Source organism: Chlorocebus sabaeus, chromosome 20 (genome assembly GCF_047675955.1).
Source record: "Chlorocebus sabaeus isolate Y175 chromosome 20, mChlSab1.0.hap1, whole genome shotgun sequence".
Classification (NCBI taxonomy): domain Eukaryota; kingdom Metazoa; phylum Chordata; class Mammalia; order Primates; family Cercopithecidae; genus Chlorocebus; species Chlorocebus sabaeus.
The window spans coordinates 113643941-113788119 of record NC_132923.1 but is presented as its reverse complement, the minus strand read 5'-3'; the positions used below and the strand labels follow the sequence as shown (position 1 = coordinate 113788119).

The 144179-nt window shown below is 43.8% G+C and overlaps 3 protein-coding genes, 1 long non-coding RNA gene and 1 other non-coding gene across 12 annotated transcripts in view; all 5 read right to left on the bottom strand.

Annotated features, from left to right (window-relative positions):
* Positions 1-5354, bottom strand: part of LOC103225400 (uncharacterized) — a 5728-nt gene extending 374 nt beyond the window's left edge. Inside the window, exons 1-2 of the long non-coding RNA XR_494457.3 lie at positions 2298-5354; positions 1-1421 (exon numbers count right to left, since the gene is read on the bottom strand). The exon at positions 1-1421 is cut by the window's left edge and continues 374 nt beyond it. This is a non-coding gene — a long non-coding RNA (uncharacterized lncRNA). The remainder of the gene's footprint in view (positions 1422-2297) is intronic.
* Positions 5355-28674: 23320 nt separating this feature from the next.
* Positions 28675-62558, bottom strand: HNRNPR (heterogeneous nuclear ribonucleoprotein R). Of its 3 annotated transcripts, none has more exons than XM_038003492.2 (11): positions 62434-62543; positions 59075-59243; positions 56694-56812; positions 55956-56063; positions 53030-53143; positions 42428-42604; positions 40488-40623; positions 37433-37638; positions 32443-32592; positions 30095-30216; positions 28675-29957 (listed from the first exon to the last, which is right to left on the bottom strand). In XM_038003492.2, the coding sequence occupies exons 2-11, from the start codon at positions 59229-59231 to the stop codon at positions 29345-29347; spliced, it is 1902 nt and encodes a 633-aa protein (XP_037859420.1). In that variant the 5' UTR covers positions 59232-59243; positions 62434-62543; the 3' UTR covers positions 28675-29344. The 3 variants fall into 3 exon arrangements, with proteins under 3 accessions (XP_037859420.1, XP_037859449.1, XP_037859559.2); XM_038003521.2 differs by having other exon boundaries at positions 59075-59240; positions 62434-62532; XM_038003631.2 differs by lacking the exon at positions 59075-59243 and having other exon boundaries at positions 62434-62558.
* LOC119626554 (U6 spliceosomal RNA) lies at positions 46258-46362 on the bottom strand. Its single transcript, XR_005242705.1, has one exon. It is a non-coding gene; the product is annotated as a U6 spliceosomal RNA (small nuclear RNA).
* Positions 62559-78067: 15509 nt separating the features above from the next.
* On the bottom strand, positions 78068-89730 carry ZNF436 (zinc finger protein 436). The gene is made up of 5 exons (XM_007980091.3): positions 89713-89730; positions 87579-88031; positions 86190-86282; positions 85269-85395; positions 78068-81810 (listed from the first exon to the last, which is right to left on the bottom strand). Exons 3-5 carry the CDS (start codon positions 86220-86222, stop codon positions 80561-80563), a joined length of 1410 nt encoding a protein of 469 aa, XP_007978282.1. The 5' UTR covers positions 86223-86282; positions 87579-88031; positions 89713-89730; the 3' UTR covers positions 78068-80560.
* Positions 89731-96303: 6573 nt separating this feature from the next.
* Positions 96304-143639, bottom strand: TCEA3 (transcription elongation factor A3). Of its 6 annotated transcripts, none has more exons than XM_073007711.1 (12): positions 143416-143638; positions 137944-138006; positions 136767-136872; positions 136111-136252; positions 128519-128581; positions 116409-116572; positions 116163-116218; positions 112491-112646; positions 105263-105409; positions 102290-102361; positions 99654-99747; positions 96304-99441 (listed from the first exon to the last, which is right to left on the bottom strand). In XM_073007711.1, exons 1-11 carry the CDS (start codon positions 143482-143484, stop codon positions 99691-99693), a joined length of 1095 nt encoding a protein of 364 aa, XP_072863812.1. In that variant the 5' UTR covers positions 143485-143638; the 3' UTR covers positions 96304-99441; positions 99654-99690. The 6 variants fall into 6 exon arrangements, with proteins under 6 accessions (XP_072863812.1, XP_072863814.1, XP_072863811.1 ...); XM_073007713.1 differs by having other exon boundaries at positions 99654-99690; positions 143416-143637; XM_073007710.1 differs by having other exon boundaries at positions 96304-99747.
* Between the last annotated feature and the right edge of the window lie 540 nt (positions 143640-144179).

Genomic DNA, 144179 nt, shown 5'->3' with positions numbered 1-144179 from the left:
TGACTGTCTTGGAAGCAGGAGCTGAAGAAAGGGAATTTTGGGCTCTCAAAGCCTTGTTGCCTCCTTGGTGCAGTAAGCAGCATGTCTCGTTAAAAGCCTAACTACTACCAGACTTATAACCATACTATGCAATTGGTACTTTTTACCTAAGCAAATTTTATAAAGAATTTGAAATGTTTTGTGGGTACTTATAGCCAGGTACTGCACATAAATATCACACTCAAATTAAGAGTGCAGGCTCTGCAATCAGCCTATATGGGTTCAAATATTGATCCCAGATCATAATTATGCAAACTTAGGCCAAGTTACTTAATTTCTGCCTTCCTTAAACAATAAGCTTTAGTATTAGTACCTATTTCAGAGAACAGTTCTGAGGATTAAAAAAAATATATGTAGAGTTTAAAACAGTACTTGGCACACACAAAGTATTTAGTGCAGATGCACACACAGAGTTTTCATATAGAATGTGTCCTATTCAGATTTACACATTAGTTATTAGTATTAAAGGAAAAATGGAATTAGTCTCATTTTATTAGATTTTGACTCCCTAAACTGCAATTCTGTCTGTATCATGTCAATAAAAACGAACTCCTTGAGCACATGAACTACATGCTAGTCTACCTTTGTATGCTCCAGGATGGCAGAATGTGTCTTTTTATCACATGAGATGATGCCAATAGTATATTCCAGGGCCTGGCACTACACCTATTACGTGTATAATAAATGTAGAATAATTCATTTCTGGTAATTTATGGATTATCTACAAAACCAATATAGGTGGATGTTATTAGAGACCTTTAAAAACCTATAATTTTACTCATATTTGCTGCAAATAAGAGTAAAGCAAATGTAATGCTGACTAGAACTTTGAGGCATTAAAGATTTTTTTTCCTATATAGTGAGGAATAAAACTAAGACTCAACTGAAATAATTTTTTTTAAAAAAGGATTTGAGTACAACAGAACAAAAATTGGCATTTTGTACACTTCAGTGCAATTTCTGTCTTAGCTGCTGAGAAGCAGAGGAAAAGCACCACCCTGCTCAGAAACTACCTTCTCCACAACACTGAGAAACACACCGAACAGGGGAAAGGCTTTGTGAAGCTAGGAATAAAGAAGCTGCCCATCTTTATACTAATAGGAAACAACTGGTTTTAAGGTACCTAGTAAGAGCCTTTCTTTAAAACAGACATCTCACTTACCTTTTCAGTATATTTCCTAAAAACATTAAAGACAGATGTAAGGCTTAGCTGGCAATTTCCATGAACTCAGTCTTTTCCTCTGACTGTGGTGGAGCAGACACGATAAAGCAGGTTTGGAAATGCTAGAAATGAATTCCTACTTCCCCTTGCATTCTTCAGATCTCACTTTCCCCCAAATTTCTGCAGTGGTTGGCTTCCATTTCAGCATCAGTCACGAAATCTTGAAGGTCAGACACAGTAAACAGGGAAGGACATAAAATTAAGTGATTTGGGCATAGTTCTGAGTCTCACAACTTTAACAGGGATGAGTCATACATTAAAGTATGTTGAAATACATTACAAGTTCTGTTCCTTAATGAAAATCAACTCTTAGTCAAGCTAAAGGTATTAGTTTGCTATAGTCTGAAATTCTGTATGTTCCTTTAATAAATGTTGAGGGGAAAAAAGTTCTAATTCCCATGAAGGCCAAACACAAGTTGTTCAATTCAGTGTGAGTCTTTGTCCTTGATTTATTTTGCACTATAAATGTGTAAAGGAAAAAACAAAGGGCATAAAAAATACTAGCAGATTGTTCTAAGTGATTTTCCAATTTGCCAATCAAATTTGAAATATTTTATTTACCTACCAATTAAGTCAGAAAAAAGGAAGTGAATGTTATATGATTATTAGTAGTATAAGCTTTAAGTTAAAAAGATAAGGGTTATTTAACTCAACTGTTTTCTTGGTTATAGGAAATTATCATTAAAATTAACTTCATTAAGATAGGAGAGAAAATATTGAGTAATTCATCTAGAGTTAGCCAGGAAATGTCTTCATACTTTGCAAAATTATAAATTAAACCAAAATTTGATATACTTCTAGGTTAGCAAACAAAATTCTTTTTCTTTGCTTCCTATAAATCATTAAACAGGTTTGCTGTACTCACTCAGTGACACTTCAACTCCCTTTGAAACCCAAGTGACAGAACTAGGTCACTACTTTGGGAATGGAATTGTGAGTAGCTAGATCACAGAAACACTGAGACTGACAAAACTTGCTTTTTTGGAAAATGGAAAAAAAAGTCATCAGTATGCCGTAAGAGTTAGAGCATTCTGACCATAAAATCAGGCAGTTATCCTTGCTGACTGGTCCTGGATTCCAAATGACACATTCCTTCTCAATGTATTCAATCCATCAGCAGCTCAGAAGCAATCCACACTGGAGACCATTTAAAAACGTGCATTGTGCAATAACCATTATCTATCTTAGCAGCTAGAAAGGCAAAACAAAAGTTAGCGTATCAAACTATCTTTAGGGGCTAGAGCAGAATATGAATTCATTAATGATAAATATAATGACTAGAAACAATGAAAACTGATTCAGAAGAATTTTAAGGAAAAACAAAAAGCCCTCAAAATGTCTATTATGCCAAGTATGGTCAAAGTATTCAAGTATCCTCCTCCCTCTCCATAACTTCTATTTTTTTCTCTCTTCTCTTTTTTTCTTAAGGGTTGGGAGTCTTGCTATGTTGCCCAGGCTGGAGTGTAGTGGCTATTCACAAGTACAGTCACTGTGCACCACAGCCATGAAGGCCTGGGCTCAAACCTCAGCCTCCCAACTAGCTGAGACTAGAGGCGCATACTACTGTCCCTGACTTACAACTTCTCTTTTCAGGCTAGCATTCTAGAAGTGTAAGAAATATAAAATATCATGGATGATATTCAGTAATCACTAAACTGGAAGGAGAGCCACTGAATTTACTTATACTGCCCAATTAAATAATCAACATTGAACTCAACACATCTTCAATCCCAGAAAAATCCATGGATGAAAACTGGACACAGCAACAACTGCTACTGATGCCAGACTGAAATAGCAAAGGGCAAGAGGAATTCATGCTACCTACTCTTCACTTTATAAAGAAAAACAAAGAAAAATTAAATTTAAAAAAGAAAAGAAACTGCATTTTTTCTGAGAAAACAAACTGAGAAATTAAAGAGTTTGCAAATATATGAATGCTGAGCTCAGTGTTTCTTAGTTTGCAACTAAAAAGAAACATTCAAAAGGAAAACAAATGTATATGTAAGTTACTTAAAGCAAAAAGATACTGCTTGGCTGGGCACAGTGCCTCACGCCTGTAATCCCAGCTACTTGGGAGGCTGAGGCAGGAGACTCACTTGACCCGGGAGGCAGAGATTGCAGTGAGCTAAGGTCGCACCACTGCACTCCAGCCTGGGCGACAGAGTGAGACTCAGTCTCAAAACAAACCAAACAAATCAAAAAACCAAAGCAAAAAGACACTGCTCAAAGCTAATCTGTGGGCAGTACCTGCATTAAAACTGTTATCTGCAAAGAAGGCAAAAACAAATACTGTTTGTTGCAGAGTGGAAATGCATCCTAGATTGGATTAAGCTAAGAGGCTTGAGAGTTGGCAACCACAGACTTCTGCTCTTAGACATCCTGGTTTGTAGGATTTTGTTGTTGTGACAGCCAACTTAAGTTGCAAAGTGTATATTTTGAAAATGATCATTCTTCCTTGCATTATAAATTTTCATAGTAAATCTTACCTTCAGGGTCAGTGGTAACACCTGTAATACTTGTTTGTATTTAAAATCCTCCAATATCCAATACATTTAATCACAGCCTCACTGACATCTCAATTGCCCTTGAGACTCTAAACAGAGGGGGAACTTCTGAGAAATGTAATTATTATACCTCTGTGTTTAGGATGAAGACAACCTCATGATCTGGAGAATTATTTTTTGTTTCTGTTCATGCCTGGTTTATAAGAAACTGAACACTGGACATGAGAAAAAGTTCTAAAGTTAAACTACTCTGCGCTATTCATATTTGCATTCTTCTCTAATGGTGTAAATAATCAAGAACCAGACAAGTTATGCCTTCATCGTAACAGCCATATTTCTCTGGCCTATACAGCAAATCCAGTTACATTTTAAAGTGTGTCTGTGGTTCTTTAAAATATTAATTTCAAACACATGAATAACATTATTGTTTTATTTAATCCAATCTTCAGTGACCCCTGACTGGGTCGGTCTCAGTAACATGTCTTTCAAAAACAAAAAAATACTAGACTCATATATATTTTTTGAGTAAAGCTGCTGGCTTTGTCTCCATACTTCCACTCAGTTCTCAATTCAGGGCCAAAGTCAAGAGCAAAACTGAACCTGCAGGCTAGTCCTTGGTAAAAGGCAGGCAAAATGGCAACTGACTTGGCAATCTCTCCCAATTTGGGGATGCCCTGGACATAGTAAGCAGTCAAATGTAAACTACGTCTTAAGAAAATGCCAATTTCTGTAGTCTCATGTCATGAAAATGCATTTTTAAAAACTAATCAAGTGTCTGTTAAGATTATTTTAGTTGTGAGATGTTAGCAATGTCAGGATAAAGAGTTAGAAAAAAAATCTTGGACATGATTTACAGTTTTTTCCTATATATACTTTCTCAACTATCTAAAGCCACCAAAATTCTCTTCATGAAGCCTTATCCTATCCATTGCCTAATGATGATGAGGTGATCAGATTCAGGATTTACAGATGTCCCCCTCTGGAGATGCTTCTGCTCTGGGACTGATGGATACCAGTGCTGTTAATCATTTCTGCTATCTGGATACAGAGCATCTGGTGCAAATCTGTGCCTCCAGCCTGGCTCCCCATTTTTCCCCAACTGCATGTTTGAGGAATGAAATGCTCATTTCATGTTAATTGTAAGCAATCTACATAGAAAGTATATCAGGCTACAAATTATTTAATATGTATTTTTATCATCTCCTATCTCCCTAATGCTGAACCCCACTGCATTCCCTGCAAACTTTTGTTTAAAATTTTAATTTGAGAAAATATTTTCCCTGCATAATTGTCTTCTGCTAACATCTGTGGACATTCTTCCCACTTTCTTTGAAAAAGATATTATATCATGCTTCTGGAAATTAAGGGAAAAAAATCAGTGTTAAAACTAGAGGTTGAAACTAGAGGTAGATCTATAGTAGAAGTATGTATTACTTTTCATAAAAATTCTCACCCAAAAGGTCATATCAAAGGGATTGCAAAGTTTATCTGGTTACCACCCTCCTCCCTTTCTTCTGGCCTTTGGTCCCATGAGTGAGCCTTAGAAATCATGGTCACCAGCAGACTGTCAGGGACAAAGAGAATGGAAGTTACTTTTGAGAAGGTGGCTTCAGGCCAGGCATGGCGGCTCACCTGAGGTCAAGGGTTCAAGACCAGCCTGACCAACACGGTGAAACCCCATCTCTACTAAAAAGACAAAAATCAGCCAGGCGTGGTGGCAGAAGAACTGCTTGAACCTGAGATGTGGAAGTTGCAGTGAGCCAAGATTGTGCCACTGCACTCCAGTCTGGGCGACAGAGTGAGACACCGTCTCAAAAAAAAAAAAAAAGGGCGGCAGATTCCACCTTCCCTTTAGGTAGAGATGTGGCATGGAAGCAGTGACTGAAGCTACTATAGCTTCATGGGCCAAAGGTTATAAATTTCTAGCCCAAACTTTCAAAGGAAAATGTCGCCACTATCTTTTAATCATTGGCAAATCAGTTATTGCTCTCTTCCTCTTTCATGAAAATACTAACATATGTACTCTAATACCATCATAGACAGCGCTATTAATCAGGCCCTTATTTTTCAATCTAAACTGAACTTTCAGGTAACTTTTTAAAAAATGCTAAAGCAAGGAGGAAAAGTGAAAAAATCTGTATTTGATTATACAGTTATATAATCTGTGGGGGGAGTCACTTCAAAAATAAATGGACATTTTCAAATGTCAATAGCCACACTTGTATTATTTACACCATTTCTCCTTGCTCTATGAAACAAAATTTATATATATCAGATGAAATTTCCTATTGACAACAAATTAATTTCAAAGATGCCTTACCATCTTTGTATTTTTTCTTAAATTGACAAAACTTGTATATATTTACCATGTATAATATGATGCTTACCATCTTTATTTCTGATTACTTTTAAGCAGCAGCATCGCCTTTCCTCCACTAACTTTTTTTAAAAAGTAAATTCTTCAGTGGACTAATGGTTCCATCTGATTGATACCTTGGGTGAAATTCCTAATTTTATCTTGCTAACTTAGTTTACTATAATATAAACAGAATGTACAAAGTGGAATATCTACTAAAAAATACAAAAAACTAGCTGGGCGTGGTTGCAGGCGCCTGTAGTCCCAGCTACTCGGGAGGCTGAGGCAGGAAAATGGCGTAAACCCGGGAGGCGAAGCTTGCAGTGAGCTGAGATCCGGCCACTGCACTCCAGCCTGGGCGACAAAGCGAGACTCCGTCTCAAAAATATATATATATATATTTTTAATATATTCTTAATCTCAACCTTTCCTAGAATTCCATCAAAGGCTTGTTCTGAAAGATATGATAAAGACAAATCAAAGCAGGAAGAGATCTAGGTTTGTAAAAATAAAGTTTTTTTTTTAAAAAAAGGAGAGAGAATTTATATTATGCATTTGCAGAAGCTCATGTTCTCACAGATTCGCAGAACTAGTCCTTTTCAATCATTTAACTAGGAAGTTCTACTCCATGTGAATAAAGTTTAAGCAAACTTCAAGTAACTCCAAGTAAAAGACACTGAAGATACCTAGTTTCCAAAGAACACTTGTTTGACAAAATTAATGACTAAATTAACCTTAAAATTTAAAAATGCGTGACATAACCTTGTTAATATATTAAAATAAAGGCTGTTTTAAAGGAACTTTATGAAGCAAAAGAGTAAGTCACTTCCAAGGTTCCTTGGTCTTCTACAACCTCTAGGCACGGAAAAGAACTAACAAAGACATGCAGGGTTCACTGTGGTATGTCTGTCTCAGGTATGTGAGATATGATATGGGGCTTAAATCCAATAAGGGCTCTGGGGAAATAAGAAAGCATTTAGGGACAAAGCAGACCTGATTCTGAAAAACTGAAACCATGTTTTAGATTCACGTTTGCTAGTCACTTTACAATTAAGTAATTCAAGTCTTCTGGATAAAATTTCACACGGAAGGGAAATACTTTGAAGTCCTAAGTATGTCCTAATGTAACATGAGATAACCTTTCTTGACCTTTGTGATTAAAGAAATTAATGTTTTATTTATAAAAATAAAAGAGAACTGAAATATAAATAACTGTTTTGGCTTAAACATTATCTTTTAAATTGTTTTATAAATAATTTTTTTCAGATTGAATATGCCAAGTATGCAACTAAACAATAAAAGAATTTTCACAACCCTAATGTTAGAAAATGTTCCATATTATACTTTTTACCTATGTCCTTCTTCAAGCCTGAGTGCTCCAATACATGCTAGTGGAAAAAAAAATCAAAATTAGCATTAACATAAAGATTTTCAATTAATACTGCAAACAGAATCCCCACAGGGAAAAAAGGCCAGAATAAAATAAACTCAAATATGTGACTGAATGAGTAACCCTTGAGACATACAAAATCAAACTGTATTACTTACCAAACCTCTACACCATCTCCTGACAGATATCCAGAAAAAAAGTGGGAAATCTAAAATGTATCATAAATTGGTAGAGAACACTTTAATAGCCCTCCCCATAAACAACATAATTCAAAATGGAAATTTCTAAAACAATGAAGTATTATTATTCTGAAGTGTCTTATATAATTTCTAAACTTATGAATACATTTCCAGAGTTTTCTGCTCCCACAAACACTAAAACCATTCAAAAAGAAATAAAGGGGGAAAAAAAAAGGAAGAAAAGCAAAAGTTAAAGCTTATATATAATGAGAAAAATCCAAAACAGATCATAGGGTAGAGAGAAGATGAGGGGAGAAAGAAAGGGAAAGAGACAACACCAAAGTTAAAAAGCAAAGCAAAACAAAAACTTTTTATCTGTAGCACTCTGGGGCTCTATTTTGTAAAGACTAGTTATTACGATTTGAATGATGGCTCAATGACTAAATACCTGCTGTAAACTTGAGGAAAAAAAAAAAAAAAAAAAGGTGAATTAAACTTCCCTGCACATCAGTGTCTTCATCTGTAAAGTAGAATCATTTAAAAGAACACCTAAAAAGTACTTAAAAAAAAAAATTTCAAGATGGCAATCCTCTTGCCTTGGCCTCCCAAAGTGCTGGGATTATATAGGTGTGAGCCTAAAAAGCAATTTGAACAGCACTTGGCACTTACTCAGCACTTCACAAATACTAGCTATTAGAATTAGACATAGAGTATATATTTAAATAGTATTTTATAGGCTACTATTTTTATTTTTGCAAGGGAAAAGCAGTGATCTCCCTGAGGGGCTCCCTGAATGGCTGGAATTTCAACTTCAGGGTTTGACAATGTATTTAATGATACTTAACTTTCAGAACAGCTTCAGGTGCATTCTGCAAAATACTCTCTTGACAAAGTAGCTGACCCAAATATGGCAGCACTCCTCTTGCCTGGCATCAATTAATACTATTGATATTAGAAAAGAGACGGAAGGCAGAACGCACATATATGTAGTATCAGCACCCTTAATCATGGGTAAACCTGAATGCTCAAGTTTGCTGTGGGAATAACCAAATCCAGCAAGCCATACTTAATTCAACCAACTTAATTTCTTTTATTCGTTTCCTCTAAAAACCTCAAGCTCAAGCTTTTGTACATACAAAGAATCACACATATATCAATCACAAAATATGGATAAGAAAGTATCCTGCAACACTAAGGTCAGGGGTAACAGAAGCACATAACAGCAGATTAAAATTTAAAAAATTTAAACCTTTAGAATAAACCTTTTTTTTTTTTTTTTTAGTTTTTAAATTCAAAACTTCCCACAATAAGTCTAACCTAAAAAATATACTGTTACTAGCTCTAAAGAGCTAAATATGTATTTCTAGAGAAAGAATGAAAAAAAAACAGAAAGGTAAATTTTTAGTTGCAGTATCTGTAGTTGTCACAAACTAGCCATACAATTATAATTTAACCTTTCTGGGCCTCAGTTTTCTCACTAGTAAAACAGGGATACTACTACCTAAATTAAGGTTATTGTGGATCTAAAAATAAAACAAAGTACCTAGCTTTTTGTGTCTGGCATATAGTAGTACTCAATAAATGAGTAATATTCCTATAAATGGGGGAGGGAGGGTGTTGGATTAGATATCAAGTCTAAGGTCTAAATATCAAGAAGCCTTTCTTTCGTACATTAATTTCCCCTAGAAGAGACAGTTAAGGCACAAACACCATAAGGAGGCACGTCTAACAGAGTCCATCTAAGGGAGTTTATCACCGCAATTAAATAATTCTTTTCAACAGTTTTATCTATAGCATGGATAACTACAGCGATATGCACACAGACCACAAGAACATGACAGTACCCTTGCTTTCAGAAAATACAACAGAATACGATATGTACCCAACTATGCAATTTTTAGGAATAGAAACAACTGGGAAAACAACTGGGTTGTTTTCTGCCACTTGGTCTGTGAGCGTTCATGAAGTGGGATTTTGACAACTGTGAAGCAAGAGACTGCTCTATGTAATAGTCAAGAGCAAGAAATCTTCAGAAGTTCCCTTTGAGTCACTAGGTTTGCCCTCCAAACCTCTGAATGTAAACTCTCATATGGACTAATTCTAACCATTTTATATTTTCTATTTACAGATTTTGTTACACACAGCATCTAGATATTAAGATTCAGTCCAAATTTGTTGTCAAACTGTCACTTAAATGATTCCAAATACTCCCTGAAGAGGGCCACTGGTTGGAGTCTATAAGTTATTTTGTATATGGCTCAACCATATATTTCTATTATTTCACCAGTGACAATACATTCTAATCTTTGTCTTAGGAAAATGAAGTAACTGCCAAAATAATTGCTAGAAAGCAATGGGTTAAAGCAAGGTGGACCAAAGTACTGGGCAAACAATCAGCATAACCCTCCTAAGGATGACAGAAAAGTCTTAGGCAGAACTGCAGACAGACTGGGAAATTGATAAAAGGTTTAAAGGAAACATAAGATGCCAAGTATATGAAAGGTCTCAAACTTCAAGAATTTAAACTTGACACCATGACATAGTAGGCATGTGGGTGTCTGTGTGATGATTATGACAACTGTGTAGGACAAATAGGATAGCAGGAGGGACTGGGCAGGATGACGAGGAAGAGGGCTATAATAATCCAGGAAGTTACTTTTAAGGCCCACAGCAGTGCTTCCCACCCTGTAAGTCTTGGATTTTGGAATATATCAAACAGACTAAATGTAAATTAATTTTGTCTCCTTTAACAGAACATTAGCTCCATAGGAGACAGCCTGTTTTATTCACTGATGTATTTTCAGTACCTAGAATATCTAGCATAAAAATGACCTTCTAACATTCAATATAGTCTGAATCTGATATAAAAGCTGTTGTAATTAATAAAATAAAATTCACTTACAAAATACTGCTGAATTCCTAGAAGGTTTTTAATATAAGTTTCCTAATCAACTGATTAGAACTCCAAGTACTAAACTATAGCTGTTATTGCTTATGGCTGGTCTGGTATTTTTTTCTACATTTGTTCCAAGTCATTAAAAACCATCACCTTAGGATATTAGATTAATGACTAGAGATATTAAGAAAAAGACATCACAGAGAAGAATCACCACGACTTAACAGAAAATTCAACAAAAGAACTATTAAGATTTCAATTGGTGGGATCAAAAGGTGCTTTCCAAACTCACAATTTTCATGGCTAAGCCTATAAGGTTTTGTTTCCTTTCACAGCTGTTCCCCCTGTATACCCGTGACTGCACAGTGTCAGTGCCTGGAATACTGATATTCACTACATGTTTCTAAGTGAACACATGCTTGTAACTGTTTTTCAACATTATCAAGTTTCATGTGATCTGGAGGCACATACGAGATTGTAAAGTGAAAGACTGTGGTTAGAGATATGACTTGGGAGTATATTAAAATCCAGTAGAGCCCCAACCAGTGGATGAAGCCCCTAATGCGGGACAAAAAGATATGGGAAGAAGTGTTATAGGGCCAACAAAAAACACGGAATTATGGATCAAATAGAACCAGCAAAAGCTAGAACAGTTTGGAAGTTTATCCAACTGTGTCAAAAATAAAGGATCGAGAATAACAACTGGGAGGAAAAAAGGCAGCCGAAATGACCTGAAGATTACTGCTGCTATTACCCACCGGCTTTGACTGAACAGCAACTAAATTCTGTAACTAATCCCAGGCAGAACACAGCTAGATGGAACCCCAAAACAACTGAGGGCACCTTGTAAGACAGATAGATATCCGTTTGAAATTCTGAAGTTGGTCTTGGTGCTAAATATAACTACAGCCAGTCTGGCTTTCATTAATACTTTCCAGGTCATTAAGTCCCAGTTCTGATATTGCTGGCTATTTATTCAATCAACAAGATATACATATGACCTTTTACTATCAGAGAACAATTTTCTTGGCTGAGGTGGCGCATGCCTGTAATCCCAGCACTTTGGGAGGCCAACGTGGGCAGACCACTTGACGTCAGGAGTTTGAGACCAGCCTGGTCAAAATGGTGAAACTCCATCTCTATTAAAAATGCAAAAATTTGCCAGGTGTGGTAGTACACACCTGTAGTCCCAGCTTCTCGGGAGGCTGAGGCAGGAGAACTGCTTGAACCCAGGAGGCGGAGGCTGCAGTGAGCCAAGATCATGCCACTGCACTCCAGCCTTGATGACAGTGAGACTCTGTCTCAAAAAGACAATAGATTTTCTCAAAGTTAACAGGAAATCAGGATGCCATTTAACTTTGCTTATGAATTCCACTACAGCCTTTCTCCAGGAATCAAAGTTAGTGAAAATCTACCAGGAAATAAATTCTGGTTCTGTCTTTTTCTTTTGAGACAGAGTCTTGATCTATCACCCAGGTTGGAGTGCAGTGGCATGATCTTAGCTCACTGCAACCTCTGCCTCCCAGGTTCAAGTGATTCTCTTGCCTCAGCTTCCCGAGTAGTTGGGATTACAGGCATGCACCACCACGCCTGGCTAATTTTTCATATTTTTAGTAGAGATGGAGTTTCACTATGTTGTCCAGGCTGGTCTTGAATGCCTGACCTTGTAATCCACCCACCTCGGCCTCCCAAAATGCTGGGATTATAGGCGTGAGCCACCACATCCAGCCCTGTTTTATCTTTCTTCTATGATGCATGCCTAGGCAAATCATGAAATGAAATGGGAATAATGCACAACTTCTTGGAGTCTCGCTCTGTAGCCCAGGTCAGAGCGCAATGGTAAGATCTCAGCTCACTGCAACCTACACCTCCCGGGCTCAAGTGATTCTCCTGCCTCAGCCTCCCGAGTAGCTGGGATTACAGGCGTCCGCCACCAAGCCCGGCTACTTCTTTTTTGTATTTTTAGTAGAGACGGGGTTTCACCATGTTGGCCAGGCTGGTCTTGAACTCCTGACCTCAGGTAATCCACCCACTTCGGCCTCCAAAAGTTCTGGGATTACAGGCATGAGCCACCACGCCCGGCCTAACGCCTCACTTCTAAAACACACACACACAAACAGAAAGATAACAACTGGGGATAATTTGGAAGGACTGTTTTTTTTTTAAAGGATGATTAACATGACACAAAACCATGGTTAATATATATGCATCCAGCATACTTCATTACCTTCCAGTAGCCACTTCAAAGACGTGATAGAAAGCCACGGAAGGTACAAAACAGTGCAAAGGAAGTATTCACAGAAATAAAGTGGCTTTTGACTTCAAAGAATAAGAACTCCAATCTGGAGAGAAGAAGTTAAGGATAAAATTGAATTACACGTAAAATTGTAGTAAGTTGCAGATAAAATACCACAGCCTGGCTCAATTTTATTAAAAACAATTTGAAACAAATTCTGAAACACTCTAACTAGGAGATCATTGGAAACTGGCAAAAGGGTTGAATCACAAAATGTTTAGTAAATGTGTGACAAAAGTCACAAGCACAAAAAAAGCAGTTTGAGAAACTGGGAAAGTCTCAAAATGGGCATTGTTCAATTAGTGAAGGCTATACTTACTGACAGCACACAATTTACAAAACAGAAGTTTCTGAGCTATTGAGAGGCTATCATTAATCTTAATATTACAACAGAAAATCATTTTTGTTCTTATTTCTGGAATACCAGTTGTTGGCCCCACCTATAGTCCTGGGCTGGAGAAACCATTAGCATAACCAGCTAGTGAGTAGTAAACCAATTTTTCAAAGAAGCCTAATGACATTTACCTAATATGATTGCACAGAACAAGTAAAATCCAGAAGGCAGTACAGAGTGGTGTTTAAAATATGAGTTCTGGGCCACGCGTGGTGGCTCAAATCTGTAATTCCAGCACTTTGGGAGGCTGAGGCAGGAGGATAGCTTTGAGCCTAGGAATTCGTGCCACTGCGCTCCAGCCTGGGCAACAAAGACAGACCCCATCTCGTAAAACAAAAAATGAGTTCTGGTATCAGATCTATCTAGGTTCAACACTAGATGGGCGACTTCTAGTTGACAGGCCTTGGACTAAAATACGTGTGTCTAGTATCCACATTTATACTTACTTTACAGGGTTAGTATGAAGTTTAGTAAGTTAACATAAGGTATTTAAGACAATGGCAGCACACCGGAAATACTCAGTATTAGTTTGCTTTTGAATGAAATTATAACCATTTCAATGTGTTAACCTCGGTTCTCTCATGCTAAAAGTGCCAGATGGCAGTTTATGGGTCTTAGAACTCTTTTTGTTAAAGACGGAGTCTCGTTCTGTCATCCATGCTGGAGTACAGTGGCAAGTGGCACCATTATGGCACACTGGAGCCTCAACCTCCTCGGCTCAAGTGATCCTCCCACCTCAGCTGGGACTATAGGCATGATCTACCACATCCAGTCAATTTTTGTATTTTTTGTAGAGATGGGGTTTCGCCATGTCGCCTAGGCTAGTCTTGAACTCCTGGGTCCAAGCAATCTGCCTGTATTGGCCTCACAAAGTGTTGGGATTACAGGTATGAGCCATTGTGCCTGGCTGGTCTTAAAAAAGAAAATGTTTATGGGTGAAAAATAATAAATAGAGAATGAAGAGCTGAAAAGGCTAGAATACCAGGCTAAACCATGCATTCTTAGGAGACATGTAGTCCTGAGTTTTTTGTTTTGTTTAAATAGGAGCTATCATCATCTATGTTTTCTTTCTAAAGAAGTCACTTCAGCAGTCACTCCTGTCAAACGTATTAACGTTCTATAATACAAAAAATGTATATTGGACACTAGATTAACCAGTTTCATAAGCCACAGTGAGGAATGGAACAACCTGATTTCATAGGGAACCTTATGAGTTATGGGAAACGGATTAAAATGTTATTTTTGGTAAATCTATTCAATTTCAACCAAGCAACATCTGTATGTCTGTTTTTCTTCAGGGAGGAAAGAAATGGTTCAGAAAAGTGATCATTAATTCAGTTTTGACCAAGGATTTCTCACATGAAGCCTTAAGTTTTCAGCAACGGAAAAATAAAAATATTAGGAAACCTACCTTCACCTTCGTTCCTTCAGATTAACACACTCAATCACTCCACCTTTACATTTTAATATTTTCTTTAAATAAAATTTGAACTAGATAGGTGAAAATTCTTAAAAATCAAGTTACTTGATCATATCCAGTGAACATTAAGCTTAATTTTTTTAGTTGGCTAAAAAAAATCAGAATATATACATTTTACAAACTCTTCTGCTGTCCTAATCTAATTATTCATTATTCATGTATTGCAATTATAATCTGAATATTTTCTTAGGAGCACAGGACACCTTTCAAACTTCCAATGGTGTTTCTGGAACATTTGGCTTGATGATTATCACTACTATTTAAATATTTTATTGCTTCCTACAATCTTCTCTAAATTATTTGAAGGCAATGACCATGACTTACTAATTTTGTATTCTTAACGACTTACTAATTTTGTATTCTTAACTTCTGAAACACACACACAATGGCCATGAAATTTAGAATGAATATCATATCAATTATCAATGTTAGGTATAAACTAGACTTAACATTTTCAATACATGGCTGACTTTGAACTAGTTATCTATATTTGATTATGTTTAAGATCAATCCATTTAATGATATCCCTTCCAAAGCATTAACAGGTTGATCGAGATGTTACTGTACTTTCTGAAAAGAAAAGAAAGTTAATTACTTTTATAATACTTCTTAAGGACAAAACTCAAGAGGGGAATTTCTGGAAATTCCTATTATCGTATCACACTATGAAGAAATAAACTAGCAACTGTCATATAGGTCTTGCAATCCTCATTTTTAAGACAAAAAAAAACCCATGTTACATCAATAAAAACAAGATTCGAATTAAGAATTTCCAACAACATTGCAAGCCATGATGAAGGTTTCTCAACAGAACTCAATTTGGTTCTATTATCTTATTAGAATTAAACATTTCTCTCAAATGTTTATTGGTAGGTAAGATCACATAAGTTATATACTGAGAATAATTCATGTTAACTGTTCAGCTGGTGGAGTACTCACACTTCTTTCTTTAAGGCCACATATATCTATATACATTTAAGTAATCTGCCACAGTCAGAATTTTTTTTTTTTTTTTTTTTTTTTGAGACAGGGTCTCATTCTGTCATCCAGGCTGGAGGGCAATGGCACAGTCTTAGCTCACTGCAGCCTCTGCCTCCAGGTTCAAGTGATTCTCCCACCTCAGCCTCCTGAGTAGCTGGGACTACAGGTGCACTCCACCACACCTGGCTAACTTTTGTGTTTTTTGGTAGAGATGGGGTTTCACCATGTTGGCCAGGCTGGTCTTAAACTCCTGACCTCAAGTGATCTGCCTGCCTCAGTCTCCCAAAGTGTTGGGATTACAGGCATGAGCCACCATACCTGGCCCAACTACAATCTTTTGAATAAATTTTATGAAACATTTATCCTTGTTTTGACTTACTTTCCAGATTAAAAGATAAGCGGGCACAGTGGCTCATGCCTATATAATCTCAGCACTTTGGGAGGCTAAGGCGGGCAGATCACTTGAGACCAGGAGTTTGTGACCAGCCTGGCCAACATGGTGAAAACCTGTCTCTACTGAAAATACAAAACATTAGCCGGGCGTGGTGGTGTGCACCTGTAGTCACAGCTACTTGGGAGGCCAGGCAGGAGTATCGCTTGAACCTGGGAGGCAGAGGTTGCAGTGAGCTGAGATCGTGCCACTGCACTCCAGCCTGGTGACAGAGCAAGACTCCGTTTCAAAAAAAAAAAGTTTTGAAAACCATCTTTCTTTCTGTACCAGGGAAGATAACATTTCCTATAAGAATACATATGGAAAGCAGGTTCTCTACACCCACCAATTTTAGGGCCCAGCATAGTGGCTTCGTTATGTGTAATTCTGTATCTTGCATACAAAAGCAAACACACACTCAGGTCTGATAAGTAAGCCCTTTAACAAACTCTTCTCTAATGGCCTTGAAAAATACAGGACTAAGTCCCAGTGCGCTGGCTCAGGCCTGAAATCCCAGCACTTTGGGAGGTTGAGACAGGCGGATCACCTGAGGTAAGGAGTTCAAGATCAGCCTGGCCAACATGGGGAAACCCATCTCTACTAAAAATACAAAAATTAGCTGGGGGTGGTGGTGCACGCCTGGAATTCCAGCTACTCGGGAGGCTGAGGCAGGAGAATCGATTGAACCTGGGAGGCGGAGGTTGCAGTGAGCCAACATCATGCCACTGCACTCCAGTCAGGGCAACAGAGACCCCGTTTCAAAAAAAAAAAAAATGTATAGGACTGAAACTAAAAATTAGGCAATGGGATAGCTTAGAATATTTGCTTTTTTCTTTTTTTTTTGAGATGATGTCTCACTATATTGCTGACGCTGGTCTCCAACTCCTGGGCTTAAGGGATCCTCCTGCAACCTTTTCCAAACAAGTATAAGTTTACCTAGGTTAAAAACTTTCTTTTTTTTCTGAGACAGGGTCTCACTCTGTTGCCCAGGCTGGAGTACAGGGGCCTGATCACAGCTCACTACAACCTCAACTTCCCGGCCTCAGGTGATCCTCCTACCTCAGCCTCCCAGGTAGCTGGGTCTACAGAGGTGTGTCACCATGCCCAGCTAGTTTTTTAAATTTTTTGTAGAGATGGGGTTTCGCCATGTTGCCCGGGACAGTCTTCAACTTCTGGGCTCAAGCAATCCTCCCACCTTGGCCTCCCAAAGTGCTGGGAATACAGGTGTGAGCTACTGCGCCCAGCCCAAAAGTGGCTTCCTAAAGACCAAAATCCAATACATTTTGGCTTAAGTTTTTATAAATGAATGATGAAAAAAGAGCAAAACAAATGACAACTATCATAAAACAAACAAAAAAGCCTAAGTAATCCTTAATTTCAGACAAAACTAAATTACTTTAAACTCTAGATTAGCTTTATTTTAGACATAATTTAAAGAGCTTTTAAGTACACATAAACTTTCCCACTTAGTTCTAACCTCACATTAGGTCTTTCCACTCTAGCAGTAAAGAATGTACACACTTTAAGTCAGGTAGCATAGGGTTTGAATCCTGGCCTTGCCACTTCATAGACAGGTGGCCAATAGCCACAAATATGAAGTTACTTAACCTCAATCTTTGAGTTCCTTATAGGTAAAGTAGGTAGGAACACTACTACCTACCTTGCAGGGTTGTAAACTACATGATATACACAAAATATAAAATGCCTCCTTAGTACAGAGCATGGTGCGTAGTACTTACACTATAGTTAGTAGGCGTTATTAATCTATCATTTTTTTAAAAGCATGCCATGAAAAAAGAAACAGCAGAATGTTTTCCACCCATACTTCATCTACACTATTTTTATTTTTCAAAATAAAATTCTAGAGCTGAAAATCAGACTTAAAAAAAAATCAGTTTTCAGGGATCACCTTCTAGCTCCTCTTTATATAAAGAAGGACACATTTGTCGTCTCTGTTCTTCGTGAGAATTTCCCAGCTGTTGATCTAAATTGTCTTTATTTTTTGAGACAAGGTCTCACTCTGTAGCCCAAGTTGTAGTACAGTGGCATGATCTCAGCTCACTGCAACTTCCGCCTCCAAGGCTCAAGCGATTCTCATGCCTCAGCCTCCTGAGTAGCTGCGACTACAGGCATGTGCCACCATGCCTGGCTAAATTTTTGTATTTTAGTAAAGATGGAGATTCACCATGTTGCCTAGGGTGGTCTCGAACTCCTGAGCTCAGAAGATCCACCAGCCTCAGCTTCCCAAAGTGCTGGGATTACAGGTATGAGCGACAGTGTCCGACTGAAAGTTGTTTAAGTCACCTTTAGGGCTGGGCACTGTGGCTCACGCCTGTAATCTCAGCACTTTGGAAGGCCGCGGTGGGTGGATTACTTGAGGTCAGGAGTTCCAGACCAGCCTGGCCAACATGGTGAAACCCTCTCTCTACTAAAAATACAAAAACTGTTGGGGCGTGGTGGTAGCTGCCTGTAATCCCAGCTACTTGGGAGGCTGAGGCAGGGAGAATCACTTGAACCCAGAAGGCGGAGGTTGCAGTTTGCTGTGATCGCGCCACCGCACTCCAGCCTGGGCGACAGAGCTAGACTCTGTCTCAAAAAAAAAAAATGTCAGGCCTGGCACAGTGGCTCACGCCTGTAATCCCAGCACTCTGGAAAGTGAAGCAGGGAAGATCACGAGGTCAGGAGCTCAAGACCAGTTTGACCAACACGGTGAAACCTCAACTCTTACTAAAAATGCAAAAATTAGCCAGGCGTGGTAGCATGTGCCTATAATCCCAGCTACTCAGGAGGCTGAGGCAGGAGAATCACTTGAACCCCGGAAGCAGATGTTGTAGTGAGCCAAGATCGCACCATTGCACTCCAGCCTGGGTGACAGAGCAAGACTCCATCTCAAAAAAAAAAAAAAAAAAAAAAAAAAAAAAAGGCACCTTTTTATCATTAGTCTGCTTTTACTACCCAAGATTTACTTTGATATTTTTTTTTGGGGGGGCGGGGAGTTGGTTGGTTGTTTTTTTGAGACGGAGACTCACTCTCTCGCCCAGGCTGGAGTGCAGTGGTGCAATCTCGCCTCAATGCAACCTCTGCCTCCTGGTTTCAAGTGATTCTCTGGTCTCAGCCTCTCAAGTAGCTGTGTACAGGTGCATGCCTGCCTGACCTCAAGTGATCCACCTGCCCTGGCCTCCAAAAGTGCTGGTATTACAGGCATGAGCCGCCACACCTGGCCCAAGATTTACTTTGAACTAGTTAAGGAAAACCTTTCTGGGGAGACAAAGTTATAGATTCCAAAAATAAAACCACATAGGCATTTTTAGTAACCTATTAACCTTTCCTTTCTGAGCTTTATTTTTATTTTTTCTGTAACTCATGTAACTGTTTTCAGATCTAATTCCTAAATAAACATGCCATGACATTTTCTCAGCATCCTGATCTTTTCTACATATTCCTTCCCATTATTTTCTAGCAATTCCTTGAAACTATTAAAACCTGCTTTTCTAAATTCATTTCATTTTCTTGCAAACAATGTTCCTAACCTTTCCTTGGGATCCCAAACACTATTAAACATTTGTGGCAATCTTTATTGTAGTTTTAAATCTCAGACCAACTACATCCAGGCAAATCACTGCAAACATCTGTTGTTATCCTTTCTACTAAGATCATTCTCCAAAATCCCCCAAAATGTGAGATAATCTGTAACTCTGCTACTGAAAGTGTAGTCAGGAACACTGGCATCAACTATGAGCTTGTTAGAAATGCAGACTCTTGCCCATCTCAGATTTAATGAGTCAGAAACTGCATTTTAATCAAAATCCCCAAAATTCCTACTCACTTCAAGTTTGAGCAGCATTTTTGAATGATGAATTGTGACCTAGACAGCTTAACTAGAAAATTTAAATAATCACCAGAAATTCCTTCAAAATCATTTGATATGTGCAAGAAATGGTCTCATTCATCTTTGCTTTCACATTTAGGATAGTAAAACAGAAATGACATTACAACTAATGAAGATATCCACATTACTGCTCATTAATTAAAAGGAAGTTTCAATAAAAATATTTATTGTTGGTTGTATTTAGATCAAATCGTTTCCCATACCAACACTATACAGATTATATTTCAATATGAGTAATTTGGTAAGGTTCTATTTCTTAACAGGAATCATGGAAAAGTTTCAAAATGACAAAACAATGCTAAACACGTACCATTTAACCAAAAAATATTTAGTTATACGACAGCTAGCTAGAACACCCAAGTCCTTCTAATCAAGCCAATTCAGGTACTTGAACAATTGCCAAACACATAAGCACCATTATAATCAATAGGTTCAAATGAAAACAGAATGTTTTGATGATATTTTGAGTATAAGACAAAATTTTCAAAAGTGATTTAGCTGATAAAAATAGTGGCCTTGGCCGGGCGCGGTGGCTCAAGCCTGTAATCCCAGCACTGTGGGAGGCCGAGACGGGTGGATCACGAGGTCAGGAGATCGAGACCATCCTGGCTAACACGGTGAAACCCCGTCTCTACTAAAAATACAAAAAAAAAAAAACTAGCCGGGCGAGGTGGCGGGCGCCTGTAGTCCCAGCTACTCCGGAGGCTGAGGCAGGAGAATGGCGTAAACCCGGGAGGCGGAGCTTGCAGTGAGCTGAGATCTGGCCACTGCACTCCAGCCTGGGCGACAGAGCGAGACTCCGTCTCAAAAAAAAAAAAAAAATAGTGGCCTTTTAAAACATATTAATGGCCGGGTGTGCTGGCTCACACCTGTAATCCCAGCACTTTGGGAGGCTGAGGAGGGTGGATCACGAGATCAGGAGATCAAGACCATCCTGGCTAACACGGTGAAACCCTATCTCTATTAAAAATACGAAAACAGAATTAGCCGGGCATGGTGGCGGGCGCCTGTAGTCCCAGCTGCTCGGGAGGCTGAGGCAGGAGAATGGTGCGAACTCGGGAGGCGGAGTTTGCAGTGAGCTGAGATCATGGAGGCGGCGCTTGCAGTGAGCTAAGATCGCGCCACTGCACTCCAGGCTGGGGAGAGAGCGAGACTGTCTCAAAAAATATATATATATATTAACTTCTGCTTAATCTACTTAAAAACCTAGGCTGAAACTGAAGTTTACAGACTTAAAGGATTCCTGACTGAAGTACAGAATAATCTCCCAAGAACAACCATACAGGAATGTTTTAAAATTCTATTAAATAGTATTGAGATCTGCAATAATGTAATATTTTCGTATCTAAGGAAATATTACCCCTTAACATACTTAAGAACTTGAGACTGAGCTCCTTTTCTTGCCAATGTTACCATACTTGACAATACTGATCCTCACCTTTACCCCAATCTTAATGTGATCAAACTCCTTGTTATTTTAAAAGGCACGACTAAACTGTGTCTAATTTAATCTCTTGCCTTTTTTTTTCTTTTTGGAGACAGGGTCTCGCTCTGTCACCCAGGCTGGAGTGCAGTGGCAGGATCACAGCTCACTACAGCATCTACCTCCCAGGCCCAAGTGATACTCCCACCTCAGCCTCCCTGGTAGCTGGGACCACAGCTGTGTGCCACCATGCTCGGCTAATTTGATTCTTTTGTAGAGATGGGGTCTCCCTATGTTGCCCAGGCTGGTCTTGAAATCCAGAGCTCAAGCAATCCTCCCACCTAGGCCTCCCCAAGTGCTGGGATTACCGGCACGAACCCCACTGCACAGAGCCCCTCCTGCCTCTTAATAAATGGACATCTAGGCCTAAAAGTCACCATTTGGAATTTTAAGCAAACAGCTGAATAAAACACTACTCTTGCTTATGGAGGAAATGTCTGCACGTGGTTTGGTCACAACTTTCGATACTAAGGAAATAGAAATGTAATTTCTTTTCATAGCTATAGACAGAAGATACCTCCCTAGGTGAATATAATATACTCCACAGGAAAATACCTAACGAAATCTTGTTATTTCTAAAACTAATAAATTCAGGGCTTTTGGCAGAGCTAAAGCTTAAGTAATCCTTTATTTTTGGAAGAAATACATCGCAAATCAGTGAGCTGCCCCACCTTTCATCCCATTCTGCAAACACCTAAAGATGCCCAAGTTTAGATATTTTTGCTGTTAGAACATTCCTTCCTGTTTCAGTGAGTGATCTTTTGATCTTGAAACAAAAAGAATACAAAACAAGAACAGTAAATTCTGGAAAACACTAACCAAAAGGAAGTATACTATCTACTCTTCATTACCTTGAAACAATAGGGTATTCACTTTTTCTTCCCCGTAACTCAGTTTAATGGTCTTCATTTGAAAGAAACAAGGCAGAATACATTACTAGTCCTTCTTAATACTTTCTTACTCAATTTGTTTATAGACTATTAGGTCCCAATCATCTTCCTTTTAAATATTTTTTGCTATTAACGACACTAATTACAGAGGAATCACACATTACTTCAAGTGAATTTCCATTCTGAGTTGCAGAACTTCTACGTTTTTGACTGGTGAGAAACAAAGGACACCCTCAAAGAAAAATAAGTCATAAGAAAAACCGGCTGGGCGCAGTGGCTCATGCCTGTAATCCCAGCACTTTGGGAGGCCAAGGTGGGCGGATCACGAGGTCAGGAGATTGAGACAATCCTGGCTAACACAGTGAAACCCTGTCTCTACTAAAAATACAAAAAATTAGCCAGACGTGGTGGTGGGCACCTGTAGTCCCAGCTACTCGGCAGGCTGAGGCAGGAGAATGGCGTGAACCTGGGAGGCAGAGCTTGCAGTGAGCCGAGATTGTGCCACTGCACTCCAGCCTGGGCAACAGAGCGAGACTCCGTCTCAAAAAAAGAGAAAAACCACCGTATTAGGGCTACCTGCAAAAGAATAGGAAACCTCATAAAGTTAACTTTAAGACATAAAGAGAGAACTCTTTATACAGTACTTCCTGTAAATTGGCAGTATTTCCCGATGATGCATCCAAACTGTCCAACACAGTTTTCCTCAAATAACCCCCTCACCACTTCTCCTTCACTTGTGGCATGTGACATCAAGGGCACAAGGGCACTGGGGCAATAAAAAGCCTACTGAAAGCACTGTACAAGTGTTTGTTTGCCCACCTCTGTAGATTCTCTAGGATCATTTCCAAAATGCCACGATTTCCTGAGAAAAACGCTACTGGCAGCCTTTTATGCCACAGCCAATATTCCCATCTGCCACCTGTAGATCTAGTTCTAACCTCAGCCAAGCTTCCTGACAATTTAATAAATCTCTGTTGAGTTCAGCCTTTTCATTTTTACTATCCCACTCCTTCACTACCTTCCTTAGAACAGGTATCCAGTATCTAGTACTAAATTTGAAGACAGAAACTCCACTTGACTACAAAAGCCTTAATCACATAACTACTAAATCTGTTTTGCACAATCAAACCCATCACACCCCACCCAAAATCACCAACACAACATTTTGAACATGTTAAATTTTATTAAAAATATTTAACATTGTACAAATATTCCAATACAGTTATGGTACATGAACACTGTACCAAAAGGATGATTTTTATTAAACTGATGATTAAATGGAAAAGGTCTTGCAAATGTCCCTATTTTGATATTTCTTATGTTACTATATCCATATCAGCGATTTATGTTTGCAGGAGCCTTCAGCCCAATATAGAAATAGTCTTAGAACATAGTACCTAATATTACAATAGGATTCACTAAGTACAAGTCTACCTATGTTATTGAACAGGCTAGAGAAGTCCCTTTTGCCCAACCCTCATATGTGAGGAATCAAGAAAAGCAATGTTCATGGGATCCTGACAAATCTACTAAATAAAGTGAGAGCCCTTATTTAAATTTGAGCAATTTAAGTTTTTCCCCAGAATGTCTGCTTTGTTGGTTCCATGAAATGTATTTTGTTCTAAGTGTTTAAAGTCAACAAACTGGCATTGCATTTTCCTTAACTTACATAAACTCATCAGAATTACATGAATATTCCTACTGTTTACCTTAAAACTTCCTAAGGAGCAGGCTATTTAGTGCAAGTTTTATACCCTGATCCTTTCTGTCACTGATACATGCATAAAATGTTACCTTAACACAACAACCCTGCAATCACTGCCAATTCTTAAAAGTATTATATAATTTCATTCCAGTGTTGTACAACTAGTCTATAGCAAACTTACAGGTAAGGGTTTATATTCATGACACTGACTAGCACGTTTAACATCTAGGAAATTCTTTCTAGACTGATATTCTCAACCAATAAAGAAGATACAGTGCTATAAGAATACTGAGAAGGTTCTTCAGGCATGAAAATTCATAATTACTTCTAATCAGTGCTTATACCATATTACAATTATTTTTTTTATATGATATGGTCAGAAATGCCTAGTTACTAAATTTAATTTCAATCTCTACCTTACCATCATGGAATCCCCTACAGACTATAAGATGAGGGATTTTAATCTTTAGCAATAATTTAAATATTGACTCAATTCTACCAATATCTACTAATCCTATCAGCTATCCTAGCTTTCACACAAAACACAAGTTGTTCATAGGTTTGTTTCTGCTATGTTCAAAGTCTTAATATTTCAGCTATGTAATTTCCTCTTGACCCAAAGTCATTGTCTCAATATATCTCTAAATTGAGGCCATTATTGTCAACCTGCTGAAACTTTTTAAAGTTCCATTTTACAATGTTAAGATTAGTTTGGAAGATTTTTAAAAATAGTATCTTTGGTGTTTAAACCCTCCATTCTATCAATGTCTTCCTTTCACTACAATTAATGTGCAATAAATATCTCTTTAAGATACATTTTATGTTAATCTATCCAACAAAATATAGAAAATATAATACTAGACTGAAATGACAGTTAAAGCAAATTTATTCTCTCCCCAATACTTTTTAAGATTATAAGGTGTCTATTTTGCTCACTTAAAATATACCCTGAGTATTTCTTACTTCATATTTGCAGGCCCTTCTTGCTGATCTGCTACCAATTTAAGAGTAAGTAAAGTGTTATTATATGTTCCTACTAAGAACAGAAATAATTTAATATTAAAGTCCTAGTTTTCTACAAGGCTGACATAATTGCCCACTTATAGGATATGGGCATTCTCCCACACTTAATGCCCCACTACTGATAAAAAAAAAAAATAGGAAAAAAAAAGTTCTTACCAACAATTCCACTGGTTATCGTCCCCAGCGAACCCCACCTAGCAAGTCGACATCATGACATGTCAGGTCAGGGCAGCCTCAACCTCGCTTCCCTGATAGTCAGGTGATAAAAGGAAGGAGTTAAAACAGGAAAAGTACACTTGCAGATTTCTGGATAACATCTGAAAATGATTAAAAAACAAAAAAACAAAACAAAACAAAACCAGAGCTTCTGGTAACCTCTAAATAAAAAAGTATATACACGTATTTTTATTTAAAGAAAAAAAACTTTTCTGGAAGGATTAACAATCATTAACTTCAAATTAAATATTATTAAATTGCTGACCAATACATTATATATGCAGTATTTTTAAAGCTTGGTGTTTGCATTTGAAAATTAAGACCTAATCAACAAACTTCTAATATAAAAGTAAACATGTCTGGCTAACGGATTTGTTATTCTGGATTCTCCAGTCAGTCATCAAATCTACTGGTTTCCTCAGAACAACTCCACCCCTAAGTTAACAGAAGCTCCCATTCTTAGAGAAACATAAACACACTTATAAATCCAGTGCAGTCTTTCTATAAGGCTTTTTCTTAGCTGTTCACTTAAGAGATTCCACGTAATAATTGTTCACAAAATAATGGACAATGCTAAAATTAACTTTGGTTAGTTTTCTTTAAGAATACTGGTAGCTCAGTATAATAAAATTCTCTTTGAAAAATCAAAATGACAAGTTTTAACATATTTAGAAGCCTTGATAACTAATAAGCAATAGCCTTATAGCAAGTATTTACTGGAAGGGTTTGGTTTTACAAATACACAATTAATAAAACGCAGGTATGATTATATTCAAATGGGCAGGAGGCAAATGATGTAATGAGTTTCAAGAATAATATTATATGGCTTTATGCTAGAAGTGAAATTTTATGTCCCTTCTCTTTTAAAATTTAAAATATATAATTTATTTTGTTGCATGCTGACCTGTTTAAAAAGAATTCATCTCCTAAGTCAGATTTCAAAGTCAAAAGAGAGAAAAATTATCTCCTACTATCAGAAAGCATTGGGCTTTCTTATGCAGAATAACCCCAGTAACTAAAAAAACCTGAAAAACAATTATGCTGAATTCATTTTAAAAAAAACTATAGAATCATAACTCATTTTCCTTATCTTTTCACCAAATAAACCTGGATTTATTAGAAATCTGGAAACTTATTAGAACTTTTTTGCTCTTAAAAATTAAAATACCTTCATATAAATACATACATTTAAGCAACTGCTATAAATGAGTGATCAAATAAAAATTAGTATTCCATTATGGGGAGGAGCATATCTGTATCAGTCTCACAAGGGTACCTACAAAGAATAGTTCTACACCTCAATATATTTCCCAACACACACTTTACTGTAACAGGCTCATAAATAAAGCCAAATCAATTAGCTTGGGGAACAAAAAAGATGGAAAGACAGGAGAGCAGGAAACCAAGTTCCTTAGAACTCACAATTTGTACCTATTTTTTTAAAAATGCCAATCTAGAATAAAGACCTCCCTCAATTGACATTTTTCAGGTTTATATATTACACTGTTAGATTTATTTATGTGAAAAGTTGAGCTCTGAATCTATTTTCTCTGAATGCTGCTACAGTGTTAATTTATAAGACATGGAAGAAAAGCTCTTGAGTTTTAATGTTTATAGGATTATGTTTTACAATTTTAAATAGCCACAAAACCTCTAAACCAAAAATTAAAGGGTACCTCTGCAAATATATTTTTAATTAGTGAAAAGGACAGAGGAGGAGGTGGCCACTTTAAAATTCAAAATATAATTTGCAATTAAAGGAATGGATTTTGACATGGAACCCAAGTTTTAATCTTATAGTTTTTGCGAGGGTTTATGCTTTCTCAGAATCATTTCTATCCCCATTCTTAATATTCTTTATGACAACTTTGTAGCTTGTAACACCTAATTAAGAAATACAAATAACTCAAATTTTATTTGTAGATTTTGTTCTTTCCAAGAAAAAAAATCAGGATTTTACTTAAGTCTAATTAGATGTATAGTTACAACTTCAAATTGTATTTTCAAAGTTTAAAAGCAGCATTTAAAGAATGTTTGGTGTCTTTACTCACATACATGGGCATAAGAAAAACAACTGGATCTGTCTTACCAAAGAAATACCCATGTTAACTCAAAACTATCATACAACAACAGACCATAATTCCTTTATCAGTTTCCAAAAAACTAAAATATCAATAAGGTCTGTTAAATGACTATACTGTGTAATAAGTGTACTTTGAAAAAGAAATGAAATATATTGACTTTCATCAGTAAATATTAATCTTATTTGAAACGAAAAGAAGCCATGAAACCCAGTATGATCTAACCAAGATTACACGGAATTAAGTGGCTTATGATTTTGAAATCTAATATTCCTATCACAAAGACACCAAACAGGAACAAAACACAGAATAATGGTGTATCCATTTTAATTATTCCCCAATGGCTTCTGATATTTTTATCATTATAAAAACATTTGAGAACCACGTAAGAATAAGATGGAGGGGAAAACTTAATAGTAATTTGAAAGTGATTCAGACTTTTCTGTACCATAAAGCTTATTTTGTTCCTCTCATTCTCAAGCAAAAAAGTCATTAGAATAAATCAGAATTTCAAAACGAAATAGGAAAATAGATGTTATGTCTTGGCCAACAAAAAATATAGGCATCAGGGATAGCAGATAAATAAAAATAAACGAGGTGTTAACAGAAAGTCAGAGGTATTACTACTGGATATTTTTAAGCCTCTCTTACAAGGCATGAATGTTTCTCAAAGCAAATTTACATAGTAATAGGAAATTATATTCCTAAACCAGTAACTGAAATGGTAGTCACAATCATGTTTACTAAAACTAAAGTCCGCAGTGCAATTGACGCCACAGTACTAACAGCTTTCCCTGTATGTACATTCACTTATCCAGCAAATAAGGTCTTCAGTCACAAATTATCCCTTATAAAGAATGTGGGTCAAAATAGATTGCAGTCTGCTTTCCCAGCCACATTTTATTTGTTTTAACGCAAATTATCCAATGCCTGCAAGAATGCTCAAAAAGTCTATGAACCTGTTTTTTTTAAATAAAAGATAAAATTTCAAAATTAGAAGAGACTATGAGAGAACACCAATCAATGAAGTGCTAATTGGAATAAATACTTGAATTTAGACTAATCCTCAGTCTAATATCCACAATACATGTTGGAATAGACAAGAAATTTTGCATGAATTTGATCACTCACATAGGCAGTTATACTTTGAAAACAATATTCCTTGCAAGGATTACGAATAAAATAATGTTTTAGGACACAATTGAATTTGAAATAGGTAATGTTTTGAATAGATTTTTTAGTTTTATTGAAATCTTACATGAACAAGAAATTGGAAATACAATCACATCAAAGAACAAATTGTCACGGCTTTTGACGTTTAAGCCAAACAAATTTTGTAGGGCAGATTTCAAAAAGGTGTGAAGTTATAACAATTTAAAAACACAGTTAACCTACTTCTAGGAATGCAAAACATACAATCATATGTTATTTTCAATACAAGAAAACTTAAATTTGTTTGCTTTAATTTCTTAAAACTACTAAGACAAAGCACTAGCTTGTATTTTTATTTACAGCATACTCCATACTCCTATGTAATCTATCCCAAATCCAAAAAAATGAAACTGTCCAAAACCAAAGGTTCTGCAAAATCATGATTTAACAGTGTGCCCAGCTTGTTTTGAAGCTAAAATGAAGCCTGAAACGATAAAAGCATTGTAATCCCCAGAATAAGGGAACTCTGCAAGCCCAATAATGTCCAAGAGCATTTATGAAAAGAGGAAAAATAAAAAGACTTGAGTATATACACAATAGTGATTTCTTCAGCCCAATACAAATGGCAGCAAAATGCTACTTAAAGATGAAACAGTTAAGCCAATTTTTTTTTTTTTGAAGAATGTAGATCTAGAGCCAATCGTATCTTGCCAGTATCATTTTCAAGCCCTTACTTGTCTACTTCCACTGTTGCCCATAAGTATCCTGATAAAATTCCTGGTTGTCATTATTGTAACCATAGTTACCAGAATAGTCACCACCTTGCTGAAGCGGCTGCTGAGCGATGGGTTGGGAACCCCAGTTCTGTTGGTTGTTGGTCTGACGACGCTTGGAATCAGGTTGGTTGTACCCATCTGCCTTTCTCTTGCCTCCTACATTGCCCCCACGATTGCCCCGAGATCCACGGGAACCACGGCCTCTCTGCTGTTGAGCAGGACCCCCTCGGCCACCCCTAGAGCCTCTTGGTGGTCCCAAAGGTGCCCCCCTCTGTGAATAGCCAGCTCTACCTCTTGGAGGTGGTGCTCCCCTCCCCCTTGGTGGTGGTGGAGCACCTCGCCCTCCCCTTCCTCCTCCTCTTCCTCTTACTGCATAGCCATCATCATAGCCGTAGTAGGGATCTTCATAGCCTCCACGATAGTCGTGATAATCATAACCATAGTAATCATCATAGTAATCTTCATAGCCATAGTAATCTGGAGGGTAGCCATATCCACCTCTCCCCCCACCACGACCCCGACCTCTAATTGGAGGTGGCATGCGAGGAGGAGGGTGGTAGTAATAATCTTCATACCTAGCAAAGGAGGGAAGGGAGAAAAGAAAAAACAAATCAGTTTGCTTCAAGACTCTGATTTTGTTTTATTAATCTGATCTCCATTATCAAATGGAGATTCCTTGTCCAAAGACATATCTACTAAAAGGCAGACTCACGCAGTGCTTCTGGAGGCCTGTCTAGCAGCTTGGCGCTCTTTCCTTTTCTTGTCTGGTGGCTTGGCTAAGACTATTTCAATTTCTTCCCCTTCTATTTCTTTGCCATTCATTTCATCCATAGCCTATAAAAAATTGAAAAATTAATTTATTTTACAACGATATAAAACTATATTATATGTTTTATATAGTGTGCATGCTATCATACTTGACTCATTTAATATACTTAATAATTTACTGCACAATTATTTTAAATGGCCAAAAGGTGAATCTAGCCAGAAAGTTAAACACAAACACAAAGAAAATACGTTTCCCTTGACCTTATCTTTTTATATGTAAATTACATTTAGAACAAAACCTACCTCCTGATACTGTATTTTAAAAGGTAAAAGGGCTGCCACCTATTGCTGCTCCTTAATTCCAAATAACTAACTCCTTAAAAGATAAGCCATACCAAAGAAGCAAATCCACACCAAAGAAGCAAATCCATACCAGGGAAAAATGCCAATATTAATACGAACCAAAGATTAACTTTTCAGGATTAGAATTTTTAAATAAACATGTAGCATACAACATACAGGTCTTACACTGTTCTCATACAAAAATTTCAAGGATCTGAAGCACAAATGAGGTTACAGAGTGAGATTATCTGTAAAATTCAAGATACCAACACAAAAAACCTAGGTTTCCCTCACAATGCTTAACTCGAAATGTACTTTGCTTGAACAGTTTAAAGTACAGAGCCAGAAAAGGCCTGGACTAATGAAGACTCAAGCAATTACGTAGAAAGCAGTAATCAAACATTCCATGTTCTAGCCCTTTGTTCATGTTGTTCCACCCAACAACCTCTGCCATACATCAAAAGGTTCAGGTACTCAGTAACAAAATGTCACCTCCTCATATTTTATTTTATGTTTCCCTATACCTTTCCCCACTCTGGGCACACATAAAAAAATGTTCTATTTATAACGAGCTATTAGTGATTTATAAGTATCTAGACAAAAATGAAACTAGTCCTCAAGATGCAATTTTCCCTGTACTGCTTCAGTTAAAGCAACTAAACAAGTTTACAAAAGCTTCCTGGTATAAATTAAAAAATGAAACATCTACTCTCTGCCCCGACCATCCTGGTGACTCCCAGTTCCTGGACTAGATATTTTATAATTTAATAGGCTTCCTTGGCAAACCATCCTATAAATATTTTCCATCAGGACAACCAGTTATTTAAAACCAGTTGAGTCAGGAGGAATATTTGGAAAGCATAAAATTATTAGTTATCTGCATTCTATACCAGTAAAAATTTCAGATGCCACACATTAACAGATAACAGTGTAACAGTATAACAGATAGGATTCCATACTTCAAAGCCAGATTATTACTGAGTTTGTGATCTTGGACAAGTTATGAATTTTATGAACAATACTGCCTCATTAATTAGCTATCATCAGTGAGCAAGCCGATTAACTATAAACGAGTCAGAGATTCTAGAAAGCCTGTTTTAAAAGCAGTACCCTGGGAAAAAAACAAAACCAAAAAATGCTCAAATCAGAGGTGGTAGTATCCCACCAACCAAACATGCCAAAAAAGAACCATGCCTGTGTCACTAAGCATTCTGGATCTATCTTCCCAGTAACATAAAAAAGATTTTAGTAGTGTTTTGTCTTGCTTCCCATCTCCTCAAGGAAGGAGAGATGAACAAGAAAAAGAAACTGAAAATTTCACCCATTAAAGATAGTCCGAACCCACTGTCAATAGAAAGCAGGTTTTGTGTTCCAAATACCATATGAAAATACTTTCTTCATACTTATCATTATCATCAAAGACTAAATCAACTATTATACACAACCGATATCTCTAACAATTACTGAAATCAGTAAAACATAGTGAATGCTATTTTAACTCTAAAATGATTAAATAAAGGTAAAACTAATCATACCCTCATCACAATACATCCACTCAAATACTGTATGAGTCATGTACACCACTCAGTTTCCTTCATACGTACACAAACTGAGGTAAACTAAGTAGTTATAATATATTCATTACCTATTTAGTGTTTACAGCAGCTAATTTTTATACCTTGTAATACTTCCAAGGCATCATGCTATCAAATCTTACAAAACAATAGAGATTAAAAATAACTTGCCTAAGATCACAAATTCAGTAATAATCTGGCTTTGAAATATGGAGTCTTATCTGTTATACTATTACCACTTTACAGAGATTAAATAGGAAGAGTTCAGCAAAAGCTAACAGTCAATTTTACTTCAGTTTTTAACATTACTTTATGTGTCTGGCAGGTTTCAGAAACAAAATTCAAATATCAAGAACCAAAATTTCAAAATTTCTACCTTAACAGCTGCTCCTCTGTCTTCAAAATGAACAAATGCATAATCTTTCAACTTCTTTACTCTTTCGAGTTTTCCAAATTCAGAAAATGACTTTTCCAATATTTCTTCTGTCACTGTAGTAGCCAAGTTTCTCACAAACAAAACTTTTACCTAGTAAGCAACAAATAAACAAAACTGTCATTGGCTACTTAATTTTACCTGAAAAGTGTTTCTTCCTGTCTTCATAGCATAGGCTTTTCTCCTCTAAAACATTAAGCGCTGAAAGTGTTGTTACAGGTAGTACGAGAAATTGCTAGGAAAATGACACTGATATCAGTCACCAATTTATAACAATTATTGGTTCTTGCCTTCTCCTATGTTGTCATTAAAGCACCTAACACTGAATAGAACCTTCAAAGAACCAACACATAATTATTATCACCAAGCTAATCAACAAATTTAACATGGTCTCCAAGTCCCTTTCAAAACAAGTTTTTCTGTTTCTTTCCTCTAAAACTGAATAACTTTCAAAAGTTCATATGAAAAAATAAACAAACAAGAATAACCAGGAAAAAAAAGAGTGAAATTTAGAGACTGGCCCTACCGAATATAAACAAACTATAATGCTTAAATCATTAAATCAGGTAGTGTTAATTAGAAAAAAAGGAGAAAAGCTGGTCCATGCCTCACACTATACACCAGGATAAACTCCAACTAGATCGAAAATTTAAATAATAAAAGGGTGGAGGGAGGACTGTGAAAGTATCAGAACAAGAATGATTCCTTCATGTAACACTGGAGTGGGGATGACCTTACGACTTAAAATCTAGGAGCCATAAGAATGATATATAAAAATAAATGACTTCTATATGGCAACAAATACTGTAAGCAAAGACAATAAATATGGATGAGGTATTTGCAACATGTATCACAAACAGCTAATCTCTCTTTTATATCAGAGAACCAGAAAATAAGAAAAAGCTCAACAACTGATTAGAAAAATAGGCAAAATTCATGAATATGTGGTTCATACAATGAAACACACATGGCTCTTAAAATATATTTAAATTTCAAACCATTCATAGTAAGAGACGCAAATCATTAATCATTAATGGCACTGAGACCATTTGTTATCAGGTTGGCAAAGTTCAAAAGTATGATCATACACTATTTTGTCAAGAATGAGGAAAATAATTATCTTGTATTTTGCTAGTAGGAATGTAAAATAGTGTATCTCCTACAGACAGGAATATGGCAGTATCTTAACAATTACAGATGTATTTACCCTTTGGCCCACAATTCTACCCCTAAGAATCTATCCTGCAGATATATCTCCACTTGTATCAACTAACATAAGCTTATTCATTCCAGCATTGTAAGAGCAAAAGATCAGAAACAATTCAATATCCAGCTGGTTAAATACACTATAGTACCTCCACAGAATAGACTACCATGTAGTCATAAAAAATGAAGAAGAGGGCTGGGCACAGTGGCTCACGCCTGTAATCCCAGCACTTTGGGAGGCCAAGGTGGGCGGATTGCCTGAGGTTGGGAGTTCGAGACCAGCCTGGCCAGCATGGTGAAACGCCGTCTCTACTAAAAATACAAAAATAAGCCAGGTGTGGTAGAAGGCACCTATAACCCCAGCTACTTGGGAAGCTGAGGCAGGAGAATCGCTTGAACCCGGGAGGCAGAGGTTACAGTGAGCCAAGACTGCACCACTGCACTCCAGCCTGGGTGACACAGCAAGGCTCCGTCTCAAAAAAAAAAAACCCAAAAAATGAAGAAGAGCTCTATGAGCTAACAGAGATTGACAGGATACACTGTTTTTCCTGTTTTTACATCTCTGAAATAAAGAAACAACTTACAGTCAATGTGATAAGCAAGTACTGTGCCATAGTTTAGTTGGCAGTGTTTTATAACTACTTAGTGGTTCATATAATAATAGTGTATTTCCTCAGAGCTGATGAAACAGGATGGTGAATAAACAAAAAGTAGATCAGTGAATATAGTAGGCTGCCAACATTACTACCACTCATGTAAGAATTAAGGAAGTATATTCATATTTGCCTAAGGAAATACTAAAAAGATAAACCAGAAACTACTAAAACTGGATGCCTTATAGGGGACAAAGGGGACTTGGTAGACATAGGCATAGGGGTAGAAAGGAAATTTCTTTGTCTATACTTTTCTATATAACTTTTAAACTAAGAAAATATAGTACCTATCCAAATAAAAAACTAACATATTGAACAACTTGTTGCTTCAGATAAAGGGCTATCTAATAAGAAGTTACTAATTTAAGGAGGAAAAAAACCTAACATTTTTCACAAATGTTCCATCCCCTTTATTATTCTCAATTTATCATACTAAGGTCCAGCCTCTATGTTACACAGAATCCCACTGGTTCAGTTGCTTTTAAAAAAAATTCAACATGGAATTTTCTATGATGAAACCGTTAACATACTATATGAAAATCACTTACTGAAACTGTGTTTAAAATGTTCAACAGGAAAAAGGGTCCCTTTAAGAGACATATATTTAGGCTTTTAGGTTTTGGTACATTGTAAAACTGACCCAACTTGGCAAAAAAATCTTCAGTGAATTGTAAATTGATAGTGTGAATTGATAGTGTGAATAACAGAAGCTTTACTCAAATGGATAAACTTTTCTTTTCAATTAGGAAACAGTAAAGGAGCTGGGTGCAGTTGTAAGCACCAGTAGTCCCAAGCTACCTGGGAGGCTGAAGCGGGAGGAACACTTAAGCCCAGGAGTTCAAGGCTGCAGTGGGCTATGATTACACACGTAAGCAGCTACTGCACTCCAGCCTAGGCAACATAATGAGGCCCAATCTCTTAAAAAAAAAAAAAAAAAGGAAAAACAATAAAGGGCTCTACAATATTTAATCCTAGGTTTATGGAGGCCTCATTTTCATTCCAAAACCTGTTTTAGATTTACGAAAAAAGAGTTACCAGAATAAAATCTTGAAGTTTTCTAACCCTAAAAAAAGATTAGGATGAACTTCCGTCTGAGCAGCTACTAAAGGTTATGTGAGAAGTGGCTGGTAAGCAAATTACAAGCTATACTTTTGGTTTTCATAGGATTTTATTCCTCTTTTATAATATGTAATACATCTATAATGCTATTTTAAAATATTTTCACAGAAAAAGCAACACAGGCTATTTAGTTACTACAGGTGGATTCAAAGTTGTGTTGGATCTTTAGAGACTGATCCAGGCTCAATAAAATAGATGACATCCGTGTTTAGTAGTTTACCCAAAGTCATAGTAGAATTAGGAGAAGAAACAATGGGAATCAAAATCAAGCTAGTAAAAAATTAAAATAAAAACTAAGAGCTATTTGAATTCTCTATCCCTTACCCATCTACTCAAGGAATATGAGATAAAAGATACTGAGTAGCACTTCTGAGAGCCTCTCTGGTTCATTCTCAATAGATCTTATCTGCTTAACCCAAAGATGTCATTGCCTACACAGACTTTACCATACAAGTATAAACCAGGGTTCTCCTCCAAACTATTTAGAGCAAGGGTTTGCCTCCTCAAATTCTGGAATAAAAACCTTGATTTCTGACTTATCAAGAAGAATCCAACCATTAACTCATGGCCATTCAGAGTTGCTGCCTCCCTGTGAAGGGAAGATACAATTAAAATGCTCAAGAGCTCATTTTAAGCAGCAGAAATGCAAGTCTGAGGTCAGTCGCGGTGACTCACACCTGTAATCCCAGCACTCTGGGAGGCCAAGAAGGGCAGATCACGAGGTCAGGAAATTAAGACCACCCTGGTTAACATGGTGAAACGCTGTCTCTACTAAAAATACAAAAAATTAGCCAGGTGTGGTGGCAGGCGCCTGTAGTCTCAGCTACTGGGGAGGCTGACACAGGAGAATGGTGTGAACCTGGGAGGCGGAGCTTGCAGTGAGCCGAGATCGCGCCACTGCACTCCAGCCTGGAAGACACAGCGAGACTCCATCTCAAAAAACAAAAGAAATGCAACTGTGATGTGTCCCAGGAGTCGCCCAAAGTAAAGATTAAGAACCAGTACTCATGGCACCACTATTAAGATCCTGGCAATGCAAGCACAGGAATTAGGAGGGAATTGAGTGCCCTTTTCAGGACTTGTCATGCATATTTTGCCACTAACGAATAAGAGCAAACACGACAATCTTTTGCCTTTCTTCATGGGGACAATACACTAACGGAACTTGATCATTTAAAACAGGCGGGGTGCGGTGGCTCATGTCTGTAAGCCCAGCACTTTAGGAGGCCAAGGCAGGCAGATCACGAGGTCAGGAGTTTGAGACCAGCCTGGCCAATATGGCGAAATGCTGTCTCTACTAAAAATACAAAATTTAGCCAGGCGTGGCGGCAGGCGCCTATAGTCCCAGCTACTCAGGAGGCTGAGGCAGGAGAATCGCTTGAATCCAGGAGGTGGAGGCTGCAGTGAGCCGAGATCGCACCACTGCACTCCAGCCTGGGCGACACAGCAAGACTTCGTCTCAAAAAGTAATAATAATAAATAAAATAAAAAATAAAAACAAAAAAACGCTTAAAAAAAGAAAAACCAGCTATAAATCTAAATAAAACATAATTCACGGCCAAGTAATAAGGCATAATATAGTCAATGAAGATTATAATTTATAATCTCCAAAACATTACTTCTCACTTTACTCAAGACCTTTAAAAAAAAAAAAAACCTCTATCCCTCACAGTGCCAAGCACTAAACAAATACCCGTGTGTATGAAAATACTTAATTGAAGGAATTTCATTTCAGTTCCTTTTGCACATTTAATCTGCAGGAAAAGGGATGGTTAATGGAAATTCCTGGATACCAAGACAGGCTGTTAACTTTAGTGTTAAAGCTGCTCCTTGCCAAACAGTTAAAGTCTAAAGCTACAATTTCTATTTATCATAAAACTCAAAATATTTGAGCTTCATTCTGAGTACAAAATTTAAATGATGACCCTATGCCCACTCCAAGCAACTGTATTTACCTTAGCCATGACTTCTGGATCTGGTTCTTCCACAGGGTCAGCCCATTCAACTGTAACTACATTTCCCCACACTTTTACTTTTCCACTCATCAGCCGGCGTCTGGCTTGTGCTGCTGACTTGTGATCCTCATATTCAAGGAAGCAGAACCCCCGATTCTTCTTTTTGTCATCGGGTTGATGATAGAGAATAACGTCCACCAAACCCTCTGTTAAACCAACAGCCAGATATATAAGCCAAAAGCATCCACCACACATCTAGCGATTAGGCAGACCTAAATCCGCTTGACGATGAGCAAAAAATAAGTGACGCAGCCTCAAAATGAGTCACTAACTTTGTAGACAATTAGTAGACAATTAAATCAACATAATCAGATATGGGGTTTAGGACAGTATTTGATGTTCCTTTTTAATTTTAGGGGTTCTTAAGGTATAGCCATATACAACAAATCTAACTACTGTATTCTGACATTTAACATGCTACAATATTTTAGAACGTTTGATATAACATGACTATAAAAGCACTAACAAGGATCTTAAAAACAAAACTATTAACATAAACCCAAGAGAACTAACTTTTGACAACTAATCATGGCCAAGCTAACTTAAAAGTTACTATTTTTAACCAAGAATGGAAGTGATCACTAAATATTAGTGTTCCTCTGGTCTTAGTCCTTGGCCCTTATCTTTCCATATGTGTTCTTTCTGAATAATGTCAGCTAGCCCTACTTTTAAATGTTATCTATACCCTTACAAACGCTTAGATTTTTTTCCTAGCCCAGACTTCTCTAAGCTCTAGATGTGCCTATGTTCTTACCTGATGTATCCTCTTTGATGTCTTAGAATCGCAAATTTAACATGTCCAAAACTGAACCACCATGGCCAAAATCTGCCTTCCCTAAACTTCCTATCTAATAAACAGTGCCATCCACCTGGTTCTGAAGCCAGAAATTGGTTAGACATTCTTGATTTCTTCCTTTACTTCATCTCTCCTAACCAATTCCAAACTCATTTACTTCTTTCTCTCTCCACTACTATTACGCTAGTCTAATCCTCTATCTGTACTAGTATGACAGCTTCAACTAATTTATCAGCTTCCACTCATGCCCCTTCTCTCCAAGTCCCTATCCATACAGCAGTAGGAATAATATCCCATAAACATGAAACAGGTGTTATTTCCTGCTTAAAACTTTTAAATGCCTTCTCATTATATACACAATAAAAACCCAACTCCTTACATGGCCTACAGAAGCCCTGCCTACTTCATTTCATACAATTATATTCCTAATTCTACCTTTTAATAACACTAGTCTCCTCAGTTACTGTAATATACTGACTTCTTTCTTGCCTTGGAACCTTGGCATGTGTTGCTGCCTTGGAATGCACTTCCTTTTGCTCTTTGTATGCTGCATCTTCTTCATCCTTCAGGTGCTGGCTGACATGTCATCTTATCAGAAAAGTCTACCAGAACCATCCAAACAGGGATAGTAGCTATTCTTTAGCTAAATATCCTATATTTTCTGCTTCAGTGTCTTATCACAATGTCTAAATATTCCTTTAATTTTTATTATTTATATTCTTGGTCTTATCTCCTTTCTCAGGATATAGGATCTAGGAAAGCAGAGAATATGTCTCTTAGCCACCAATGTATCCCAGGCACATAGCACAATGCCAGCACTTAACAGAAACTTTAATAAACACCTGCTGAAAGAATGAATAAATGATCATGAAGCCAGAAGGAGATACAGATAATAAAGTGATGAGGTCAAAGAATTGTGCCAACAGGGGTATCTGACAACACAATATAGTGGATGGTGGCAGTGGTTACAAAGTGGGACGCTAGAAATTAAGAGTTTAAAGTGCACAGAATTTCTGGTGCCTAGATCCAGAATGTAATCTGGACATGGTGGAGCTGAAGTAAAGGACTAAAGATGAGGTATAATCATAGAAATAGGTAGGAGTCTAAAGCCCTGGATGGTTCACCAATGTAGATGTTAAAGGTACTAGAAATAAGTTAATTTAGGGCAGAAGAGGAAGATAGTGAGCCAGAAGCAATCTTTAGATTAATGAAAGGCAGAAACCAGAAGAGCAATGATTGACAGCTTCAACAAAAGGGAAAGCATTTGTCTGAATGATAAAAATGTAAAGGAATAGTAGTTTTTACAAGGGGAGGCAGTGGTCTAACACAGTGTTTTTAAATCATAGGTAGTATTAGATCACAACTGGTATTTTAAAAAATGAAATAGAATAAGAAGTATCAAAATAAATCATGTATAATAAATAAAAGTACAGTTTTGTTAAATTGTTTCAGTTATATATAAACGTGTACAGAACTACGATATAAAATCTACTTCTCAATCAATTCCATGGATTTAGAATTGGATATTTTAAAAAATCTGATCAGCCAGGCACAGTGGCTCACGACTGTTATCCTGGCACTTTGGGAGGCCGAGGCAGGCGGATCACCAAAGGTTGGGAGTTCGAGACCAGCCTGACCAACATGGAGAAATCCCATCTCTACTAAAAATACAAAATTAGCCGGGCGTGGTGGTGCATGCCTGTAGTCCCAGCTACCTGGAAGCCCGGGGCAGGAGAATTGCTTGAACCAAGGAGGCCTGCAGTGAGCCAAGATAGCGCCATTGCACTCCAGCCTAGGCAACAAGAGCAAAACTCCGTCTCAAAAAACAAACAAATAAACAAACAAAATATCTGATCTAGACAAGGCAACAGGGAGGGAGTAAAAACTTTCATTCTCTTGGTCCTAAAACACACTAACTGTCAAGGGGGAAAAAAGCATTCACTTGAAGGCTATAGAGCAAAAGCTCCAGCAAAAGCCAAGGTTCAATTAAGACAAAGAAGTGAAGGGGACATTCCAAGAAATGAAGGATGTAAGGGAATTTGTTTAAATCCAAACCACGATAAAGCAGAAAGGAAGCAATTTAGACACTAAAGACCTGAATTCTTAATTTAATACATACAACCCCTCAGTTTTTTTGAGCACTTACAAGTAGTATAACACATTTCGCAAAAGTAATTTCTAAATACATTTTTGTTTTACCTGTGACTTTACTGAATTCTTCCAAAATGTTTTCTTTAGTCTTATTCTTCGGAATGGATCCAACAAAAAGTCTGTTGTTTGCCACAGAAATGCACACTCCAAGGTGTTTACCAGGGCGAATTTCATAGCTGTCACACTGCAATGAAGAAAAGAACCAGAGACCCCAAAACCACCCCAAACTCAGGACAAGTGATCTTAATCTAAAAAATTCAACAATTTAAGGCCAAATGCTCCCTGCTTCATCAACTCACCACGCTCCCTCATGCTTTCCATAATATGAATGTATACTTTAAACTTGTCACGGTCTCTTCTTTTAGTTTGGTTTTGTTAACTTTCACTACTCTTCCATATAAAAAGGACTCACTTTATTGTTTAAAATATCTTATTTCATATTTTAATTTTGTCTATCTGAAAATGTTTTCCCACAGATTTTTCAGAAAAAAATACCTGAGACTGATCATTCAGGGTCCTTGGAAATGTAATTGGATTAGAAAAATTTCAAATTCTACAGAAGTCACAGAATTCTAAATATATAGTTTTAAATTGTCTACCAAACACAATATTTTCAAAAAGTGTTTTATTTAAATCACTACAGTAGATTTTCTTGACAAATTTTAGCCTTTTTTTTAAATGTTAAGACTGAGTCCCGCTCTGTTGTCCAGGCTGGAGGGCAGTAGCACAATCTTTGCTCACTGCAACCTCCACCTCCCGGGTTAAAGTGATTCTCCTGCCTCAGCCTCCCAAGTAGCTGGGACTACAGGCGTGCGCCACCACGCCCAGCTAATTTTTGTATTTTTAGTAGAGACGGGGTTTCACCATGTTGGCCAGGCTGATCTTGACTCCTGACCTCAGGTGATCCCACCTGTCTCGGCATCCCAAAGTGCTGGGATTACAGGCGTGAGCCACCACATCTGGCCAATTTTAGCTTCTTACACTTTAATATTATTTAACTATTAGTTTACTAAGAGATATGAGTATTAAAAAGAAAATCATATGTTGCCAAAAATGAAAACTTAATATTAAATAAACAAGTTTGAAGGAAAAATCCATAATAAAAACTAAAATCTGGGTCAAGCTACGAGTGGAACTGATTCAGACACCAGTAATGAAACCAAAAGCCTTGATGATGAAACAGGCTGATCATCTAGAAAGGCTAGAACCAGACTTTGTGAGACCCTCAGATGTCAGGCAAGAGTATGCCAAAAAAAAAATGACATTGTTATTTTAAGATACTGAGATAGCTGTGTCTTAAATACAGCAGGAGTGAAGATACATTTGATTTGCAGAACTTTGTTACTACTACTGGTCTGAAATGAGCACCAAGTGGTTAAAAGCCCTAAAGAAAGGAAATTAATCTGAGACTGGCTATAAATAGTAGGAGGAGAGAGAAAGATTAAAGACAGAGAAGACTCAAGGGCCAAGAAACATAAAGAAAGAACAAAAATACACTTAGAAAATATGAAATAAATCATATGAATAGGCTGTAACAAAAATAAAACAGATTCACAACTATTTTCTGAATGGAATCCTAAAAGTCACTGTCATCCACTATTACATTCCCCACAGCCCATTCCAGCCTTCATTATACTGTAAGAATCCTAAAGTTTAACATCAAGAATTGATATCCTTTTGCCTAAAACCAAAAAACAGAAATCCATAAGCCAAATACTCATATGAAACTTCTGATGTTAATCAATCTAATAGATAACTTCTTAAATCAATGGGAAACTTTCTATAAAACATTACTTCTTGGGTATTTTCAGTTCTTTTTTAGTTTTATAGTCAGAAAAAAAGCAAAAGTCACATACCAACTTGGTCAGTACAGAAACATTCAAAGCAACAACTGAAGGAATCAAAATAATGTTAATTACAAACATTTTTGAATTAAAGTTTATTTCCTCAAATAGTGACTTGCTAGACAGTGGATAATTATCACATACCAGTTTCACGGCTTCCTGTGCAGCTTCCTTTCCACAGAAGGTGATAAATGCATACCCTCTATTCTGACCAGACAGTGGATCCATCATAAGACGTAGATCCCAAATGGGTCCAGCCTTCTCAAAAAGGGGCACCAACTCATCCTCATATAAATCTCTTGGTATTTTGCCTACAAACACCTGAAATAAAACACCCTTATTAGAATCCAACATAAGCATTTGATTTTAGAGTCATAAAGCCTACTGTCTTTTTTTTTTTTTTAAAGATGGGGGCAGAAGAATATGGTTAAGAAAGAATGGAAACAATCTGAAACTTACAGTTGACTTGCAGAGCTAATCCTAATTTTTATGATAATGACCTTAGGGTTATCAAAGAACAAGAGTCTCTTGAAAAATGGAAACTAATAAGAGTGTAAAATCTGTATTAACTCTAATTTTTAAATTTTTATAACTTGACTTGTTCTCATAAAAACAGAATAAAGGAGGTTGACTGCAGTGGCTCACGCCTGTAATCCAAGCACTTTAAGAGGCCGAGGAAGGTAGATCACTTGAGTCCAGGAGTGCAAAACCAGCCTGGGCAACATGGTGAAACCCCATTTCTACAATTTAAAATAAAAAAAATTAATTTATAAATTAAAAATAAAAATAAAATAATTGAATAAAAGATTGACATAGCCCTCAAGTTATCTCAACTCTAAAATCTTTACTACTTAAAAAGCAACCTCAGTATTTTTCAGAAACTCCAGTGCTTCAATCTATTCCTTTCTCTATCCAGATATTAAATATTAAATTTTAAGGTATGAAAAACATCTCTTCACCATTTGAAGAATTTCTGATCTTCAATTACAAATTATATAGGATTAAATTATAATATACAACGACAAATTAAAAAGTATATAGTCAAAAATCCTCATTTGATACCAGATTATAATTTTCTTCAAGTTCCTCCAATGTAAGCAACATTAAAAATGTTTTATGTTGGCTGGGTGCGGTGGCTCACGCCTGTAATCCCAGCACTCTGGAGGCTGAGGTGGGCAGATCATGAGGTCAGAAGATCGAGACTATCCTGGCTAACACGGTGAAACCCTGTCTCTACTAAAAATACAAAACATTAGCTGGGCATGGTGGCAGGCGCCTGTAGTCCCAGCTACTCGGGAGGCTGAGGCAGGAGAATGGTGTGAACCTGGGAGGCAGAGCTTGCAGTGAGCCAGATCACGTCACTGCACTCCAGCCTGGGCAACAGAGGGAGACTCCATCTCAAAAAAATAAAATAAATAAAATTTTTTTAAAAGTTTTATGTTAAAACATTTTTAATCCACAAAGTCTGAATGAGTAAAATTAGTATTTGCATGACAAGTTTTCTAGTGAAACTCATCTACATCACCATTTCACAGTCTGAAAAATAGCTGGAATAATAGGTAAATAATAAAGTAGTAACAGCAATCCAATCCAAAATATGCCGACATTATTATGGACATTAAGTTTCTGAAGTTAAGCTCTACAACAGATGTACTATCTAGAGATAATCCTTTCCAAAATAATCAAGACTCACTTTCACTGCTATCTGGTAAAACTTGAGGAATTCTTTTGACTCCTTAGCATGATTCTCACACAATAGTTATTGCAATTCTTCTACCTCCTTAAGGTCCCCAATCCTCATTCACTAAACCTCATCCTAAGGATATCACCTGAGAAAGTCATTGGTTTCTTCATATTCTTACCTCTCACTATGTCTACTTTCACTTCTATCGCACCTCAGAGAAAGAGATCTACCTCCTTTCTAAGGTTAACTCCTTAACCCCAATAAATAAGCCCATTTCTTCTTACCACTTTCTGGAAACAACTGCGAACCGCTATTCCTTCAACTCTCATATTTTGCTCAGTACCATCCTTCCCTTCCCACTGGTTCCTTCCTGTCTCCAAACAATCCAAAACAAAATACAACAACACACCCCTCACTTTAGCTTGTATTGTATTTATTTCCTTTCACCGATAAAGGTTTGGCTTGTTTTTGAGACTGGGTCTCACCTTGTCGCCCAGGCTGCAGCATAGTGGCATGATCATGGCTCACTACAGCCTCATACTCCCAGACTCAAGTAATCCTCCCACCTCAGCCTCTCAAGTAGCGGGGACAACGGGCTCTTGCCATTATGCCCAGCTAATATCTGGAGGTGGGGGTTGGGGATAAAGAGAGGCTCTCGCTATGATGCCCAGGGTGGTCTCAAACTCCTGGACTCAAGTTATCTTCCTGTTTTGGCCCTCCAAAGTGCTGGGATTACAGGCATGAGCCACTGCACCTGGCCTGTTTTGAACACACCGTCTGTACGTTTTTTTTTCACTCACAGTTATTATTTTCAACACATCTACTACATGCTTAATACCGTGAAGCCAAAGAGAAGTATAAATAAGACATCTATGGCATCATGACAATTAGGGATACAAGATACTGTTATATGTGATTTAAGTGATGTCCCTGCAGAACCATCTTTCTAACAAAAACATACTCGGAAGAGCACACGGCATCTATGTTCTCTTTAACCCTCCATAATTGGCTTCTTCCTCTAACTCGAACTGTGTACCCAGATGTCACTAATAAACTTCTAATAACCAAATTCAAAAGTCTTTTTCCGGGCCAGGCACAGTGGCTTATGCCTGTAATCCCAGCACTTTGGGCGGAATACCTGAGGTCAGGAGTTCAAGACCAGCCTGGCTAACATGGTAAAACTCCATCTCTACTAAAAATACAAAAATTGGGCAGGCATGGTGGCAGGTGCCTGTAATTCCAGCTACTTGGGAGGCTGAGGCAGGAGAATTGCTTGAACCTGGGAGGCGGAGATTGCAGCGAGCTGAGATCATGCCACTGCGCTCCAGCCGGAGCGACGAATGAAACTGTCTCAGAAAAAAAAAAAGGTCTTTTCCCCCTCAGTTCTCATCATCCTTGCCTTCTGTACAAATATTAACACTGGTGATGCAACCACCACCATCAAAACTTTTCTTCCCTTAAGTATTCAGAATACTTTACCAACCTCGTTTTTGTACCTTGAAATCTATGATGAAGACATGTTTGTAACAAATGATTTTTTCTAAAAATCAAAACGATTAAAACCCAGCCTTGTCAACTGGCTCCTCTGATTGCCCCCATCTACCTTTAGAAGACTATAATTTCTGTTTCTCTCCCCTCATAGCCCCCACTTCCAGGTGACTGAGGAACTACTTCTATAACAGACATCTCAGATGTTTTCAATTCCTCCCATTATCACCCATATCCAATTAATCTTTTATTATTATTATTATACTTTATTATTATTATACTTTAAGTTCTAGGGTACATGTACACAACGTGCAGGTTTACATATGCATACATGTGCCATGTTGGTGTGCTGCACCCATTAATTCATCATTTACCTTAGGTATATCTCCTAATGCTATCCCTCCCCCCACCCCACAACAGGCCCCGGTGTGTGATGTTCCCCTTCCTGTATCCAAGTGTTCTCATTGTTCAATTCCCACCTATGAGTGAGAACATACGGTGTTTGGTTTTTTGTCCTTGTGATAGTTTGCTGAGAATGATGGTTTTCAGCTTCATCCATGTCCCTACAAAGGACATGAACTCATCCTTTTTTAAGGCTGCGAAGTATTCCATGGTATATACGTGCCACATTTTCTTAATCCAGTCTATCATTGATGGGCATTTGGGTTGGTTCTAAGTCTTTGCTATTGTGAATAGTGCCGCAATAAACATACGTGTGCATGTGTCTTTATAGCAGCATGATTTATAATCTTTTGGGTATATACCCAGTAATGGGATAGCTGGGTCAAATGGTATTTCTAGTAAAAATATGGAATGCTTCATGAATTTGTGTGTCATCCTTGTGCAGGGGCCTGCTATCTTCTCTGTATCGTTCCAATTTTAGCATATGTGCTGCCGAAGCAAGCACCCAATTAATCTTTAAAGTACCTGCTTGAAGTTGCTCCATGTAAATGCCTAGCCTATACAAACACATGGCTCCCGCCCTACTCAGAACTTGTATAATACAAATCTTTCATGAGACAAGGAATTAGACATACCTTGGACTCATGTGCCATATATTTTTCTAGATTTTAGAAATATAGTGACTACCACAGACAAGGTCTAGGCCTTAATGAAGTGTATATTCTACTGAGAGAGACAGACAAAAATAAAAAAAGTAAACAATATGGGTCATGCATGGTGCTTATGTGTGCAATCCTAGCACTTTGGGAGGTCGAGGTGGGCAGATCACTTGAAGTCAGGAGTTTGGGACCAGCCTGGCTAATACGGTGAAACCCTGTCTGTAACTAAAAATTCAAAAATTAGCCAGGTATGATGGCACAAGCCTGTAATCCCAGCTACTCGGGAGGCTAAGGCAGAAGAATCACTTGAACCAGGGAGGTGGAGGTTGCAGTGAGTGGAGATCACGCCATGGCACTCCAGCCTAGGCAACAGAGTGAGACTCTGTCTTAAATAAATAAATACATAGTGATTATATGATTTTAAGAGGTATTAAATGTTAAGAAGAATGAAAAAACAGGAAGAGGGGATGAATGATGGGGCTGTGTTTTCACTAGGAGGGCTTCCCTACAGGGGTAAATTTGAGCTGAGATCTAAGAGAAAATTAAGTAAAAATCTGAGGAAGGTGAGGGGGCACTGTCTCATGCACTTTGGGAGGCCAAGGCAGAAGTATCACTTGAGGCCCGCCAGGAGTTCTAGACTAGCCTGAGAAACAGAGCAAAACTCTGTTTCAAAAAAAAAAAAGAAAAGAAAAGAAAAAAGAAATCTGAAGAAAGAGCATTCCAAGTTGAGGGAACAAGTACAAACGGCTGTGAGATGTGAGACGGGAGTACACTCAACATATCTGAAGAACAGCACACAGGCCAGTGGCCAGAATAAAAGTGACGGTGGGTGGAAAACAGAGAACGGGGCCAGAGTAAGTTAAACCATGGTTAGGCATTTCTGCTCCCAGATGTGTTGGGAAGCCATCAGAGAGTTTAATGCAGAAAAATTACCAGGTATGACTTATGTTCTAAAAGATACACTTCAGCGACTGGGTAGAAAATGGATTGTATGGAGAAACAGACTGACTAGTCAGGTGAACAGGGCAATCTGGGAAAGAGATGAAAAGTGGCTTGGTATAGTAGGGTGATAGCTATGCAGGTGATAAGAATGTGAGCAACAGTGAGTTTTCAGTTATATGCGATTCAAATCTACATTTTAGTTACCTTGAGCAAGTTTTGTTTTTGTTGTTGTTGTTGTTTTTGAGATGCCATCTCGCTTTGTCGCCCAGGCTGTAGTGCAGCGGCGCCATCTCAGCTCACTGCAACCTCTGCCTCCCGGATTCAAGCAATTCTCCTGTGTCGGCTTCCTGAGTAGCCGGGATTACAGGCATGTGCCACCACGCCTGGCTAATTTTTGTATTTTTAGTAGAGATGGGGTTTCACCATGTTGGCCAGGCTGGTCTCGAACTCCTGACCTCAAGTGATCTGCCAGCCTCAGCCTCCCAAAGTTTTGGGATTACAGGCATGAGTCACCGCACCTGGCCAAGTTTCTTAAGCAATGAGTCTCAACTTCCTCATGTGGGCTGGGCATGGTGACTCACACTTGTAAACTCAACGCTCAAGGAGGCCAAGGCAGGATTCCTTGAGCCCAGGAGTTTGAGACCAGCCTGAGCAACAAAGCAAGACCCTGCCTCTATAAAAAAATTTTAAAAATTGGCTCAGTGTGGTGCCATATACCTGTAGTCCCAGTTACTTGGGAAGCTTAGGCACGAGGTTCCCCTAAGCCCAGGAGTTTGAGGTTGCAGTGGGCTACGATTGTGCCACTGTACTCTCGCCTGGGCAAGAGTGAGACCTTCTTTTTATAAATAAATAAATATAGAAGAAACATCAACAAATCTGTGGCCAATAAAGTCCCCAATACTATAGTCATGTGAGTCTGTGAAGAAACAGACCACGAATTGAAAACACTAGTTTATCTAAGAAACAGGAATATCTTCATTTCAAGATCAATTTAACTTAGGACCTAAAAAGAATTTAAAAGGCTAAAGTTTTCAAAAACTAATTCAGCACTGTTCCTTTTAAAGTTTTTTTTTTTTTTTTTGAGACGGAGTCTCGCTCTGTCGCCCAGGCTGGAGTGCAGTGGCCGGATCTCAGCTCACTGCAAGCTCCGCCTCCCGGGTTTACGCCATTCTCCTGCCTCAGCCTCCCCAGTAGCTGGGACTACAGGCGCCCGCCACCTCGCCCGGCTAGTTTTTTGTATTTTTTTAGTAGAGACGGGGTTTCACCAGGTTAGCCAGGATGGTCTCGATCTCCCGACCTCGTGATCCGCCCATCTTGGCCTCCCAAAGTGCTGGGATTACAGGCTTGAGCCACCGCGCCCGGCCTTCTTTTAAAGTTTTTAAGCTCAATTTTTAATTAACTAAAATGAAATAGGAATACTTTCCTTTTATTAACTTTTTAGTCCTGAGTCATTCTGGATCCATGTGAGCCCTTTCAGAGCAAGCACTCAGTCATCTGCAGGTAACCCTCCTCCCTTTTGGGAACCAACAGAATCTAGTGATACCATAATAACACTTCTTTCTTCACTCATCAGCCATGAAGACCCAGAAAAAGTTTTAGCTGTCTACAATTTATCCATCAAGTACTTCAACAGTAATAAAGGAAGTAACCAAGTCATCCAAAGTCTTTTCTTTTTTTGAGACAAGGTACTTGCTCTGTCACCCAGGCTGGAGTACAGTGGCGCAATAACAGCTCACTGTAGTCTTGACCTCCAGACTCAACTGACCTTTTAACCTCAGCCTCCCAAGTAGCTGAGGCCACAGTTGTGCGCATGCCGCCAGGCCCGGCTAATTTTTTATTTTTTATAGAGACAGGGTCTCCCTATGTTAGCCAGGTTGGTCTCAAACACCTGAGTTCAAATGATTCTCCTGCCTCAAGCCTCCTGAAATGCTAGGATTACAAGCATGAGCCACCACACCCAGTCAACAGAGTCTTTTGGTTATCAATTAGGATTCTTACATTATCTAGCTCCTACTTACATTTGCTATCTTGCAAATGTATCAGTTTCTCACACATAATAAAATTCAGCTGCCACAAAGTCATATACTTTAGGTCTCTGTTAAATACACTGGGGTTCTTCACCACCATGAATAAGCCAAAGAGTAAGATCTCAATCTACCATTTCTTTTCATTACTCTGCAAAACATCAGTGATATATTCTGCAAACAGATAAGAATTTATTATATACAGTCATGACCTCCATGAATCCTGCTTATATTAATGGAAACAAATAAAAACAGAACTTGGCCAGGCGAGGTGGCTCACCTCTGTAATCTCAGCACTTTGGGAGGCTGAGGCAGGTGGATCGTGAGATCAAGAGTCTGAGACCAGACTGGCCAACATGGTGAAACCCCTCTCTACTAAAAATACAAAAATTAGCTGGGCATGGTGGTGTGCGCTTGTAGTCCCAGCTACTTGGGAGGCTGAGGCAGGAGGATCTCTTGAAGCTGGGAGGCGGAGGTGGCAGTCAATGATCGTGCCATTGCACTTCAGACTAGGCGACACAGTGAGACTCCATCTCAAAAAAACAAAAACAAAAACAGAACTTGCTTCCCAAAGCAGCTTAACAATACTAGCTGAAGAATACAAAAATACTACAACTAAAAAATGTATTTCAAAATTACTATCATCCTTGTATATTTCTCATCTCAGAACAATACTTAGCAACAATGTCTGTTAATGAATGCTCATCTAATGGGTTAACTTACAGATTTTATCCAAAAATGAGATATCATAATCCTCTCATAATTTTAATACTGCACAGTCTCAGGCACTGACCTTAACTTCAACCTCCTCAATCAAGACCTAAAAAGGTTTAATGATGACTGGAAGAAAATATAAAAGAACAAAAACCAAACCTCACATCAAAAATCACAACAATTAAAATCAATTTATTACATCCACTAGCAACACATTAAAAACCTATTTTTCTTGAATTTTCAAAACTGTCAACAAATACTTGCACAATCTCATGAAATCTAACTTTATGAGAGAAATCTGAAACTTTACACTAGGATTTTGCTGAAAGTAATTGCTTGACAGGAGTGGTTTTAGGCTAGTGACCTCATATAGGGATTTTGCTGGAATCATATCTGCTGTATATAACATTTAACATACAGAAGAATGCATCTTTCTTCTAAAGGAACAATGCAATCTGAGAGAATATATATACGTGTTTTACAATTAACATATCAATTATTTGTTTCAAATTGGTTATCTCCAAGTTTATTAGGCCAGGCATGGTGACTCATGCCTGTAATGCCAACACTTCGAGACACCAAGGAGGGAAGATCACTCGAGCCCGTGAGTTGGAGACCAGCTGGGCAAAATAGGGAGACTCCGTCTCTACAAAAAATTAAAAAAATAAAATAGCTGGGCTTCACTTTGGGAGGCCGAGGCAAGAGGATCACCTGATGTCAGGAGTTCGAGACCAGCCTGACCAACATGGAGAAACCTCTCCTCTACTAAAAATACTAAAAATACAAAATTAGCCAGGTGTGGTGGCAGATGCCTGTAATCCCAGCTACTGAGGCTGAGGTAGGAGAATCGCTTGAACCCGGAAGGCAGAGGTTGCAGTAAGCTGAGATTGCACCATTACACTCCAGCCTGGGCAACAAGAGCAAAACACAAAATAGCTGGGCTTGGTGGCATGAGTCTGTAGTCACAGCCACTGGGGAGGCTGAGGCAAGAAGGCTGCTTGAGTCAGGAGGAGTTTGAGGCTGCAGTGTGCTATGATCATACTACTGCACTCCAGCCTGGGTGACAGACCGTTTCTTAAAAAAAAAGGTCACTCGTATAATAGGTTACTTTTCAGCACATAGTTTTCTCCATTTGAAGGATTAGCAGGAGTTCATGACCAGCCTGGCCAACTTGGCGCAACGCCGTCTCTACTAAAAGTAGAAAAATTAGCCGGGCATGGTGGCGGGCGCCTGTAGTCCCAGCTACTCGGGAGGTTAAGACAGGAGAATCGCTTGAACCTGAGAGGCAGAGGTTGCAGTGAGCTGAGATCGCACCATTATACTCCAGCCTGGGCAACAAGAGTGAAACTCCAACTTGAAAGAAAAAAAAAGAAAGAAAAAGAAAAAGAGTAAAAGGAAAAGGAAGGGAGGGAGGGAGGAAGGGAGGAAAGAAGGAAGGGAGGGAAGGAAGGAGGGAGGGAGGGAGGGAGGGATTAGAATAGGCTAGCAATAAGACAAATGGAAAAACCTTTATGAAGACATCGATGGAGGAGAGTTGCTTCTTTGTTCAAGTATGGACTAACATACTCAATCTTTTATCTGATTCCACATTCTTCCCTTGTGCAATCCACGCCCATCAATAATATCTTTATGTAAATACTATGTCCCTTCTGAGCGACAGGTGAGGCAAGGGAGAGGACAAGCACAGTTCTAAATTATTGATATTAAAAAAAAAAAAAAACTTGGCCGGGCGCGGTGGCTCATGCCTCTAATCCCAGCACTTTGGGAGGTCGAGGCAGGTGGATCACCTGAGGTCATGAGTTCAAGACCAACCTGACCAACATCGTGAAATCCTGTCTTTAGTAAATACAAAAAAATAGCCAGGTATGGTGGTGCATGCCCGTAATCCCAGCTACTTGGGAGGCTGACAGAGGAGAATCACTTGAACCTGGGAGGCGGAGGTTGCAGTCAGCCGAGATTGCAACATTGCACTCCAGCCTGGGCAACAAGAGCAAAAATTCCGTCTCAAAAAAACAAAAAACAAACAAACAAAAAGAAAACAGAAACAAAAAAACCTGGTTGGGCACTGTGGCTCATGCCTGTAATCCCAGCACTTTGGGAAGTCAAGGCGGGAGGACTGCCTGTGTCCAGCAGTTCAAGACCGGCCTGTGCAACATAGTGAGACCTAGTCTCTACAGAAACATAAACAATCCCCAAAAAGCAAAAACCAAAATAAAGCAGCCGGGTGTGGAGGCTCACGCCTGTAATCCCAGCACTTTGGGAGGCCAAGGTGGGTAGATAACTTGAGGTCAGGAGTTCAAGACCAGCCTGACCAAAATGGTGAAACTCCGTTTCTACTAAAAATACAAAATTAGCCAGGTGTGGTGGTGGGCACCTGTAATCCCAGCTACTTGGGAGGCTGAGGCAGGAGAATCACTTGAACACAGGAGGCGGAGGTTGCAGTGAGCCGAGACTGCATCACTGCACTCCAGCCTGGGCAACAGGAGCAAAACTCCATCTCAGGGGCGGGAAAAAAAAAACAGAATAAAGCAATTGTGTCTTCCAAATAACTTTACTCCAAGTATCTAAAATGGTGTGTTGCTAGTAGCATGGTTTTAGCAACCTGTTCCAAGAACTCTGTATTATATTCCTATATAAAGTATTTGGGTATCTACCAGTCACAAGATTATCCATCCTCATGATGGCAGCAAAATACACATGGATATCTAAAAAATAACAACAGCTAAACTTTGAAAGGGATCAAGAATTTTCCCCCATCTGTATAGTATCTGCATAGTAGATAAAACACTTTCCAAACTGGAAAGATCTTGGTAAACAGCTAAAGAACACTTACCTCCGTTCCAATTCCAGGTTGCACGCCAGAGTACACACTGTCTGGTGGAGGACCACCATACTTCCTCTGTCCTGTGGTTACATCCAGAGTATAACCAGTTCTCTCAAGCAAGGCCTAGAGATAATTATACATCTCTTTATACTTGAATACTAAATCTAACACACAAGCATCAGTATATTAATCTTTTCCAAAAAGTACTCCAACTTCCTAGGAGATATATTTTTATGGTTAGGTAAAACAAAGTCAAAATTCACACTGGTTCCCCACACGTTTCTACTGGTGAGTCTTTTCAAATAAAATGTTCTCTATCCTTAAAAAAATAATTAAGCATTAAGTCTTACCTCCATGCAGCTTCTCTCATTTACTATTACTCTCACATCCATTTCTTCCTACTGTCTTTCTTTTCTTTTTCCTTTTTTTTTTTTTTTTTTGAGATGGAGTCTTGCTCTGTTGCCCAGGCTGGAGTGCAGTGGCATCGTCTTGGCTCACTGCAACCTCTGCCTCCCGGGTCTAAGCGATTCTCCTGTCTCAGCCTCCCAAATAGCTGGAATTACAGGCATGTACCACCATGCCCAGCCAATTTCTGTATTTTTAGTAGAGATGGGGTTTCAACGTGTTGGCCAGGCTGGTCAGGAACTCCTGGCCTCAAGTGATCCACCTGTCTTGGCCTCCCAAAGTGCTAGGATTACAGGGCATGAGCCACTGTGCCCAGCCCCCACTGTCTTTCTAGTGTACCTTTTTTTTTTTTTTTTTGAGACAGAGTCTTGTTCTGTCGCCCAGGCAGGAGTGCAGTGGCGTGATCTCGGTTCACTGCAAGCTCTGCCTCCCGGGTTCATGCCATTCTCCTGCCTCAGCCTCCCAAGTAGCTGGGATTACAGGCATGGGCCACCACACCTGGTTAATTTTTTGCATTTTTAGTAGAGATGGGGTTTCACCATGTTAGTCAGGATGGTCTCGATCTCCTGACTTCATGATTCGCCCACCTCAGCCTCCCAAAGTGCTGAGATTACAGGTGTGAGCCACTGCGCCCAGCTCATCCTCCCTATCGCTGGCATTACTGCCTGAGCTGTGAGCTCCGCCTCCTGTCAGATCAGCAACCACATCAGATTCTCATAGGAGCGTGAACCCTATTGTGAACTGCGCATACAAGGGAACTAGGTTGCATGCTCCTTATGAGAATCTAATGCCTGAAGATCTGTCACTACGTCCCAGTATGCCCAGATGGTACCATCCAGTTGCAGGAAAACAAGCTCAGGGATCCCACTAATTCTACACTATGGTGAGTTATATGATTATTTCATTACATATTACAATGTAATAATAACAGAAATAACTTCAACACCAAATAACTATTTCTAATCAAAAAGTCTATCACAGGCCAGGCATGGTGGCTCATACCTGTAATCCCAGCACTTTGGGAGGGTGAGATGGGCAGATCCCCCAAGGTCAGGAGTTCAAGACCAGCCTGGCTAACACAGTGAAACCCCGACTCTACCAAAAAATAAAAAAAAAATCAGCTGGGTGTGGTGGCGCACACCTGTAGTCCCAGCTACTCAGGAGGCTGAGGCAGGAGAATCGCTTGAACCCAGGAGATGGAGGTTGAAGTGAGCTGAAATGGTGCTACTGCACTCCAGCCTGAGCCACAGAGCGAGACTCTGTCTCAAAAAAAAAAAAAGTATATCACTATAGCAAGACACGAACATCCATCCATTTAACTAACGAATTAGGTTCACTGGTCTTTCATTAAAAGCTGTATATATACCTTTCAAAGCTGTTTATCTAAGTAATAAAATGGTAATAATAACAACAGTTCACTGTTACATAGTTCTTGCTACATTCCAGGCATTATTCTAAGTGCTTTATAATATGTTAATTCATTTACTCCTTATAGTAATTCTGTGAGGTAGTCACTATTACCATTCCCATTTTACAAATAAAGAAACCGAGGTAACTGAAAATTCAAAAGGTAACAACACCTTTTTATCAAGAGAAAAGAAACAGGCCGGGCGCGGTGGCTCAAGCCTGTAATCCCAGCACTTTGGGAGGCCGAGACGGGCGGATCATGAGGTCAGGAGATCCAGACCATCCTGGCTAACACGGTGAAACCCTGTCTCTACTAAAAAATACAAAAAACTAGCCGGGCGAGGTGGTGGGCGCCTGTAGTCCCAGCTACTCGGGAGGCTGAGGCAGGAGAATGGCGTAAACCCAGGAGGCGGTGCTTGCAGTGAGCTGAGATCCGGCCACTGCACGCCAGCCTGGGCGACAGAGCGAGACTCCGTCTCAAAAAAAAAAAAAAAAAAAGAAAAGAAACAAAGTGGCTGGAAAATAACTGAACCAAGAGACATTACTGGATCAATCCAAGAAACTACCAGCAGAAGCATCAATAAATACACGTCATTCATCACCACAAAACAGGGAATGAGGAAGAGTATGAAGTAGGGCTTTTCATTAAACATGCAATTGAGTGCTGACCCCCAAAATTATCCTTCTTATGTAATTCCTCTAATTATTTCACTTCTAAACACCAGTTTCAAAAAGTGAACCTTTCAGCCGGTCGTGGTGGCTCACGTCTGTAATCCCAGCACTTTGAAAGGCCGAGGTGGGCGAATCACAAAGTCAGGAGACAGAGACCAATCTGGCCAACATAGTGAAACCCTGTCTCTCCTAAAAATACAAAAAATTAGCCGGGTGTGGTGGTGCATGCCTGTAATCCCAGCTACTCGGGAGGCTGAGGCAGGAGAATGGTGTGAACCCGGGAGGTAGAGCTTGCAGTGAGCCAAGACTGCGCTACTGCACTCCAGCCTGGGCAACACAGCAAGACTCCGTCTCAAAAAAAAAAAGTGAAACTTTCTAGGAAACATGGAAAGAAGCATTTGACCTCATCATTAAATGCAATTTCATTACAACTACCCAAGTCAAGTTTTACCTTGATCTTTGCTTCATCAGGTCCCTTTGTGGACTCTTGCACCTTGCTCCCCTGTTTCTCTCTCTGCCTGTAGGTCTTCATAACTCCACATAAAAATGCACTTTTGTTCTAGAACAGACAAGTAATTCAATAAAAAGAATCACCAAAAATCTTTGAAGGATCAGATATATAATTAAATATAAATTTCAGAAAACCAGGATTTTAACAAAATATTCACTGATTCATTCAACAAGTATTTGCTGAGTGGTTACTAAGTGCCAGAGACTGGAGCAGACAGCAGTAAGGCAGTACAGACCTCAGGGAGCTTACCTTCTACCCTGGGAAAACACAGTCTTTCCATTTGTTATGTGACTGCATCTAGACTGTCTTTGCCAGATGTCTGAAACTATTCCTCCCACCTACATTCTCCTCCAAGGTAACAAAACAGGATCAAATAACCCCCAAATGTTAAAAAGCTGAGTAACATGTAAAAACCTATAGTAACAACCATCAAAACTTGGCTTTAATTTTAAGTTTTTAAAATAACTCACTGCACAAGGGGGTGGGAGGAAACTTTTGCTTTATACTTGTGCTTCTGAAACTCTGCCACAAGCAGATCTTTTTTCCCTTTAAACTAATTTTTTAAAAGAAGAGGTAGTCACAAACAAAAAACACCACTTCTCCACAGGAAAAAAAAGTAATAGTAAAATAATCTCAGATCACTAATTGTTCAAAGACATTTCTGAGTAATGATCTTACCTGAACATGTGATAAGTCACTTTCCTTGAACTGCTGTAGTACAGACAGAGCTCCTTCTTCATTAAATTCCCTGAGAGCATCAATAGCTCTTTCATCAAGATCGACATAAGCTACCAATCCTAAAAATTAAATTGAAAAGGGGTAACGTTATTCCAGCAAAAGGGGTAATCTAAGCTCTACTGATGTTTAATCAAGAATTGGTATATTCAATATGATCACTAACAAACTATATTTTCATTTAACTATATGCATATATGCAGCTATCCAAATACTACATAGAAAGGTCCAGTACAAATATGAAAATAAAGATAAAATGTCAACAACCAAAAACATGAATTTCAATCTCCATATCCACAAACCGTCCCCACCAAATCCTAATATCCATTTCCCACTCCCCCAAAGGTACAAGTCTTGAAGGTTAAATCTGACGTACATACTGTATTACAGATTATGCATTAATATAACAAATTTTGGTTTATATTAGAGTGATAAGAATACACTGTATTTTCCAAGGATAAACCTTCAGATTACAGACGGTTACAGTTGATGCTAACCACATAAGAGGTGGAGGAAAATGTGAAAACAAATTTTACCAAGTAATTCTTTCCACTCTCCAAAAAGTGTCAAAAGACTTTCTCTCCTGAACATCAAAGATAAACTGAAAAGCATTTGTTTATCTGAGCATCCACTTTGCTGCAGTCAGAATGCGGAAAGGCATAATTTTAAACTTCTACAAATGCAAGTGCAGCTTGATTAATCAATTCTGAAAGTCATACTTTAAGGCATTCTTTGTTTTTCTGAAGTGATAAGCTGAGATTTAAAAGATGCTGTGGCATTCACACTGACTGTCAAGAATGACAATCTTTTTCAAATGGCAATAAAGACTTTATGGACTTACAAGTAAACTCGACAGAAAATACATACACTGCATTTCATATATGTAGTATATTCAACTGCACACAGAACATCTACTAAGTTTAAAATATAATTTCTTAAGTCTGTTAAGTTTATGTCATATTTATATACATGGAATATATTTCAGAATTGATCCAATGTAAAAATGGAAGTATTTTGTAGATTAAAACCCCCAAGTTCATATGAACATGAAAAGTGACTCCATTTTGATAAAGCCAAAAAGAACTTTATTCCATATAGTAAATTTTTAAAAAATGTAATGCCACTTCCAAAGTTACTTTTTAAAAAAGTTGCCATGATTTGTTTCAAAAGCTCAAAATGAGCATGTGTAAATAACTGGAGTTGTCTTACTTGAATATTCCATACCACCACCCAAAGCCACAACTCAGGACACCCATCAATCCATTTTGTCAAACCAAGCCTACGACCAAACCATCAGCCTCTTACCGATAACAAAACACTCTACAAGAGAGCATCTCTAAGCAGATCACTGCCAATTCTCTATGGCAGAATGTCACAGAAAGTTCCTGAGGACTGATTTTCAAATAAGACCATGACCCAGGAGTCATTTTTATAAGTCATTTTAATGTCTAAAATTATACTAAGCTTCCCAGATTTAAAAATTTTTTAAGGACAAAAAAAAAAAAAAAAAACCAGCTATTTGTTACTACTGTACCTAAGACACATTTGTGAGTGAGACAATTCAATTCTCTCTCAGAATCTGAATAGGCACACACAACACAGAGGAAGAAAGTTTCCATCTATGTCCCCAAAGGATGAGGACACATTTATTTATGAACAACGCTCCCTAAGGGTAAATATTTCTCTCCCTCTTTAAAACTTCAGACCACTTACAACCAACCATATTAAGATGTTCAAATTTGCTTAAGCACTTAACCATGGCACTTCTGGATTTAAAAAAAAAAAAAAAAAAAGCAGCTGTTACAAACCAAACACTTCCAAATTATGGAGAGATGTGGATTTCTATTAGAAACTAGACAAGCCACAAACTCTCAAGGAGTCTGACATTTATTATGGTTTCAGACGATACAGTCTAACTATCATCTTATTATGCCACCTAATCAGACCTAAGCTGATTTAACAATCACTTTAAGAAGCTAAAAGTAGAAAAGTAAAAGCAAAATGATGACTGATTTCGATTAAGAAAAAAATGTAAAATTTGGTATGCAGAAACATACATTTTAATGGGTGGTAAATCTAAGACAAATTGATGTGCTGTTCTGAAACAACTAAGACTGCATATTCAACACTAAGAAGGCTTCAAAATAATGAAATAAGGAGCATCAAAGTCAAACCCAATATGCCTTCAATGAAGGGAAAGTAACAAACATTCAGCTCTACAGATCAGAAACAATAAGTATTATTTAACCTTAAAAATCTATAAAATTCAAAGTGGTTTGCCCTCACTTTCATAACCAGTCAGAAACAAGAAATGCATATTATACCTGTCTGAAATATTTCATCAAGTCTTTCTGCCACCTTCTGTGGGAGGCCTGCCTCTATCAGTGTCTTGTAGTGTTCTGTGTGAGTTACACTGGAAGTATCCATTGGTTCTTCCTCTTCTTTTAACTGTACCGCATTACCATTCACCTGATTAGCCATTTTATTATGCTGCTGGAAAAAATTCAGGAGCTATATTACATTAAGCCAGAAATAACTAGTTTGTAGGACAATGCATGATTTATCTAAACTAATTTGTATACATGCTGCTAATAACCTCTATCAAAATAATAATTTATTCCTCCTGTGATGTATCTGACCTAAATTGGCAATAATAATCCTGTGAAACCATAGAAAATGTACATGGAAGCATTAGATCTTTAAGGAACTTCATGTACACCGGGTAAAATAAAGGCTTTAATTTACTGAAGGTAGAACTGCTGATTAACAAAAGCAGCTGTTGTGTCCTGGTAAAAAGATCAAAATCACTACAAAATCCTAAAAGCCCCTCAGCTCTCAGGTCTTACACAATTTTAAAAAGTTTTGGTTTAAAAACAGAATGAACACCCACAGACCACTTAATCAAGATTTAAGGACTTTCAAATTTTCCTGGCTCTGCTTCAAATACAGTATCAGTGTGAAATAAGTGCCCTGTTTTCTCTAGTTCAACATGGTGGTTGTTTGGGTTTTCTCCACCTAACTTAACACAAAATGAAAACAAAAAAAAAACCAACTTGACATTAATTTTTGTTCTAAGATTAATTCGCTATTCCCATTCACAGATTTAAAAGAAAAAATGACCAAGTTTAAAAGCGAAACAATTGTTTTAAGTCCACATAAAACACTAAGTGAGCTATAGTTCAGGTTGTTTTTTTTTTTTTAAAAAAAAAGTACATGTTGAAATTTTCATATCACTAAAATAAAGATGTAAAAACATACTGAAGAATAGACAACTTCTTCCAAATATTTCAAAAAACGTTACCTAATTAGGCTAAACTTCAGCCAGATTTCTCAGATTAACCTACCAAAAATAATTTTGTACATTCAGCCTGTAGGTAATGCTGAAATGGACTGATTCCCTGAAGAGAGAGAGTAAATAATAAACCATACAAGGCCAGTCTGTATACTGCCTCAAAGGACAGGGAATTAAAGTGTATTTGTCTGTGGTGAAATTATAATGTGATGAAGATAATAGGCAGCAGAACAAGACATTGCAACACATACTAAATAAAAGACATAAAGGTAGATCTCAAGAAAAAGCCTACTTTTCTTGATGAAACTCAAGATACCTAGTCATCTATAAAGAAAATACAAGTCTCCTACAAAGTACTAAGACACATAAGATAACCACACTTCCAGACAGCTTATCGAACATTGTGCAAATGCACCAGGTGCAGTCTTCTGGCTTAAAACAACTTCTTTTCATTTCAAAGTCCACTGATATTTAGTTGAAGTTGATGAAAGAGGGAGGAAGACCAAGAGGGGAAGGAGGTAATAGTACAGAGTAGGAAGAAGAAAGGAAAATGCAAAGGGTTACTCTGGAAATGAGATAACATGACTCCTCACAATTACAAAACACTATTAAGACTCGATAGCCCTTAATAGACGCAGACTGTGGTTAAATTCTGGGTGGATGTTTCTCAAGGCAAGCTTCAAATTCTGATGAACTAGCAAAAACGGAAACATTCGAAACTGTCACACTTTTGATCAAGAAACTGTACTGTGTGAGATGAATACGTTTACTGATTAACACAACCTATTTCTATAAAGATGCATCCTAAACCCAAAATCTCCTTGCGAACATATAGTTGTTTTCCCATGCTCCCCCATCCCCACATACTACCTTAAGATCATCAGAACTCAAAAGTTCTCAGTATCACAAGACCCTTACAGCATTGCACCTAGGAATACTATTAGTCACAGAAAAGAGGCAAATTTTTAACAGAAAAGTTCAATGAACATCTGTTAAGGTGGGGTTTTTAAGTATGTGTAAAGCAAAAAGACAAGTTGTGTATTAAGCACAAGACAGAAATATTTATGCCTACCATATCATTGCAAAGGCTCTACAAGTTGATATTGAAATTGGTTAAATTTTTCAAAAAAAGTTTGTAAATTTTAACAAAAAAACGTAAAATAATTAGATTCCAGAAAATAAAACTTTCGGATCAAGAAAAGCCCTCTCTCTTCAAGCCAAATACAAAGTGCCCATTTTAAAAAGACTTTTTATGTCATATGAGACCATTTGAAACTCATGTCAATTCAACACAATGCCACACAGCCAAACCATATTTCTGGATGCAGCAAATATACTAACGTGACGGGAGTCATTTGATCTAAACATTTTTGCAAAAAAAGGAGACATTTTTAAAGATTTAAAAGGGCTGCTGGGAAATTCGGGATGTCAGCACTAACGCCTCCCTGACTTTTTCTGAACCTCCCTGTGCAAATTCTTCATATTAAGAGACGGGCTTTAAAAGAACCAACGAAATGAGACTAACGGTTATCTCATGGCTTAGCAGTGTCGAGCTCTCATCCTACGACTGACTCGTGAGACATCAATTCAGCCACTTGAGGACTGCAAAAATCTCAAACAGGTAGTGTGAAAGGACTGAACCTTCCAAGAAGCCCTGGGCTTTTTAAAAATTGTGGCAATACGGTTACTACCGTATAAGAAAAAGGATCGCCTTTCCAATTTGGTGCGCCTCTGACAGTCTCAGAATTATCCATTTCAGGCGCCGCTTGGAGCCTAAGTTCCACGGCCTCTAGTAGTCATTTTTTCCTTCAAATCTCAGCCCGCGGCATGCAGAATGTGGGAGGGGAGGGAGGCTTCCCACACAAATCGGCCTTCTGGTTTCTGCTCACACAAAACTTTTCTCCCGGCTCAGATAACCCTGGGATTTGCACCCCGCCTTCCGCCCCCCACCCCCACCCCCTCAGGCCGGTCCGGATCATCAGCACATCCCACTCGGGCTAGGCCGGCCGCGGCGGGAGCGAAGCGACTCCGGCGGGGAGAAGCGGCAGGGCCGCGGGCGCCTCAGGCCCTTCGCGGGGTCCGGCCGCATGGAGCAGCGGGCGGAGGCGGGAAAAGCACGGCCGGCCCCGGCAGGCCGCGCGGAGAGCGCCCGGCGGGCCGGACCGCGGGCTGGAGGGGCGGGGGGAGGAAGAGCGAGGGCGAGAGGCGTCTCGGCCGGGCTAGGCCCACAGCCGCACGGCCGGACTAGACCAAAGCCGCCCCCAGCCCGTCCCCACCCCCACCCCGGGGCTTCGGAGCGCAAACGAAACGGGACCAGGCGCGGAGCCCGGGCTGAGTTGGGTTGGATCGGGGCTCCCGGCCCCTCCCCCCACGGGCCGGCGCGAGACTCACCAGGGCAGAGCGGGGGCCGGCGGCCGGGCCCGTGAGAATCAGCGCGAGGCGCTTTGAAAACGACTAGAAATGGCGCGCGCGCCACCCCCTCCCCCCCCTCATGGACAGAGACGCTATCCCGGCAGCACGCGGGGTTTCCCGGAACTGCTTCCAGGGACTCCGAGCTGCGGGGCAATCGCTTGGCGAGGCGGCTTGACAGGCGGCTCAGGTGACCAATAGTATCGAGGCAAAACGGACCACGCCGGACGACTCGAGAGCCAATCGATGAAGCTGTCGGTTGAACCAATGAGGGTGCTCAGCGCCGCTGGCTGGGGCGCCTCCGAGGCGGGGGCAGGCACACAAAGGGGTCTGTGGTGGAAGCCCTTGGTGGCGGCGAGGCTTGGGGGCACCGGGTCCTGGGTGGACGAGGCTCCTCCTTCTTCGTCTGCCGCCGATGCAAGGCCGAAAATCTAGGCCTCGCGCCGCGTGGCCGCATCCGGAGCCCCGCCCCCTACAGTCAGCGCTGGCCCCGCTCCGCCATGGCGCTCGCGTCCAGCCACCGGCCGCGCTTAGCCCCCGAGTCCTCCCTCGCAGCCCCGCTGCCGGCGTTCGCCCCAGACACGCCCATAGCCACGCGTTCGGGCCTCTTTCGGTCATCTTTTCGCCCCTAGTGAGCACACAATTTAAGGATGATTTGGCTCATTTTGCTGAGGATTTTGTCTAGATAATCTTTCCTTGGAACGATCGGAGAAATGCCTCTTTCCCTCCCTGGCTGCCGTCCACACATCGTTGGTGGCAGACTGTGAGGGAAATCGTTAAAATGACTCAAGAGCAGTGTATAACACAAGTAATAGAGCAGGAACCTTTTCCCCACAGGATTTGGAGCTACTTGATATTCATAAAATAAAGCAGATATATCCATCTCTGAAGCCAAAAGAGCCATGCAGGGGAAAGGGGTAATTCCCAAAGGACACTAATTCTTGCTAGTCCTAAACCTATTTCTCACCTGCTATTTCTACTGATTTGTTCCCTGTCCTTAGTCCAAACCTGTCCCGTCTCACTGAAACCTTCCGAACTCACTTCTGTGGTGCCAGCCCTTTTTTCCCCAACCCCAGACTGCAATGCCCACCAAGTTAAATCTCTGGGTAGATCCAAGTTTTGTGTTATGGGGTGTGAGACTTACAGAAATGCCACGAGTCTTAGGCTGGGCGCAGTGGCTCACGCCTGTAATTCCAGCACTTTGGGAGGCCGAGGTGGACGATCATTTGAGCCCAGGGGTTCGAGAGCAGCCTGGCCAACACGGTGAAACCTCGTCTCTACTAAAAATACAAAAATTAGCCGAGCGTGGTGGCGCGTGCGTGTAATTCCAACTACTTGGGAGGCTGAGGCAGGAGAATCGCTTGAACCCGGGAGGTGGAGGTTGCAGATGGAGTGTGCCATTGCACTCCAGCCTGGGCGACAAGAGCGAAACTCCTTCTAGAAAGAAAAAGAGAGGGAGGGAGGGAGAGAGGGAGGAAAAAGGAAAGGAAAGGAAAAGAAAGAAGGAAGGAAAGAAAGAGAAATGTTGGGAGTCTTTAAGAAAAATCATATTAAATGACTAATACAAATTTAGGAACAGAGTCTTGGAAGGGCATTGTAAAAGTGAGGGAGGACCCCGAAGCTTAACCTTTTTTTTTTTTTTTAATAGAGACACGGAAAGTGCGAAGGGAATCTAATCTAGCTATGTTGCCCAGGCCTGTCTTGAACTCCTGGCCTCCAGTGATTCTTCTGCTTCAGCCTCCCAAAATGCTGAGATTACAGACACCCAGCCTGAAGCTTAAATTTTACTAGCTTCACATAAATCTGCCTCTAGCGCCATAATTTTTAACCTATTTTGTGCCATTTGGAAGTCTGGTAAAAGCTATGAATATCTTCTCAGTTTTTAAATGCATAAAATACATAGCAATACAAAATAAACCATTTATATTGAAATACAATTCGGAAATATACTTTTAAAACACGTTCGTGATATAGTAAGCTTTTACTTTTATTTATTTATTTATTTATTTATTTATTTATTTATTTATTTGAGACGGAGTCTCGCTGTGTCCCCCAGCCTGGAGTGCAGTGGCACAATCTCGGCTCACTGCAAGCTCCGCCTCCCGGATTCACGCCATTCTCCTGCCTCAGCCTCCCAAGTAGCTGGGACTACAGGCGCCTGCAACCACGCCCGGCTAATTTTTTGTAATTTTACTAGAGACGGGGTTTCACCGTGTTAGCCAGGATGGTCTCGATTTCCTGACCTCGTGAGCCGTCCGCCTAGGAGAAGTGCTGGGATTACAGGCGTGAGCCACCGCGCCAGGCCCAGCTTTTACTTTTTAATTTTTTTGTTTGTTTGTTTTTTAAAGATGGGGTCACTTTATCACCCAGGCTGGAGCGCAATGCTGCAATCTGGGCTCATGGCAACCTCTGCCTCCAGGACTCAAGCGATCCTCTGACCTCAGCTTCCCTAGTGGCTTGTAGGAACTGCAAGCACTGGCCACTGCTCTGGGCTAATTGTTGCTTTTTTTTTTTTTTTTTTTTTTTTTTTTTTTGCAGAGACGGGTTTCACCTTGTTACCCAGGCAGGAACTTTTTCTTTATTAACACAATAACTATTAAGATCTTAGAGCAGGTCTAATAACTACAGAAATTGTAGAGTGATATTTCAAGAAATCCATGACAGTAATAAAGTGATATGAAAATGATTTCTATTGGTGACAAAGGGAAAGGTATTACTACTTCTACTGTGATATGTTGTCTACATTCACAATGGGGAAAAATGCTAAATTTCAGTTAGATGTTAGAGAAAACAAAGACGTTATTTTTTTTCCCCCATCCAAGTTAAAGTACTCCTTACTTCCATTCAGGGACTCCTTTAAGTCCATTGATGAGAACCCATGAGCCAGATATGTAATTTTTTTTTTTCTTGAGACACAGTCTCACTCTGTGGCCCATACTGGAGTGCAGTGGTGCAATCTCAGCTCAATGCAACTTCCACCTCCCGGGTTCAAGTGATTCTCCTGCCTCAGCCTCCCAAGTAGCTGGAATTACAGGTGCCTGCCATGACATCTGGCTAATTTTTGTATTTTTAGTAGAGACGGGGTTTCACCATGTTGTCCAGGCTGATCTCAAACTCTTGACCTCAAGCGATCCGCCCACCTCGGCCTCCCAAAGTGTTGGGATTACAGGTGTGAGCCACCGCGCCTGGCCTAGATGTGTAATTTAAAATGATTCTATCACCCAGTATTTTCTGGGATAATATTTCAAATGTTCTGCTATGTAGTCATCAAACATATACTCCACATTTGAGACCATATATCTTGATTTTTTTACTTGGAAAGAAAATTACTGTATAGATACTGATATTCATGAATTCAACACTCCACAAGTATGTATTGCATGCCTCTATGTAAAAATCATGGAGTTGGCCAACACGGTGGCTCACGCCTGTGGTCCCAACACTTTGGGAGGCCAAGGCAGGCAGATCACCTGAGGTCGGGAGTTCAAGACCAGCCTGACCAACATGGAGAAACCGGGTCTCTACTAAAAATACAAAAATTAGCTGGGCATGGTGGCACATGCCTGTAATCCCAGCTACTCGGGAGGCTGAGGAAGGAGAATCACTTGAACCTGGGAGGCAGAGGTTGCGGTGAGCTGCGATCATACCATTGCACTCCAGCCTGGGTAACAAGAGTGAAAACTCCTTCTCAAAAAAAAAAAAGAAAGAAAAAATAAAATATTGGAGTTAAGAGTAGGGAAAGCCGGGCGCATGGCTCATGCCTGTAATTCCAGCACTTTGAGAGACTGAGGCAGGTGGATCACGTGGTCAAGAGATCTAGACAATCCTGGCCAATATGGTGAAACCCTGTCTCTACTAAAAATACAAAAATTAGCTGAGTGTGGTGGCTCACATCTGTAGTCCCAGCTATTCAGGAGGCTGAGGCAGTAGAATCGCTTGAACCCAGGAGGTGGAGGTTGCAGTGAGCCAAGATCGCGCCACTGCATGCCAGCCTGGGGACAGAGAAAGACTCTATCTCATAAAAAAAAAAAAAAAAAAAAGCCAGGCGCGGTGGCTCATGCCTGTAATCCCACCACTTTGGGATTCTGAGGCTGGAGGATCGTTTGTGTTCAGGTGTTCAAGACCAACCCAGGCAACATGCTGAAACCCCGTCTCAACAAAAGTTGTAAAAATTAGCCGGCTGTGGTGGCACATGCCTGTAGTACCAGCTACCCAGGAGGCTGAGGTAGGACGATCACTTGAGCCTGGGAGGTGGAGGTTGCAGTGAGCAAGTGAATGCACCACTGCACTCCAGCCTGGGCAACAGAATGAGATCCTGTCTTTAAAAAATAATAAATAGCCGGGCGCGGTGGCTCAAGCCTGTAATCCCAGCACTTTGGGAGGCCGAGACGGGCGGATCACGAGGTCAGGAGATGGAGACCATCCTGGCTAACACGGTGAAACCCCGTCTCTACTAAAAAATACAAAAAACTAGCCGGGCGAGGTGGCAGGTGCCTATAGTCCCAGCTACTCAGGAGGCTGAGGCAGGAGAATGGCGTAAACCCAGGAGGCGGAGCTTGCAGTGAGCTGAGATCCGGCCACTGCACTCCGGCCTGGGCGACAGAGTGAGACTCCGTCTCAAAAAAAAAAAAAAAAAAGGTTGCTAGGGGAAGCTCCAGCTATACCCATAATTTCTGAAATTAGGTAACATGGTGCAGCCAGGCCCTTCTGCATCTCTTCCCTGTTACAGACCAAACCTGTTTTCTGAGCTGGTATGTCAATGAATATACTTTTGCTTCTTATAACAATTACAAGGGCCAGGCATGGTGGCTTACGCCTGTAATCCCAGTACTTTGGGAGGCCGAGGTGGGCAGATGTCCTGAACTTAGGAGTTTAAGACCAGTCTGGGCAACATGGTGAAACTCCGTTTCTATAAAAATTACGAAAATTTTGGCTCACACCTGTAATCTCAGCACTTTGGGAGGCTGAGTCAGGTGGATCACCTGAGGTCAGGAGTTCGAGACCAGCTTAGCCAGCATGGTAAAACCTCATCTCTACAAAAAATTAGCTGGGCGTGGTGGCTCACATCTGTAGTCCCAGACACTTGGGAGACTGAGGCATGAGAATCACTTGAACCTGGGAGGTGGAGATTGCAGTGAGCCGAGATTGTGTCACTGCACTCCAGCTTGGGTGACAGAGCAAGACTCTACCAAAAAAAAAAAAAACTAGAATCATTTTTATTATTTTAAAACACTTTGCAAAATGGTGGAGTTCCAACTAAGATTGACCAGCACTTAAGCTGTTTGTCTTTCATTTATATCTCCTAAGATGATGCTTCTTTTACAAAAATAAAATGCCATGTAGATGACTTGCAATGGCTTATAGTTAGCTTACCTCAAGATCTTATTGCAGTGCCTGCTTTATCATCATTTTTTTAAATAAAATTTTTTTTTTGAGACGGAGTCTTGCTCTTTGCCCAGGCTGGAGGGCAGTGGCGCAATCTAGGCTCACTACAACCTCCATCTCCCAGGTTCAAGCTATTCTCCTGCCTCAGCCTCCTGAGGCTGGGTTTACAGGCATCCGCCATCATGCCCGGTTAATTTTTGTATTTTTGTACAGATGGGGTTTCACCATGTTGGCCAGGCTGGTCTTGAACTCCTGACCTCAGGAGATCTGCCCTCCTTGGCCTCCCAAAGTGCTGGGATTACAGGCTTGAGCCACCATGCCCGGCTTTATCACCATTTTTATAGCATTTTTTCTTTTGAAGATTATCCTTGAGTTGGTCTGTGGAATGCCCTTCTAGTTCTCAAACGTATCAAAGCCGTCTTAAAATGAAAAAAAAGTGTATTTCCATTTTAGTGGCACTATTGCTACCTTTTTTTTTTTTTTTTTTTTTTAGATGGAGTCTCGCTCTGTGGCCCAGGCTGGAGTGCAGTGGCCGGATCTCAGCTCACTGCAAGCTCCGCCTCCTGGGTTTACGCTATTCTCCTGCCTCAGCCTCCCCAGTAGCTGGGACTACAGGCGCCCGCTACCTCGCCCAGCTAGTTTTTTGTATTTTTTTTTTTTTTTTTTAGTAGAGACGGGGTTTCACCGTGTTAGCCAGGCTGGTCTCGATCTCCTGACCTCGTGATCCGCCCGCCTCAGCCTCCCAAAGTGCTGGGATTACAGTCTTGGCCACGGCGCCCGGCCTGCTACCATTTTTGAGCTCTACTGTGTGTCAAGTGTTCCACATATGCTATTGCTGATCCTTATATGGAACCTGCAACCTCAGTAATATTATCCCATTTTATTGAGTAAATAGGCTTACAGAGGTTAAAACATTCGCTGAAAGGCACACCGCACTCCTGAACTGAGAATCAAACACATGTCGTCTGCATAACTCCAAAGCTACTTTACCAAGTAACTGTTCAATTATTGTCTCAGTATTAGCAGATTCTTCTCTTGAAGGTACCAGTCAAGTAATCATATAGGTGGCCAGGAGTGGTGGCTCACGTCTATAATCCCAGCACTTTGGGAGGCTGAGGCAGGTGGATCACTTGAGTGCAGGAGTTTGAGACCAGCCTGGGCAACCTAGTGAAACCCCATCTCTACAAAAACTACAAAAAATTAGCTGGGCATGGTGGCACATACCTCTAGCTCCAGCTGCCTAGGAGGCTGAGGTGGGAGGACCACCTAGCCTGGGGAGGTCAAGGCTTCAGTGAGCCACGTTTGCACCACTGCAATTGGCCCTGTCTCAAAAAAAAAAAAAAAAATCGTCTGGTCAATCTGATTAATAAGTTAGAAAACACTAGTTAGGGACCAAAGCCTACTGTGATATAAGATAATGAGAATATTTACCTTGTGTGGTTTGCAAATTGGCATTATAGCACAATTTAAACTTGTTCTGAGAAATGAATAATGCAGGAATAAAATTGTAGCCTCACAAGGTCTCAACTTTGGAAAGCAACACCTCTTTGGGTAGATTTGTTAGAAAAGAACATGTCTTGGTCAGGCACAGCAGCTCACTCCTGTAATCCCAACACTTTGGGAGGCCTAGGCAGATGGATCTCATGAGGCCAGGAGTTAGAGACCAGCTGGGCAACATGGTGAGACCCTGTGTCTACTAAAAATGCAAAAATTAACTGGGTGTGGTGGTGCCTGCCTGTAATCCCACCTACTCGGGAGGCTGAGGCAGGAGAATCGCTTGAACCTGGGAGGTGGAGGTTACAGTGAGCTGAAATTGCACCACTGCCCTCCAGCCTGGGCGACAGAGCAAAACTCTGTCTCAAAAATAAATAAATAAATAAACAAATAAAAATAAGTCCTCTTAGGATTGTTAAATCCAGTTTAAGAGTGCTGAACACTCAGTCACAACATTCTCTCATTCCACAACACTAGCAACTCCTCACCAGGACTTTGGTGCACCCACCCACTGAGAGTAAACTCTGCAGCCTTTTTTTTTAAGACAGGGTCTCACCCTAGTCTGTTGCCCAGATTGGAGTGCAGTGGCACTATCATGGCTCACTGCAACCTTTACCTCCTGGGCTCAAGTGATCCTCCTGCCTTGGCCTCCGAAAGTGCTGGGATTACAGGCCTGAGCCTTTAAAAAGGCTGCAGGTGGCTAGGCCTGGTGACTCATGCCTGTAATCCCAGCACTTTGGGAGGCTGAGGTGGGAGGATCACTTGAGCCCAGGAGTTCAAGGCTACAATGAGTCTTGATCATACCACTGCAGCCTGGGTGACAGAGTGAGTGCCTGTTTCAAAAGAAGGGTCGGGGAAAGGGGAAGGGAGAAAGAGGCAACAGCAACAGCTGCAGCCTAATTCCATCAATTGAATTCTAGGAGACTGTTGTAACTCCACTGAGTTCTCATTATTATCAGGCTTCCCTATAGACAGAAGAGCCACATGCTGCAAATCTTTAGTGGAGGTGTTATTGTGAGGTTTTAACTAAAATCCAATAGAAATCTAAGATAAGTATTATTACCCATATTCAGATATACAAGTTGAACCTGTATTCAGATATATAAGTTGAATATACAGTTCCACAAATCAGATTCTGCAGGTATTGTGAGTCCTGTTCCCAACATCAGTGTAGTATCATGGAGTAATTATAGCATTCAGTATAACTTGCATATATTTTGAAAATTCAACAAAACAATAAGAATTGGTTATCAGTAGATTGTGGATATAGCTAAATTCTCACTACCCTAAAGTTAAAATATGCATTAGAGGCTGGGCACGGTGGCTCACAACTGTAATCCCAGCACTTTGGGAGGCCGAGGCGGGCGGATCACGAAGTCAGGAGATCTAGACCATCCTGGCTAGCATGGTGAAACCCCGTCTCTACTAAAATTACAAAAAAGTAGCTGGGCATGGTGGTGGGTGCCTGTAGTCCCAGCTACTCAGGAGGCTGAGGCAGGAGAATGGCGAGAACCTGGGAGGTGGAGCTTGCAGTGAGCCGAGATCTCACCACTGCACTCCAGCCTGGGTGACTGAGAGAGACTCCATCTAAAAAAAAAAAAAAAAAAAAAAAAAATCCATTAGAGGTGCTCTCTAATTATCATTAATAGTGATAACAACACCTTGTACTTAACAGTTTTCATGAGTTTCAAGTACTGTATCTCATGAGATATCTCTGCTGCATTTGAACATCTTGAAATGTGCCATGACCTTGGCTTGTGACTCTCCTCTCCTGGTTCTTCTCTAGACCCTGTAATATGTCTTTGTAGGTCCTCTCCTCTGCCTGTCATTATCTGTTGGTGTTCCCAGGACTTCATCCCTGACAACTGTTCTCACATTTTGCCACGGCTATCTCATTCACTTGCATGGTTTCACTAGTATTATCATCTCCATGCAGACACTAGCTATTCCCATTTCTTTTTTTTTTTTTCCTTGTGTGTATTTATTTTTAATACAGGGTCCTGTCACCCAGGTTGGAGTGCAATAGCACAATCTCTGCCCACTGAAACCTCTGCCTCCCAGGCTCAAGCAATCCTGTCACCTCACCCTCCAAGTAGTTGGGACTACAGGCGTGTACCACCATGCTTGGCTAATTTTTCAAAACAATTTTTTTTTTTGTAGAGATGGGGTTTTACCATGTTGTCCGGGGTGGTTTCAAACTCCTGGGCTCAAGCAACCCACCCTCCTTGACCTTCCAAAGTGCTGAGATTACAGGTGTGAGCCACCGTGCCTGGCCTATTCCCTATTTCTTTCTTTCTTTTTTTTTTTTTTTTTAAGCGAAGTTTCACTCTTGCCACCCAGACTGGAGTGCAATGTGCAATGACCTGATCTCGGCTCACTGCAAACTTCGCCTCCCAGGTTCAAGCGATTCTCCTGCCTCAGCCTCCTGAGTAAGCTGGGATTACAGGCATGCGCCACCATGCCCAGCTAATTTTGTATTTTTAGTAGAGATGAGGTTTCTTCATGTTGGTCAGGCTGGTCTAGAACTCCCGACCTCAAGTGATCCGCCCGCCTTGGCCTCCCAAAGTGATGGGATTACAGGTGTGAGACACTGCTCCCGGCCTCCCATTTCTTTACAGTACCACGTTTGGTCCTGAGCTCTGAATTCATATTTCCAGCTGCCTGCTGGGCATATGAATATATGTTTGGATGTAACAGTTTCCTCAAACTAAATGACTAAAGATGATTTTTATCTCCTACCGTGTGATCGCTTCCTCACTGAACCCCACTCATAGCGACCTCCTGGTGGTGGTTTCTCCAGCATACCAACTGCTGCTTCAGCATCTTCACATTTGCTCTTCAATAAACTGAGTAGTTAGAACATTTACCCCAGATATCCTGATGTCTTAGAGATGTGCTCAAATGTCACCTCTTTAGAGAGGTTTTCCATGACCACTTCCTCTAAAAGCAGTCTCTTTTGTCTTCATTACACTTGTTACCAGTTAACGTTATATATGTCTTGGTTTATTGTCCCTCTCCCCAAAAAACAGAAATTCAGCAAGGGCAGAATCTTTGTCTCATTCAGTTTTATACCAGGCACATAAGGTGGTGCTCAATGATTTTTTTTTTTTTCGAGACAGTCTCACTCTGTCGCCTAGGCTGGAGGGCAGTGGTGCGATCTCAGCTTACTACAACCTCCGCCTCCCTGGTTCAAGTGATTCTCCCGCCTCAGCCTCCTGAATAGCTGGGACTACAGGCATGCGCCACCACGCCCAGCTGATTTTTTTTTTTTTTTTTTTTTTGAGAGGGAGTCTCGCGCTTTCGCCCAGGCTGGAGTGCAGTGGCCGGATCACAGCTCACTGCAAGCTCCGTCTCCCGGGTTTGTGCCATTCTCCTGCCTCAGCCTCCCTATAGCTGGGACTACAGGCGCCCGCCACCTCACCCGGCTATTTTTTTGTATTTTTTAGTAGAGACGGGGTTTCACTGTATTAGCCAGGATGGTCTCGATCTCCTGACCTCGTGATCCGCCCGTCTCGGCCTCCCAAAGTGCTGGGATTACAGGCTTGAGCCACCGCGCCCGGCCATTTTTTTTTTTTTTTTAAATTTTTTTTAGAGACAGAGTCTCGCTCTGTCACCCAGGCTGGACTGCGGTGGTGTGATCTCGGCTGACTGCAAGCTCCGCCTCCCGGTTTCACACCATTCTCCTGCCTCAGCCTCCCAAGTAACTGGGACTACAGGTGCCCGCCACCATGCCCAGCTAATTTTTGTATTTTTAGTAGAGGTGGGGTTTCATCATGTTAGTCAGGATGGTCTCGATCTCCTAACCCATGATCCGTGATCCCATGACCCGTGATCCGCCCACCTCAGTCTCCCAAAGTGCTGGGATTACAGGTGTGAGCCACCGCGTCCGGCCACACCCAGCTAATTTTTTTTAAGTTTTACTAGAGACGGGGTTTCACCATGTTGGTCAAGCTGGTCTCAAACTCCTGACCTCGTGATTTGCTGGCCTCGGCCTCCCAAAGTGCTGGGATTATGGGCATGAGCCACTGCGCTTGGCTTTTTTTTTTTTTTTTTTTTTTTTTTGAGACGGAGTCTCGCCCTGTCACCCAGACTGAAATGCAGTGGCCCAATCTTGGCTCACTGCAACCTCCGCCCCCCAGGTTCAAGCGATTCTCCTGCGTCAGCCTCCTGAGTAGCTGGGATTATAGGTGCCCGCCATTGCGCCCAGCTAATTTTTGTATTTTTAGTAGAGATGGGGTTTCACCATGTTGGCCAGGCTGGTCTCGAACTCCTGACTTCAGGTGATCCACCTGCCTCGGCCTCCCAAAGTGATGGGATTACAGGCATGAGCCAGAATGCCTGGTGGTGCTCAATGAATTTTTATTAAATGACTTCATTTACTTGTAATCTTTATCCCCAATCCCAGACTCCTCCTCTTTATATGTTCTGGTTCCTTTAATAGCATACTCTGCCAAGTGCATTGGTTCATTCCTGTAATCCCAGAACTTTGGGAAGCTGACGCAGGAGGATCCCTAGAGCCCAGGAGTTCAAGACCAGCCTGGGCAACATAGGGAGACCCCCCTGCTATAAATAATAAAAAACAAAATTAGCTGGGCATGGTGGTGGCATGCCTGTGGTCCTAGCTACTGGGAAGGCTGAGGTGAGAGGATCCCTGTAGCCCAGAAGTTAAGGCTGCAGTGAGCTGTGTTTGTGACACTGTACTCCAGCCTGGGTGACAGAGTGAGAGTCTTTACCTGGAGGGTCTTAGATGGCTCACATTACTTCTGGAAACCGCCTTCTTCTTTCCAGAAGGCCTCACCAGATGCACTAATGACAGAAAATTCTACAGTTCTTTTAATGAGTACCGGCCAGGCGCGGTGGCTCACAGCCTATAATCCCAGCACTTTGGGAGGCCAAGGTGGGCTGATCATTGAGGCCAGGAGTTCGAGACCAGCCTGGCCAACATGGCGAAACCCTGTCTCTACTAAAAATACTGAAACAGCTGTGCGTGACAGCAGGTGCCCTGTAATCCCAGTTACTCAGCAGGCTGAGGCACGAGAATCAGCTTGAACCTGGGAGGCAGGGGTTGCAGTGAGCCGAAATCATACCACTGCACTCCACCCTGGGTGACAAAGTGAGATTCTAGGGGGAAAAAAAAAAAAAAAAAAAGAGTAGCTTGGTGTGGTGACAATCAGAAATATGAAGAGAATAACATTTATATGTATTCTCCTTATTTTATTGTTGCCTGCTTATTCTACCCCAAACATTTGCTGGGGGTTGAAGACACAACGGTGAGCAAGACAGTGACTTCTTCAAAGATACCAAACTTTAATGGAGGAGACAAAAAAGCAAGCAGGCAATTACAAAACAAGGATAAAGTGCTTTGATTGGGATAAACCCAGGGAAAACAGAAAAGGAACACCTGATCCAGTCTTATGGGATTGGGAAAAGTTTCCTAGAGCAAGTTAGGTATGAGACCTGAAGGTTGAGTAGGACTTGGCCAGAAGAGATGCAGCTTAGAGTGTTGCAAGTTCAGGAAAAGAGGAGGGAACCAGAGCTGGGGAGAGCAACAAAGGCCAGATCATGAATGACCCACTCAGATATCACACCAAAGGAGGTTCACTGTTTGCTGCTGGCAATGGGAAGCATGACAGGGCTTTACACAGAAGAGTGGCATAAAGGGATTTTCCTTTCAGAAAGATTGTTCTAGCAGAAAGGGAGAACAGACTGATGGGAATCAAAATAGAAAAGAGGAGACTCATTAGGAAGTCGTTTCAGTAAGTGAGATATGGCCCAGTGATGGTCTGAATAATTGCTGCTAATAGTTTGAGTCCCGTGATCTCATTTAATCTTTGCAACTCTATGAGGTAGACATAATTACTCCCATTTGTGGATGGGGAATCCAAGGAGCAGAAAAGCTAAATAATTGCCGGAAGTCACGTGGTAAGTGGTGGCAGTAGAGAGCGAGGCAGAAAGATCTGAGAACTATTTAGGAGGTGGTACGGGCGTGACTGGATAAATAGTTATACAATATTTGTTACTGATTTGGGGAGGGTGGCTAAAGGAACGGGAGTAATATGATATGCAAGTTTCTAGCTTGGATAAGTGGGCAATGACTGAGTTAGAATCAGGAGAAGCAGGCAGGGAGTAGGGGAAAACGTGGCAAGTTGAGTTCAGGGTTTGATTTCAAGATGTCTGGGTAATTTCCTATTATAATTTTTTAACTTAGTTTTGTTATTTTGTTCATGCTTTGATGGGTAATTTCCAAGCGGAGCTGTCCAGAAAGCAGCTGCAGGGGCTGGTGTGAAACTCTGCCAGATTTTGGTGTCATCACTCTCAATCTTACCCAAAAGGAAAAACAAAATAAAAGCATTTTAGAGAAGCTGAAAATGATATAAACTTTGGGAATGAAGCTTTTAGAAAAACAGACTATGCAATGGGATTTCCCACGGACCCATTTTAGGTCATTACAGGGTAATTTTCTCCCATTAATTCAGCTGTTTTTCAATAACGATCGAAGTCTCCTACTGATAAGCAGAGCCCACATCTGCTACTCTACCGCAGAGGTGGGTATCTAACAACTGCTTCCAAAGAGTCAGTTTCTCCCAGGGCTTGGGAACTCCTTTGGGAGCTACACTAACTTCTACAACACCAGGGAACCACTTAACAAATTATCATTTCAGTGCACTCAGTGATGTCCTAATGGCCCGGAAACACAGTCCTAACCTACCTCTAGGGTCTTAGAGAACAGTTCACACAGAAGGAAATTTGCTCAATAACAACAACAATGGCAAGATATTAACATATCAAATACTCTTAGAGGGAGGCTCTTGAGCTATACTTCTCCAGGTGAACTAGCATTTTCCCTTAACTTTCCTTCCCAGCAATGAAAAATGCTGAACACGTAGTAAGAAGAGTTTTTGTTGTTGTTTTTTTTGTTTTTTTTGGACACGGAGTCTTGTTCTGTCGCCCAGGCTGGAGTGCAGTGGCACAATTTCGGCTCATTGCAAGCTCCGCCTCCCTGGTTCACGCCATTCTCCTGCCTCAGCCTCCTGAGTAGCTAGGACTACCCGCCACCACGCCCGGCTAATTTTTTTGTAATTTTAGTAGAGATGGGGTTTCACCATGTTAGCCAGGATGGTCTTGATCTCCTGACGTCGTGATCCGCCCGCCTCAGCCTCCCAAAGTGCTGGGATTATAGGCATGAGCCACCACACCCGGCCGAGTTTTTTGTTTTTGTTTTTGTTTTTGCTTTTAAGAGATGAGGTCTTGCTCTGCAGCCTCGAACTCAGCCTCAGCCTCAGCCTCTGTAGTTGGGAGCACTTGCTACCACACCTGGCTAAGAGTTTATATGTATATACATTTTTGGCTGCTCTATAGACAGAGCAGGGCTCACCCATAGGCAGAGTGGCCCAGAGTAGCCTAAATAATATTCTGAGGCCAGGCATGGTGGCTCACACCTGTAAGCCATCACTTTAGGAGGCTGATTCGGAGCACTTGAGCCGCAGAGTTTGAGACCAGCCTGGGCAAAACATGGAGACCCCATCTCTAAAAAAATAACAAAAAGTATTAGCTGGGTGTAGTGGCACACACCTGTGGTCCCAGCTACTCAGGAGGCTGAGGTGGGGAGGATCACTTGGGCTTGGGGAGGTCAAGGCTGCAATGAGCTGTGATCACGCCACTGCATTCCGGCCTGGGTGACAGAGCAAAACTCTGTCTTAAAAAAAAAAAAAAAAAAAAAAAAAAAAAAAAAAAAAAAAAAAAGGTTTTTGCTGAAGTTTCTCTTCTTTGCAAGTCTTGGCTACAGAATTAAAAACATTTCTTTCGTATTTATATTTTCCCCAATATAAAGCACTTCCATCCCTACCTTTGCCTAGGCTGGCTGTCCATTTTAAAAAAGATTTCATTGAGAGAAAATTACTTGTAAGTAATTTGAAAATTGTGGCCACACCCTGGTAATACCTAATCACAGCCTTAGGCAGACTGTACAACTATGTCATGAATAGAGAGCCTTTGTTTCTAAGAGGTATCTGTTCTAGGAACTCAATCCTAGTGTGGTAGAAACTGTTTTAGTTTAGTTTTCTTTTTTTTTTTTCTTTTTTGATATAGAGTCTCACTCTGTCACCCAGCTGAAGTACAGTGGTGTGATCTTGGCTCACTGCAACCTCTGCCTTCCAGGTTCAAGCAACTCTCCTGCCTCAGCCTCCTGAGTAGTGGGGATTACAGGTACAAGCCACCACACCCGGCTAATTTTTGTGTTTTTACTAGGGTTTCACCATATTGGCCAGGCTGGTCTTGAAATCCAGACGTTAGGTGATTTACCCACCTTGGCCTCCCCAAGTGCTGGGATTACAGGCGTGAGCCACCGCACCCAGAAGACTTAGTATTCTTAATGAATACTCCAAAATATCTCCTTAAAGCAACAAGGCCTTCTCTCATTTTTCTTTTTGGATTTTTTTTTTTCTTCCCCAAAGCTAATGAGTCACCCATACCAAATATTTCCATGTGGCTTTTATCACCAGCATAACCTTCATAGAAAACTACTCGGGTTTTTTCATCTTCCCAAGATATGGCAATAACCATAGGGCTCAAGATACTACACTCCTAAATTCCTACAAGAACATCTGTGTAAAATATCTGTACATCTGTACAAAACGCATCAGAGTAAAGACAGTCATGCCCGATTTTAATGAATCTGATGAAAAGCCATTATATGAATCAGTGCTGGATTACTAAAATAATTCTCAGGTTTGCTGACTTTAAAAATTATACTTTTAATTATAGAATATAGTTAGAATAATACAAACACTAGTATAACTGTGACCAATACCATGAGGAAAACTGTTCTACATACTGATTTGTTCATTCACTCTCCACAACCATAGAAAACAGGCACAAAGTGTTCACGGGATGTGCAGAGGCAGCCAGGGACTGGGGAGCAGAAGGCATGCAAAAAGCATTAGTGAAGGGAGTCTGATGCGTAAGTTCTACACAAAGTTCAACACAGCAAACGGGCAACAATTGGCAGAAAGAGAGGAGACAGCTTGGGTGGCCCTCGTCCTTTCAGTTTCCCAGCTAGATTGTTCATGTACGGAGATAGCTGCGTGCTTAGAAGCCTTGTTTTGAGCCCTTCACCTCTAAGAAGCCAAAAGCAGCAGCAGGAACTGGTTGGGGTGGGGCAAGAACAGTAGGGAAGGAAAAGGGGGTGAAATACAGTTAGGTCATGGAAATGCTGTCATCTATGGCCACTCCCAAGCTGATACCCATAGTGGCTCACAGAAGCAACAGGAGAACTTTGACATTTATTACAATCATCAGCAACATATATGGGAAAAGACATATTTGAGTTTAGTTACCAAGAACATGTGTCACCCGACAATTAAAATATGAATACCCACAGTCTGCTAGATTTTGTAAAGAACAAAAAAAATGCTCCTTGCCTGAGTTTGTTCTTAAAAAGGAGTGGCAACATGAAGGAACTCCACTGGAAGATGGGTTACTTTAAAGGTTGTGTTACTAACAAGTGATATGGTCCCACACAGCTGTGGGTCACAATAACTCATTATAATACCCTACCCAAGAGAGACCACTGGCTCCTTTAACACCGAGTCCCAAAAAACTATGGCAAAAACATTTTTTAAATGTTACAACATTCACAATAAAGAACAGTAGCAATAAAGCACAGTAGAAATAAACGGGGGGTACTCTCAAAAGAAAAGATATTCCTCACTCCAGTCCCATTTTCTGGGCACCAATTCCCTTTCACCCCAACATGCTTGGATAAGCATCAACATTTGAGATATTTCTTAATTCCTACCTGGACTGAGATTAGGAAAACGGACACTACTGGGTTTAAATTGGGGGAACTGTTATTTTAACCACTTATATCTGTAGGGTGGGAGGATGGAAATACATTCCTACCGAGGTTTGTTAATTCCTTCTAAGCCAAAGAGTTCTTCATTGCCATAGAAGATAATTCATTCTGAGAATAGGACAATCGACCTATTTGTCTGGTCATTATCTTCCACAATTGACAAACACATACAAACAAGTGCTTAGCTCTGAACAAAGACAGACCTTACAGGAGAGTGCACACTAAAGCACTAGTGTTTAAATTTTTTTCATAATGAAAAAAGGACATTTCTCACATTGGAGTTATGTTTATACTTCTGTCACATGACTCACATCACCCAAGAACATGCTAAGTCTCTGTAAATTCAGTTTCTGCTATTAGAAAAACCACAGGAATACACATTACTGTACATACACATGCCCTGATGCAAGCTAAGATAAACACTGGGATGTGGCCCTTATCAAATCTTAAAGATTAGAGAGGGAAAAACACAGAAACGACCTACATTCCTTGGGAAGGGACTCTGTGATTCCTTCCCTGAAGGAGTCAATTCCACTTGCTCCTTAAACTTAACTGTCACTGATGGTCCTTATCTTTCCTTGAAGATATTTTCCCTGCAATGTTCCCTATAGTGATCCCCAAAGAAAATTCATAAATCTGATTAATGGCAGTAATAACTGTGGGCATCTTCTGCTAAAGTCACCATCATTGATGGGTTCTTGGTCCCCAAACCTGTGTCTTGTTTTTCCTTTCCAACTGTATCTTCAGTTAGCTTTCACAAAGATGCAAGTTTTAAATGAGCTAATTAGAAACAGTGAGGAGAAAAGTTACAATCATTGCCTTCATCGTGCAAAATCTTGCCCTCAGGAAGATGGAAAAGATACAAATGCATGAGCAACTCAAGGAAAAAGCCCTTTGGAGGGGAAGATGTGTGTGCCCAACTACTATGGTGTGTGAATAGGTGTGGCAATTCAGGCAGAGTCTCTAGTTGCCTTTTTCCAAAGCAGCCATGACCACCCTATTACAGTCCCACATTTCACTTAGCATAGTTCCTTGGGCCAAGGATGGGAGAAAATAACATTGAAAGATTTACTCCATTTCCAAGCCTGGGCGTTCACCAGCATTTGTCCCCTGGTCTTCCATTTTCCAGTTACTTGTGGGGCTGATTTTAATGAAGTAACCCATTGAGTGAATAAAAATCACCATTTTGGAGGAGATAACATTCCCAAAGCTGAGGGTCAGAATTTCAAATGGCTTGTCATCTCTGATGGTTTAAATTGTGGCCCACAACTACTACAAGAGTATGATAAAAGCAGCTCAGTCTTGAGGGCATTCACTGATATCAAATAAAATTGTATCTTCAAATGAATCATTTCTCAGCCATCATAATTACAGGACTTAGTCTGTATGAACTCTCTTATGTTTAATAAGAGCTGAGCTCCTGCTGAAACTCTTCTCACATTCAGTACATTCATAAGGCTTCTCTCCCGTGTGAACTCTTTGATGTGTGATAAGGTTGGAGCTCTGGGTGAAACCTTTTCCACACTGCACACACTCATAGGGCTTCTCCCCTGTGTGGGTTCTCTGATGCTTAATTAGATCTGACCTTTCACCAAAGCTTCGCCAACACTCATTACACTCATAAGGCTTCTCTCCAGTGTGAATTTTCTGGTGTGTGATGAGATGAGAGCTCCGGCTGAAGCTTTTCCCACAAGCGTTGCATTCATATGGCTTCTCTCCAGTGTGAGTTCTCTGGTGCTGAACCAAGTGTGAGATGCGGCTGAAATTCTCCCCACATTCATTACAGTGGTACGGCTTCTCTCCCGTGTGGGCTCTGCGATGACGCACAAGGTCGGAGTTCTGACTGAAATTCTTCCCACACTCATCACACTTGTAGGGCCTCTCCCCCGTGTGGACTCGATAGTGTTTGATGAGATCGGATCTCTCACTGAAGCCTCGGCCACATTCGTTACACTCATAAGGTTTCTCACCCGTGTGGGTCCTCTGGTGCTGAGCTAGGTGAGAGCTCCTGCTGAAGCTTTTCCCACACTCCTCACACTCATAGGGTTTCTCCCCACTGTGGGTCCTTTGGTGTTGGATTAGGTGAGAGAGACGGCAGAAACTTTTTCCACACTCATTGCATTTGTGAGGCTTCTCTCCAGTGTGGATTGTCTGATGCTGAATCAGGTGAGAACTTCTTCCAAAACTTTTCCCACACTCGTTACAGTCATAAGGCCTCTCCCCAGTATGTGTTCTTTGATGCTGAATAAGGTGTGAGCTGCGACTGAAGCCCTTTCCACATTCATAACATTTATAGGGTCTGTCTCCAGTGTGGGTCTTCTGATGTCGATTAAGGTCTGAGATCTGACTGAAGGCCTTTCCACAATGAGAACATATATGATAGCGGATACCTGTGTGGACTTCTTTGTGGACAAGCAGATCGGTGACTTGTTGGAGAGGATAGCTTACCCACTCTTCTGCTGTTAAATCTCCCCATTGTCTTTCTGACCTATCTCCGCTTTCAAAGCCCTCTTCACTTTCAGGATTTTCCTCAGCGTTCTCAGCAGGTCTTTCAGATGTCCCAAATTGTACATCTTCACTAATCTCTTGCTTGGGATTTACCTCGTTCTCACTCCTGATCTCAAAATCTGTAATAAAAAGTAAACAATAAGGCTAGTAAGAACAAAAATTACCTATTATGTGCCAGGCACTATATTAAATTTTTTTTTTTTTGAGACAGAGTCGCACTCTGTTGCCCTGGTTGGAGTGCAGTGGCGTGATCTTGGTTCACTGCAACCTCTGCCTCTCAGGTTCAAGCAATTCTCCTGTCTCAGCCTCTTTAGTAGCTGGGACTACAGGTGCATGCCACCACGCCCAGCTAATTTTTTTATTTTTAGTAGACACAGGGTTTCACCATATTGGTCAGGCTGGTCTTGAACTCCTGAGCCACTGTGCCCAGCCTAAATTATTTATATGAATTACTATATTCTTTATCACAGCTATTCTGAGGGTCAGGAATTGTGATTATTTCTACTTCATTAATGAGAAATCCAAGACCCAGACAAGTGAATTGACTTGTTCAACGCCATAGTAAATGGTAAAGCCAGTATTCAAACTCAGGTCTGTCAAAATTCATGTTCTGTATCGCTGTAATTAATGATTCCTTAAGAAAACTACACAGGCCAGGTGCCGTGGCTCATGTGTGTAATCCTAACACTTTAGGAGGCCAAGTCAGGAGGATCACTTCAGGCCAGGAGTTCAAGACCAGGCTGGGCAATATAGGGAGACCCTATCTCTACAAAAAATTTAAAAAATTAGGTGGGTGTGGTGGCATGCAACTGTAGTTCCAGCTACTCAGGAGGCTGAGGTAAAAGAATCACCTGAGCCCAGGAGTTCAAGGCTGCAATAAGCTGTGATTGTGCCACTGCACACCAGTCTGGGTGACAGAACGATACCCTCTTAAAAAAAGAAAAGAAAACTATATATATTCCCCGTGTTTTGAAAGAAAACTGGAAGCAGAAAATATGAGACTCTAAATTAGAATATCTAAAAGGCAAGAGTCCAGATATTTTGTGAGTGTGTATTTTTTAACTTGCCAAGCCTTCATCATTAGTAGCATCATGAAATATTTACTAAGAACTCACTACGGTTGTTTTGTTTGTTTGTTTGTTTTGTTTTGTTTTTTGAGACAGAGTTTCACTCTTGTTGCCCAGGCTGGAGTGCAATGGTGCGATCTCCACTCACTGCAACCTCCACCTCCTGGGTTCAAGCGATTCTCCTGCTTCAGCTTCCTGAGTAGATGGGATTAGAGGTGCCCACAACCACACCCAGCTATTTTTTTGTATTTTTAGTAGAGACGGGGTTTCACCACATTGGCCAGGCTGGTCTTGAACTCCTGACCTCAGGTGATCCGCCTGTCTCGGCCTCCCAAACTGCTGGGATTACAGGCATGAGCCACCGTGCCCAGCCAGAACCAACTATGTTAACATGGAGAAAAATGAATCTTTACCTATGTCATAGTTGACAGAAAAGTGACTGACAAATGTCACTTCCTACTTTTCAGTGACCTTTTAATGAACATAGAAGTGGGAAGGTTGAAGAAGGCAAAAAAGATGTCTGGCTGAGAACATTCTTGGCATTGTCTATTTCACATGCAGTCTTCAAATGAAAATCAAAATACACAACCACTGTCTACAAGAAGTTTTATACCAGACACTGCGTTCTCCAAATTGGGTTTCTTAGTACACTCTTCAGAAAGAAAGTATGCATTTCAGGAGAAAAGGGTTCATGAATAAACTAGGTTGGTAAATGGTACATACAATATCGTTTCCTTCAAAATTCACAATGCCTAATAACACACTAAAGGTTCTAAGGAATCCTAAGGTAAAAAGGCCTTATAAGGCCAGATGCAGTAGCTTAGGCCTCTAATCCCAGCACTTTGGGAGGCTGATGCAGGAGGATCACTTGAGCCTAGGAGTTTGAGACCAGCCTGTGCAACACAGGGAGGTCTCTCTTCTATTAAAAATAAAAAGAGGCTGGGGGTGGTGGCTCATGCCTGTAATCCTAGCACTTTCGGAGGCCGAGGTGGGTGGATCACTTGAGGTCAGGAGTTCAAGACCAGCCTGACCAACACAGTGAAACCATGTCTCTATTAAAAATACAAAAATTAGCTGAGCATGGTGGCATGTGCCTGTAATCCCAGCTACTTGGGAGGCTGAGGCAGGAGAATCGCTTGAACTCCGCACTCCAGTCAGGGCAACAGAGGGAGACTCTGTCTCAGAAAAAAATCTTTTTTAATTAAAAAATTAAAAAAAAATAAAAAGAATTAGCTGGGCAAAGTGGTACACATCTGTGATCCCAGCTACTCAGGAAGTTGAGATGGGAGGATGACCTGGGCCTGGGAGGTCAAGGCTGCAATGAGTTGTGATCATGCCACTGCACTCCAGCCTGGGCAACAGAGCAAGATCCTATCTCAAAAAAAAAAAAAGAAGAAAAGAAAAAGGTTGTCTTGTAATCATTTTTAAACCCATTCCCATTCCCAAACTTATTTGGGCAAAAAACCAGTTTTTTGGTGCTTCCATGCTTCTAACAAGTGCTTTTGGGGCTAAACTATAGAAATGTAAATTCACATTTTTAAATGATTGTCATTTTTTGCTTTTGTTGGATTAAGTGGAATATTTGGGTTACAGACTGCAATAGATCTGGGTAGATAACTATTTATAGTTACTTTTATAAAGAAAGGATTCAAGAAACTAGGGATATCAGAGAAAGCTCAAGTTAAAAAGGAAAGCCCTCAGAGTTGCCTTTTGTTCTGAGAAAGGCTATGGGAATAAAGATTTCAAAAAAAGGATTAGTCCTAATGAGTGGCAGATGACCTAGTGACCCACACACGCTTGCTAATGTCTGTCAAGTCTTGACAGGAGGCAGAGTGAGTCAAAAGACCGTTCAGCTCAAGAATATACTGTTTATTCTAGTTACACCCAGACCAAAGTACAGCAAAGAGAGAAGACAGGCTTGCAGATCATGTGAAAAAAAAATCAGCTGCCCTCTCGAATAGAATTTGTGATCTATTTCAGCATTCTTCTGGAACAGCATTTGACACACTAGAAATCTATCATCATCAACACTGAAACATTTCTAGATGGCAACCTACTCAGCTAAGGAACTTGAGTCAAAGCTAGTGCTCTGAAGCCAAAACAAACACAAAAAGGTGGCTTTCGCCCTCCCATGAACCTGGGTTAGAATCCCCTCATTTTTTGGCACCCTAGAGTAAAAGCACTACTTATAGGGGCATTTATATTCTGGCAAGCACTATTATGCCAGACCTGTTTGGTCAGTGATCTGTACAAACAGGCTGGAGATTGGAAAATGACTCAGGACACAAGATATCTGAATGTTTCTAAAATGTGCAGAAGCAGTTTTTTTCTTTTTAGACAATATGACCTGGATGTTCCCACATTCGAAGATCCGCGTGAGGACTCAAGTCAAGCCAATATGCAATTAAGTGCTTTAAAACATCAAACCACTAGGCTGCGTTGAAATAACTAAGTCATTTTGACATGATCTCAAAAACGTGGAGGCAAAGAAAGGTAGACTCCTTACTTACCTAGTGAGACAACATTTCCGTAATTCTCCTGCATAACATCCCTGTAAAGGTCCCTTTGCGCAGGGTCCAGAGGTCTCCATTCCTCCCGGGTGAGATACATGGCCATATCTTCAAATGTCACAGGTGCCTGAAATCACACAACGCTTCCCTACTATTCTGTATTTAGGACTTCTTGAAATTAGAAACATAGTTAGAAATATTCAGGAGGAAAAAGATATTAAATGTGATCTATAGAGTCCAAAGAAGAAATATTCAAGCAAAAAAGAGACGTGGTAAAGGCAGCAATTTATGAGCTGATTGTTCTGGTCCCATGGCCAGCTATCCCTGCCCCACTCAGGAACTTTATCCTCTGGCTGTGCTTTTCTCAGGACCTATCTGGCACTTGCATTGCTCCATACCTTTACTCATAATGTCCCTCTTTTCCTGGAATATCCTTCTCACACTAGTGAAATTCTACTGCTTTTTAAGGTCCCGCTCCAGTACAAACTGTTCTTCAATGCCCCCTACCCCTCTGCACGACTCCACTCCCCTCGGATACCCCAGATAGACTTAATCACTCCCACTTCTTGGGAGTGATTCCCACACTACAGCACTTTGTTCCTACAGCAAATAGAGCACTTATTACGTTGTGCCACGCTTAAGTGGATCCGCCTTTCTCCCTATAGATTGTGAACTGTGAGCCAAAAGGTAGCGCCCATCTCGTCCATCTTTTATCTCCCCAGTATTTAAAGGCATACAGCAGGTGTTCGATATATGCTTTTTGGTGACAATACTGGCTTGGTACTAGGCCCCTGGAGGCAGAATATCGAAGCCAGCGAATTACTAATCCCAGGGAATTTCCCACAGGGACTTGCAGAGCAGAGAAACGCCGGGCGAGGTGGGTAAGAAAAGACAAGGTCCGAGAAGCCACCCCCAGCTTACCTGGGACCCAGCCATGAGCAGGGTGGCTGCCATCTCCAGCACAAGGGTTCGCCTCCAGGGAGAGAGAGCAGGAAAAGCAGCTAGCAGACAGCGCTGAAGGAGGCGAAAAGCAGGGTGTGAGGCACGGAAAACAGGCCCTGCCCACTCCCCAGGGCTGGAGTTCTGGCCCCAAGGCGTGCAGGGAGGGCCCTGGACCAGGGCCGGGTCACTCTCCTCCCTGACCCTCCAGCGCGACCCGCCCTCTGTGTCTCCGCCACAGCGGGGTGGAGGCAATGCCGGAATCTACTAGGACAGCCCCCTGGCTGGGTCCCTCCCGCGCCGGGGGTTAGACCGATGCTGTTTCCAGGAGGAGGCGCTCAGCCCAGCCCAGGGAACGCCTCCGCTCTGCCGTCTCGAGGCCGGGTCCTTTCCGGCAGCTGCCTCAGCCAATCAGCGAGCGAAGTTCGTGAAACACTCTACCAATCAGAGGCGGAACACTAGGCCCGCCTCCCACAGCGTGGCCAGGAGCCTCTAGTGCGCCTGTGCCTGCCCCCATAGCCTGCCGGGAGTTGGAGTTCCACTCCCGCGTACAAAAGCCAGCCAGAGGCCAAAAGCCGAGGAGGGAAAAGAACAAAAGGGTGAAGAAGTAAGCACGTCCTCCCAGTCAGGGCGGAGTATTCTCGCTTTCTTCTCGTGGAGACTGCAGCACGATTAAGCCAGGGAGGCTGCCCTGCTTCGCCTCACGTCCTTAGAAGCTTCTCTTGAGTCGGGCCTTATTTTCTGCGAAGTCAGGCCTAATTTATACGCTGGTCTGTGTTGAGCAGAGCTAGAATTAGCCCCTGCTTGACAGCACAGGCTGGAGAGGGAAGCGGCAGCCACCCACTCCCCAGGGGAGACTCGGAGGCCGCGCTGGAACTTTGAGCCCCGCCCACGCACTACATCTCCCAGCAGCGCCTGCGGCCGCGCGGCTCCGTGCGGAATACAACTCCCGAGAGGCCCCGCGCCGCCCGGGCGACTCGGGAGTGCGGTCGGCAGCATAGCCTGGCGGTGTCTCGGCTCCGGCGCTTTAACCCTGTAGGGGCGTGCGACTGCCTCCTTCTCAAGAGGGCGCCCCTCGAGCGGCGAACTGAGTGGCGTCCATTGGCGGGGAGGCGAAAACCCTGGGGGAACTCAGAAGCGGGTGGCGGTGTAGGGCGTGTAAGGAGGAGATAGCCAGGCCCCTGGGCGGGGGCGGGCCCTGCTTATCGTCCCCGAGGGGTAGTCTGCTACAGGGGCTCCCGGCGGCCTCCCGCACCGAAGGGACCCTGGGCGTCTGAGGCCCTGATCCGGGCGGGCCTTCAGGATGTTAGTAGTCCCTGTTCGGTTGAAGGTAGGAAGCCGAAAACCCGAGTGGGGGACGAACAGACTTACCTCCTGTCGCGCAAAAGATCCACTAGATCGTCGTCTCCAAAACCTGAGACCGCTAACGGATCCCAGAGCCGCAGCGTTCTCTCAGACCTGGCGTTCAGAAAGATTTTAGCACTGGCAGGTCCCGGTGGTCTCAGACCCGCAGGCAGATCTCGAATCTGTAGACTTGCAGGCGAAACCCAGATGTCGTAGGCTGATCCTAAAGACTCAGATTCCCGAGGCCTCAGACTCGCAGGCAGCTCAAAGAAACCGCAGGCGCATAGGCAGATCCCTGAGACCACAGAGGTTGGCCAAGAAACCACCAGCAACTAAACTGCATTCAGCTGGAGTTCCTCGGAACGGGAGGACTCGCAGCTTTCCCTTTCCCCAGCCAGTATGAGGAAATTAGACAATGGAAGTCCAGCACTAAGGAAAGCAGGCATTCTGCGTGGGGAAGAGCTCCGAGTTCGCTGTAGCCTTGGAGAGGGAAGTGATGGAAAAAGAATATAGCAGCTTATTAGGGACTCCCACCCTCTTCAAGTTATAAATATCCCCAGAACCTTGGCTACGTGCCCGGAAGCCTGTTGTCTCTAACTGTACAGGAGACTTCTCTGCCTGGGCTGGGAAAGGGGCCTTTCTTTTGTTTTGCAGATAGATCCACCCACTGAGGAACTTGAAATTTTTTTCAAACATAACTCCAGGCCATGCTTTTATTAGTGAGTGTCCTGTTCCCAATGCCCGGCCATTTATGATTAAATTACTCAAGTGTCTAAAAAGAACTAGAAGGACCCGACCCAGCCATAATGCAGACTTTCCCATTCCTTCTCTTTCCACCCGCAACTGTGGGGCTAGGAATTCTTCAGATGTCACAGAATTACACCATCCTACCTCATCTAAAATCGATCCGAGGCTGGTCCAATTGTAGTGGGTTACCAGACTTAGTAACATTAATATCCGATTGTAGTGGGTTACCAGACTTAGTAACATTAATATCACTAAAGTTAGTATACAGCCCCCCACTGCTAAATTAGACTGGCTGTAAAAATAAAATTGATCCGAGCACCATATAAAATGGAATCCTGGAGGATTCCTGAGAGGCGGTATCCCCAGTGGAAAGAGCCTGGGCCTCAAGGTCAGACAGACCTGGTTCGGAATCCAGGCTGTGTATCCTTTGGAAAGTCGTTGAATCCAGGCCCATTTCCTTTTCTCTAAAATGAGGGCCATCATACCTAAGGATGTTGTGAGGCGTGGGTGAGATGATTAAAGCGCTCCAGAGCGTGCGCTCTTGGATGATACCCGTTACTTTTTATGAACCCTGGCTTTGGTGGTAAGGGAAACTTCCAGAACTGCTTGTGGGTATATTGGATAGCCCAGAAAATCTGGGGAATCAAAGTGGCTCAATAGCTGTGAGAAACTGTGGGTGACCTTATCCTCATTGTGTTTCTTCCAGAAATTCAGACTCAACAGAGGTTGGGCCAGTTTGGTGGGCTCCACTGAGCGGTGTGCTGAGCCTAGTAGAGCATAGGTACTTGGGGCTGCCAAAACCCCAGCAAGTTGAGGCTTCACGCTCAGGGAAACTTCTGGTTCAGAGGTTAATAATCACACTTCTCGGAGCGAGGAGGAGGGGAGTCTTTCTGACTAGCTGAAGTAATTGCAGGTTTCTAACTGGGCCTAAGGTGAGCTGAGGGCTTGAGCCCCTCAGCCCAGCGGGGCTCCCTTTTCATCCCTTCTCTGACAGATTGCTTTGTAAACTTCCTTAGGCCTTCCTCCCACCCCTTTGCCCCAGTGCTTTAAGCCCTTCTTTGTCTTCTTGCTGTTTCTTTTATTCCTCAGGCCTGCGGGGCGGGGGCGGGGGCGGGGTGGCGCCCAGGACGGCTCTCTGGGCTCAGCTTGGCTGCCTGCCTCCTTCTGTAAGTGCTTTTTTCTTTCTTCACCTGAGACCCTCTAGAGGTTGGAAAGAGAAGAGAGGCTGGGAGCGGATGGAAAGCATGACTGCATCTGGAGCCCCTGGGGGCAGTGGGGAAGAGGGAGTGGAAGGACAGTGGCCGAGGGGCTTCCTGTTGCAGCCTTCAGCTGGACTCAGGGTTGGGGTCATTGGAGGAGGAGGTGGCTTCCTGCCCCATTGTTCTAGACTGCAGTGTTTCTTGGGAATACTTACTGTATGTGGGTTTTCGGTAACCAAATTGGAAAGCTGTATTCGTTCCCATGATTCAGCAAACAATGAGTACCTACTATGTGCAGAGGCAGCAGGACAGCCTGTCATCACTGGGAAAGAGGCCAGAAGAGCCATTTGGCCAGGGTCTCCAATTTAGGCTTTCGACCTTATCTCTAAGTAAGGTTATACATTATGTCGGCTCCACTGGCTGATGGGATCAAAGACCCTCCTTGTATATCCTTAAACCTGTACTCTATTACCAGGCCACTGTGCCTGTGGAGCACTCTAAGTTCTTATATTTTAATAAATTTTATAATTATCTTGTGAGCAGCACAATTGTCATAGTATTTAACATTAATTTGTTAAACATTTTAAAACCTGCCTTCATGTATGTCATCCTGTTTTGTCGTCTTTTCATTTTCAGACAGATAGGCACCTCAGAAAATCAAAGTGACCTGGGCTGCATAAAGGCTCATCACTGCACAAGGAGTTGGGGACATGGGGGACACACTGACTTGCAAACAGCCATTGCAGTCCAAGTGCTATAATAAGGGGTGTGCTGTCTGTACCCAGGAGGGGGTGGATTCCTAGCTGGCGGGGAGCGGGGCGGGGAGGCTTCACAGAGGAGGTGACATCTGAGCTGGTAAGACTGTAGGAGTTCGGAGGTGGAGAAGGTGGGAGGGAAAGCATTCCAGTCTTCAAGAACAGCATGTGCGAAGGCACGGAGGCGTGAAAGGCCAGAGCATGTTCCAGGCTGGTCAGGATTGGTTTTGGCTAGAGGGAATAGTGTGGGGGTGGAGCAGCAGGGGGAGGAAGCAGAGCACGGAGAATCTCCTAGTCCCCTTGCCTGTCTGCCTGTTTGTCTCTGCCTTTGGCTGTGAGTTGCAATGCTAGTGATGAGGTAAAGATGGGGGGGCGGCCCGGGGACTGGCCTGGGGTGAGGAGAGCAGATTGACTCTGCAGAGGAGGGGGAAGTAGAGATGATTGGGAAGCTATGACCTCATACATTTCAACTGGTTTTCTCCAAAAAGAATCAATATTTTCCAAGTATATAGACAATTGCATTAATATATAGACAATTGCATTAAATATAGACAATTGCATTAAAAATGCAATACAAACTTATTTAGTATTATTTAAAGGCGCCTACTTAAAGATGTCAAACAGACCCATACTCACTGAACCCGATTCTATACCAGCTACTGAGCTGGGAAATAGGACACCACCCCTCACAACGACTGCAGGGCTGCTGCATGGACTAAATGTGAGAATGGTACAGAGGAGGGCCTTGGCATACCATGGCCATCACTATTATGGGGCAGGGAAAACACATCACACATGTTCTGTGAGGTGAACATATTGCAAAGTGGCTTAAAGCATGACCTGGGCTCTGGGTTCAAATCCAGGTTCTTTCTCTAGAAACAAATTATTTGACTCACACCTGTAATCTTAGCACTTTGGGAGGCCGAGGTGGGCGGATCATGAAGTCGGGAGTTCGAGACAAGCCTGACCAACATGGTGAAACCTGTATCTACTAAAAATACAAAAATTAACTGGGTATGGTGGCGTGGGCCTGTAATCCCAGCTACTCAGGAGACTGAGACAGGAGAATTACTTGAACCCGGGAGGTGGAGGTTGCAGTGAGGCAAGATTGTGCCACTGTACTCCAGCCTGGACGACAGAGTGAGATTCCGTATTCCGTCTCAAAAAAAAAAAAAAAAAAAAAATTACTCTCAGAACCTTGGTTTTCTCAGTCTGTAAAGACTAAAATAATACAAATTCATAGAAAGTAGAATAGTGCTTTCCAGGGCTTGAGGGGAGGAGGAAATGAGTTATTTAAGGAGTGTAAAGGTTCAGTTTGCAAGATGAAGAGTTCTAGAGACTGGTTGTATAACAATATGAATGTACTTAACCCTACTGAGCTATATAGTTAAACATTATTAAGATGGACTGGGCGCAGTGGCACATGCCTGTAATCCGAGCACTTTGGGAGGCCGAGGCGGGTGGATCACGTGAAGCTGAGAGTTCCAGACCAGCCTGGCCAACATGTTGAAACCCCATCTCTACTAAAAATACAAAAGTTAGCTAGGCCCGGTGGTGTGCACCTGTAATCTCAGCTACTCAGAAGACTGAGGCACGAGAATCACTTGAACCCAAGAGGCAGAGGTTGTAATGAGCCGAGATTGCGCTACTGCTCTCCTGTCTGGGCGACAGAGACTGTCTCAAAATAAATTTTTAAAAAACTGCTAAGATGGTTTATGTTATGTGTAGTTTACTACAATTTTTTAAAGAGTATAATAATAGTAACCTAGTTCATGAGGTCAGAGGGCTCATTGAGGCAATCAATGTAAAGTGCTACCCCGCATTCATAGTAACAACCGTAGCTAATATTAGTAACAACTAATCAGTCACTATGTGTCAGGCCTGACTCTGCTGCTCTGTTTGTATTAACTAAATGAATCCTCACAACAATCCTCTGAGCTAGGAGCTGTTATTACCACTGTTTTACCGATGAAACTAGAAGCATGCAGAAATTGTATAATGTGCCCAAGATATTCAGCTAGTAAATGCTCAGTGATTAATACATATTACTCACACTGTCATACAGAAATTTTAAAGGAATCATCATCATCATCATGATGGTTGAATGCAATGTGTGCTATGAGAATTTCTCGATGCTGTGGGAGTTCTAAGGAACCGTCTCGCGTTGCTAGGGGATTAGAGACCTCATAAGAAGATGTGCCTCTGAGGTGAGCCTTGAAGAATGGATAAGATTTGGATCAGGCTGGGGAAAAGGAAGCAATACAGGCAGTCACAAATGAGAAGGCCCACTGGGTATTCAAACACAGGCAAATATCTCCTTTAGCCTGGAGCATAAGGGACAGCAGGGGTGGACGATGAACCACCAAAGCCAAGCAGAGGGCAAGGGCCCATTGGCGCAGTCAGACATAAAAGCCTCTAGGCGCCCCCCCTTCCCCCAAAAAAGGCAGAGGGCAGACAGAGCTTTGAAAATCAAACCAAATAGTTGAATTTTGATAGCTGGTGGAACCTGCTGAAGACAGGGAATGACGCTCAGAGCCAGGCAGGGTAGATGCAGGGAAGATAGTGCTCTGAGTTGAGGGATCAGTAGAAGACCTTTGCACCAGTCCTAGAAAAAAGAAAACCTCCATCTTGACTAACACGGCGAAACCCCGTCTCTACTAAAAAAAACAAAAAATATACCAAAAAAAAAAAAATTAGCCAAGCGTGATGGCGGGCACCTGTAGTCCCAGCTACTCAGGAGGCTGAGGCAGGAGAATGGCGTGAACCCGGGAGGCAGAGCTTGCAGTGAGTGGAGATCGCACCACTGCACTCCAGCCTGGGCGAGAGCGAGACTCCGTCTAAAAAAAAAAAAAAAAAAGAAAACCTGAAAGGCCATGATGACAGTGATGGGAATGGAGATAAGGGTTGGTGAAGGGAGAGACTCTAGAATTGGGAAATAAGTGAAGAGGACAAGGGGAAAGGGTCACAGATGGTTTTAAGGAATGAATTAGCTGACAAATAGGAAAGACAGAAGAGAGGACCAAAGAAAGAAAAGATGCATGGGGTGCAGTGGCTCGGTGGCTCAGTGGCTCAGTGGCTCACACCTGTGATCTCAACACTTTGGGAGGCCCAGGTGGGAGGATCGCTTGAGGTCAGGAGTTGGAGACCAGGCTTGGTAACATAGGGAGACCCCCCCGAGTGCCCATCTCTACAGATTTTTTTTTTTTTTTTTGAGACAGTGTCTCACTCTGTCGCCCAGGCTGGAGTGCAGTGGCACTTCACTGCAACCTCCACCTGCCAGGTTCAAGCGATTCTCGTGCCTCAGCCTTCTGAGTAGCTGGGATTACAGGCATGCGCCACTGTATCTGGGTAATTTTTGTATTTTTAGTAGATGTTTAGTACATGTTGGCCAGGCTGGTCTCAAACTCCTGACCTCAGGTGATCTGCCCACCTCGGCCTCCCAAAGAGCTGGGATTACAGGCATGAGCCACGGCGCCTGACAAAAGAAAAAAAAAAAAATTAGCCAGATGTGGTAGCATGTGCCTGTAGTCCCAGCTACTCAGGAAGCTGAGGTGGGAGGATCACTTAAGCCTAGGAGTTCAAGACTGCAGTGAGCTATGATCACACCACTGCACTCTAGCCCAGGCAACAGAGTGAGACCCTGTCTCTCAAAAAACAAACAAACAAAATGGCGGGGTATGGTGGCTCACACCTGTAATCCCAGCACTTTGGGAGGCTGAGGTGGGAGGATCACTCAAGCACAGGAGTTCGAGACCAGCCTGGAAAACACAGTGAGATATCATCTCTACAAATAAAAAAAATTAGCCGGGGTGGTGGTGTACACCTGTGGTTCTAGCTACTTGGGAGGCAAAGGTGGGAGGATCACTTGATCCTGAAACATCAAGGCTTCGGTGAGCTGTGATTGCACCACTGCATTCCAGCCTGGGTGACAGGATGAGACCCTATCTCAAAAAAAATTATTTTTAAATTAAAAAACAGAGATGTGAGTTCAGTTTCAGATTAACTGTATTATAGTATTGAGAGGGTCCGTGGGGTGCTTGCGAGGAGGTATCCAAATAGGCATTTGGCAATGTAAGTCTTGAACTAAAGAAAAACCGGGGCTAATGAGAGATTTGGTAGTCTAGATGAAAATACTAAGAAAGACTTCTCATCCTGTACGTATTTGAGGTTCCTGGAACCTTTTGAAGACACCCAAATTGGCCATAGGATCTTGAACCATCTTCCATTCTTCCATTTTCAAGTTCTTTTTTTTTTTTTTTTTTTTTTTTTGAGGTGGAGTCTCGCTCTTGTCACCCAGGTTGGAGTGCAGTGGCAATCTCGGCTCACTGCAACCTCTGCCTCCTGGGTTCAAGTGATTCTCCTGCCTCAGCCTCCAGAGTAGCTGGGATTACGGGCATGCGCCATCTTGGCCAGCTTTTTTTTTTTTTCCTTGTATTTTTAATAGGGATGGGGTTTCACCATGTTGCCCAGGCTGGTGTCGAACTCCTGACCTCAAGTGATCTGCCCACCTTGGACTCCTAAAGTGCTGGGATTATAGGCATGAGCCACCGCACCCAGCCTATTTTCAAGTTCTTTTGGCCATAACATTCTGGTGAGCTCTTTCATTCCAAGCATGTTGCCTGTTTCGCCTCACTTGACCTTGTCTTTTTCCTCCCATACGGTAACCACCTCCCCTCCCCTCGGAAGCCCTCCTGGGTGGCAGAAGTGAATGCTAACTCGCTTGTAGTTCGCACCTTCTTCATCTTTGGTTATGAAGGAGATGGGGTTAAACCATGTGTTCCAGCCAACAGCGTGTGGAAAGACTGTGACAAGGAGGAGCACAGCATGTCGTGAAGAACTGAGAGAAGGCCAGTGTGATTGCAGCACAAAGTGCGGGGGCGGGCGAGGCACAGGCCCGCCCTGCAGGGCCTTGTAGACCTTGCCAAGAGCAGTGGTGGGGGGAGGGGGGGAGGAGGGTTTTAAATGGGAGTGTAGAGTGGGAGACTGTAAGGATCAGTTTTACAATGTGGAAAAGCCAGTTCCGGTCAGTTGTCATGGAGAGCATGAATTGGAGTGGATCCAGAGTGGACACGGGAAGGCCTGCAGGGAGGGTTTTGCCGCCTGCTGATGACAGTCTGTAGCCTGTTCATACTCTTTTGTGTCCTTTTGTGAATGTGAATGTATACTGTATAGATGTGTGGACTTGAGCTGACTTGTTCTTTTGCTGTTTAATCTGACTCATCTCCTTTGTAAATAGTAAGGTTATTGAGGGTGAAGATCAGTTTTCTTTCTCTTTTTTTTTTTTCTATGCTCTAAATCCCTATGCTATGACACAGGAAACACAATGGATATTTAGATTGTGACTACTGAAAATCGCCCCAAGGTGCCGCGTTTAAAAAACTCACCCAAGGTTGGCTGGGCGCGGTGGCTTACACCTGTAATCCCAGCACTTTGGGAGGCTGAGGCGGGCAGATCATGAGTTCAGGAGTTTGAGACCAGCCTGACCAACATGGTGAAACCCCATTTCTACTAAAAATACAAAAAAAAAAAAAAAAAAAAAAAAAAATTAGCCAGGCGTGGTGGCAGGCGCCTGTAATCTCAGCTGTCTGGGAGGCTGAGGCAGGAAAATTGCTTGAACCCGGGAGGTGGAGGTTGCAGTGAGCCGATATAGCGCCCCTACACTCCAGCCTGGGCGACAGTGCAAGACTCTGTCTCAAAAAAAAAAAAAAAAAAAAAAAAAAAAAAAAGCCTCACTCAAGGCCAGGCGTGGTGGTTCATGCCAGTAATCCCAGCACTTTGGGAGGCCGAGGCGGGCAGATCCCCTGAGGTCAGGAGTTTGAGACCAGCCTGACCAACATGGTGAAACCCCATCTCTATTAAAAGTACAAAAATTAGCCGGGTGTGGTGGTTCCAGTACTGGGGTTCCAGTACTTGGGAGGCTGAGGCAGGAGAATCTCTTGAACCCGGGAGATGGAGGTTGCAGTGAGCCGAGATCACGCCAGCCTGGGTGACAGAGCACTCCAGCCCGGGCAGCAGAGCAAGACTCTGTCTCAAAACAAAACAAAACAAAACTCACCCAAAAGTAACCTTTATTGGACTTATTAAATTGACAGTGGTTGCTTTTTGTTCTGCTTTTGGTTTCTAGACATTTGGATGGAGGATTAGATAATACAGAGAAAAATCTGGACATCTAAGGCCTGCCTACTCAAAGTGTGGTCTGTGGACCAGCTGCATTGGGTTAGAAATGAAAAATCAGCTGCGTGCGGTGGCTCATGCCTGTAATCCCAGCACTTTGAGAGGCTGAGGCAGGAGGATTGCTTGAGCCCAGGAGTTTGAGACCAGCCTCGACTACATAGGGAGACCCCATCTCTATAAAAAATAAAAAATTAGCCAGGTGTGGTGGTGCACGCCTGTAGCCCCAGATACTCCAGAGGCTGAGGTGGAAGGATCGCCTGACCCTAGGAGGTCAAGTCCACAGTGAGCCATGATGGCATTACTGCACTCCAGTCTGGAGTCTGGGCAACAGAGTGAGACCCTGTCTTAAAAAAAAAAAAAAAAAAGAGAGAAAGGAAAGAAAGAAATGAACAATCTCAAGGCCCACCCCAGACCCATTGAATTGGAATCTGCATTTCAGTACAATCCCCAGTGAATTCTCACCTGTATTAAAGTTTAAGAAACATCTGGGTTTCTAAGCAACATCCCCCTGCACGTCTGTGGATAATATTGGTCCCTCAGATGTATGTGGCATCTATCGCATCCCATCTGGTGTGGAAATCTGTGCCTATGGTTTCTTTCCCTGCCAGGTTGTGACTTCCTGGAAGGTAGGGGCTGATCGCTGTGTATAGCTCTGGATCTCTTTTTTTTTTTTTGAGACAGAGTCTCGCTCTGTCGCCCAGTGGCGCGATCTCGGCTCACTGCAAGCTCCGCCTCCCTGGTTTACGCCATTCTCCTGCCTCAGCCTCCCGAGTAGCTGGGACTACAGGCGCCCGCCACCATGCCCAGCTAGTTTTTTGCTATTTTATTTTAGTAGAGACAGGGTTTCACCGGGTTAGCCAGGATGGTCTCGATCTCCTGACCTCGTGATCCACCCGTCTCGGCCTCCCAAAGTGCTGGGATTACAGGCTTGAGCCACTGCGCCCGGCCAGCTCTGGATGTCTTATAGCACAATGACAGCAAGCAGAAGGCCTGGCTCTCTGTCCTGGCTCTGCCATTTATGAGCTCTTCGTGTTGTATCATCTGTGAGAGGATTTTCCATCTTTCCAAGGAAGGGATTCATCCCAAATCTAACTGTTTAAAACTCAGAGACAGACCAGGTGCAGTGGCTCACGTCTGTAATCCCAGCACTTTGGGAGGCCAAGGTGGGTGGATTACCTGAGGTCAGGAGTTCGAGACCAGCCTGGCCAACATGGTGAAACCCCGTCTCTACTAAAAATACAAAAAAAAAAAAAAAAAAAAAAAAAAAAAAAAATTAGCCAGGTGTGGTGGCGGGGGCCTGTAATCCCAGCTACTCAGGAGGCTGAGGCAGGAGAATCGCTTGAACCTAGGAGGCGGAGAGTACAGTGGGCCAAGATCATGCCATTTCACCCCAACCTAGGCAACAAGAAACTCCGTCTCAAACAGAAACAAAAATGTCAAAGATGAAGCCGGGCACAGTGGCTAAACCCCAGAACTCTGGGAGGCCAAAGTGGGTGGATCATTTGAGGTCAGGAATTCAAGACTAGCCTGGCCAACATGGTGAAACCCTGTCTGTAATAAAAATACAAAAACTAACTGGTGGTAATGGTGCGCGCCTGTAATCCCAGCTACTCAGGAGACTGAGGCAGGAGAATCGCTTGAACCTGGGAGGCGGAGGTTGCGGTGAGCCAAGATTGTGCCACTGCACTCCAGTCTGGGCGACAGAGAGAGACCCTATCTCAAAAATAAATAAATAAATAAATAGAAATAAATAAATAAAAGTCAAAGACAGTGGAAGACTCCTGTACCTAGTTTATTTCCCGGCTTCATCTACAGGAGAAGGCACTTATGGATGGAAGGAAGAAGACAGTAACCAATTCTAAAGTAAATGATGTCCAGGGTATATGAGGAACTTGGGTTGTAGTTGCCCCAACAGCTTCCTCAAGGCTTTTCTAGAAGTTTCTAGCTTTACCGAAAGTTCCTGTCAGCATCAAAAGCAAGCCAAGGCCAGGCATGGTGGCTCACACCTGTAATCCCACCACTTTGGGAGGCCGAGGAGGGTGGATCACTTGAGCCCAGGAATTCGAGACTAGCCTGGCCATCAGGGCAAAAACCCGTCTCTACTAAAAATATAAAAAATTAGCCAGGGTTAATGGCTCATGCCTGTAGTCCCAGCTACTCAGGAGGCTAAGACAGGAGAATTGCTTGAACCTAGGAGGTGGAAATTACAGTGAGCCGAGATCACACATTCCAGCCTCTAAAAAAGAAAAACAAAAACAAAAAAAGCAAGTCAATAATTATCATGGGAGAAGCATGGCAAAGTCTCTGTGCTCTGCAGATGTCTTGTGAAGCTCAGGTCACAGATGGAGTTGTGAGGGACACATTGCTAGGGCCTGGGTGGGTTCTGAGGCTCAGGACTTTCAAGGGGCCATGGAAGTCAGAGTGCTGCTGTAATCTTCACTCAGAAAGCCCAGCTCAAGAGGATTTGTTCCCTGCCTAGAGGGATATGATCTGGAGTCCTCAAAAGCCCCCACAGCCAGCTGTGAACAGGGAATAGCAAAGAGTTTGGGAAGAGATGAGGAAAGAGTAGGGAAGAAATATTTCTATTAGGTTACTGCAAAAGTAATTGCAAAAACCGCAATTACTTTTGCTGCAACCTAGTACATAGTATGGAAGTAATATCTGCTGAAGCCAAACGGTGTATCAGCTGTTCTGCACGTGTGACTCTGAAGTCGGGGAGCGGGTGAGCTTTGTGTTGATCTGGCATTTTTCAATTCAGAAAAAGGCTGGGAGATTCAGATGGGAGAGAAGGAACTCAAAGCAAAGGTCTGCCAGCCTACTGTCAAAGATACGACACCTCAGGTCTAACGTGCTGCAGTTTTATTTTTTCTTTTTCTTTTATTTTTGTAGAGATGGGGTCTTGCTATGTTGCCCGGGCTGGACTCAAACTTCTGGGGTCAAGTGATTCTCCCACCTCAGTCTCCAGGAGTTTGCATATTACAGCCATGAGCCACTGTGCCTGGTCCTCTGCAGTTTCTACAAGAGGTTCATCAATAAGATTCTCAGCATCATACTCCAATTAGGCTCCCCACTTAACCAATTGTTTCTAATGACCGATTATTAATTTGCAAGAGAATTCTTCCTTCAACTAATACCACCCCACTCAGAGTTCAGTATCTTCCTTCACTTTAATTTTTATTGCTTCTCCAGTTCAGACAGTTCAGCGCTTCCTCTTTGTTCTTCCTCACCTTGTTCATGGTGGTCCTGGCTGTTCCATCAGCAGAACTACAAAACCAGAAAGGCAACAAAATTTGAAAGGTTTCTCAGCATCCTCCAAGGAGGCTGTGGGGGAATATGAAAAAGAAGGTGGTGTCTGGAGCCACACAGACTAGAGTCCAAAGCCCAGCTCTGCCATTATTAGCTGTGTGATCTTGAACATACTACTCACCTGTAAAATGAGCTGATAATGCTGGTGAATGTGAGAATGATATCAGGTAATAAATGAATGGCGATTCGGTGCCAGGAATGTGCTGAGCTCTCAATTTATGATCAAGAACATCACTGGGATGACTACTAACAGGTTAGACTGTTAGTAGTCTAACAGTCTACTACTAACTTGGTTAGACTTTCAGTCTCCCACGTGGTAACAGAGACCATCTGGAAGTGTGTTCAGAAGCCTGTAGTTGTTACCTCTAGTGGATCCTGTCCCTCCAACCAGGAGGAATCAAGGAGGAGGAGCTGGATTTAGAGCATTCAGAATGTCCTTTCTCTAACAGTAACAAAATCACAAGAGCTACATTTATTGAGCATTTACTCTGTGCTAGGCAGTATTAACATGTATTAACTCATTTCCCCCTTACAATCACTCTGTGAGGTAGGCGCTAATACCACTCCCAATTTTTTTTTTTTCTGAGACGGAGTTTCACTTGTCACCCAGGTTGGAGTGCAGTGGCAAGATCTTGGCTCACCATAACCTCTGCCTCCCAAGTTCAAGCGACTCTCCTGCCTCAGCCTCCCGAGTAGCTGGGATTACAGGCGTGTGTCACCACACTTGGCTAATTTTGTATTTTTAGTAGAGACAGAGTTTCTCCATGTTGGTCGGGCTGGTCTCAAACTCCTTACCTTAGGTGATCCACTGGCCTCCCCAAGTGCTGGGATTACAGGTATGAGCCACTATGCCCGGCCTATCACTCCCATTTTACAGGTAAGGAAGCAGATCAGAGAGGTTAAGCGAGTTGCTCAAACTCCCATAATACTAATAGATGACATACCCAAAATAGTAAGAATAGTGGTTTTATGTACCAGGTATGTCTGTGCTCAGGGCCTTTTTTTTTTTGGTATGGTTGTATAATTTGTTGACTGCACAAAAGAGCCTGGCCAAAGGGGCAAGCTGAGGCTGAAACTTAGCCCCTGCTCTATTTGCTCTGTACCCTGGCATAAGGCTGTGTCACCTGGAGGAAGGGACACCTTTTCCTAATTTGACAAAGATGCCATATGAGCTCTCAAGGCCCTGTTAATGCTTTACATGTGTTACCTTCTCTAATCCTCAAAACAGCTCTGTGGGCTAGATATGAATACCCTCATTTTATAGATGAGGAAATCCAGGCTTAGTGAGTTCAAGTCACTGAGCTAAGTCACTTTGTAAGGGGTAAAGCTAGGATTCGAGCCTGATGCCAAATCCCATGCTCTAAACCAGTAGGCCACTATACTGACCCCATCCCTAAGTGCTCAATAAGTGAAAAAAGAAAAAATACATAATCATCTGGTTTTTACCTTTAAAAATATGGCAGTTCTAATGAGGCCCCAGTAAGGACTACTGAGGTCCTTAGTAAGAAAAAGAATTGATCAGGAAGTTGGAGCATCGGCTTTCAGTGCTCCAAACTGTGGCTTTATGCTTATTAACTATTTCTGTATTTCAATTTCCCTGTCTGAAAGTAAGAATAACATTATAAAGGAACAATTCTTGTAGTTGTTTGCAAAGTGTTTATGCATACGTAATAATCCTCATGTCAAAATGATCCTCACATCATCAACCCTGGGACAAAGGCATTCTTATTCCTCTTTCGCTCGAGGAGGTGAGTAACACGCTCAGGGTGAGTAGCACAGAATGGCACCTGAAGCCAGGGATCCTGACTTGTCTTGTACTCCTTGCTAAGTACCTTAGAACTTCTGGAGCACCTGTAGCCTGCCTGCTGGCCCAGACATCACATGGTGCACATACAAGTCGGAGAGCAGTTGGAAACTGACATTAGTCACGTGACCACACTCTGTTCCTTCAGGAGACTTGGCAGGAAGGAGCACTCTGGGAGGAGTCTTTGCTTGGCTCCCATGCCTGAAAACAACACTTCTGCCTTTGCAGAAGCTGGGGCGGTCTGAGTTACAGACTTGGGTAATGTAAGACTTCCAGAGCTTCCTTAGGAGGGAAGGATGACCTGGTGGGATTTAGGGTCAACTCCTTTCTGACAGGGCTCAGCCTTCCTGTTTCCCATCCCCGGCTGTGGCCAGGTTCAAAGGAAATACCATCTGTGGAAGCACTTTCCATAGAGGCGTGGTCCAAGTGCAGAATGTTTTTCCTCTCCTCTGTGGATCTCAGGAAGCCGATTCCATCTGTGCTCGAATGACAGACTTGCTCATCCTGTGATAAAATGTGGGCTGCTGCCCCCACCCCAGCTTGGTGCTCTTCTAAAATGAAAACATGCCTGTGTGTTCTCTTCCCATCTCCCCAGCAGCAGTCTGCCACTCTCTCTGGCTCTGCAGGCCTACTCTGTGCAGGCTGGCAAGCGCTGCCATGCACAAGGCCCCTTCTGGGATGTGGGTATACTACGCCTTATGCGGGCAAGGTATGTGGATGACAGGGAAGGGGGAAATATATAAACAAACAGACCTTCCAGCGATTGCCACATTCATTGCATAAGACAAAGGTAGTCATGGGCTCATCAGCACTGCGTGTCTGCACCTGAGAGAGAGAAGAACCACTCATGAAGTCACTTCGCTGTTCTAGGACCTGCCATGGCTCCCACTGTCTTTGGGAGTAGGTCCAAATCCCAGAGGTTGGCACTGATATTCCCACCCCATGTTGGCAATTTCCTTATCACTGACAGCTCCATAATATTAGTATCATGCTTTCCTCTCCTCTGGCAGTCCATCAGCTCACTCCCAGTATCTTACTGGCTTAACCTGGCCTTTTGTACTTTCACTCTTTGTTTTTGTTGTTGTCGTTGTTTGTTTTTTGTTTTGTTTTGTTTTTGACACTGTAGTCTCGCTCTGTTGCCCAGGCTGGAGTGCCGTGGTGCCATCTCGGCTCACTACAACCTCTGCCTCCTGGGTTCAAGTGATTCTCCTGCCTCAGCCTCCTGAATAGCTGGGATTACAGGCGCCCACCACCATGCCCAGCTAATTTGGACTTTCACTCTTGTTGATCACTCTTGTTGATCTTTCATAACAGATCTCTCTTCTCTTGCCTCAAGACTTATCTCCTACAGGAAGTATTCCTTGACTCACCCCTGAACACACCCTACTGGACACACTCACTAGAGTGAGCTGCAAGCAGGCTTAGTGGTCTAGTTCATCTTCCTTATTTTACTGGTGGAAGACCTGAGGCCCAGAGAGGAAAAGGGACCTAAATATCTTTGGGACTATTTAATATTATGTTTTCTCATCCTCTTAGCCTCATCATTCAGGTGCAGGAACCGGGTATCCCACAGTAAAGCCCTGGCATTTCCAGATTTAACAGCTCCTGTTTGGTTTCCTAAGGCCGACCTTGGCTGGCCATGACATGTAGCAAGTCATTACTTTGCTAACAATCAGCTATGAATGATGTCAACTGGGAATCTGTGGTGTGGGACGAGTTATGCCCGCCACCCTAGTTGAGTGAGCCCCAGCAGCCCAGCAGTCCGCCAGGCGTACACAGCTTAGCGCAGCCTGGTCACTGGATAGCAGTGACCAGCAGAAAGAAAACTTTGCTAGTGGGCAGTTTACTTCTAGAAAGAAGTGAGGCACAGGAAGTGCATCACTCCACATGGAAAGGTGCTTGGGAGAGAGCAGAAGCTTGCACAAACATCTCCGAATTCCAGACCTGGAATTCTCCAAGGGACTCCTCCAGAATGGCAAGGCTGACTGCATTTCTGCCCTGGCCACAGAATGCCGCAGGCAAGGTGCCCTTGATAAATGGTGTGTGCCGAACAGACGGAGAACTCTGAATAGAGTTGTAGAATAACTAGACACCAGTGAGAATCCAAGGATATTTGTGCTGTAAGGGCGTACCATGTGCAACCCAGAAAGAGGAGGCCATTCTCTGGTTTTAAGAGAAGGGGCCTTGGCCAGGCACAGTGGCTCAAGCCTGTAATCCCAGCACTTTGGGAGGCCGAGACGGGTGGATCACGAGGTCAGGAGATCGAGACCATCCTGGCTAACCCGGTGAAACCCCGTCTCTACTAAAAAAATACAAAAAACTAGCCGGGCGAGGTGGCCGGCGCCTGTAGTCCCAGCTACTGGGGAGGCTGAGGCAGGAGAATGGCGTAAATCCGGGAGGCAGAGCTTGCAGTGAGCTGAGATCCGGCCACTGCACTCCAGCCTGGGCGACAGAGCGAGACTCCGTCTCAAAAAAAAAAAAAAAAAAAAAAGGGGCCTCCACAGCCTTCCCAAGTTCCCCATGCCAAGGCAATTGTCTTCAACTGTAGGAATCAGAGCTAAAGCCCTTAGGCTTTATTGACCAAGTTAGCTGGATTGCAGGCAGAAAGGTCTGGATCTGGTTTATTACTATCTCTGACACTAGCCTGCTCTGCCACCTTGGGCAAGGCTAAAAAGCCCATCTGTGGCTTGTGTGGGCCTCAGTTTTCCTGGGTGTGTAATGAGGGAGCTGGGTTTCACATTGCCAAGTTCCCTTTCAACTGTCTGGGACTCTTCAGCCGCCATGAGTCTGATTCTTCTTCTTGTCACTTCAGGGCAGACGAGAACACACCGACCAAGCCTCATAGACACATAGTGGGATGATTCTAAACTCAGAACATTGTCCAGAAGCCACAGATGCATCACGTTAGTGTACCAAGGCTCGCCCTTCTCTCTGCAGCCTGGAGAGTTTTTAAGGTTTTCTTTGTTTTGTTGAGACAGGGTCTCGTTCTGTCACCCAGGCAGAAGTGCAGTGGTGCAATCACGGCTCTCTGCAGCCTCAATTCACTGGAGCCGCAACCTCCTGGGCTCCAGTGATTCTCATGCCTCATCACCACCCATTCCCCCTCGCATCCAGTAGCTGGGACTACAGGCATGCCCCACCAAGCCTGGCTAATTTTTGTATTTTTAGTAGAGATGACGTTTCACCAGGTTGCCCAGGCTGCACTCAAACTCCCAGGTTCAAGCTGTCCGCCTGCCTCGGCCTCTCAAAAGTGCTGAGATTATAGGTGTGAGCCACTGAGCTGGCCCAGCCTAGAGAGGTTTTTTTGTTGTTGTTTGTTTGTTTTGAGACAGAGTCTCACTCTGTCACCCAGGCTGGAGTACAGTAGTGCAATCTTGGCTCACTGTAGCCTCCGCCTCCCAGGTTCCAGTGATTCTCCTGCCTCAGCCTCCAGGGTAGCTGGGATTACAGGCATGTGCCACTATGCCCGGCTAATTTTTGTATTTTTAGTAGAGATGGGGTTTCACCATGTTGGCCAGGCTGGTCTCGAACTCCTGACCTCAGGTGATCCACTCACCTTGGCCTCCCAAAGTGCTGGGATTACAGACGTGAGCCACTGCACCCGGCCAAGCTTAGAGAGTTTTCACCCTTTCTCCCCTCTGACTCTTCCCTAAGCTTCTCTCTGGTTTTCCATCTGTCTGCCCCTGCGCCTCCTGCGCCTCCAGCCCGTCCCCTCACTGTCCATACCTGGTTATAGGTGCAGTTCTTCTTCTTGCATTTACTGCACTGGAAGAGGTCAGTGGTGGTGCCGCCGGTCTTGGCCATCTGGTGCTCACGGATGGCCTCCTGGGTCATGGCATTCCTCAACTCCCTCAGTTCATCACTGGCCATTTCCTGGAGAAAAAAAGAGCTTGCCCTTCAGGGCTGAGGGGTCACAGGGGCCCTGCCCCACACCCAGTTTCTAGAGAGCCTGAACAGAAGAGGAGCTAACATGCTTTACTGACTGCAAGGAGCTGGAGGGAGGCCTGGATTCCAGGTCTTGCCCCAGCTGGGAGAAAGCTGTCCCCGCAGAGTCCCCTGCCGCCCACGACTGGAAGGTCATAAGGCACATTTAGGAGAGCAGCAGGCAAACAGCCTCTGCCCAAGGACAAGCACTCTTGTGTACATTTCTTCAGATCTGGGGCTCATCCTGCCTGCCAGGACCTTGGCCTTGGCCTGAAGCCTCCTGCTTGAGCTGCTTGATCACTGCCACCTGGTCTATGATGTTCCCCTTAGCCTTCCTCTCTGGACTTGACCCAGTGCTCTTTTACGCTGTGATCACTGCCCTGCTGTTCTGCTTCGTGGGAACCCTGGCACAACTACCCATGACTTCCTGCTGCTACCCCCACCCTGAAGCTCCTGGGCTCACACAACTAACTGCTCATCTGTGAGCATGCATCACCCACGCCTTTGCCTTCTCTGTCCATCTCCCTGGCCACTTGTCTCCCCTTAAGCCTCTGCCAGAGGAGAGCAGAGAGGGTGACAGTCAAACTGCAGAGAGCTCCAGTTAAGGGTTGGTGGAAGGGGAAGGAGGGTGGCTGATGCGAATGTCAAAATGAGGATTTTAAACATTTTTTTTGAGACGGAGTCTCGCTCTGTCACCAGGCTGGAGTGCAGTGGTGCTATCTCAGCTCACTGCAACCTCCACCTCCCGGGTTCAAGCGATTCTGCCTCAGCCTCCTGAGTAGCTGGGACTACAGGCGCCTGCCACCACGCCCAGCTAATCTTTGTATTTTTCATAGAGACGGAGTTTCATCATGTTGGTCAGGATGGTCTCGATCTCCTGACCTCGTGATCCACCCGCTTCGGCCTCCCAAAGTGCTGGGATTACAGGTGTGAGCCACCGCGCCTGTCCTAAACTTTTTCATTGTTGCTATCTGTCAGGACTCCTTAAACCATGGAGAAGAAAGCTGGCATAAAGGTCAAAGCATTTTAGTGTGCTCGCCTTTCATGATAACCACTTAGGCTTCTTGATAAAATGCAGATTCCTATGAATCTGAATTGCTAAGGGCAGGCCCAGGAATATGCATTTTTAAAAGTTATTTATTTATTTATTTATTTTTGGGACAGGGTCTTGCTGTCACCTAGGCTGGAGTGCAGTGGTGCGATGACTCACAGCAGCCTCAACCTCCCCAGGCTCAAGTGATTCTCCCACCTCAGTCTCCCAAGTAGCTGGGACTACAGGCATGCACCATCAAACCTGGGTAATTTTTTTTTTTTTTTTTGTATTTTTTGGTAGAGATGGGGTTTTACCACATTGCCCAGGCCGGTCTCCTGCGCTCAAGCTATCTGCCTACTTTGGACTCCCGAAGTGCTGGGATTACAGGTGTGAGCCACTGCACCTGGCCAGAATATGCATTTTCACTAGTGTCCTCAAGTTATTCTGGTACATATTAATTTTTAAAGTCCTAGTGTGTTAAATTCAAAGGCTAGGCCCTAACCAATGGCAGGAGAATATAGAAAAGCAAGTCAATGAAAGTCATTTACCCATATGAGTAAAAAGTAGCTGACTTTAATTTGGGGGGATTTTCCAGAGCACAAAGCATTTGCCCATTCAAAATTTACTGGATGTGGCAGGGTGCAGTGGCTTACACCTGTAATCCCAGCACTTTGGGAGGCCAAGACGGGAGGATCACCTGAGGTCAGGAGTTCAGGACCAGCCAGGCCAACATGGTGAAACCCCATCTGTACTAAAAATACAAAAAAATTAGCTGGGTGTGGTGGCAGCCACCTGTAATCCCAGCTACTCGGGAGGCTGAGACAGGACAATTGCTTGAACCTGGGAAGTGTAGGTTGCAGTGAGCTGAGACTGCACCATTGCACTCCAGCCTGGGCAACAAGAGCAAGAGTCCATCTAAAAAAAAAAAAAAAAAAAAAAAAAAGCCAGGCATGGTGGTGCACGCCTGTAATCTCAGCTATTCAGGAGGCTGAGGCAGGAGAACTGCTTGAACCTGGGAGGTGGAGAGTGGAGTGAGCCGAGATCGCATCACTGCACTCCAGCTTGGGCGACAGAGCAAGACTCTGTCTCAAAAAACAAAAACAAAATCTACTGGATGCCAATTTATTGAATGCCTTTAACTGTATCAGTGTAATCAGTAAATCAGCTTTGGTTGTGGGGATGCCTCGATTTGTAGCGTTTGTCAGCTTCCGGGGGACAAAATGCTATGGTCAATGGGACAAAATTCCATGGCCAATTTCAAGCTGCTAATGTGATATAACTGAACGCAGAGTTGGGAAGAGCTACACATCACCAGCTCCCTTGAGCTGGTAGGAGCTAGCTCAAGCATGCTACTGCCTCTGAGTCCAACGGATTCAAAAAGGAAGATCTGGTTCCTCCTCCCAAGTAGTGCTAATCCGGTAGGGTAGCCAAGCATTTACATAGGATTGCAAGAGAGGGAAGGAAGTACTAAAGCCAAGGTGTATAAGGTGCAGGGGAAAGCAGCAGGGTATAGTGGTTCACTGTTTGGGGTCTGGTGGGTCATGAAGAAGCTAGTACTTTAACCAGTCTTGAAAGATAGGAGTTCCCGGGGTGGGTGGTGGCACATTCCAGACAAATAAAACAGCAGGGCCAGGCACAGTGGCTCACACATGTAATCTCAGCACTCTGGGAAGCCGAGGCGGGCAGATCACCTGAGGTCAGGAGTTTGAGACCAACCTGACCAACATGGCGAAACTTTGTCTCTACTAAAAACAGAAAAATTAGCCAGGCATGATTACATGGTTACATGGTTACAGGTGCATGCCTGTAGTCCCAACTACTTGGGAGGCTGAGGCAGGAGAATCTCTTGAACCTGGGAGGTGGAGGTTGCAGTGAGCTGAGATCATGCCATTGCACTCCAACCTGGGTGACAGCCAGACTCCATCTCAAAAGAAAAACAAAACAAAACAAAACAAATAAACAAACAACAAAACCCAAAAAAACAGCAGGCACAAAAGAGCAGAGGACAAGAATAGCACGTTTGGGTAAAAGTATTTGGGGTAGGTTCAAGTCGAGTGCGGGAGATGTGGCTGGAGGTCAGATTGTGAAAGGAAGGTCTTGTGTGCCAGCTGAGATATAGAGAACAGAAAAATCTATCCAGCCACACGCCAATCCATTTACTTCTCTGCCCTGCCTTATTAGAATGAGGCAGCATCAGAGACACAGAGAACAGGTACAATACGGTAGAAAATAAGGTAGAAAATGAGGGCAATGAGAGTCAGAGACCACAATTCGATCCCTGTTTGTTGAGCCCTGTGAAGTACCAGACACTGTTGTCAGTGCTGGGTGGACTGTGAATGTTGGTTCTCGGGGCACTGACAGGATGGTATGTCCACTCAGCAGTGCTCATGGGTGTCTCAGAACCTACTGCATTCTTTGCTATGTCTGGGTAGGGAAGAAAAGAGAAGAAGGAAGAATGAGGGAGTCAGATGAACAAGGAAAGAGGCATAAACAGGGAGTCGGGGAAGGGAATGCTGAGAGAGACACCGTCCGCATGGGTCCTGATGGGAGCTTCCCAGCACAGCAGGCAGCCCAAGCCCAAGCTAAGATTTTTCTTTTTTTTTCTTTTCTTTTCTTTTTTTTGAGACGGAGTCTCACTCTGTCGCCCAGGCTGGGAGTGCAGTGGCAGGATCTCAGCTTACTGCAACCTCTGCCTCCTTGGTTCAAGCGATTCTCCTGCCTCAGCCTCCCGAGTAGCTGAGACTACAGGTGTGTGCCACCACACCCGGTTAATTTTTGTATTTTTAGTAGAGACAGGGTTTTGCCATCTTGATCTCCTGAGCTCAGGAGTTCTGCCCAACTCGGCCTCCCAAAGTGCTGGGATTACAAGCATGAGCCACCTCACCCGGCCTGTTGAAATCCTAACCCCAAGGTAAGGGTTATTAGGGGGTCTTTGGGAGGTGATTAGCTCTCAAGGGCAGAGCCCTGGTGCAGGGGATTAGTGCCCCTCTAATAGGAGCCTGAGAAAGACCCCTCCACCATGTGAGGTTACAGTGAGAAGATGGCTGTCTATAAGGAAGCAGGCCCTCAATAGACACTGAATCTGCTGGTGCCCTGATCTTGCAGTATCCAATCTCTAGAGATGTGAGAATTAGGCCAGGCACGATGGCTCACACCTGTAATCCCAGCATTTTGGGAGGCTGAGGCGGGTGGATCACCTGAGGTCAGGAGTTCGAGACCAGCCTGGCCAACATGGTGAAACCCCATCTCTACTAAAAATACAAAAATTAGCTGGGCGTGGTGGCGCGCACCTGTAATCCCAGCTATCAGGGAGGTTGAGGCAGGAGAATCGCTTGAACCTGGGAGGCGGAGGCTGCAGTGAGCCCAGATTGTGTCACTACACTCCAACCTGGGCAAAAGAGTGAGGTTCCATCTCAAAAAAAAACACACACACAAAAACAAGCAAACAAACAAACAAAAGAAATGTGAGGAATAAATGCCTGTTGTTTATAAACCACCCAAGCGATGGTATTTCGTTATAGCAGCCTGAACTGACGAAAGACACACTGTAAAGCCAAGTTGCAATTTATAACTCCAGGCATATGCTGCTATCTACCCAAAAAGATCAGATCTTTAAATCAGGCAGAAAGATAACCCTGGTCTACCTGTGCCAAGTTCCCCATCTTATCCTAACGCCAAGGCTCTTTGCTGTTTGTTTTGGGTATCTGAGGAAAGCAGTGAACCCTCTCCTCAGAAGAATGTACGTACACACACTACATAACACAGACACACACTTCCACATGCCACACATATGCTAATCACACACCACACATGTACTTCACATGACACATCATACACACACACTCCACACATCATACACAATGCGCCACACATCATGCACACACACTCCACATATCACACACACTCCACACATCATACACACACACTTCACACATCATACACAAAACACACACACTCCACACATCATACACACACACTTCACACATCATACACAAAACACACACACTCCACACATCATGCACACACACTCCACACATCATACACAAAACACACACACTCCACACATCATACACACACACTCCACACATCATACACACCACACACACTCCACACATCATACACACCACACACACTCCACACATCATGCACACACACTCCACACATCATACACACACTCCACACATCATACACACACTCCACACATCATACACACACACTCCACACATCATACACACACTCCACACATCATACACACACACTCCACACATCATACACACACACTCCACACATCATACACACACTTCACACATCATACACACACACTCCACACATCATACACAATGCGCCACACATCATGCACACACACTCCACACATCATACATACATACTCCACACATCATACACACACACTTCACACATCATACATACACACTCCACACAGCATACACAATACATACATACTCCACACATCATACACACCACACACACTCCACACATCATACACATACACTCCACACATCATACACAAAACACACACACTCCACACATCATACACACCACACACACGCCACACATCATACACACACTCCACACATCATAGACAATATACACATACTCCACACATCATACACACACACTCCACACATCATACACACACTCCACACATCATACACAATACATACATACTCCACACATCATACACAATGCACACACTCCACACATCATACACACCACTCACACTCCACACATCATACACAATACACTCACACATCATACACACCACACACACTCCATACATCATACATACCACACACATATACTAAACACCAAACACACCTCACACATCATACACACCACACACACACACACACACTCCACACATCATATACACCAGTGGTCCCCAACCTTTTTGGCACCAGGGACTGGTTTCCTGGAAGACAGTTTTTCCATAGACGGGGTGGGGGATGGTTTCAGGATGATTCAAGTACATTACATTTATTGTGCACTTTATTTCTATTATTATTACATTGTGATATAGATAATGAAATAACTATCCAACTCACCATAATGTAGAATCAGTGGGAGCCCTGAGATCCCTTGTTTTCCTGCAACTAGATGGTCCCCACTTGGGGTGCTGGGAGACAGTGACAGATCATCAGGCATTAGATTCTATTGAGGAGCATGCAACCTAGATCCCTCGCATGCACAGTTCACAATAGGGTTCATGCTCCCATGAGAATCTAATGCCGCCACTGATCTGACAGGAGGCGGAGCTCAGGCAGAAATGTGAGTGATGGGGAGAGGCTGTAAACACAGATGAAGCTTCGCTAGCTTGCCCACTGCTCACCTCCTGTTGTGTGGCCTGGTTCCCAACAGGTACCAGCCAGTGGCCCGAGGGTTGGGGATCCCTAATATATACCATGCACACATGCTCCATACATACATACACATACATACCACACATACTCCACATACACATGCCACACACGCACTCCACATATACACACCACACACATACCCCACACATACACACCACACACGCACCCCACATATACCCCTACACACCTCACACGTCATATGTACCACACGGACACGCACTCCACACGTACAGCCCCCACGCACTCTGCACAATCTAGCTCTGGGGCCAGACAGCTTGCCTCCTGGCCTCAGCTGTTTCTAGCTGTGTGCATGGGCAAATCCATTTACTCCTCTGAGCCTCAGGATCCTCATCTGTAGAATGGGGATAATACACCTTTCTATCTCAGTTGGTGTGAACAACTTGGCCAATTCGCTGAACATGCTTAGCACAGCACTTAGAACCTATTAGCTGTGTTCAGGATTCTGCTAGCCCAGAGCCCGGTGGGGAGGCTGTGATGAGGCTGGTTGGAAAAGCTCCCTGGCTCATTGCTGCTGAGTCACGAGCCACTGACCCTCTGCACTAGGCAGGGCTGGGGGGACCTGGCTTCCTGCCCCACCATGCAGACGCCCTGCTCTCACCTCTGCTGTCATCTTGGCTATGAGCCCTGCAGAGATGGCCCCACTGAGCACATTCCGCCGCAGGCCGGGGTTCCTGGGGTCCTTGAGGTTGCTAATGCGGCTGCGCACGCGGTTCCGGTACTTCATGTCTGTGCTCTTGAGCTCTTGGTAGATATGTGACACAGTCAAGGGCCAGCCAGCCACTCGTGGAGGGGCACGGAAGGGTGCAGGCCTGGCCCTGATGCATGAGGAGCTCCAGGACCCTCTCTTCCTATCCCTGGATTTCTACAGGGGTTGGGCCCCTCTTTTGTGACCTCTGACTCCCCAAGTGGGGATCTCTCTTGGGCATTTGTGGTCAGCCAAGTATCAGAGACAGAAAACAGTCTCTGGGGTAAGATCAGATCATAGCAAGCACTATAGTGTCAGGGACACCAGGACCCTGGGTTTGTCTGAGCCTCTTGTGTGACCTCAGGTGAGTCACACAACCTCTATACGCCTGAGTTTCCTTATTTATAAAATACAAGGATTCTGTGAACTAAGCCACACGATGCAGTAGTGTGGTGTCTGGGATATATCAAATGCTCAACATACATGGGCTGCTAAGATGATGACAAGGATGCAGAGAACTTCTAGTTGGGAAGGGCCCCTGGAGGTTGTGAGTCCTGCTGTCAGAGGAAAAGATTAAGAGCCACATGTTTAAGATTCTAAGAAGCCTTATTGCAAAAAAGAAACCACTGAGCTTTGTTTAATCTGGTGTTCCCAATACATTTGATTAAATAGAGTCCCCGTCCCCTCCATCCTTTCTGCTACAAGACCTGTTACCATCCCATGGAACCCACGCTGGGAATTGCTGGTCAGAGTTACTTCTCCCATTAATAGATGAGGCAGCTGAGGCTTAGAAAGGGTGCAGGCCCTTGCTCAAGGCCATGGGGCAAATTCCCGGCAGAGACAGGGCTGGAAGCCAGACCCCTCCTGACGGTAACACTCTCTCCACTCACCCGGCAGGAAGTCACCCCTGGCCACCAACCACAGTGAGTTTCTGTCCAAATACTGCATCCTAGGCAGGCTTCCGAGCCTCCCACTCCCTCCACCCTCTGGAGGAGCTCGGGGAACACAGCCTCATTTTCTTGGTCTCCTGAGCCAAGGAAGATCAGGAAGACAAAGCTGTTGCTGGGAATAACCATATACAAGAAAGCGACTGCGGGGAATGTGGAAAAATGAAAACAGATGACTTGCTAGAAGTGGTGGGAGGGGAGGTGGTATTCTTTCTTTATTCTGTTATTGTTTTAATGCTGTCTGTACAATAAAAGTGTGAAAAGCAAAGAATATGCCACAATGCATGTGAAAGCCAAAAAATGTGTTTTAAAATGTGCCACATGGGATTCCTCGGGTGTACTGATATGTGGAGCCAGCAGGGCTGGCGATATTTCACCAGTCTCTGACTCCGTCTCCATGCCCCAAGGTCACAGGAGGGGACGAGGTGGAGAGCAGTCCCAGGGGGCACTGGCCCCTCAGAGGAACTTTTGGCTGCATTGTTAGCACAGGGCCACTCCAAAGAGCACAGATCTATTTTAGGACACAGAGCAGTCAAGCCCCCAAATGTACCCTCCCCCTGACCTCCAGCTAGCTAAGAACAAAGAGCTAAAGGGTTTGATGGAGCTTTGATTTCCTCTCCTTTAGAACAGGGACATTCAGGCCGGGCGCAGTGGCTCACACCTGTAATCCCAGCACTTTGTGAGGCTGAGGAGGGCGGATCACCTGAGGTCAGGAGTTCGAGACCAGCCTGGGCAACATGGTGTAACCCCATCTCTACTAAAAATACAACAAAATTAGCCAGGTGTGGTGGTGGGCACCTGTAATCCCAGCTACTTGGGAGGCTGAGGCAGGAGAACCACTTGAACCCAGAAGACAGAGGTTGCAGCGAGCAGAGATCATGCCACTGCACTCCAGCCTGGGCAACAGAGCGAGACTCCATCTCAAAAAAAAAAAAAGGAACAAAAAAAGTGGATGGAGGAAAGACTGGGAGTGGAACTTTGTAGTGGACCATCTGCTGTTGTTTCAAACTGGGCTTAAAGGTGAAAAGGACCTGCTTGGAGGGATGACTGTTCAGGAGAAAATGAAGATGAAACTTGTGATAGTTCTGATACCTTGTGTTCTGCCTTCCTGAATTAATGGGAAATGATGAAAATGTACTTTTTGAGGTGCTGAATGGCTCCAGACTTGTTGAGGTATTGCTGATTAATCATTAAATGAGAGTAGAGAGAAACCACCAGAAAATGAGTTGGAGGGAATTAGGGTAGGCCACAGGCAGGAGATGGAAACGCAAATTTGTCGTCTGCAGATCGGCCCCTGCCCCTCCCCAACAGACCTTGCTGAACTCCGCAGGTAGAGCCCAGGAGCCCTCAAAAGGGTCGCTTGCATCTCGGTGTGACACTTAGACTTCCTGTCTCCTGATTGCCTCCCTGCTCCAACACCATGCAAACCTTTGTCTCTAGTAAAAGAAGCTCCATGTTTTCATTCAATGGGGGCCAAGTGAGGAGGGAATTTTTTTCTCCCAAGCCAAACATCTTTTGGTGCAAGAGATCTATTAATATATCCCAGTGGTGGTCACCTCTCCTGTCTACACAAGGCCCCTTTCAGGTGATAAGTTGGGGAGCAGGGGGCACATCGAAAGGGTTCAGTAGATGGAATCCAAAGACAAAGTCTCTAGTCCCGCTTTGACACCGAGCAGTTCTGAGCCTCAGACTCCTCTTCCGTAAAATGGGAACCATCCCTGCCTCACAGAGAATGTTGTGAGAGCTAACAGAGGTAGGAATTGTCAATTGGCCATTGCAGTGCTTGATATATATTTGGGAGTAAAAAAATGGGGCAGGGGGTGCTGGGCATGGTGGCTCACGCCAGTAATCCCAGCACTTTGGGAGGCAAAGCAGGGGTGCATCACCTGAGGTCAGGAGTCCGAGACCAGCCTGACCAACATCGTGAAACCCATCTCTACTAAAAATACAAAATTAGCCAGGTGTGATGGTGCATGCCTGTAATTCCAGCTACTTGAGAGGCTGAGGCAGGAGAATTGCTTGAACTCAGAAGTTGTAGGTTGCAGGGAGGCGAGATTGCGCCATTGCACTCCAGCCTGGGCAACGAGCGAAACTCCGTCTCAACAACAACAAAAAAAGGGGAGCTGTTAACATCAAAGGATGGGAGAAGGGAAAAGGCTGAGCATGAGAAATGCTGACCTCTCAGTCTAGTCTGTTCTTGGAGGTAACGACTTGACCAACTGAGGCACGCTATTACACAGCCTAGCTGGCACAGCTGCTGAGCCTCCAGGTTCCAGGGTCACACTTTCTGGGTTCAGATCCCATCTCTGCTACTACTGTTAGCTGTATGGGCTTTGGGAAATGATTCGACCTCTCTGAGTCTCGGTGACTTCACCCATGAAACTGGATAAATCAGGGAACCTAGCCTGTGGGGTTGTTATCAACACTAAATGAGGTACTGCTCATTTTCAAGTTTTGCTGGCAGGTGTAAAATAATAATGAATGTTAGATAGAATTAAGAGCTCTGGTTCAGGGGCAGAGCAGGGGCTGTTCCTGGAGCCCTTCCTCTCCTTCCTCACTCTCCCAGCTCACTTGCACCTTGGAGGGGTGCTGCTAGACGGTCCAGACACCCACAGCCCTGGCACAATTCAAGGATATGATCTTCGATTTCTGATGCCATCTTGTCACAGTTGACTCCATAGTCCTTGTAATCATCTAAAAGAGATTCGAGAAATACAGGTATCAGCCAGACACAACATAGGCAGTGAAGCCTGCTTGTGCCAGGAACTACAGTGTTCCTGTACCATACCCAGGGGTGCTGAGAAAGACTGAATCTCATCTGCCCTTGGCAAGATTGGGAAAAGGAACCCCTTCCCTCCCTCATCCCTAGCCCAGGCTCTCTCACCGTCCACCTTCAGGGCTGCTGACAGCATCTCCACACACTTGTCCCGGACAGAGTCCCCTGTGAGATAGCAGGGGGCCAGGAGACAGATGGAGGAGGCAAACGTGGGGGTCAAGGGGCTGCTAGGTGTTCTGGGGCTCTCCGCTTTTGATTTGCTGCTGTTTGATCTGAGGATGACAATCAGTAACAGACATTTGACATTAAGAGAGTAAAGCATTTATTGAGCAGCATTCTAGATGTCTTGATGGATGATCTCCTATAATCCTCATAACCCAATGAGGTAGATACTATTTTAGGCATTTGACATGGATCATCTCATTTAATCCTCGTGACAACCCCATGAGGTTGATACTATTCTTATCCCCATTTGAGAGACGCATTTTAAAGTGCATGGTAGAGAAAGATGTATCTAAAGGTGCACTTGGCTCAGGTCACACTTCGACGAACCAGTAGAAACAGAATTCAAACCCAGGCAGCTGGCTCTTAACCAGCCACTGTGCTTTCCTCATTGTAGAACAGTGTAACGCCACCAAGAATTATATGCAATTGATTATGCACTGTGCTAGCTGCTATCTATGCTCTCCTAAATGTATGAACTGTTTATTCACTCATTCACTAAATATTTATTAGACACCTATTCTCCAGGCACTTGCCAAGAACAAGGGATAATGCAGATAAGTCAGCAAAGCTCCTTCCCTCAAGGGGCTTACAATCTAGTGAATAGCGACTATCTACCACCATTTAAAAGGGCTGGCTTTACTGGATGGCAGAACTGTGCCAGGCACTTTACAAGAATTTTCCAATTTAATCTTCATACCCGTCCCAGGAGGTAGATACTCTCATCATCCCCATTTAAAGATGAGGAAATAAACCCAGAGAGGTACACCACTGAGATTTGCCTAAGGCTACACACCACCACGATTTGAACCCACATTTTTCTAATTCCAACACTTATGCTCTTTTATTAATTTATTTTATTTTTTGAGATAGGCTCTCTCTCTGTCACCCAGGCTGGAGTGCAGTGGTGCAATCATGGCTCACTATAACCTTGACCTCCTGGGCTCAGACAATCCTCCCACCTCAACCCCCAGGGAGCTGGGACCACAGAAGCACGCCATCATGCCTGGCTAATTTTTACATTTTTTTGTGGAGATGGGATCTCACCATGTTGCACAGGCTGATCTAAAACTCCTGGGCTCAAGCAATCCACCTGCCTCGGCCTTCCAAAGGGCTGGGATTACAAGTGTGAGCCACCACACCCAGTCAACACCTATGCTATAATCTATGATGTACTATCCAAGAATGATCTCATTCTGGTTTTGTTTAAAGTGTATATGTGTGTGTGTGTGTGTGTGTGTGTATGCATATATGCACAGACATTTAGAAGGCTAACTATGTGGCTCAAGCTGTCATAACAAAATATCAGACTGGGTAGCTTTGCTAACAGAATTTATTTCTCATGGTTCTGGAGGCTGGGAAGCCCAAGATCAAGTTGCTGGCCAATTTGCTTTCAGGTGAGGGCTCTCTCTTTGCTTGCGAATGGCAATCTTCTCATTGTATTCACATGGTGGCTCTTCTCATAGGGATAGTAATCCTATTGGATCAGGGCTCCACCCTTATGACCTCATTTAACCTTAATGAAGGCCCTATCCCCAAATACAGTCACAATGGGGTTTGGGATTTCAACATATGAATTTTAGGGGGTCACATTCAGCCCGTAACACCATGTTAATAGCAATTATCTCTCTGAGGTGGAATGATAGATTTTCTTCATTTGCTTATGCCTATTTGCCAAATCTTCTATAAAGAATGTATCTACTTTTGTGATGTGAGAAACACTTTTTTTTTTTTTTTTGAGAGGGAGTCTCGCTCTGTCATCCAGGCTGGAGTGCAGTGACACAATCTTGGCTCACTGTGACCTCCACTTCCCAGATTCGAGCGATTCTCCTCCCTCAGCCTCCCTAGTAGCTGGGATTACAGGCGTGTGCCACCACGCCCAGCTAATTTTTGTATTTTTAGTAGAGATGGGGTTTTGCCATGTTGGCCAGGCTGGTCTTGAACCCCTGACCTCAGGTGATCTACCCACCTTGGCCTCCCAAAGTGCTGGGATTACAGGCATGAGCTACAGTGCCCAGCCAAAAAATGCATTCGTGCCAAAAATGCATGGAAGTGTGGAAGACCAAGGTTTGCATGGGCAATGTCAAAGGGCTCAGTGTAGCTGGAGTGTGAGGGCGAGGGAGCTTGTGAGAAGGAGAGGGAGTTGGAGAGAAAAGATCTAACCAGACTCTGGGGTTTTTAAGGATGGTAAAACAAAAGCCACCATTTACTGCAGGTCTGCTCTTTATTCTTCTTGATAACCCTAAAGGTCACAAATTACTGGGCCCATTTTACAGATGATGGAATGGAGCCTTGAAGAAGTGAAGTGTGTCAATCATAGCTCACTGCAATCTCGAACTCCTGGGCTCAAACGATCCTCCCGCCTCAGCCTCCCAAGTAACTAGGACTGACTCCGGGCAGATGGTGCCACATCAGGCCAATTTTTTTTTTTTTTTTTCTGTAGAAATAGGGTTCTCAATATGTTGCTCAGGCTGGACTCAAACTCCTGGCCTCAAATGATCCACTCGCCTTGGCCTCCCAATGTGCTGGGATTACAGGCATGAGCCACTGTGCCTGGCATGACTTTGTGATAGTTGCACAACTCCCTCCCTCCAGAGATGTTTTTGCACTATTCTTAGGGTAGGAGCCAGGAAGTCAGGAAGTCTCTGTCTTCATTCCTCTGCTCTTCTCACCTCCTTTTTCAATAACCCATCAGAATCTGCCAGCCAGTCCCTATATCTCTGCTCAGAAAAAAGTGGATTCATCAGAGTTGAAAAAATTAAGGTCCCCTCCTGGAGTGAAATTAAGACCCACTCGAGGGTCTTACCAAACTGAGCCCTTGTGGAAGTGCCCAGAGAGCTGCTGCATTTCCTCACTCCAGGAGGCACCATTCACATTATTAGCTTGATACCTCCTGTAATTGTACAGTGCACAGCCTGGGCAGCTGCACCAGGCAGCCTTGGGACCTGGATCCACAGCTGCTTCTCATGTTCACTTTCAGGCTGTAGACATGCTACTTCCTTTCAGGAAGAAGAGGATTCTGGACTTCTGACAAAGTCTTTCAGGCCCAGGGAGTTGTGTCTGAGAGTGAGACGGACTGAGTAGCCCAGGCTTCTCAGGATCAACAACCTGGAGTTACCAGAGAATCTCATCCAACATCCAGCTGGGCACAGCTCAGTGTGGACTCTGCTGGTGACCTCCCTGTCCCCCACCTCTTGCTGTTTGGCTTGACCTTGGATCCCCTCTTTCACTCCAGACCCCTGGACCTTTGGGATTTTTGCATTCTCTAGAGACTTGAGGTTCCTCAAAGGTGTCTCCGTGCATACTGGTGAGGTGGGCCGGGGATGCAAAGCTCTGTTCTTATAAGGTTTACATTTTGAATTTCTAAAAATTTTGTCCAAAGGGATTCATTTCCTAGCTTTTATTTATTTATTTATTTTTAAAGCAGTTTTGAAACTTACTGTCCTAGATTAATCTAGCCTTGATTCTACCCAACCCTGCCTGACAACTGGGTTGCCTGGCAGCATGGTGGAGGGACAAGGAAGCTGAGATCCAAGCAGATTTTTCCTGGAGTCAGACTGCAGCAGGAGGTTTGGGTGAGGAAAGGCTAGACAGGGTGTGAACTAGTGGGGCTGTCGGCAACCAAAAACGGATGTTCCTGCCCCCAAGCCTGGTCCTGGTCACTGGGTTCCTGCCTGAACAGTCACAACAGCCCCCAAACTGGTTTCCCTGTGTCCTCTTCCTCCACTATAACCCATTTGCCAAAGGGCAGCCAGAGGGACTTTTCAAAAATCCACAACTGATCAAGTCACTCCCCTGCTTCTAACCCTCCAACACAGGGTTCTCACCCCATGGGGCCACAGACCAGTACCGGTCTGTAGCCTGTTAGGAATCGGGTCACACGGCAAGAAGTGGGCCTATTGTGAACTGTGCACGTGAGGGATCTAGGTTACACGCTCCTTATAAGAATCTAATGCCTGATGATCAGAGGTGGAACAGTTTCATCTTGAAACCATCCCCCACAAGCCCTGGTCCGTGGAAAAACTGTCTTCTATGAAACCAGTCCCTGGTGCCAAAAAGGTTGGGGATTGGTGGTGTAACAGCTTCCAATTATTTTTAGCATAAAGTAAAACTCCTGGCCAGGTGCAGTGGCTCATGCCTAAAGTCCCAGCACTTTGGGACATCGAGGTGGGAGAATCACTTGTGGTCAGGAGTTCGAGACTAGCCTGGCCAACATGGCCAAACCCTGTCTGTACTAAACATATAAAAATTAGCTGGGTATGGTGGCGCACGCCTGTAATCCCAGTTACTCAAAAGGCTGAGGCACAAGAATCGCTTGAACCCGGAAGGCGGAGGCTGTAGTGAGCCGAGATCACGCCATTGCGCATCAGTCTGAGCGACACAGCGAGACTGTGTCTCCAAAAAAACAAACAAAAAGAAAACAAAAAAGCTCACCACAGCCTCCCAGCCACTGCACTTCCTGCCCTACCCGCTTTTGGATGTAATCTCATGCCATGCTCTTCTCACGGTTTATGGAAGGCCCCCACAGCACTGCTTCTTTCTGTTCCTTAAACATACCTCTGTTCCTCCCACTGCTGGGCCTTTGCACAGGCTGGCCTTCCTTCCTGGAATGCTCTTCCTCCTCCAGGTCTCAGCTGGCATGAGGGAGGCCTTCCCTCACCACCTCAGCCAAGTCTGACAGTCCCTGCACTGTAACTCCCTAGCACATCGCCTGATTTCTATCTTTTACAGCACTTATCCAAGTGTATGATTAACTTGTTCATGTGTTTATAAACATCATCTGCCTCCATCTCCAGATTACAGGCTCCAGAGTATTGGGACCCCCGTCACAGGTTCACCGCTGCATTCCAGCTCCTGTAACAATGCTCTAGATGGACACTTGATACATCATTGCTAAATGGATGGATGAATGAATAAATGGATGAATACATGACGAATTGAGGAACTGACCATAGAGAGACGAAAGGCACATCCAGAGGATCCCCCATGGCTGAAATGTGGAAAGAAGAAGGTCCTCTTTGGAAGGACAGTGGCTCCACTCTCTGGGCCTAAGAGAGGGATCGGGAGGACGAGAGGGATCTCTCTCGGAGCCAGCCTCCGTCAACTCCCAGGACCCAGGTAATGCCATCTCCTGCAGCTGGGATGGTGCCTCGCCGACCTGTGTGCGCCCTTGCACACTCTCAACAGCTATGACTCACCACAGGAAAACCGTCAGGGGAGCCTGTAGCCTGCTGCTTTGAGGGAGCCCCAACGAGTGACAGTAATAATGGTGGTCTTTTTTTTTTTTTTTTTTTTTGAGACGGAGTCTCGCTCTGTGGCCCAGGCTGGAGTGCAGTGGCCGGATCTCAGCTCACTGCAAGCTCCGCCTCCCGGGTTCACGCCATTCTCCTGCCTCAGCCTCCCGAGTAGCTGGGACTACAGGCGCCCGCCACCTCGCCCGGCTAGTTTTTTGTGTTTTTTTAGTAGAGACGGGGTTTCACCGTGTTAGCCGGGATGGTCTTGATCTTGTGACCTCGTGATCCGCGTGATCCGCCCGTCTCGGCCTCCCAGAGTGCTGGGATTACAGGCTTGAGCCACTGCGCCTGGCCGTGGTGGTCATTTTTGAAATGACTGCACTGAGTTAGTTTACTTATTAAGAACCTAGGCTCTGGAGTTAAACTCCCAGGTTCACAGCCTGATACCAACACTTTGTAGCTATGTGACCTTGGTTGGGTTCCTTAACCCCTAGGTGCCTCAGTTTTTTTCACACGTAAAATAGGTTAAACAACAGTACCCATCTTAAGAGGCAGAGGAAAGTAACTAAGTGACAAAGTGTTATGCAGTTTACATAGATAACCAGGTTTCATGTGAGTATTATTACAAATTATTATGTGTTCATTGAGCACTTACATGGTTTGGGAACAGTGCTGGGTATTTCATTACCTCATTTAATCCTCACAATGACTTTGAGAGGGGTTCATAATTGTCTCCATTTTACAGATCAATAGATTGAAGCTCAGAGAGCTGAACTGAATTATCCGTCCAAGTTACTGTCCCAAGTTACCCATCCAACTAGCAAAGGGTATAGTCAGACCACGAACCTGTCGCCCTTTCAAATTATTTTCAACACATCAACTGTGTCTCTAAAAGAAAGGTTTCCAGAGTCCTCTTACCTAAGCAAGACTAAGCTGTTTGGAGCATTTCTTCCCACCTTCCTGGCAGGGCACACCCAGCCCTGGTCCCACCTCCCCAGTTAGGAGCTGGCTGGCTGGCTGGAATTCGTGTCTGGGCAGCATTTCAGGCAGCCACACTCATTTTGCTTTCAGTGCACACGCCTGGGAACTGAGCCAAACTGCAGAGAGGGCATCACCGGCCGGGGTGGGATTGGGGGTTGGATATATCAACAGCTTCCTTCTGCTCCCTGGATGTGCCTGCACCGCACTAGCCCTTAAAAAACCCTGCTGCCACAGGTCTGAGTAGAGGCATCTGGAGGCCGGGCTCGCTGCTTCTGTGCGCCACCTCGAGGGCATTTCTGTTACTGCATCAGCGAGCATGCTCTGCAAGTGGCAAATCATTCTGACGGCCAGGTAAAAGGATAACTGAGAACAGTCAACTTTCTTCCCTGTCACCATGGTATCCTTCGTGGTCTTCTTCCTGGTACTCCAGCTACAGTTCCCAGAGCATCGTGCTCAGTCCCATTTCCACACCTTTGCGTGTGCCATTTCTTTCTGCTTGAAATGACTCTCCTGACTTGCCTCCAAAACTCCTCCTATTAGACTTTCCATTCTCAGCTCAAATACTTTCTCTTCCATGAAGCCTCCTTTGACTTTTATAGTCATATTGAGACATGCTTCCTATGCTCCCACGGTGTTTTATACCTACCCCTTTCTAAAAACATGCATTTTGGTGTCTGCCTCTGCACTCATGGTTAGCCCTAAGAAGGGAGAAATGATGAGTTTTAACCTTTGCCTGGCCTTAGAGGTCGAAAACAGGTGGGCTACAAATATGTTTTGTCTCCCTACTGTGTCACAGAAAAATGTGAATATGTTGCTGATACTGATAATTGGGAGTTTTGGTCGGGCATGGTGGCTCACAACTGTAATCCCAGCACTTTGGATGGTTGAGGCTGGAGGACTGCTTGAGCCCAGGAGTTCGAGACCAGCCTGGGTAACAAAGTGAGACTCTGTCTCTACAAAAAAATATATTTTTTAAGTTAGCCAGGTGTGGTGACATGCACCTGTGGTCCTAGCTACACGGGAGGCTAGGGCAGGAGGATCACTTGAACGGGAGGCTGAGGCTGCAGTGAGCCCTGTTTATACCACTGCACTCCAGCCTGGGCAAGATCCTGTCTCAAAAAAGGTGGTTGGGGGGAGTCTCATATGAAAATCTAGGTGTCTGGTTTTTTTTTAAGTAATTGGAAGACATGGCACACTGGACCTTCATTTCCCCAAAGCAACAATCAGCTGGGGTGGGGTAGTGGCTGCCCCCTTCAGACAGACATGTACTTTCTAGTTTGCCATGATCTCCACTAGTCACCCAGTATATGCATGTGCCCTTGATTCCTGGAGAATGTTGAATTTGCAAGGAAGTGCTCAATAGATGTGCTTGCCAAATCAATGAATGGATGAATGAATGAAAGAGAAAAATGAAATAGAGAAATAAATCGTGCAGGAAACAGTCTGGGTAGGAGATAAATTAATGAGATTTGCAGCTGGGCATGGTGGCTCACCAGTACTGGCCTGTAATCCCAGTACTTTGGGGAGGCCGAAGAAGGTGGATCACGAGGTCAAGACATTGAGACCATACTGGCCAACATGGTGAAACCCCGTCTCTACTAAAAATACAAAAAATTAGCTGGGCATGGTGGGCCGCATCTGTAGTCCCAGCTACTTGGGTGGCTGACGCAAGAGAATCACTTGAACCCGGGAGGTGGAGGTTGCATTGCACTCTTTCCAAAGAGGACCTTCTTCTTTCCACATTTCAGCCCTGGGGGACCCTCTGGGTGTGCCTTTCATCTCTCTGTGGTCAGTTCCTCAATTCATCATGTATTCATTCATTTATTCATTCATCCACTCCACTGCACTCCAGCCTGGTGACAGAGTGAGACTCTATCTCAAAAAAATAATGATAATGAGACTTGCTTGTGTCCCTTTTGGTTTCCTACCCTCAATACTGAACCAGCAGGAAATGGCACAGCTTCTGGACGGACAAACAGATTCTGTCTGACTGATCTTCAGAGAAAGAATGCATTATGGGAGGGAGCTAGGAGATTTCAAGACCATGAAGGCAAAGTCAGGAGGAGTCTGGAGGCTCAAATCCTTACACGAACATCGAGTGTTTTCATTTTTCTTTTTTCTTTTTTTATTTTTTGAGACGGAGTCTTGCTCTGTCGCCCAGGCTGGAGTGCAGTGGCGCGATCTCAGCTCACTGCAAGCTCTGCCTCCCAGGTTCACGCCACTCTCCTGCCTCAGCCTTCCAAGTAGCTGGGACTACAGGAGCTCGCCACTACGCCCAGCTAATTTTTTATATTTTTAGTAGAGACGAGGTTTCACCGTGTTAGCCAGGAATGGCCTTAATCTCCTGACCTCGTGATCCACCCGCCCTGGCCTCCCAAAGTGCTGGGATTACAGGCATGAGCCACCGTGCCCCACCCGAGTGGTTTTATTACAGTATCAAATCCAGAATGTCACAAGTGGCCAGTGTTTCATCTGGGAATAAGATGACCCTTCATTATCCAGGAAAGTCTTCACACGTGGCATCTCTGGTTCCTGCCACGAAATGTCAGGAGTATCCCCCTCCTTCTCGCCCTACCCCTACTTTGGCCCAAGTCATAGTGACAACCCAAAATGCCTCCACACATTTCTAAATGACCCCTGCTGAGATCCACTGGTCTAGAACCATTTCTAGGAGCCACCATTTCTAGGCCTGACCCACATCAGACATTGCTAATTGACTGCAGAACTTTTTCTACGGCCTCTGATTCCCTCTCCAATCAGCACTCCAGATAGCTTCCACTCATCAGCTGGAGCAGCTGCCATGCTGGATGGAGGTGTGCAATACAGCCTAGGCCTGTTTAATCCTTTTTTTTTTTTTTTTTTTTTTTTTTTTTGAGACGGAGTCTCACTCTGTCACCCAGGCTGGAGTGCAGTGGCCGGATCTCAGCTCACTGCAAGCTCCGCCTCCCGGGTTTACGCCATTCTCCTGCCTCAGCCTCCCAAGTAGCTGGGACTACAGGCGCCTGCCACCACGCCAGGCTAGTTTTTTGTATTTTTTAGTAGGGACAGGGTTTCACCATGTTAGCCAGGATGGTCTCGATCTCCTGACCTCATGATCCGCCCGTCTCGGCCTCCCAGAGTGCTGGGATTACAGGCTTGAACCACCGCGCCCGGCCCTGTTTAATCTTCATAAAACCTTAAACCACCTAATTTTTGTGTCTCTACTTTTCTTTCCAATGGCAATCTTACTGATACATTAGGCTTAAAATAATTCTGCAGCTTCCCACCAGGGTGCCCCAAAACCCAACATGGCCCCACGGACCCTAATCGTTCTCCTTGATCTGCTGCTTGGCCACTTCCTGGTCTGGCCTGCTCTCCTTGGCCCTGTTTCTCCTCCTGTGACCTCTGACCACTCTCTTAGACCACACTTCACACCCATTCCTTTACTCACAATCTCTCCTTGGTGCTCTCATCCAGGTTCTTCAGATGTCAGTTACACACTAATGACTACAATTTTTGTTTTGTTTTGAGATGGAGTCTCGTTCTGTCCCCCAGGCTGAGTTCAGTGGCGCGATCTCAGCTCACTGCAACCTCTGCCTCCCAGGTTCAAGTGATTCTCTTGTCTCAGCCTCCTGAGTAGCTGGGATTACAGGCACCTGCCACCATGCCGACTGACTGTTGTATTTTTAGCAGAGATGGGGTTTCTCTATGTTGGCCAGGCTGGTCTTGAACTCCCAGCTTCAAGCCATCTGCCCACCTCGGCTTCCTAAAGTGCTGGGATTACAGGCATGAGCCACCGCACCTGGCCTTGACTCTGCAATTTATATTTCCAGCTGAGACTTTCTTCCTGAATTGTAGCCTCATATAATCCAACTGCATATTCGACTTCTCCAACTGAATGACTAACACACGCCTCAAATCCAACACATCGAGACCTGAACTCTGAATTTTCCATCCCAAGCCTGATTTGCATAAGCACAGTCTTCCCCATGCCAATTCATGGCGACTCCATCCTTGCAGATGCTCAAGTGAAAAATCTTGGACTCATCCCTGACTCCTCTGTTTCTCTCATTCCCCACATTCAATCTGTCAGGAAGTTCTGTCAGCTTTCCTGTCAAGATATATCCTGAAACCACCCCTTCACCCTACTTCCACCATTACCTCCCTCATCCGTGCCACTGTGATATCTTGCCTGAATTACCACAACAGCCTCCTGGCTGGTGTTGCTGCTCCTTCATTCCTGGCACAGCAGCCAGAGCCATCCTGATAAATTTGGTGACATCATTCCCGCCCTCGGTATCCTCCAATAGCTCCAGCTTTACTCATGCCTCCAACTCTCCCCCTTGCTTAAACTACTCCAGCCCTTGGCCACCTCACTGCTCCTTGACTCTGCCAGGCACAGCCCAACCTCAGGGTGCTTGGCTTGGAATGATGCCAATTATCTGCTTGGCTAAAACCCTCTTTCAAGCTGTTGCCTAACGGTCACTTCCTCAATGAGGCCTTTTCTGATAACTCCATGAATATCCTTCCCCAATCCTCTTCCCTCTCTGCTTCTGTTTTCCATAGGACTTGTCACCTTCTAAACTTTACCTGTCTCCCCCTATTTAGACTAAAGGCCCCCCATCACTGCAGGGATTTTTGTCTCTTTTGTGAATTTCTATATCCCTGGCACCTAGAATAGTTCTCACCACATAGTAAGCCCTCAATAAATATTTGATGACTAAATGACTGGATGATTTTTTGGGTAGACATCCTAGCCAGTTCAGCCCAAATCCAGAGAGAGGCCACTCCAGGTATAGGCTTTTTTTTTTTTTTGATAGAGTCTCGCTCTGCAGCCCAGGCTGGAGTGCAGCAGCGCGATCTCAGCTCACTGCAAGCTCCACCTCCCAGGTTCACGCCATTCTCCTGCCTCAGCCTCCCAAGTAGCTGGGATTACAGGCGCCCACCACCACGCCTGGCTAATTTTTTTGTATTTTTTTTAGTAGAGGCGGGGTTTCACCGTGTTAGCCAGGATGGTCTCAATCTCCTGACCTCGTGATCCGCCCGCCTCAGCCTCCCAAAGTGCTAGGATTACAGGTGTGAGCCATTGTGCCTGGCCATTGTTTTGTTTTTGTTTTTGAGAGGGAGTCTCACTCTGTTGCCCAGGCTGGAGTGCAGTGGCGTGACCTCGACTCACTGCAACATCTGCCTCCCGGGTTCAAGTGATTCTACTGCCTCAGCCTCCCGAGTAGCTGGGATTACAGGTGCCCACCACCATGCCTGGCTAATTTTTGTATTTTTAGTAGAGGCAGGGTTTTGCCATGTTGGCCAGGCTGGTCTCGAATTCCTGACCTCAAGTGATCTGCCTGCCTCGTTCTCCCAAAGTGCTGGGATTACAGGCATGAGCCACTGTGCCCAGCCTAGGTATCGGCTTTCAAGACCTCTGTCCTCACTGGGTTCAATCAGACCTTGAGACTGGTCGCCTGACAGTGATGGGGCAACAGCAACCAGTCAGCCGTCCCAGGGAAGGAGCCACACGCCTGATTCAGGGGCCCACTTGCTAAATGGATGAATGAATAAATACATGAATGAATACATGATGAATTGAGCAACTGACCACAGAGAGATGAAAGGCACATCCAGAGGGTCCCCCAGGGCTGAAATGTGGGAAGACTGTGTGGGTGTTAGAATATGGGGGCAACATAACGTAGGATGTTTCTTCCTTCCCTCCTTTCCTCTGCCTTAGGCTTCCTCCATAAAAACAGAGAACGGGACACAAGCTGAATAGGACATTGGGATGGAGAAGGCTGTGGCTTCCTTTACCTTTCCACTGATGGCCTTTTTGGAGAGGAGGTGGCAGAAGACTTGGAGTCCACAGAGTCTCTCCTGAAAGAAGAGAAATTGGCGATGAGACTGCTTTGTAGGCTAGCATCAGTGCTGACAGGAAGGTGGGGAGAAAGCATCCTGGGAAAAGGCCAGCTGGATTGAGGCTAAGGAAGCCCACCCGGACCACAGCTACGTGGGAGAGGGAGCTCCAGGCGGTGCCGGCTGGTCATGACCTTCACCTACCCTCCATCAAATGAACCAATACAAGGGAAGGAAGTCGATATCTGCCAAGGGCCTAACACATGTCACATGTATGTGACATGTGTTGTGTTGCTCATTATTAACAACTATTCTCAGCAGGCCCCTGTCCTCCTGGCTGTCAGGCAGGCCTTAGCTAACTGGAGTCCACAGAGACTGGATTCCTGGAGTTGTCTGTACTTATCTGGAACCAGAGAAACAGAAAGATCAGCTTCAGCCTCCCTGGCAGGCACTTTAGGAGGAGAAGAGGAGAAACACATGGGCCTTGGGGATAGAAGAGCTGGGTTAAAATAGCAATCAGAAAAGCAAGAGACAAAATTAGATGCGGATTGTGACTAAAGTCACGCAAGAAAACCAATGCACAGGAGGAAAAGTAGATCTAAAGAAAATATATTCAAATGCTGTTTACAGCTAGGGTGATGGGTTTAAAGGTGAATTTTTCGGCCAGGCGCGGTGGCTCAAGCCTGTAATCCCAGCACTTTGGAAGGCCAAGACGGGTGGATCACAAGGTCAGGAGATGGAGAACATCCTGGCTAACACGGTGAAACCCCGTCTCTACTAAAAAATACAAAAAACTAGCTGGACGAGGTGGCCGGCGCCTGTAGTCCCAGCTACTCGGGAGGCTGAGGCAGGAGAATGGCGTAAACACAGGAGGCAGAGCTTGCAGTGAGCCGAGATCTGGCCACTGCACTCCAGCCTGGGCAACAGAGCGAGACTCCGTCTCAAAAAAAAAAAAAAAAAAAGTGAATTTTTCCCCCAATTTTTCCAAAATGCATGCAGGTACATTCTTTTTATGATGTATAATGTAGTTCTTCTTTTTACTGGTTTTAAAAAATTAATCTGTTAGTTAATTGCAAACCCCACTCCCCATCTCACTTACCCTGCCCTCCTTTTAATTCCATAGTACATGTCACCTTCTAGCATACTTGACTAGCATAATTGACTTTTTTTTCTTTGAGACAGAGTCTCACTCTGTTGCCCAGGCTGGAGTGCAGTGGTGCTATCTTAGCGGCTCACTGAGACCTCCGCCTCCTGGGTTCGATTCTCCTGCCTCAGCCTCCCGGGTAGCTGGGATGACAGGCACGTGCCACCACGCCTAGCTAATTTTTATATTCTTAGTAGAGAGGGTGTTTCACCATGTTGGCCAGGCTGGTCTCAAACTCCTGACATCAGGTGATCTGCCCACCTCGGCCTCCCAAAGTGCTGGGATTACAGGCGTGAGCCACCGCGCCCGGCCAATTTACTTATTTATATTTAATTATATTTATTGTCTGACACCCCATGTAAATTCCACAAGAGCAGCATTTGGCAGGTTTTGGTCACTGTGGTGAACACTATCTGTGCTCAGCCCACTTCCCCTTGGGTGGTCACTCTCTCAGTGGCCTCTGGACCCAAGAGCTGCCTCCTGCAAGCTCCCCAGGGCCTCTGTTTGAGGGAGTTCTCTCCCTCAGCTAGGCTGGCTGGAAGTGCTGGTCACTAACTAATGACCCCAGGAGCAGCCCTCCACCAGACACACGGGAGAGGGGAAGAGAGGTCCTCATTCACATGCCCCTGCACTCCCACAACAGGCCCTGGGAGTTATTCTGTGGGGTTTCTCCTTAGTGCCCCTTGGGGATAGACAATGCAAGCAGGAACCATAAGCTGGAATTCCTACAGTGGGAGAGGGGAGAGAAGACACGAGACTCCACCCTGGAGAACCACTTTCTGACTCTTCCTCATTGCTTTTCTTTTTAGAACAAATCAGAAATGCTCTGCAGTTATTGCAAATGACTGTTATGAAAACTATTCAGGAACATGAAAAAATGCTTAGAATACGATAGCAAGATAAATAAAAAGGTGACATATTAGTTGATACAGGTCTGGGCTAGAGTATCAGGAAAAGTCTAAAGATTAGACTGTAAGAAAATAGAAACCAGCTGGGCGTGGTGGCTCACACCTGTAATCCCAGCACTTTGGGAGGCCAAAGCAGGCAGGTCACTTGAGTCAGGAGTTCGAAACCAGCCTGGTCAATATGGTGAAACCCCCGTCTCTACTAAAAATTCAAAAATTAGCCGGGCATGGTGGCGTGCTCTGTAATCCCAGCTACTCGGAGGCTGAGGCAGAAGAATCACTTGAACCTGGGAGATAGTGTTTCCAGTGAGCTGAGACCATGCCAGCCTAGGGGACAGAGAGAGACTCCGTTTCAAAAATAAAAAATAAAAAAAGAAAGAAAATAGAAACCATGTTTCGAAGACCTGTATTACAGATACTTCATCAGTTTGTAAGGCATGAGTCCAAAACAGCTAGCACTTTGCTTCTCGAAATGTCCCTGAATTGTGTGCAGTTACTCGGGCAAGTGGGTTAGGACCCTATCATGAGACAGATGGAAGGAAATACTCCAGCACAATATTTTCTCTAGCAGCAAATGAGATGTGGTGATCAGGGGACAGGGAAGTGTGCCAAATGGGTGATGTCTGTCAAGATGACATGGCACAGAATATCAGCATTCTAGCCAGGCCTTGGAGATGTCGCACATCAGTGAAAAAGGAGTCTGGAATATATTTTTATTTTTATTTATTTATTTTGAGATGGAGTCTCAATCTGTCACCCAGGCTGGAATAGAATGGCACCATCTCAGCTCACTGCAACCACCATCCCCTGGGTTCAAGGGATTCCCATGCCTCAGCCTCCTGAGTAGCTGGGATTACAGGTGCACGCCACCATTTCCAGCTAATTTTTGTATTTTTAGTAGAGATGGGGTTTTGTCATGTTGGCCAGGCTGGTCTCAAACTTCTGACCCCAAGTGATCCGCCCATCTTGGCCTCCCAAAGTGCTGGGATTACAGGCATGAGCCACTGCACCCAGCCAAGGGTCTTGAATTTATGCAGAAGAAAAAGTAGACTATGGTGAATACACGGATAAAAATAATGGGAGGTGACAAGCAACAACAATCATAGTGAGGCAGAAATTTAAAAATAAATATGCATTCATTCACTCTAAGAAAAGTTACAGGCAAGGCAAGGGTTAAAAGAAAAGAACAAATTTTCCTCTGCCTAGCAAGCTCACTTCAAGGACAGTTATAAGATAATGCTGTTTGAGAAGCGAAGGCCAAAGGAATGGGCTCTAGACCCCCCTCCTCTCCAGAGCAAGGTTGAAGGAAAAAAAGAAAGAAAGACAAATTCCTTTACTATTACTCCTTTCCCTGGCTTCTTAAGCATGACTATGTTTTACAAATGTCTGTATTTAGTCAGTTCTTTTTTTTCTTTCAATACAGCTACAAGGCCACCAGCTATGCAAAGCCACAAGTTATGCTATGCTGTAGATTATGTGACCTATCATATAATTAACTGCTTTTGCTTTGCTTCTGTAAGACTGCTTATAAAAACCCTGCTCCGTCTTTGTTAAAATGCTCAGCTTTTTAGATATGAATCCACTGGGCCGGTGTATACCTTAAATAAACAATCCTGTTCTCCTACTGGTCTCTCTGGTCCTCAGTTTCCCACAACAATAGCTGATAGTAGGATATTTCTGAGTGACCAGACAAAGGAGAAGGCACAGAATGGGTGACTCTTCTTTGGCCATTGTTTGCTACAGTCTTATTTCCAAATCATGTATAATCTTTATAGTTCCTAAGGACAAAAATTCAAATACTGTTTTATATTTAAAAAAAGTAATTTGCACCCACACTACCAGCTACTCAGGAGGCTGAGGTTAGAGGATCACTTGAGCCTAGGTGTTGCAGGCTGCAGTGAACTGTGACCATGCCACTGCACTCCAGCCTGGGCAACACAGTGAGACGCTATCTCAAAAAAAAAAAAAAAAGTCGGGCACAGTGGCTCATGCCTGTAATTCCAGAACTTTGGGAGGCCAAGGCAGGTGGATCGCGAGGTCAGGAGATCAAGACCATCCTGGCCAACATGGTGAAACCCCATCTCTACTAAAAATACAAAAAATTAGCCAGGAGTGGTGGCGAGCACCTGTAGTCCCAGCTACTCGGGAGGCTGAGGCAGGAGAATGGCGTGAATCTGGGAGGCAGAGCTTGCAGTGAGCCAAGATCGCGCCACTGCACTCCAGCCTGGGAAACAGAGCAAGACTCTGTCTGGAAAAAAAAAAAAAATTGGCCGGGCATGGCGGCTCACGTCTGTAATCCCAGCACTTTGGGAGGCTGAGGTGGGTGGATTACCTGGGGTCAGGTGTTCAAGACCAGCCTGGTTAAACATGGTGAAACCCTGTCTCTATTAAAAATACAAAAAGGCTGGGCGCAGTGGCTCACGCCTGTAATTCCAGCATTTTGGGAAGCTGAGGCGGGCAGATCACCTGATGTCGGGAGTTCGAAACCAGCCCGAGCAATATGGAGAAACTTTGTCTCTACTAAAAAAAAAATACAAAAAATAGCCAGGCGTGGTGGCACATGTCTGTAATCTCAGTTACTCAGGAGGCAGTAAAGAGGCTGGGCGCAGTGGTTCATGCCTGTAAAAGAATCACTTGAACCTGGGAGGCAGAGGTTGCAGTGAGCTGAGATCGTGCCATTGCACTCCAGCCTGGGCAACAAGAGCGAAACTCCACCTCAAAAAAAAAAAAAAAAAAAAAATTAGCTGGGCATGGTGGCAGGTACCCGTAATCCCAGCTACTTGGGAGGCTGAGGCAGGAGAATCGCTTGAACCCAGGAGGCAGAGGTTGCAGTGAGCCGAGGTTGCACCAGTGCACTCCAGCCTGAGCAAAAAGAGTGAAATTCCGCCTCAAAAACAAAAAAACAAAAAAAAACAAGAAAAAAACCACTCTGCCTAAAGGAATAGAAAAATTATGTATGTAGTTAGACCAGGCCTGGGAGAGGAGAGGAAGAAAAATAAAAGCTGCTTAATTTGTCTGATGTGCACAAATATTTCCCATGCTTATTCTAAGTTGCACTAATGTGGTTACAGTGTTTGTATAATGAATTATCATTAAGAAAACTAAAAAGAAAGGAAATTAATTAACTGAGCTGAAATAGGACCCCTGACAACTGGCTTCTCCCAGCAGAATGAGGAGAAACCTCTCCATTTTCTGCTCAGCCTCAGCAACAACTTCACTTCAGAGCTCCATGGCTGTGAAAAGTGACCAGGCATAACAATTTAGTGTCCCTGAAAATGTATAGTGCACTTCAAATTTTATTAACAAAATATAAATATCAATGTGTATATGAATTTTTTTTTTTTTTTTTTTTTTTTTGAGACGGAGTCTCACTTCTCACCTAGGCCAGAGTGCAGTGGTGTGACCTCTGCTCACTGTAACATCTGCCTCCCAGGCTCAAGTGATTCTCCCACCTTAGCCTCCCAAGTAGCTGGGAACACAGGTGCATGCCACCACGCCCAGCTAATTTTTCTTACTTTTAATAGAGATAGGATTTCGCCGTTGGTCTCTAACTCCTGAGCTCAAGTGATCTACCTGCCTCCACCTCCCTAAGTGCTGGGATTACAAGCGTGAGCCACCTTGCTCGGCCCATATGTATGTTCTTTTTTTTTTTTTTAAAGACAGAATCTCGCTCTGTTGTCCAGGCTGGAGTGCAGTGGGGTGATCTTGGCTCACTGCAACCTCAGCCTCCCAAATTCAAGCGATCCTCCTGCCTCAGCCTCCTGAGTAGCTGGGATTACAGGCACCCACCACCATGCCCAGCTAATATTTGTATTTTTAGTAGAGACAGGGTTTCACCATGTTGGCCAGGCTGGTCTCGAACTCCTGACCTCAAGTGATCTGCCCGCCTTGGCCTCCCAAAGTACTGGGATTATAGACGTGAGCCACCACGCCCGACCATCTTTGCTATTATGAATAGTACTGTGATGAACACACAAGTGCATGTGTCTCTTTGGTAGAATAATTTTTAGATGTCAGTTAGGGTTTTTCCAAGTAGGATACACTTGCAAAATAAGCAATGGAAAGGAACGGAACATAGAAAATGTGACAAAACCATCTCACAGGCATTACCTTTTAAAAAGCAGGCTGTTAAAATTGGGGATGACTATAGAAAACAAGTCAAAGAGAGAACAGAAAGAAAAGCCATACACCAACACATCAAGAGTGGTGATTGTCTTTGGGTGGTGGGAATGTGGGTGATTTTTTTTTTCTACTTTTCTAAATTTTTCTTTTTTTTTTTTTTGACGGAGTTTCACTCTTGTTGCCCAGGCTGGAGTGCAATGGCGCGATCTCGGCTCACTGCAACCTCCAACTTCCGGGTTCAAGTGATTCTCCTGCCTCAGCCTCCTGAGTAGTTGCGATTACAGGCATGTGCCACCATGCCCAGTTAATTTTGTATTTTTAGTAGAGATGGGGTTTCTTCATGTTGGTCAGGCTGGTTTCGAACTCCCGACCTCAGCTGATCCACCCACCTTGGCCTCCCAAAGTGCTGGGATTACAGGGGTGAGATACTGTGCCCGGCCTTCCATTATTTTCTACAACAGATTTTTATCACTCTTATTTGTTTAGTTTTTAAAAGCACTACTATTATTTTTTTGTTTCAAAAGCAGTATAGGATCATTGTGAAAAATCCCAATGATTCAGATTTAAAATTTTTATTGTATAATACAGAAAGTAGAGATCCTTTTAATTTATAATATATGTCTTGGTTTTTGTTTGTTTTTGAGATAGCGTCTTGCTCTGTTGCTCAGGCTGGAGTGCAGTGGCGCAATCTCAACTCACTGCAATCTCCATCTCCCGGGCACAAGTGATTCTCCCACCTCAGCCTCCAGAGTAGCTAGGATTACAGGTGCGCACCACCACACCTGGCTAATTTTTGTATTTTTTGTAGAGGCGGAGTTTTGCCATGTTGCCCAGGCTTGTCTCAAACTCATGGGCTCAAGTGATCCTCCTGCCTCAGCCTCCCAAAGTGCTGGGATTACAGGTGTGAGCCACCACACCAGGTGCAGTGAATCTTATAAGTGGCTATTGCCTTTGCTAGCATCTTGGAAACTTTGTCTTTGGGACTGTTACAAGACTTGGAAGTGAGGTATACACCCACTGTGGTCTTGTTTCCCTGCACCCAGTCTGTTGCCTGGGTGGGCCAGAGAAGAGCTCTAGATTGCTGTGTGGTCTCCTATGGGAACTCTTTGTAGAGGAATGCTGGAGGCCTTCCTGCAGACGCACTCTTTCCTGTCCCTGCATCCTTCTAGGCAAAGCCAGTACTACTTATGGCCTATTTGGGTCTTGTGAGTCTAACGTCTGGTTGAGCCAAAGAAGACCCCCAGAGGGGGCACTGCATGAGATAATACCAATATCTTCCTCCCCAGGATGTGAGGTTTAAATGAGATAATATACACAGAGCTGCTGGCAGAGGACGTGACAAGTGCCAGCTCCCTTGTCTCCATCCCAGAAAAGAATACCTAGTTTTGGGGTCTTCTCGTTTTTTCCGTGGTGGAGAAAGGCCTGCTTCTGGCTTCCAGTCTGAACAGTCAAGCCCTTTCTCCTTCTTCTTTGCTTTTTCTCTTTCCTTTCCTTTTTCTCCTTTTGGGGGTCCAGGGGAATCTGAAAGCAAAAGGGTGGCATTGTCCCTCAGCTAAGCTCTGTCTCAGCAGAACCTAGCATGACTTTAGTGGGCAGGGAGCAAAGGGCAGGGACGAGGACAGCTGCACACACACTCCCAACACACACGCAAACACATTTACACACAAATGCACATACAACAGAACCATGTGTACAAATATGCATTCTCACATGGGGACATAAATACACTGGCAAACACACCTCTGCACATATTCAGATAAATGCATGTATGTAGACATGTATTATATAGACAAATGCGTGAGAGCACAAACACATAAGGGTTGCATGTACACAAAACTCACAAGTCTACAAATCTTGTACTTATGTACACAAACATTGGCAGTCCCCCACTAGCTACCTCCCAGATCCAGAGGGCATCTGTCACTGATTAAGTCACTCAACAGACATACACTGAGTGCCAGCTATGAGTCAGGGCCAGTCCTGTCCCAAGTGCTAGAAGAAAAACAGGATTCAAGTCAACCTTGTCCTGTCTCACCTAGCAGCCGCTTCCAGTTTTTGATGAGGACTTTGGCCAAGGACACCACCTCCTTGTCTGAGCAGTGCTTGCGGACCCCATTAACAGCAACTCCAATCCTGGTTGTCTGCAAAGTGACAGGGTTAAGGCATGATCGGGGAATGGATACACAGGAATGGCTGCCCTCATTGGCAGGTCCTGCCCCAGCTCTACCACCACCTCCCCTTCCAACCTGTATCCCCAGAGTCCTAGCCCTGACTCCTGGCTGAGGTCAGAACCCCACTACTATAACTGAGGCCCTGCTCTGCACGAGGTCGAGGGCCCAGGGCTAAGCCTGACATAGAGGATACCTGTGGCTTTGGTGAAAGGCTGCACCTAGGGTTGGGGTTGGCTCTTGGCTGACTGTCAGGACCCCTCCCATTCCCAACCCTCTAGTGTCTATTTTTTTGAGATGGAGTCTCGCTGTGTTGCCCAGGCTGGAGTGCAGTGGTGCAGTCTCAGTTCACTGCAATCTCCACCTCCCAGGTTCAAGTGATTCTCGTGTCTCAGCCTCCCGAGTAGCTGGGATTACAGGTGTCCGTCACCGTGCCCAGCTACTTTTTGTATCTTTAGTAGAAACGGGGTTTCACCATGCTGGCCAGGCTGGTCTTGAACTCCTGACCTTAGGTGATCTGCCCGCCTTGGCCTCCCAAAGTGCTGGGATTACGGGCGAGAGCCACCGTGGCCAGCTCCCTCTAGTGTCTTTGAGCTCCAGTTTCAACTGAGACAGCAGCTCCAGCTATGAGACCTTGCATCTGTCTGTGCTCATTTTTCACGGCCAGGAGCTTTTGGTAAATTTGGGGACTTTAAGGGCCACACAGGGATTTTTAAATGGGGGACTTTTCCCTCTCCCTGGATCATTGGCCTCCTGGATCCCACAGGCCCAGGGCCTTGGGAATTGGAGTATTCAAGAAAAGCAAACCAGTCTTGCTCCAAGGCCCAGAGGTCCCTGACACCTAGAAGGTACCCTCTCTGCCCCCAAGATGCCCCTGTGTCCCCCTCAGTCCCTCCCTGGGAGGTCTGCACCTCAAGATTCCCACCCCCGTGGCCTCCCCTCAGAAATTCCTCCCAGACTCCACCTTCCCCCTTTGGGAGTCTTTCCCTCACCCACCAGCTCTCCTCCCAGGCACTGCCCTAAGGCTTCCCGCCCCCACCCCACCTGTAGTAGCTGGATGGACATCTGGCAGCTGTGCAGCTTCTTCAGAAGGTCCAGGGCCCCTTCCTGTGGGAGACCACAAGGTGAGGACTGGGGCCCGGGTCCTGCCCGGGCTTCTCTGACTACTGTGTGGTCTTGGTACATGGAGGAGGAGAATACAGACACGTGGCCGAAGGACAGGCAAGGGGCAGAAGGAAGGAGAGAGACGAGAAACATTCTGTCCTAGACGATGCTCTAACTTCATCCCCCTCCACCTGCTGGGTTCAAACCCTCTGAGCCAGGCTCCTGACCTCCAGCCTTTGGTTCTGCTGTGCCTCTTCCCAGGAATGCCCTCCCCTTTCCCCATCTTTCCTCCAAAATGAATTCCTTCCTGGCTTATTGTTGCTCGTGTGCCTGAAGGTCCTCCCCTTACCTCCCCACTGTGAACTTCGCAGGCTGAGGACTGGGGGCTTTTTAAAAAACAAAACAAAACAGCTTGGCCTGCACGGTGGCTCACACCTATAATTCCAGCACTTTGGCAGGCTGAGGTGGGTGGGTCACTTGAGGCCAGGAGTTCAAGACCAGCTTGGCCAACATGGTGAAGCCCCATCTCTACTAAAATACAAAAATTAGCCAGGCGTGGTGGCGCATGCCCATAACCCCAGTTACTCAGGAGGCTGAGGCAGGAAAATCGCTTGAGCCCGGGAGATGGAGGTTACAGTGAGCCAAGACGGCGCCACTGCACTCCAGCCTGGGTGACAGAGCGAGACTCCAACTCAAACAAAACGAAACAAAAAAACAGCTTTATTGAGGTATAATTGATGTACAATAACTGCATATTTTACAGCGTAAAATTTTGATGAGTTTCAACATACCTGTACACCCATGGAATCCTTACCATAATCAAGATAAAAGCACAGCCACCAGCCCCAAAAGCTTCTTCCTGTCCTCTTTCTAATCCATCCCTCCCCATCCCCAATCCTAAACAACCACAATCCTGCCTTCTGTTACTATGGGTGACCTTGTATCTTTAAGGATTTTATATAGAGAGTATGTAGGGCAAAACCCCTTTTTTATCTGGCTTATTTCGGCATAATTATTTTTGAGACTCATCCATGTTGTCTCGTGGATCAGTAGTTCATTTTTATTGCTGAGTGGTTTTCCACTGTATGTATTGTACCACAGTTTGTTTGTTTGTTTGTTTGTTTGTTTGTTTTGAGACAAGATCTCACCCTGTTGCCCAGGCTGGAGCACAGTGGCACAATCACTGCAGCTTTGACTTTCCAGGCTTGGGTGATCCTCCCACCTCAGCCTCCCGAATAACTGGGACCACAGGTATGAACCACCACATCTGGCTAATTTTTTGTATTGTTTTGTAGAGATGGGGTTTTGCCATGTTGCCCAAGCTGGTCTCAAAATTCTGGTCTCAAGTGATCCTCCTGCCTTGGCCTCCCCAAGTGCTGGGATTACAGGCGTGAGCCACCACGCTCAGTCTACTACAATGTTTTAAATTCATTCACTGGTTGATGGGACTTATGGATAGGTTCCAGTTTGGGGCTGCTAAAAATAAAGCTCCTAGGTACATTCATTTCAAGTCTTTGTGTGGACAGATACTTTGACTTCTCTCAGGTAAAGAGAACTGTTCTAATCTCTGAGACCTTAGGGCTCAGCAGAGAGCCCAGTGCTTCCTGAGTGGATGAACTTGTGCAGGATTAAAGCAGAAAGAAGGCGGGCGGGAGAAAAATAAGGTTTAGGTTTGAAAATCTGTGAGCTGCCAGGCCCTGGACACCCTCTGACCCATTTCAGCCTTTTCCTTTTCCCCAACCCCTTCCTAGAAGCCATACCTGCCTGCTGTCCTGAGATCAGTTCCCTGGGGAGCACCAGCTGACTGTGTCCTGTATGTTCCTATCCTTGGCCCACACTTCATCGTTCCAGCTGCCAATCCCCACCCTGCCAGGACCTGGACCATGTCCCAAGAGCTGCCCTCTGTCAGTCCTTAGCCTCCCTGAGAACTTGGGTTCGCAGCATGTTTTCAGAGGCGTGACCTGCAGATGTGTGTGCATGTGAACTTGGGGGTGCACAACTCCAAGTGTAATATTAATTAAAGGCTTGCTATGTACTGGATACTCTTCTAAGTATTTCACCTGCATTATCTCATTTAAGTTTCACAATGACCCTATCGGGTGGGTCCTGCGTATTAGTCCCATTTTTACAGAATTATTATCCCATGTTCACCAAGGAGCAATCCAAGAAACAGAGAAGTTAAGTAATTTTCTCAAGGTCACATGCTTTATAAGGAGCCAAGCAAGGATTCAAACTCAGGCCTTTTGGGCTCTAACTACTACACAAATTGTGTTAGCGTAGGCATAGATCTGTCTACACATACACAATCATGGAATATCAACATGGGTAAGTGCAGTGGTGTGCTGGCCAACGTTTAACAACCAGTTCTCAAGGGGGGAAAAAAAACAACTGACCTATAGTGTTTGCCAATTTCTGTGGTGTAAACACTCATCCTATGGCCAATTTCAAGCTACCGACATGCTGTCACTGAACCGAAGGAAGTTTTGGGAGGAGATGTACAGTACTATAGATGTACATTCTATAGCATTTCCACCGTACAGATAACAATAGAAGTAAATTACCTCTGACCGTACATGACAGTACAATGTAGTAAAATAATCAGGAAGTGATTATTTTGGAAGATTCATTACCTTTGTTTTTAATATAATTTATTTAATTGTAAGCAGATAATGTAATTTTTTTAAACAATTGCTGTGTTTAACCACCAGGTTGCAAAATTCCTGAAAATGCAACAATCAGTGTTAAGCCAGTTCCAGCTCCCCACTGGGTATATGCCTCGTGTGTCACGGTTGTATAACTGGGTCATATTGGAGGAGAACAGCCATGAGCCTGGATTGTAGCTGGGTTCACAAAGCCTTGTGCAAATGTTGCTGGGTGTATCTCTCTGAATACACATATGGGTTCTGCAGCCAGCAGTATCTCTGGTCTAAGTGTGGAGCTGTGAATATGCAGCTCCAGGCACAGCTGTGTCTATTTGTCTTTATGGGATGATGCCTGTGTTATAACATCTGAATGTATACATGTGGCTGTTTGCTAAGTCTGTAGCATTGCATGTCTGGGTGTAGCTGTACTGCATGCGCACGTGTGTGGCTGTCTTTGTGTATCATTCTGTAACTCTAATGGTCAATGTGGGTCATATGGATCAGGATGCTTGTCATGTTGGTGTCAGTAGCCGTGTCTCATATGCAGTTAGGTTCAGTTGCTTATTTAACTGCTGTGTTGTAGCTGCACATTATAGCTATGTGTGTGTGTGTGTAGCTGTGACCGTAGGCACTTTGTTGTATGTTTGAAGTTGCTTCTGTTAGTGCATGCTCAGAGGATGTGACAAAGCCCTAAGTGGCTGAGACTTCAGCAATTGGCAGTAAACCCCAGGCCTGAGCTGCAACGTGGAGGATCCGTCTTATTACAGGAAGTATGTCCTCCTCTGCCTAACCACCGCTGGGCGGGTCCACTTTCACTCCCAGAGCAGGCCCCACCTTTCTCGGCCAGACGCCCAGAGCTCCGTGCCCACCCAGATGCTGCCAAAAGTCCAGGCGCAGACGTGGCTGTAAACTGGCTCCACGCTGCAGGGACCCTGCGGCCAGACTTGCATCTTTCTGGGGACAGCTCTGGGCACTTCCACAGGAATCCATCTCCAAAAGACACCATTTTCTCTTCCCACTTCACAGAAGAGGAAACTTGAGGCCCAGAGAGGGAAGGTTGAGTGGCTTTTGCCTAGGGTCATAAAAGGAGTGAGGGGGAGGCCATGGCCGGTTCCTTCATCTTCAGTCAGAGCTCTAACCCAAGCAGGCTGCCTGTCCCTGGGTCTCTAGGCGTCCCCACCCTACCCCTCTTACCCAGAGGCCCAGAATTTCTTTCCTGGCCCAAACTTGGGGGTCAGTAAGGAGCTGGGCTGGGATAACCTGTCTATTTGAACTAGAATTTGGCTCAGAATCCCTGGCTGGGCTCTGCCAACCCCAGCTGAGAAAGTGCCCCTCATGACTTGAGGTTCAGTTGCACTGAGTATTGTGGAGGAGTCTGGAATAGGGAGCGCGTAGAGGTTGGGAGTATCGGGTGAGAAGCTCCCAGCACTCTGCAGGTTTGTGCTGTACATTTTTGTGTTGGACCTGGCTGCCTAGAAGCAGATCTTGTTCGCCAGCTCTTACCAAGCACAGGTCTGAGTCCTACTAAGGGGTTTACATCTCTGTCTCATCTCTCCAATCCTCATCGCTGCCAGCAGAGACAAGAATCCAGTGACATCCCTTCTCCAGAGGCAGATAATCTCATCTCTTTCTTACAGATGGAGAAACTGAGGCTCTGGCCTTTATATAGACACCAACTCATGACTGCCCAGTGTCCACCCTGCCACTCCATGGTTCCAGCGACCCTTCCCTGGGCCTTGGCTACTCTTCCTGGCTCTAAAACTTCCCTTAGGGTCTCTTCCTTTCCCAGGCTTCTAGGTCCTGGAAGTGCAGGTGGCTGCAGCACATGGCTACCGATGGTGGGAGGAAGAGGACCCAGGGACAGGGCGGGGAGGTGGGATGGTCATGCTCACCAGGCTCCCTTTCTTTCCTCCCAGGACGAGCCCAGGCCCTCCAGGACCCAAGGCCAAATTTGCTCTGGCCAGGCGACCAGTCGGCCGCCAACCCCAGGCAAAGATCACGGGGAAGATCAAACATTAACTTCCAGTTGGATCTGCGCTCTGGCCAGGACCCTCCGGTAGGGCTGTCAGCCCTGCTCCCAACCTCCCGCCGAGCCCGCTCCTCCCTCCGCCCTCGCCCTTGCTGCACAGGCCTCCAGCCCGGCCCCCTTCCCCCGCCCCGCGGGCCCCCGCACCTGTTCGGCCCCCGCCCGTCCGGGCCGCACCCCAAGGCCAAGGAAAGGGAAAGTTGCCAAAAGAACCGCTCCTGACGCCCCAAGCTGTGGGGTCGCAGGATCCACGGCCTTTTACTTCTCTCCCGCAGACCCACTCCGGGGTGCAGGGATGCAGCTCAGTACCCCCGTCAGTCCAAGTTTCTCTGCCACTTCTCGGGCCACCAGGATTTGCCCCCAGCCCCGCCCCTGCCATCGCCGCCACTCCCCGGGCTTTGCACACGCCAAGTCCTGGGACTCCCAAAGTCCTTTCCCATGTCCAGCTCTCTTCGCCCGCTTTCCTGGGCCCCGCATTAGCTGCCCAGGGTGAACCCTACACGTCCAAAGGGACGTGCACAAGTCGCGCCTCTGGGACCCGCAAGATCCCCCTGGCGTCCTGGGCCACGCACACACCCACCTCGAGGTGCTCAGCAAGGGTCCCTAAGGGGCTTTAGGCCCTGCACCAGCCGCTTGGGTCCTGGAGTCCCGTACGCGCCCCGCCAGTACGTCCCCACCCCGGAATCCGGGGCTCGCCCGCGCCTCCCGGGGGCGGGGGCCGTGGCCCAAACTCTGCAGCCTCACCGTGTTCTTCCTGGCCACCATCTTCTCCAGCTTTTTGGCGATCCTCAGCAGCTCCTCTTCCTGGCCCATGTTGGCCCGCGACGCCCGGCGGGGCGAGGGGCGCAGGGACAGCAGTCGTGCCTCGGGGGCAGGAGGCGCGAAGGCGGAGGGCGCGCAACCCGCGCGGGCCCCAAACACACACGACACACACGCCCGGCGGGGGCGGGGCTCTCCCCACCCCCACCCCCCACCGCCCGCCTTCCAACTGTGCGGGGGAGGGGTGGCGGGCACTAAATATAGACTTCAAGGACTTGCCAGGGCACTGATTGCCCGCGCCGGCCAGTCGGGCCTCAGGGGAGGAACGAGGCTGAGAGAGGGGACCCTCCACCTCGGCGCTTCCAGGGGCGCCGGGGGACCGAAGGGAGATTTGGGAAGGAGGGTTCTCTGGCAAGTTGGGAGGCTGTGACCTGGCCACAGGCGGCGGTCGCAGGGGCGCCCGAGGGTGTCCCAGGGGCCCCGGGAAGCGTTCTGGGCTCCCGGGTCTCTGCACCGTTGCATCTCAAAACGGGAGGACTCAGTTCCGCGCCTATGCCCAAGTGGAGGCAACTGGGTGCGCTCGAATCCCGTGTGTGTGTGTGTGTGTGTGTGTGTGTGTGTGTGTGTGTGTGTATCACTAAATCCAGCTCTGCTTTAACCTGCACTCACTCCATCCTGCACACGGCCTGTGCATGCCACGTGTATCCAGGCTCCTGTTTGCCTCTGTCTACCTAAAACTTAGTTTGATG

What these genes read in the sequence shown, in the direction of transcription:
- TCEA3 (XM_073007710.1), bottom strand. Translation starts at nt 143,484, where the DNA reads ATGGGCCAGGAAGAGGAGCTGCTGAGGATCGCCAAAAAGCTGGAGAAG. An exon ending in AGCAGCCCTGAAGGTGGACG is followed by an intron (nt 116,219 to 116,408) that starts GTGAGAGAGCCT and finishes AATCTCTTTTAG; the next exon opens with ATGATTACAAGGACTATGGA. An exon ending in AATGTGGCAATCGCTGGAAG is followed by an intron (nt 99,748 to 102,289) that starts GTCTGTTTGTTT and finishes ATTCCCCCACAG; the next exon opens with CCTCCTTGGAGGATGCTGAG.
- HNRNPR (XM_038003492.2), bottom strand. Translation starts at nt 59,231, where the DNA reads ATGGCTAATCAGGTGAATGGTAATGCGGTACAGTTAAAAGAAGAGGAA. An exon ending in TGATGAAATATTTCAGACAG is followed by an intron (nt 56,813 to 59,074) that starts GTATAATATGCA and finishes TTTAATTTTTAG; the next exon opens with GATTGGTAGCTTATGTCGAT. An exon ending in AACCTGGAATTGGAACGGAG is followed by an intron (nt 42,605 to 53,029) that starts GTAAGTGTTCTT and finishes GTTTTATTTCAG; the next exon opens with GTGTTTGTAGGCAAAATACC.
- ZNF436 (XM_007980091.3), bottom strand. Translation starts at nt 86,222, where the DNA reads ATGGCAGCCACCCTGCTCATGGCTGGGTCCCAG. An exon ending in TGCTCATGGCTGGGTCCCAG is followed by an intron (nt 85,396 to 86,189) that starts GTAAGCTGGGGG and finishes GTGTGATTTCAG; the next exon opens with GCACCTGTGACATTTGAAGA. An exon ending in CGGAAATGTTGTCTCACTAG is followed by an intron (nt 81,811 to 85,268) that starts GTAAGTAAGGAG and finishes TTTTTATTACAG; the next exon opens with ATTTTGAGATCAGGAGTGAG.